The sequence below is a fragment of the Vipera ursinii genome (assembly GCF_947247035.1).
Source record: "Vipera ursinii genome assembly, chromosome: 2".
In the NCBI taxonomy this organism is placed as follows: domain Eukaryota; kingdom Metazoa; phylum Chordata; class Lepidosauria; order Squamata; family Viperidae; genus Vipera; species Vipera ursinii.
Window position 1 is genome coordinate 124,991,908 of NC_139513.1, and position 144,179 is coordinate 125,136,086.

General features: G+C 43.1%; 3 protein-coding genes across 8 annotated transcripts in view; all 3 read right to left on the minus strand.

The window, feature by feature from the left end:
• Window positions 1-555: 555 nt before the first annotated feature.
• CYTH1 (cytohesin 1) lies at window positions 556-78,185 on the minus strand. Of its 2 annotated transcripts, none has more exons than XM_083353015.1 (13): window positions 77,828-78,185; window positions 27,830-27,912; window positions 26,471-26,535; window positions 25,554-25,620; window positions 24,806-24,924; window positions 24,007-24,087; window positions 22,903-23,015; window positions 20,700-20,848; window positions 20,282-20,393; window positions 7,568-7,644; window positions 5,106-5,177; window positions 3,242-3,396; window positions 556-2,237 (listed from the first exon to the last, which is right to left on the minus strand). In XM_083353015.1, the coding sequence occupies exons 1-13, from the start codon at window positions 77,856-77,858 to the stop codon at window positions 2,159-2,161; spliced, it is 1,203 nt and encodes a 400-aa protein (XP_083209141.1). In that variant the 5' UTR covers window positions 77,859-78,185; the 3' UTR covers window positions 556-2,158. The 2 variants fall into 2 exon arrangements, with proteins under 2 accessions (XP_083209141.1, XP_083209142.1); XM_083353016.1 differs by lacking the exon at window positions 77,828-78,185 and adding an exon at window positions 43,903-44,055 and having other exon boundaries at window positions 7,568-7,646; window positions 20,281-20,393.
• Window positions 78,186-89,451: 11,266 nt separating this feature from the next.
• Window positions 89,452-114,606, minus strand: USP36 (ubiquitin specific peptidase 36). Of its 5 annotated transcripts, XR_014491102.1 has the most exons (21): window positions 114,451-114,605; window positions 111,477-111,785; window positions 111,176-111,391; window positions 108,816-108,926; window positions 107,992-108,094; window positions 107,067-107,134; window positions 106,622-106,692; window positions 105,948-106,030; window positions 104,273-104,384; window positions 103,917-104,057; window positions 102,403-102,503; window positions 101,161-101,299; window positions 99,858-100,529; window positions 98,750-98,865; window positions 96,535-97,065; window positions 95,974-96,194; window positions 94,029-94,181; window positions 92,858-92,973; window positions 91,908-92,042; window positions 90,831-91,020; window positions 89,452-90,449 (listed from the first exon to the last, which is right to left on the minus strand). XR_014491102.1 is itself a non-coding variant. In XM_083351778.1 (20 exons), the coding sequence occupies exons 2-19, from the start codon at window positions 111,727-111,729 to the stop codon at window positions 91,911-91,913; spliced, it is 3,330 nt and encodes a 1,109-aa protein (XP_083207904.1). In that variant the 5' UTR covers window positions 111,730-111,785; window positions 114,451-114,605; the 3' UTR covers window positions 89,452-91,020; window positions 91,908-91,910. The 5 variants fall into 5 exon arrangements, 3 of the variants coding, with proteins under 3 accessions (XP_083207904.1, XP_083207903.1, XP_083207905.1); XM_083351778.1 differs by having other exon boundaries at window positions 89,452-91,020; window positions 99,858-100,528; window positions 101,169-101,299; XM_083351777.1 differs by having other exon boundaries at window positions 89,452-91,020.
• A 2,822-nt stretch (window positions 114,607-117,428) lies between these two features.
• The window catches only part of TIMP2 (TIMP metallopeptidase inhibitor 2), a 33,697-nt gene continuing 6,946 nt past the window's right edge, over window positions 117,429-144,179 (minus strand). The window contains exons 2-5 of the mRNA XM_083354135.1: window positions 123,823-123,923; window positions 122,063-122,171; window positions 121,562-121,686; window positions 117,429-120,029 (exon numbers count right to left, since the gene is read on the minus strand). Coding sequence (XP_083210261.1) covers window positions 119,832-120,029; window positions 121,562-121,686; window positions 122,063-122,171; window positions 123,823-123,923 — 533 coding nt within the window. The 3' untranslated portion in view covers window positions 117,429-119,831. The remainder of the gene's footprint in view (window positions 120,030-121,561; window positions 121,687-122,062; window positions 122,172-123,822; window positions 123,924-144,179) is intronic.

Consider the following 144,179-nt stretch of genomic DNA (forward strand, 5'->3'; position numbering starts at 1 on the left):
ACTTCAACAATTGTCTTAGTTCTTATATGCAAGATGGCAAGTAATATATAAATCCCATCAGCAGACAAGTCTGCACATGCTGAAAAGCTCATCATTTCTGTATCAGTGGATATACCATATTTTTAATCTCACATAATTATTTAAATAGACATCCCTCGGTATAAGGTGCAAATCAGGAAGACTTACATCCAACAATGGACTCCAAATCATCCTGCCAACATCCTCCAAAGCCATTAAGATTTGCTTAGACCCACCTCAATGTACTATTTCTTTTCCCCAACAGCAGGCAACCCTAGGATTAGCTGGCAATAACCTCATGCAAAAACATCATTGCTGGGATCCCAAATTAATTCAATCTCATTATCCCGGTTTACCCAGCTACAAGAAGACCTTCTCCATCATGTTACTTCATACAATTTTGATTTTGCAAATTCAAAGAGGCTGCCCACATTATCTGGCCCCTAATCAGGAAGATTAGGTGCAAAACAATCCTCAGAACGCAAAATTTGCTTAATTGTCGGCAGAAGAACACAAGCAGAAAAAGATAAGTGTAAGCCAGATGTGAGTTCAATGTTTATTTGCTGCAGGTGCTCTGTGCTAAATCACAAAGTTGTGGGAAATAAAAGTTCCAGACCAGCCCTGAAAAACAGACTCAAAACAAAATTGTAACCCAACTGTTTGGCCTATAATATCTTTCACTCTCCCCATTTTCCCCTTGTGCTACAGCAATATGCAGGAATCCTGTCATGTTTCATAAAAACAATCTTTAAAACAAATACAAAATAATCTTAAGGGGTAAGAAATCTGTACAGAGGGTATCTACAACTCAGATAAATAGACTGATAGAGAGATGGGTTTGGAAGCTTGGAGAACTGGGTGAGGAATCAAGAGTTCCCCAAAACTTTGCAAGGGAAAGCAGCCTTCTTTGTGGCTCTCCTCCCCCCTCCCCCCACAAACCTAGTTGAAAACATTAGCCAGCAAACCCAGCCCCGCCAAATCCCTAATCTCTTACTTGTGCTTCACTCAGTCAAGGACTACTAATTCCACTGGTCCAAGGCAACCTCAGCTGAACTAATCCGGCCTCATCCCTGCCAAAAACAAACTGCAACAGGACTGATCAGCAAGACACCCACCAGGATGTGTGCTTTACCCTTCCTTATTATTGGAAGTTTTTTTTTTCTTCTCCTTCCTTAAACTCTGCTAGTCTGGGCCACTATTCCAATGCTAAATAAAAAAAGAGGGTGGAGATTTCACAGCCAGCAGTTGAGTGGGGCAGTCCCCACATGTTGTTGGCAAAATCTTCCTGCAAAGCATCAATACTAAATCACACAATCGGCTTGCCCATTTCTGCAAGCTTGTGAACTGGCTTTCAGCAATAACAAGAACAACCTAAAGCAGGTGCCCTCTAGAACGAGGACAGTGGAAATCCTGGAGATGGCAGCCTTGCACGAGGCCACTAATCCAGGCGTTGGAGCAGTCATCTCGATTGCTCAATACTCCTAATGTTTAATTATAAAAAAAGTGAAAGAGGGTCCCAGCTAATCATGCCTAACAGACCACACTGGCTGAATCGCTTTGGGAACAGAAGCCATCAATCTTGCTTAACTAACAAATAAAAAATAAAGGCAATATGGAGTGTCTGTGGAATCTCTAGGCTTCAAAGCTAGCATGTCTGCTCTATAGATCAATGTACAGCTTTAAAGGTCCATGGTCCACTCCTGGTGCTTGGGCTTTAGAGAGTAGCAACGGCAACTTAAAATAGAGTTACATCCCCCTTAGGGGTGTATACTGCATGATGCGCTCTGCCTCTCCATTAGCTCACACAATGAACAAATCAACTATGATAGCCCAAAAGACTCTCGCCACTTTCTCTTCGGGTCACATGCACTGCAGAAGATGCAGTGGGGTTCAGGTTGCCAAGATGAGAAGCTGGCATTCTTCCTAAGAAAGAAGTTGGTGAACTGGTGGCTGCCATCAGCCTAGCGCCCCCTTCCCTTCTTCCTGCTCCCAAACAGGAAAAGAATAGCAAAAGCTGAAGCTGGTCCCCTGAGGGTAGCGACAGAGAGCAGACGATCTAGTGCAGCCTCTCGTCCCCCACCCTCAGGAGACGGAGAGGTATCCCCTGCCAAGTTCACCACCACAGAGTTAGGCAAGGTGACTAATGTCGCTTGGTGGAGGAAACCTTCTTCTTGCGTGCAGCAAGCATCTCGTAGAAAGGGTCCCGGCTGATTGCAGCTCTGAAGAGAGAAAAATGGGGCAGGGGGAAAAAGAGAGAATTAAACTCTTCAAAAGCTTCCCAGCAAGACATAAAACAGCCAAGGCTCAGCGTGGCTTCAACTTCTTTCCTAACTCTTTAAGGAAAGTCTTTCTTCACCGGGCATTCTCCCACCTAACAAGGAGATCACCGGATCACTTTTTTAGGTTACAAGAAAGGTAAACATTTTATTGTGATCTCATTAAGGATTGTCCTACCTTGTTTTCTCTTAATCAGAGCATCACAGGTAGTCCTTGACTTACAACTACAATTGGGACTTGAATTTCCATCATAAATCGTTACACTTGTAAATTCTTGCATGGCAGGTTCAGATTTTGCACCCATCTTTAATGCAATAGTAAGTCGAGTAAGTGTGAATCCTGCTTAAAATTGCAAATCATAATCAAGAGACTGGAGGATACCAATAAAGAAGAAAATGTGAAGCCCAGGGTTGAAATGAGGGATCCTTCGCGCTCTCTGAACTTGGTTGTTTTCTTGCAGATGTTTCATTATCCAAACTAGTAACATCAACTGTTGACGTTACTTATTTTGGGTAATGAAACATCTCAAGAAAACGAGCAAGCTCAGAGAGAACCAAGGACCCCTGGCTGCAGGATGCTGCAACCAGTCATAGATGTGAGCCAGTCGCCCAAATTGAGATCATGTGACCGCAGGGGTGGGATAATGGTCATAAGTTTGAATTTAGGCCATAACCAATTTTTTTTTTTGGGGGGGGGGCTGTCATTAATTCAAAATGTCATTAAGCAAATAGTCGTAAGTCAAGGACTACCTCTATCCCTACAAGCCTATTGACAAATATTGGCAAAAATCTAATGCTGCTCCCCTCTCCCCAATTTCAGGTTCTTCTTTGGCAAGAGATTTATACTTCCTCTTACTGCTTCCCTATCAAAAATCTGAATTATGCATGAAGTTCTAGTAAATTCCCATATTGCTTCAAATACTGGCCATTCCCTTCTTCCATCTCACTTGATGCATTTGATCCACTCTTCCTTCTCTTCTGTAGTGGGTGCTGAGATGCGATACACAGTGTGGTTTCCTTCTACCACACGTCCGTCTGCCTCAGTCTTACATGCTTTGATGACCTGGTCCTTGTTGTCAGGGATATACAGTTCAAAGCAGTTCTGCAAGAAGGACATGTCAAAACTTATTCATTAAAAATGAAGTCAGAAGTGTTAACACAGAGAATTCAGTTGACATAAAAGTCACAAGTTTTCTGCAGCACATATCAGTTCCATAAACCACTTCTGTTAACTGAAGTAGGAAGATACCAATTCAACATAGTTTCCTATGTAATCCAAAATGATAAATTATGATTCCCAATTAAACCGTCAATATTAATCTTGAATCAATCACTGTGGCTTATTCCAAACCTGATCGTATTAATTTCCAAATTCAGTTGAAACAGGCAACAATAGTTAAAAGGCTTTCCAATTTGATTGGTCCTCCATTTGAGGCGTGAACAAAAGAAAACCTGTTAAGTGTTGTCAAGAAGTGTCTTCATCTCTTCTTTTATTAAGCCAAAATCAGATTATAGCAATTTATAAAAATGCTAATGTGGCATCTACATAGTAGCTCAGATGCTACAAAGTTCATCTTCACTGGGCAACCATTTCAGAACAGGGCATATCAGTTGTCCATACTTCAGGAATCATTTGGAATGCTTGGGAACATGAGCAGATCACCTCTTCCTTAAGGTAACTAAATCTTTTTTCAGGCTACAGTGTAAGATACAGCTACTGTACATTAAAGAAGTGCTGCTCCCTTTGTTTATTTATTCAATTTTTGAACCGCTCATCTCAGACAGAGGGAGGGAGGGGGAGAGAGAGGGAGGGAGGGAGAGAGAGGAGAGAGAGGGAGAGAGAGAGAGGGAGAGAGAGAGGGAGAGGGAGGGAGGGAGGGAGGGAGGGAGGGAGAGAGAGAGAGAGAGAGAGAGAGAGAGAGAGAGAGAGAGAGAGAGAGAGAGAGAACAGTTAGGAAAGCTATTAAAATTGTTTCTTACCTGCTGGGTCGAAGGAAGAAATTACTTCTTTTTTTTCCTTTTCCTTTCCCTTTTTTTCCACACACCCCATTTTTCTTTTCTTTGTAATTTTTGTAATTTGCATTGATGTTTATCTTTTATATGTAGAATTCTTAATAATGTTATTTGTATTAAAAAAAAGTAAATGCTCTCTTGTATCAAAGAAGTACTGTTCCCTCGAGATCTAGAACATCTCTTCCAAATCACTTCTGAAGTATGGACAGCCTTAGTAAATGTTTTGTGCACTAAAATAAAATATTCTAAAAACAAAACAAAACCCCACAACCCACCACCTTAAGAATCATCTGATCAAGATTTATTGGAAGATAGATCAAAGGCAGCAAAGGTAGGGCTTGAAAATGTTGTGGGTAAGACGGCCAATTCTCAGAAGTCTACCTTCTTCCTCTGTAGGATTTCCCTGAGCTCAGTGCTGTGGGGGTGTCATGCATAATTTTCCTTCTCTCGTTGAGTAAACAGAAATAGAACCAGTTCTAACAATGTAGGCAAGCCTGCTTATTAACTCATATTTCAGGGTTTCTCCCACTTTTCTTGAATTCTCTCTCATTTTCTTTTAAAGCATGCAGAACAGCAACAGCGAGGGCTTGGGAGAGTTCTCTGGGAGATTCATTTTGGTTTTGAATAACAATTTCCTACCTTTGTGCATATACTAGAATTTTCATTTGCTTCCAACAAGAAACCATGCTTTCAACTTTGAGTAACCATAGTAAAACAAAAAACAAAAAAGGAACGAAAGGTTGCAAAAAGGTGACCTCACCCCATTTCACAACAGTCTCCAGACTTAGTATTACTCACCGGCTTCTTAGAATCTTCCACCTCACGGATGCTTAGATTCTCCAATGGAATAATGCCTCTTGGTTCCTTGTCCTACAAGATGGTCAGATTTGAATCCATAAGTTATCTTCTCAGTTCATTCATCACAAAGCGAAGTGGGAAAACCCTCCTCTCTCAGACAAATATATCCAGACAAATGCTTTAAAGACAAAACTTTCAGTGAGGAAGCCTATCATAATAAAGTAAGGAGAAAATGGCATGAAAAAGGCCAACAAATATATTGGGAAACAATCTTTTCTGGTTTTCATTGTAGTATTTGGGCTTTCTCCCATTCCAATAGGTTTTAGCACAACAGTTTATGCTAAATAAACTGTTAAAATAAGACTTCACACTGAGGCTCACCATTTAGAGTAGCACCAGAGCAAGACTTCCAGTTTTGAAACGTAGCAACACGGCCGAGGGATTGAAGGGCTCCACACCCAATGGCTGAATTCATTCTGCCAGGGGACCCTAAATGGGTCTAAAGTCGCCCTGGAGAGGCGACAGTGGGGCTCCGTGTTGATCACAGAAAGATGGTTGATCTGGGGGAAGCCCTCCAAACCGACAGAAGAAAGGCTAGCTGCACCTCGGTGACTAGCCCAAGCTACCGGCAGCCAAAGTCCAAAAGCACCAATTAGAATAGACTGTGAACGGCATGTTGGAAATTGGGTGAGAATATCAATCTTTTCTATCTTGCAACTTTCCTAGAAAAGTTCCCTAAGAAGCAAAAACCCTCTGAAAGTGAGAAGGAGGGGAAATGCCCCACCCTTCCATAGACAGAAGTGGCTCTAATTTTTTGATGAACAGAAACATATTGAAATGGAATTTAATATAAAGCTATAGTCTGGATAAACCTGAAAATTGTGGAAATTATTAAGATCTTCCCTTTGAAAGAGTATTGATGAAATTACAAGAAAATAATTTTTTGTCTTAAAAGTTGGAAAATGAATAGCTACTGACATCTAGTGGTGGATTACAGTATAAAATTATAGCTGTTTCGGCTCAGAAACTGGCAAGACACCCAGAAACAGATAACAACCTGTCCCTTTGATCCTCAGTGATTCTCAGCTAAACAGAGAACAGCTGGGAACAGCGGAGAGAAAATACAGTGGGCTATCTACTACAGACTGAGAACTATAAAAATTGCTGACCTTCCTGGATTATAAACAATTACTGAGCTGTGATCTTTAGGCTCAAGAATTGTTTGCAGAGAAAGAAAAACCTTGAATTTTGGCTACCTTTCTAGGGGCGAAGCTCCTGAACTGCTCTTAGGTAGTTGAACATTTTGGACTGCAAATGTTGGCTGGTTGATAATTGTAGGATGCCTGAGCAGAAGAACCATTATAAAATATTGCTTTTAGTGGTGGATTGATAATTGGAAAAGTATTGGACTATAAAGGCTATACATAAAGATAAGAATTATACAAGACTTTGTTGTTTGGATCTTAAGTTTGGTTGGTTGGTTAAGACTAATATATGGGATTATGGTACCTGTGAAAGATTATTTGGAGGGGGGAGATAAAATGGATGTTGTATACCTAACTAAAAGTGGTAGGAAACCACACCCAAGATTCTTTTTTGAAACTCCCAGCCTGGAACATCAGAGATCTGCAGGAGTAATACTTCAAGACAAGGCAAATATCTTCCAGGAGGAAATGCATGCTATGTTGCAACTAATTCAAAGGACAATTGTTTCAAATTATGATGAGATTAAAAATAATTTAGATGATATAAATGAGCACATCTTTAACCTAAACTTACAACTAAAAAACTCTCAGAAAATGATGATTTAAGAATGAACAAATAAATGAGACAATAGAACACAAATCAAAGGAAAATGACCCAAAGATGGAGGCTACAAATGAAAGGAATTACAGCTTAACACAGCCAAAGAAAAATCTGCAAGATTCTGTTGTAATATTGGAAAAGGAAAAAGCATCTTATTTTTCAGGACTTCAAAATAAACAGAGGACAAGAAAGAAGATCCGATAAAATGGATTATAGAGATGCCAGCAGAACCACTAGAGTTTGGAAGACAAAAAATGAAACGAGAAACTGAGGGAGAAGTAAAGAAAAGATGTTATACACTGATATTGATGTTATTTGTATAAACACTAGGAAAAAAATTTCATTCAACTTTGTATGTATCAAAAATACTAAGAATTGTACTTACTCAATGTTGGCAAAAGGAAAATATTATTGGAAGAAGAGAAAATCAAGGAAATGTATCACTAGCTAGTATGTTGATTATGGAATCATAGAAATTAACAATTATTGATTGTTGTTAAATATACGAACCCAGACAACAGTTGTTTACAAAGCACTAAAGATTGTTATTGTAAAAAAATAATAAAATATATTTTAAAAAAACAAAGTAGCACCAGAGCCACCCTAGGTTGTACTTGGGTGCACCTGCACAAATGGTACTAGTCTGAAACACTCACCGTGGTGTACTCAAAGTAGTAAAGGCAGTTGTCTGTCAAGATGAACCAGCGTCGCTTCCACGTCTTCACTCGGCCACCTGCACAAGGGAGAAGCAAGCTTGACAATGCTTGCCCAGGCCAAAAAACTGGCTCTGGACACAAGAGCAGCTAAGGCAAAGGCAGAGCTACAGCCTACGGGCACAACAGACAGTAGCCGAGCACATAGTTGTCAAGAGCGCAAGCAGAGCCAGGCCCACACCAAAACAGCAGGTGGCTTTCAGCTGAGCATGACAGCTTGGGGAAGTGGAAAAGGTTGCATTGGTCAACCCTAATATATGCTACCGAACAAACCTGCATCTGCTCTGCACAAGGATGGAGAAGAGGCAACAGATTTCCACTAGGATATAGGCTTAGACTTACTATGAGTAAAGTTTACATTTTAGCCAGATCCTCAGATGAAGATGCTCTCTAGGATTCCACCTGACTCTAGAAAGCCCAACCTACACCACCCCTTCACCTCTTACTTCATAAACAACCCTTTTATTATAATTTAGGTGAAAGAAGAGGGAATTATTTACACCCTATGATAATTTGGCAGCCAGGAAATAACCTTTTTGATCTTGATGCTTTCAGCCCTACCTGACCATGACGTAATATTTTATTTTAAGATTCAATAAGCTAGGATAAGAAAATGTCCTTGATCAAAAAGGGTGACAGGAATAGCTATCCCCGCCCCATGTGCCTTCAAGATGTAATGAGGCTTCTGGATTTGTGAAACATTACTTGTAACCCATGCAAGAAAAAGGAAGCAACTAAAGGGTGTGATATTGGAATTTGGTCTTAGCTTCTTTCAACTCCATGCCTTCTAGATTTCTTATATTACTATCTCAGGCCTATGATTCCCATTTTCCCAGCCTAAGACAGCAGTCCAAATCACCCAAAGGGTACCAGATGGACAAACGTTATCTCAGGTAAACAGGTTATTTTCAAATGAGATTTCCCCAAATAGATGGGAGATATGTCTACAAGGGAGTAATTAACCCCTATTAGGGATAGGTATATAGAGATCTCCTTTCTTTTTCCTAAGTTCCTCACAGGTAAAACAATCTGGCTTCACCAGTTGCTAAATAACCTGTTTACTCCCAGTGCGTTTCAGACATTTATCCTTTACCAAGGAACACTCCAAAACAGAAGCTCAGTGGAAAAGTCATAAATCCTGTCAGCTTATTTCATAGCAACACTGGTTCTTTCTGGGGGGTTTTTTCCTCCCCTTTTCCCCAACTAAACCGTGCCCACAATTAGCCAATAGCTTTATCCTGAAAATCAAATCAATGTCAATAGGAAGATTCAGATTCAGGGAAGGACATTACTTTTGGCAAACTGTGGGAAAATATTTAAAAAACTGACCTCAGGTTTTGTCAAGAGATTTAGAAACGTTGAAGGAATTGGTAGAAATAGATACTATTCTGAACACTTATTTCCCAGAGAGGCCACCAAGGTTACTTCCATCCACAACTGCCTGCCTTCACTCATTAAAGGACAAAAGTTTGCACAGCTCCCTTGGGCTGGTCTAGCCAGCTTATGCAAGGGGGGGGGTGTCCTGTGGTTCCAAGAGGCAGAGCAAAGTTGAGAAGAGGCAAAATTAGCTCAATCAGCAGTGGGTATTCTGCCAAACCCAGAATAACAGAGTTGAGCCAACCAGAGATTACCAGGCGCAAAAATATGAAGATCCACTCAGGGAGATCCTGACCGCCACATATAGGCACAGACAACAAGACGACTTCATTCAAGCAACATAAAAACAAAAACAGAACAGGACAATGGTGGATGGAAGAAGCCAATTGCTCCAGATAATGTGTGCTACAGTCCCCAAGGAACCTAGAAACCTTCAAGTGTTGTGAGTCCCTTGTATTATGGAATGACCGACTTCATCGCAAGTCAATACATTAAATAAAGGCAAAGAAAACAAAGCCTCCTCAGGAGAGCCGGTTGGTAAGCTCAGAAATTCTCCAGCTGTATCCTCACAAGTAGTTGGCAGTAGTGTTTTGCCTATTTCCTTTCACTGTAGACAAAACTCACCCAGGTGGACAAACCACCTGTGCCAGCAGAAGACAACTTCCAGAAGAACCCACCAAAAAAGAATGCAGTGAGATACGTAGCTTCTAAGGAACAATAGGCCAACCACCTTTAAACTGAGGATTTCATTAAACAGGAAGAGAAGTGAATTGTCCACAATGACATTGAAACAAGACCAACAATTGAGGATCAGGGCCTTGGATGAAGAAGATGGTGATTAAAGGTTTTTTTTTTATGTACGTGCCCCAAATTGAAAAGCAAAATGTGAAAAGATCTGCCATTTTACCTCCCCTCCTTTTTTTTCTTAAGTTCTTAAACTGAAGCTCTTGTTTGGGGGATGATAGACTTTTCACAATCGATTGCGCATTGCCCCTTATACCCCAAAGGACAGAGAACTCTGGGTATTAGCCATTGTGAGAGGATGGCCGAATTTACATCTGCTGCCCCTAGAGGTGAGAGCTCTATGGGGCAGGCTATACCCAGTGCGGTTGCTCCAGACTTCCATCCCCCCCCCGAGAACTGGCTCTGTGGCCGTAGTGAGAGGACGGTGGCAGGCCTGCCCGGGGGGTTTATCCAGCTGAGTGGCAGCGGCTGGACGGAGGCCTGGGACTCCCTCTCTGAATAGATCCTCCTTATGGACTATTATCTATGGACTGCCTGCGATCCGGACTGCTATTTATGCCTTCCTTTAAATATTCTTCCACGGACTTGTGCGCCCTCAGGGGTGCTCCCCCCTCCTGGGTGCGACCCGCCTTACCAGCCGATTATAACCTCGAGGAAGGGCCCATTTATTGGGACCCTGAGAGTTGGCTGGGCACGGGTAGGGGCCTTCGACGTAGACCTAATAAGAGGCCCCTGATTATTTTTCTTTCAAAATTTTTTAGGGGGTTAGGGAGGCGGGAGGGTTCTTTTGGTTGTTTGGATAAGGGGGGCTATCCAACTACCGCTGTTCTGGCTAGGGCCGATGGAGATCGCAGGGGGGAGGAGCGGGGGTCGGTCACCTCCGGGGCTCCAGGGCTGGTCGTGGGGCTACCTATTCCCACATCAGGGAATGGCAGCAGATGTAGGAGCAGAGGGCCGTATCGATCTCAGGGAAGGCCTCTCCGCTGCTTACAAGCGGTGAGGCACTCCGACCCTCTGGCTCTACCCCAAGGTCCCGGGAGTGAGGGTGTGCAGCCCCCTGAGCTCCGGCTGGTGTATTTGAATGCCAGGTCCGTCTCTAATAAGGCTCCTCTCGTTCGTGATCTGGTCGAGGGTGAGCAGGCGGACCTGGCTTGCATCACGGAGACTTGGTTGGGCCCAGAGGGCGGGATTCCTCTGGTTGACCTTTGCCCACCAGGTTTCCGGGTGCTGCACCGGCCTCGGGCTCAGGGTAGGGGTGGGGGTGTGGCTGTTGTTATGAGGGAGACCTTGTGTCCGCGGGAGGCCACTGTTCCTCAGATAGTCGGGTGTGAGTCTCTCTTTTTGAGATGCGGCCCTGGTGCGCAGTTGGGCTTGCTGCTGGTGTACCTTTCGCCTAGTCACGCAGCAGCAGCCCTGCCTGAGCTGCTCGATGTCCTCTCTGGGCTGGTGGTTGAGTTCCCGAAACTTATAGTTTTGGGGGACTTCAATCTACCATCGCTGGGAGGATCATCTGAGTTGGCTCGGGAGTTCATGGCTTCCATGACGGCCATGGACCTGACGCAAGTAATTTCGGGACCGACTCATGAGGGAGGCCACACCCTTGACCTAGTTTTTTTATCTGGACGGTGGTTAGATGATCTTGGTGGGGGCTCTCCAATTATTATGCCCCTGTCATGGACCGATCATCATCTCCTGCGGCTGGTCTTCCGTTTTGCCACCCCCCGCCGTGGGTGTTTGGAACCAATTAAATGGTACCGCCCCAGACGCTTAATGGATCCCCAGAGGTTCCAGGCAGCGCTGGGGTCCCCACCTGCCTCCCTTGCTCACAGCTCGGCAGATGCCTTAGTGGAAGCCTGGGAAAGGACGGCCACTGAGGCTCTTGACCGAGTTGTACCCCTGCGGCCCCTGACCCGGTGCAGATCCCGTCGAGCTCCATGGTTCTCTGCGGAGCTTCGGGAGATGAAGCGTCGGAGACGGGGCCTAGAGAGCGGTTGGAGGTCCAGCCGATCCGAATCCGACCGATTGCGACTAAGAGCCTACATTAGGTCTTATCTCGCTGCGATAAGGGAGGCGAGGTCTAACCACTTCGCCACCCTTATCGCGTCCGCAGATAATCGCCCGGCCGCCCTGTTTAGGGTGACTCGCTCCCTCCTAAATCAGGAGGTGAGGGAGGATCCCTTGCAGGGTCGTGCCGAGGAGTTTAACCAACATCTGTCGGACAAAATCGCTCGGATTCGGACCGGTCTGGACTCTGACTGGGCAGAGTCTGACGATCAGGACACTGGCGGTCTTGTCGATATCATCTGGGAGGAGTTTGATTCTGTGACTCCGGAGGAAGTGGACAGGATCATGGGGAGGCTGAGCACCACCACGTGTTTATTGGACCCGTGCCCTTCCTGGCTGGTCTATGCAGCCCGGGAGAGGACACGCAGCTGGTTCCAGGCAGTTATATCGGCTTCTCTGAGTGAGGGTTGCTTCCCCGCCGTCTTGAAAGAGGCGGTGGTGAGGCCTCTCCTCAAGAAGCCTGCCTTGGACCCAGCTGTATTAAACAACTTTCGTCCTGTCTCCAACCTTCGCTTTCTTGCGAAGGTTGTTGAGAGTGTGGTGGCGCATCAGCTCCCTCTGGTCCTGGATGAAGCGGATTATCTAGACCCGTACCAATCGGGTTTCAGGCCCGGGCACAGCACGGAGACGGCATTGGTCGCGCTGGTGAATGATCTCTGGAGGGCTCGGGACAGGGGATATTCCTCTGTTCTAGTCCTATTAGACCTCTCGGCGGCTTTCGATACCATCGACCATGGTATCTTGCTGCGGCGTCTCAGGGGATTGGGAGTGGGAGGCACAGTTTTACAGTGGTTCTCCTCCTATCTCCGGGGACGTTCGCAGTCGGTGTTGGCAGGAGGACAGAGGTCGACCGTGAGGTCTCTCATTTGTGGAGTTCCTCAGGGGTCGGTCCTCTCGCCTCTCCTGTTCAACATCTACATGAAACCGCTGGGTGAGATCATTCGTGGCTTTGGAGTTGGGTATCATCAGTACGCTGATGATACCCAACTTTTCCTTTCGACCCCAAACCACCCCAGTGATGCCCTCAACGTGATGTCCCGGTGCCTGGAGGCGGTTCGGGTCTGGATGGGGAGGAACAGACTCCAACTCAACCCCGACAAGACTGAGTGGCTTTGCATACCTTCATCCCGGGTTTATTCGGATGTTCCACCTTTGGCTATGGGGGGTGAACTATTACCCCCCGTAGATAGGGCTCGCAACTTGGGAGTCCTCCTAGATTCGCGGCTCACCCTGGAAGACCATATAGGAGCTGTGACTAGGGGGGCCTTCGCCCAGGTTCGCCTGGTGCGCCAGTTGCGGCCCTATCTTAGCCGGGATGATTTGTGCACGGTCACTCATGCGCTCGTGTCCTCTCGTCTAGACTACTGCAACGCTCTCTACATGGGGCTGCCCTTGAGGACCACCCGGAAGCTCCAACTGGTACAGAATGCAGCCGCGAGAGTTGTGTTGGGAGTCTCCCGATACTCCCACGTTACACCGCTGCTCCGTGAGCTGCATTGGTTGCCAGTTGTCTTACGGGTGAGATTCAAGGTACTGGTAACAGTGTTTAAAGCCCTTCATGGCATGGGGCCGGAGTACCTTAGGGAACATCTGCTGCCGGCATCAAGCTCCCTGCGCCCTGTGCGTTCCCACAGAGAGGGCCTCCTCAGGGTGCCACCGATCAGAGAATGTCGATTGGTGGTCCCCAGGGGGAGATCCTTCTCTGTGGGCGCTCCGGAGCTGTGGAATCAGCTCCGGTAGAGCTCCGGATGGCGCCCGATCTTCGCTCCTTTCGTCGCGATCTCAAGACGTTTCTGTTTGTTCAAGCCGGCCTAGCCTGATGGGGATTGGTGGGGTTTTTATTCTTGTGTTTTAATTTTAATTTGGTGTTTTAGAACTTGATTCCAACTGTTTTAATATGGGCAATTATTTAATCTTGTTTTAACGTTTGTATTTAGTATTTTATTCTGCCCTGTGAACCGCCCTGAGTCCTCAGGGAGAAGGGCGGTATATAAATATTATTAAAATTAAAAAATTAAATTACATTTGTCAATTTCAAAACACCCTTGAACTTGGGTGAATATGTAAATAACTACTAGAGTTCCAGTGTGTAATTAGAGGGACAGAAACCACCAGCAGATTTTAGCCATCTTTTTCTAAATGTTATCTTTTGAGCAATTGAGCAACTGTAAGTATTTCTTGAATCCCAATTCAAGAAATACCCTCGCTCCAGAGAATTCCAATTTGCTACCATATTTACGGCAGAGAAATGCTGAGACGACAGTATTATATCTGAATGTTACAAGCCAAGAACACTTATGGATAATAATTGAGAGTTAAAAAAAATCCCAAAGAGTTCCTTGCTGTCAACTATTGTTCATCCTTAATTTCAGTTCAGACATGGCAATTCTAATATTTGGGGTATATTTTTAATGACCTAGGGAGACTCCTACAGTAAAAGATATACCTACATTTCTTTTTAGTTACATACTATTTAACCCTTCAAGATATACTGTAAACCACTCAATACAGTTATAGTTAATGCTAATATGATTAACAAATTTTGGGACTCCATCCTTTTGGATACAAATTCATTGTTTGGCATTAATGAAACCTTTGCCTTCATCAGCCAGGCATCTCCAGGGATGCTGATACTCTAATAACCATGCAGGCTGAAAATTACAGGAGTTAGTCTTAACTCATTGGGCAGACTCCTGGTTGGGGAAGGTCCTGATCCTGTTATTATTCTATGTCCATAGAATAAAAAGGATAACCTATTTTACAGGTTTATTGTAAAAATAAAAAAGATTGTAAAACAGTTACATCCATAAATTGATCAATAAGTTAACCAATTGAAAATAACAGCTTAATTATGCATGGTGGATTCTAATCAGTTGGAGTGACACTGAACCAACCTGATAAGAGATAGGATCATGGTCTTCTCTCCTCTGATCCAGTTGGACATTTTGATTCTGTCCCATCCCAACTGGAAACTACCTCATATATAATTAAGGGAAGGGTCTTCTCTGTTCCAAACAGGACCAGAGTATGGCTAACTCATTGCTACAATCAATTAAACAACTCATATTTTATTATTCCTTTTCACACTGGCACCATTTTTGTTTTGCTTATTGCCCTTGGATGAAAATTACATATTACTAATAGGGATTCTGCATTTAAACTTGCTCTTGATTGTTTCCATTCTTTGCTTCTTTTTTAACGACAAGCAGGAAATACGGTATGTATGGGCTCCTCTTAAAAGTACTCTCTTAGTGATACTTTTCCTGTCTGAATGTAAGGGGAGTCAATTGAAGATATTTTAGATTTTAAAAAACATGGACTATGCTAGGGGCTTGGGGGACAGATGGAGAACACAACTCCTGAAAAACATATACAAGGAAATAGTTAGAGCATTGTGTAATAAATGGGGAAGAGATTCGTAATTCATCTTACAATGATTTAGGTTCATCAGCTGCATGATGCAGTGATGATGAACAGCTGTTGACTCTCAACACAAACAGGCAAGGTCATCTTCTAGAACAGGGGTGTCAAAACTGCCGGCCCATGGGCCAGATGCGTCATGGTGAAACCGCGCCCACCCCATTGCCGGCAATGGGGGAAAAAAGTTGCGATACATTGCGACACATCACATGACGTTGCGAGTTTGACACCACTGTTCTAGAAGATTTAGGATGGCACTGCAATCATCAAGACTGAGCTTCTAGCATTCTGTAAAAAGTCCTTTGAAGCAGTTACATTGCTGTGAACTGCCCATTACCTAAGACTGGAGTGGTAAAACAATTGTGTGAAATACACAATTTATTATTTAATCTGATTATTTAATCTGATTAATTTATTAATCTGTGTTAAGCTACAACTCCCAGCATCTTTCAAACTTAATGAGAAATGGTTTTTTTTCCCCTGTAATATCTATCCCAGACCAGGTCATGCAACATTTTTGGGTTGGAAGTCATACTTTATTTTTAATTATTAATTTTTTTAACCTGTGAGCACCATACGGAAAAGTTTCAGTAATACTAAGGGCGAGGTGGGGAAAAACAGAGAACCTGACAATTCTGAACTCTCCCCATTTTTATTTTTATTTTGGAATGGGGTTAAACTTGCTCCAATTGATTGTTTCAATTCTTTGCTTCTTTTTTTAAGTATTACTTAAAACTTACCGTACTTGGTAACTGAAAAATTTTCCTATGTGCTCACAGATTGAAAAAAATAAAAATTAAAAATAACGTATGACTCCCAACCCAAAAATGTTGTGTGACGTGTTTTGGAATAGATATTACAGGGAAAAAAATTCTCATTAAGTTTGAAGGATGCTGGGAATTGTAGTTCAGCTAACAGCTTACCATACACAATGTGTCCAAGTTGCACTGAGCTCTACAAGACTTAATTTACTGATCTAAGAATCTCTTTTTGGGCAAAGCAAAGCAGAAAATGACTGTACTCTGTCAAAACTCATCATGTTTTGAGGCATAGTCTACAGTCCCTGTTTTAGAGCATCAAAGTATGCTTAACTTTGTACCTTGGTACTCAACTGCTTTGAAACTCATCAAATTTGTTACTGAACACATTTTCACATGGAAATTTTGTCCCGATACTCATCATTTGTTTGGTACTCAACCCACAACCTGTTGGTGTTGGCTGTCTTGTGACTCACTACATTATTCCTTATGGGAAAATCTGTTTGGTACTCATCATCTTTGGCACTCATTGCGTCTCCTGGAACCAATTAACGATGAGTACCAAGATACCACTGTATTTCTTGATCATATCTAAAAAACCTCTTCGTATGCACATTATGCATACGTCTATATTATCTATCATCCAAGAATACTTCCAAGGGGAGGTGAGCTTCCTCAAGCAAGGATATCCTGCTTGCAAGCTGCCACAGGAGGAATAGTTTCCCCCCCCCCACTTCTATCATGTCCTTCCTAGCTCCTGCCCCTATGGAAGCCCAGGCCTAGTTCTGACAACAGGAAGTACTTCAGGACTTTAGAACTTGCCATACTCACACAAAAGATATCCAGCAAAGTCAATGTGAATTTTAGAAAAGCAGGATGTAGAGGCTAGCTACTGGATTCGTGGTTTAGGAAAGTCACTGCTCTCTCTTCTCTCTCCTTTTGGTGCCTAGCAGAGCACAAGCCTCTTTCTCTTTTCACCTCTGCCTCCCACCGTCCCACGTCTTCCCTTCCCCACCCCACCCCTGAGTTCCCCAGGGACTGTGCAGCTAATTAGCAATGGTGGCAACAATAGCAATACAAGTAACACTAGCAGAAAGTAAAAATAAAAGAGAACAGAAAAACAAGCAAGCACTGCAGCACGGCCTCAGCCCCAGCAAAGCTAGCAAGGAGATATGGGGGTACGTACCTCCTGATGTTTGGGGGCAGGGAAAGGCAGAGCCAAAATCATGGAAACATACAAATGAGGGAAAAAGAAAATTAAAAAACAAAGGACTAAAATTTGCCCTTCGTGCACAATTTAATTGCAGTCAGCAGTGGGCATTGCCCAAGCTAAACATTTTTGAGCAAAAGGGAAAAGGAGGGAGGAAGAGCTCTCCTTAAAGGGAGCCAACATATCTCCTATCTTAATACAAATACAAAAAAAGAGCCGATAAATCTCTGGGGTTACCAGCATGCCAAGGCCATGAATGCAGCAGCCGCTGGGACACTTGATAGACAGGTTCACCTCTCCTGATTAATTCTTGCCATTGGCCATATCACGAATGTGTTTGCCACACAGTTGATTGAGGAGTTAGTGATTTTAGTACCAAGGCAATGGTGAGTGTTAAAATGGCCTGGGGCCAGGAGACCTCTACGGGTGGATGGGAAGGACAGCATGCATCATCAAGGGCCAAAGGGTTCAGCCAAAGAACAGCCATATGTGGAGAAAACCAGGGTTATGTCCCACACATTCAAGGCCAGTGGTCCTACCTGCTCCACCTTTGTTCTCCTGTTACCACCACCTCCTTCAACCCTCCCCTCTGGAACGTAGCAAAGAGGCCTTGTTTCTCACTCGGAGTGAATGATGGAGACCTCCTCCCACTTCTCTGTCTCTGCAGGGTCAGCCTCCGTTTCCCTGTCTTTGCTGTGCTCTTAGCCACATTTTCCTGAATTGCACAATGCTGAAGTTCTCCTTTTTTAAAAAATAATGTCACTGAATAGACATCATCATGACAATTCTAAAAAGATTTGGCTTATGATGACGGGGATCATCCCCGCTGTGGTCGTCTCTTGGGACCTTGTTATTTGGACAAGTCTTCAGGCTATGTTCACTCCACTCAGAGAAAAATTCATAAATCAGGAGTATCTGTTCCACTCTCTTTTGTTGCCCCTGAGAAAAGTTAACAGAGGAAATGTCCAAACCAGGACGCACTGCAGAACTGGGTTTCAAGTGCAATGTTGGGGCTCATGGTATTAGTACCATCACAATCTGAGCCATATTTTTAAAATAGTTGCCACAGAAGTTGAAATACAAACAACAAAGCATTCTCTTTGGAACTGAAGTAAATTTGGAAATTGTTTCCTGAAATGGAATATTAAATGTTGGAATTTGCATTTCACTTCTCAATCCTTATTTCTTTTGTTTCAATCAACCTCTCTTGCTAGATAGCAAGTCTACCCTAAACCATGGTCATTTCTATATCTAAGGGATGGCCAACGAGCAACAACAGTAATAAAAGACATTGTCTTATTCTGATAATCAATTTGGCTATAATTTTACTGATTCATCAAATTTACATAGCCACCCAACTCGCACAAAGTGACAAAATTGTGCTGTCTGTCAGTTACCTCTACCTGCTTAATCTCTTCAATGTGAAGAATCTCTTCAGAACTGGGTCCAGCAGGTAGGCCAACCAAGCAGCCTTCAATTTTTACCCTGAGCCATAACAAGGACAGCTTAATAATTCTGCCCAAATACTACAGCTATTTTTTAATTTGCCAAGCGAGCTAAATATGTTTGCTCAGAAGGCACTTAAATTCCTTTTGTGCAGTTACTCAAGGTCCGTGAAATGTTTTTCAATAAATTTTTAGGAATTGTAAAACTGAAAATGGAAGGGATTTCAATTTTCTGGTGTTTGCTGTGTAATTGAAATCAGCCATCAGATTTTCAACTATGTAATTATTTAAATGGAATGCCTTTCTATTACACATTGAGCAGACATGATACAGATAGACTACAGCTCCATCATCCCATGGCTATCGAGGCTAGTTAGGGAGAAAGAAATTTTGAATCTAACTCCTAAAGCACCGTAGTTTTCCTATTCCCATCACAGAGAATGGAAAGTCTGGACAGTTTGTTACTGAGCTAAGAGAAACCTTGCTACAGTGAACTGTAATCACAACGTGTATTAATCTTATAATATATAGCATTATTATATAGGAAAATGTGGTTATTACGGTATATGCACTTGCAGTAATACACAATTGTATTACTATTGTACAACTATATACTTACTGACACACTTATCAGTCTACTCTCAAGTCTATGTGAGGACAACAGGAGATACAGGTTCCATAATAGCATTAGTAAATCTACATTAGTTCTGTCATAAAACAAGATAGAGTGATCCTTGGTCGTTTTTTGCATGCCTTGATTTAAAGAAACAGAAGAGGAGGGATAGAAAAAGTGGGGACTTAGACTCGAATCTTATTTTGGACATCAGAGCTAGATGAGTGTATGTCTTCTCTCTGGCTCAAAGCAAAGTATGAAAAGTTATGTATGTAGAATAATTTCATTAATTTAATTTAGTTAAGTTTCAGCAATTATCAATTTGACTATTTAGGAGAGTTTCATTTTCAGATTTGATTTTCAGATTCCAGGTGATTTAATATTCCTACAAGAGAAAAAGAAAAAACTAGACAACCACCTGTTCCTCAAACAAGCCAGGAAGACTTTTTGAGCCAAATTCTGGCAATTGAAAAAACAGCTTTGAGTGAACACGAAGAGGGAGCCAAGAGCTGCACAAGGAGAGCTGGTGAATGCATCCTAGTTGATCTGTTAACACTGTCAGTGTGCGCAGAGCTGCTATGCGTGAAGTGATGCCAGAGACTAGTCTGAAAAATGAAAGTGAGAAGCAAGGGACCATAGATAAGTCTTTAGCTTCTCTGTAGGCAGCTGTAGGTGTGCATTTTGGAACTAGATTCACCTGCCATTCCCCAAGTAACCTGTCCTTTCTCCCTAAGTACATTCCTTTGCCCAATTTTGGTAAGAATTGGCTGGCCAAGCCCAGCTTAAGAGGGCCATAGGAAGTTACTGAGCACTGCAACCAAGACCCTCCTCGCTGGATATGCTGTTTAAGAAAAGATAATGAGAAGCTTTCAGGTTGTATAGCTGGTCCATTGAGCTGGACTGTGGCCACCGAGCCCCATGCAAAGAGACTCCTGCTGAGCTCCATGCTCCCTGCAGCCCATGCCACAGCATCAGCAGCCCAGTTCCTTGTTGGTCAGGCCTTGCCTCGTGCAGACACACACTCACCAAGCTTCAGAAGCCAGCCTTCACGGTCCGGATTAAAGAAGGTATGCGTCAAGTCATTGCCATCATCCTCAGGTATTTTGAAGGGCTCATTTTTTATGCTCTCATAGAGATTCTGGTGTGAGGGAGGAGAAACATGTGGTGGATCACTTCCACGGAAAGGCTCTGCACCACCTTTTCAATATGTACTAGTGCAGTTTCTAACTTCCCAAGAACCGTGACTGAGTTTGGAAGCTCAGTATTTGAGCAGGAGATATTGGGAAGACCAAGGTAGGTTCAACCCTGACCTGTTCCTGGGTGAGCCTGCCAGGCAGATAGACAGACAGTAGGCCCTCTGTTCCGGTGACTCACCACACCCACCGGGTTCTCCATTATGGCCTAGCCACAGATTTCCAGTCTGTTCTCTTCCCACAAAACTCACCCTGAGTAATTCCTCAGGCAGGTCTCCGCCATCATTGATGCCACGGTTCATAGCGATGAAGCGCTCCACAGTGGGCTTGTCCTTCACGTTGGGATTATGCAAACTGGTATTCAGCATGATAATGGCAAAGGAAAGTACATAACAGGTATCTGGGACAGAAAGAAAAGGAAACGGGAGATTCAAGCCAATTTGGGAATATAGTTTGGATTATACAGTAAAGAAGCATAAGATCACATCCAAATTAGCGCCTACAGGTAGTCCTCGACGTATGACGACAATTGGGACTAGAATTTCCCTTACTAAGCAAGTCAGCTGTTAAGTGAGTCACACCCAATTCTGTAAACCTTTCTTGCCATGGTTAAGTGAATCACTGCATTACATGATCGTTAAGCAAATCTGATTTCCCCCCCATTGATTTTGCTTGTCAGAAACCAGCCGGGAAGATTGCAACTGACAATCACATGGTTCCAGGATACTGCAGCCATTGTAAATTCACGCCAGTTGCCAAGCACCTGTGTTTTGATCATGTGACCAGGGGGATGCTGAAATGGTTCTAAAATTGTGACTGCTTGTAACTCACTTTTTTCAGTGCAGTTGTAACTTCAAATGGACATTAAAGGAAAGGTTGTAAGTTGAGGACTACCTGTGGAACCCAGCTTGACCTTTAAAGTCTTTTGAAACTCTAAGCCAATCGGGGTCACTTTACCTGAAATGCTGCCTTCTACCATTTATTTATTTATTTCCTGCAATTAATATTTTTATGTTCACTCAGGGTGGTGAACATATATAACAGACATGTCAAACACAAGGCCTGGGGGCCAGATCCGGCCCGGGAAGTGGTTTCATGCGGCCCGCGAAGCCATCCTGGAAACAGTGAGGGAACGGCCCCCACTGCCTTGGCCCTGGCCCAGAGACCCTCCTCCTGCCAGAGACCCTCAGATCTGTCCCACTCCTGCCCAGGCCCCCATAGGCACCCTTGATGCGAACAATGTAGAGCTGGCCATGCCCACCCAGTAGGCCATATGCACTTTAGGCACACCCACCCAGTAGGCCATGCCCACCCAGGCCACACCCACCTGGCCCCCTGAGGGCAACTGCAATGCTGATGCGGCCCTCAATGAAATTGAGTTTGACACCCCTGATATATAACATTCCTCTCATCCTATTTTCTCCACAACAATCCCGTGAGATGGATTGGGCTGAGAGAGAATGACTGGCCCCAACACCTGTCTGGCTTTCACACCTAAGGTGGGGCTAAAAAAGTGTCCTGGGTTCTAGCCTGATGCCTTAACCATTAGACCAATGTTTCCTAAGGTTGGGAAACGCTGCATTAGACCAAGTTGGCTCTCACATAAGACTTACTCATTTCTTCCAAGGCTGTGTGTGCCTACAGAATAAATAAGTAGCTAGTAAGGGAGAGGGCTGTTGAGTAATAGCATGCTTAAGAAATAGCTTTTCCAGAAATATGCCTTATAGGGGCAATGAAGACTGGGGTGGTGGTGATGGTGCCCACCACCTTTTAAATAACTCAGCTAAGATCTGTTTTTATTTGACATGAAAGGTTTTTTTTTCATTTTCTCTACAGTGTTGTTTTTGAATATGATTTCATGCTTAATTTTTGTATTTATTTATTAAATTTGCTGTCCATATGATCACAAGGTAACTCAGTTGCTAAGTTAATTGTTATAAATTTCTCTGAGATCCTTTGTTATACAATAGCGTGCAAACAAAAATATCAACAGCAAATTAAGAAGCATAACTGAGCCCTATGTTTCAAATTCTGGAATCCCTGGATCATTCACAAGTATTACCACCACCTTTTTTAAAAGGGGGCATTATTACCCCGTTTCAGTTAGACCAGAAACAAAGAATGAGGATGTTTTTAGTTCTTGGGTTCCATCTTCATTCATTTCAGTGTTAAGCCTTCTCTACTTTCATCAATGAAGTTGAAGGTTCAGCACTGTAAACTAGAAGGCAGGTTTTTTTCTAAAAACCTTAGTGATTAATTTTACTTTGCACATACTGCACAACTTAAAGTGACAATTAACAGAATAACAGAGTTAGAAGGGCCCTTGGAGGTCTTCTAGTCCAACCTCCTGCTTAGGCAGGAAAGCCTACAACATTTCAGACAAATGTCCAATTTCATCTTAAAAACCTCCGATGTTGGAGCACCCACAACTTCTGGAGGTAGTTGTTCACTTACCTGTTGATTGAAACACACCAGGGTTGCATTGACAGTACCGTTGTGCAAATGCTTCCATCATCCGGTCAATTTTCTGCGCTTCACCTGGCAACCGAAAGCTCCAAAGGAATTGCCTGTGAGGGCAATGAAAATTTAGCCTATATGTTCATTTGTGTGCTGTACAGTTGTGAGGAAAGCTATAGCACAAATAATATCCCATTTATCTTTCCCCTGGCAAAGTGTTGGAAATACAACTCTCGGAATTTCTTGCCTACATAAGCAACCAGCTGGGAATTCTGACAAGTTACAAACCAAGCATATCTGATTGATGCTAGCTTGACAAACTAAGTGTTGGTGAAAATAAGGCTGATTCAAGGCAGGAATGCTGCAGAATTGTCAACAAAGCATTGGCATACTTCTGGTATGATCAGAAAAACCTGTTTTGAGGCTGAAATAGAATTCAAAACTTTCCCCACACCTCTACCCACAGGTTACATCAGGAACAGAGCAGATCTGGACTTTCAAGTGCTACCAGACCCCCAGTAACTCCCATAGCTCCAGCCAACATGCTGTATAATCATGGATTGTGATTTGTGTGTGGGTGTGCCTTTGAGTCAGTTTTTCAGTCACTGTGATGTGGTTTGCCATTCCCTCAGTTTTAGGATTAGGAGTGTCAGCAACAGATCCATTAGTGAAGGGTCCAAGTCAGCAACTTCATTGTGTTCTACCTATAGTACAAGAATCTTTCCAGACTACTTGCCTTCTCTTGGGAACAACCAGATATAAGGTTCCATGAAACCTAGGGTGAGTCAGGCTTATGCCTTTTGTGACTATGCAAGGACTCAAGGCTAGTTCCTCATCTGACCCCTCCTTCCTGCCTGGCTGGGAGTTTCATAACACTGAGAGGTTGACAGGCTCCAAATCACATAGCTAGCTTTGTGCCTAACTCATGGTCTCCCAGTCTCTAGCCTAGTACCTTTAACCATTACACCAAACTGGATCTCCAGTCATGAAAGATGCTAGTTAATCCAAAACCATGGGAAGCAAAACACGATCTACAGCTACACTTACAGACACATAGACTTGCATCTGTCTAATATTATAATCTCTTCCTCTGTCACTCACCGCAGTGCCTGTACAAGGTTGAGATCTGTAAACTCGTGCAGCTCCACAAAAGAATGTAATACTTGGATATTAAATTCATCTCTGAGGGAAGGAAACAGAATACATTGAAATTCTGGTTACATCATTCTGATTACATCATATACAGGTGACAGCTTGATTATAGTTAAGGTCTGTGTTTGTTCCTCCTGCCTAATAATTATATGCTGAATTCATGTAACTTAGAGTTGCTACTCTGATGGTCCCTAAATCACAAGGATCTTCCTATTTCCTCCTTTCTGAGTACAGACTACACTCAGATACTCCTCAACTTACAACTACAACTGAGCCCAAAATTTTTCTTGCTGAGGCAGTTGTTAAATGAGTTTGCCCAATTTTATGATCTTTGCCAAGTGAATCATTTCAGTTGTTAAGTTAGTAACATGGTTGTAAAGTGAATCTTTCCCATTGACTTTGCTTGTCAGAAGGTTGAAAAAGGTGAACTCATTGCCCTGGGATCCTGCAACTGCATAATTTTGAACCAGTTGCCAGGCATCTGAATTTTGATCACAAGACCATGGAGATGCAGCAATGGTTGTAAGTGTGAAAAACACTCATAAGTCACTTTTTTCAGTGCTGTTGTAACTTCAAACGGTCACTAAACAAATGATTGTAAGTCAAGGACTACCTGTACTCTTCTGCTGAGTTTGGCTCATTCTCTAAACATTAACAAAGAAGAACAATGTTACACATTAACAACCTACATTAACAACCTACATTCCAACTTTACTATTATGATTAATAATATGGCCTGGTTAATTACCTTTCACCCAGGTAGTCACCAATGGCAGTCTTGTTGAGTCCTTCCCCCTTGTAGAGGAACTGGGCAATGTCTTCACAGGTATTCTTCAAAAGGTCATTCTCTATGAGGAACTGAATTCCCTGCAAACCCAGGGGGGTGGAAAAGGAAGCTCTTCAAACATCTGCTATGTGAGAGCCTAGAAATAAGAACCTGTAACATCTGCCATTCAATTTCAAATTATCCTAACTGATATCTATTTCAAGCACAAGGGACTGCAGGGACTTGGAGGAGTCTGCAATCAATGTAACAATAATTTCCTTAAACTCACTTAATGAATTCTGCAGCTGAAGTTGGTCTGAAATGATTTCTTGACTCACTACACGATTTATCCCAAATGTCACACTTTTTCCATGATAATGATAAGCTATCAGAAGACCTAACAAACTGAAATCCCAGCTGTGTTAGGGTTGTGTTAAAATGAGTTCTGCTTTTAAGAAACAGCCTCACCCTTAAATTCTCCTGTATGGAGAAGTGAAATTACAGACCTTATTGCTTATTTCCAAAGAATCCTTGGGGGAGGAATTGTTCCAAGAGACTTAGCAGATAATTTGGGGGAAGAAGGGAAAATAGAGATAAACACAAATATAAGTAAGGCCCAAATTGATATAGCCAATTTGGGATCACATGCTTTAATCCTGTTGGTAAATACAGGATTTTGCCTGGTGTATAGTTGCTATTAATGCAACACCAAGGAAGCAGTATCATTTACCTTCTTAGGATCCATGTTGAATTTCTTCCTGCCCATTGCCACTTGCTTGTTTCTCTGCATGTTTTTCCTAGGTAACACAAAAATGTTGCTCAGTCTCCTTTACTACAAACCAACATGTGGACACTACTTCTGATACAATCTCTGCTTGCAATACCTTTTTCTCCATCTTGTGTTCTAACTGCAAGCTTAACAAACACATTCTCATCCGATGCTATTCAATAGTTGATACTGTGATTCTAATGCCCCTGAAAGGCTTTAAGGCCCAACCTAAAGTCTCCAGCTGACTCAGGAATTCTGGGAGTTGAAGTCCATGAGTCATAAAAGAGCCGAGGTTGCCTATCCCTGTTCTAAACAAAAGCAAACTCCTAATTTCTATAACAAGATGAACATTCACTCTCAAACCTATCAGGGAATTAGGTAACAAGTTCTTATGTAAGATAGAGCATCCATTTAAATTTTCTCAATCAATCAATCAATCAATGGTCCACAATAGCCACTAACAACAGGATTTATTTTCAACAGTTTAGGGATTTTGCTGGAGTGATCACTTCTTTCTTTCCAATATTCATTCCAAAAATAGTGAAATGCCAGCAAATTCCATCTTCCCACTTCTCCATCAGTGCAATGTGATTGCGGGGCTCCCCGACAGACTATCCAACATATAGTGAGGGAATGCACTAATAGAAAATACCCAGGAGATTTTAAGGACTTCCTCTGCATAACAACGGTAGCTACTGACTGGATTTCCAAACTCGACATTAAACTCTGAAATGTTATTTCTGTTTTCCTCTTAGGTTTTATTACTGCTTCTTTAATTGTTTTAACTGTTTTAACTGTTTTAACTTGTAAATATGAAGTGCTTTTAATATTGTGTGTGACCAGCCATACGCTAAATAAATAAATCCATCAGGACTCACCTCTCTTCTGTGGAGCCCAGATTCTCAATTTCATTAGTGACTTCTGCTATCTCATCTTTCAGACGCTGTATAGAAGAACAAGGGGGGAAATCATGGAATAAGTAATGACGTGACGCTTTTGATCAACCTGAGGCAGGGAGGAAGTTATATTTGTTTTTAACCTCAGAATGGAGACCAAGTTTTATTATATCAGCCTTGCCTGAACTCTATTTTATACCAGCTTCACCTTTTTCAAATTTCTAATTCAGACCTGAGAATGTTCAGTGGAGGGGCAAGAGAAGAGAAGGCACACTTACAGAACATAGAAAAGAACAACCAAATTCATGCTGCCACTAAAAGTCAAGAGTATAGTAAGCTGAGATTTAGAAGCATCCAATATCCCAATTGCAGCTACAGAACTAACAATCTGACCCCTGTGGCTCCTTTAAAGCCAAGAGACGTTGTTCCTTCACTGCCCATCTTCTGCAGCCCAAAGTTTAGGCTAGGGTGGCCAAAATGAAGTAAGTCTCTCTGTCTTGGCTCTGAGCCACCAGCAGGCCAACCTTCTCTCAGCGGAAGGAAGAAGATAAACCCCTGGGGCTAACACAGTTACTGGGCTAATCCCATTAGCAAGCGTCCAGCACATGTCAGTGATTAGCCCCTGCTGCTGTTTTATTTATTGCTGATGGGCTTGAAGAGCATCGGTGCCAAAGCAAAGCTCCAAGGAACAAGTTGCTACAGGGAACAGACGGCTCCTGCCAGAGCCAAAAGCAGATCTATCTGGCTAGTAGATAATGCAGTGAGTGGAACAGGATGCAATAAAGCCACCTTTCAAAATGTACAATTTCTTGAGGGAAAATGCAAATAAAAAAATGGCTCTATCTTGTCTGATAGGGAAAGAAGACAGAGCTGAAAGACAGGGGGACAGGAGAGAAGGGAGATAAAACATCTCCTCACTTCTTTGACAGATCTCACAGGCCAGAATAGAGATTGAAGTTGGAGGGGTGGAAGGAATAACTTGGGAGCTAGACTGTGCAATTGGATCTCCTTGCCATTTTGTACCTCCCTCTCATTAGTGTTCAGAGTCATGGCTGCCCACTCATCTGCAATATTACAGCTCAATACTCATCTTAGAAGAAGAATGCGAACATGTAAAAAAAGTGTTACCTTGTCAGAAATGCGGCACACCACCTATTAATTTGACAACTGCTTCATCTCTTCTGCAGAAAGCTATTTATGTGGAGCCAAACCATTCCCACCCTCCATATTATTTTAACTGTCAGCAACTCATTTCAGGCAGGTGCTCCCGAGACATGACCTTTAACCTGAGTTATGGCTTGCTGAATTGCACTTCTATTCCCCTGTCCTTTCTTCACACACCCGTATGTCTGCCAGCAGCTCCTGTTTCCGCCGACGGATGTTCTCCAATTCTTGACACTCTTCAGGAGTCAGGTCGGCTGGTACTGCAAGAAGAAACAAAGAGTTATGCTTTAGGTTTGGGGTTGGTCTGGATAGTCTTATAGGTTCCCTTAGAACTGTAAAAATTGAGGGGAGACTTCTATGAATTCAGTGGTTGCTTGCGTGTCAAAGAGGTATAGAAAAGAAAGGATTGAAAAGAACAAAGACTATCAAGAATGCCTAAGCAAAGGGTGGAGATTACTCAATATTCTTCTCTTACTAGACCAAGGGCAGGGGTGTTGTATGTGTGTTGTGTATACATGATCATAGAAATGTTCTTCCACGGCCAAGGATACTACATTCTGGATTAAACCCTGGCACCCCCAAAACTTCTCATTTGAAAGCATATCCCCAAAACTTCTCATTTGAAAGCATATCCTTAACATTCACTCAGGTTCTGTGAGAGAGCAAAAATATTACAGTTTTTAAAAAATCTATATTAGACAAGAACAAACTAATATCACAGGATGGTTGACAGACTCCCAAAGCCGTGGATCCCAGAGAGGCCATCCAAAGAAAAAAGATTCCTAAATACCGTGCGTGTAGTTTCCTTACATCAATATTTAATTAATGTAATTTAAAGTAAGAATGTACATTCAATTTTTATTCTGGCCCATTCCTTTGTTGAGTGGGACCCTCTGAATGCCCTTGAAAGCCTAAGGTAGATAGACATAAAGGCTGTCAATTCTTGATCAATGTAATAACCCAATTTGTTCTTTAAGAAATGACAAGTCCCTGCCATTATAGGTGCACAGCTTTCTATCACCAGATCATGCTATAAAATTTTGGGGTACATAGCATATGCCCTCTTGCACACATTCTAGTCATTTTACTTATCTTTCAGCCTTGAATTTACAAGTTTTCCAGACACATCTGGTTGGCCCCACTAAGTGCAAAAATGCTGGACAAGATTCTTTAATCTGATCAAAACTAATACTTTCAGAAAATGAGAAGTGGATCCTGCCAAAAAAGATGTATTGTAAATCTGATTTCTTTCTGCTCAATATGCTTCCTTACTGTATTACCTTCTGGGCATAACAATAAAATAAAGATTCTTAAAACTTACCGTTACAGCGTATATTTGCACTGTATTAGATCACAAATTCTAAGTTCATACCTTGAATACAGCACAAATGCCACAAATCTGGGATTTGAAATATGTGGGACAAGAATTAGAAGGCATTACTGCAGACATGTCAAACACAAGGCCCGGGGGCCAGATCCGGCCCGCGAAGTGGTTTCATGTGGCCCACGAAGCCATCCTGGAAAGAGTGAGGGAACAGCCCCCACTGCCTTGGCCCTGGCCCAGAGACCCTCCTTCTGCCAGAGACCCTCAGATCTGTCCCACTCCTGCCCAGGCCCCCATAGGCACCCTTGATGCGAACGATGTAGAGCTGGCCATGCCCACCCAGTAGGCCATACGCACTCTAGCCACGCCCACCCAGTAGGCCATGCCCACCCTGGCCATACCCACCCAGCCCCGAGGGCAACCGCAAGGCTGATGCGGCCCTCAATGAAATTGAGTTTGACACCCCTGCATTACTGTATTTTTTAAGAAGGGGGGGGAACCATATAAAACCATGTGACAATCACTGAAACTGTGAAAGTCTCAAGATACATTCAACACTCTTAGGAGAATGGCCTGCTCAAGCTTCCAAATGAGAATGCATTTTTTTCTATAATGTTGTGCAGAATGGATAATATCACCATTTCACAAAGCAGAGAATTTCAATGCATATGTAATTTGTTGCCTTTAAGATAAGACAGTGGCAGAAGAGCTGCCGCTCCCTGAGGCATATAATATTCTTTTTTATAAACTGCATGATCCTTTCTCAGCTCTAACTTTTACAAAGCATGTCAGTCTAACATTAGCTTCTGCATCAATCTCTCCTTTCACAAATCTAGATTTACACCAGCAGGTTTAGAACGTTAATCCCAGGAAGGATGGCTGATGTATTTGTTTAATAAAAGTCGGGTTGTTGGCAATGGGTTGGTATTGCAAATGACCCAAGTCTGCTCCAGATACAAATCATAGATCACATACAGTCCTATTCTTCAGAAGACTCCTAGAACAGCTTCAACTTTTCAGAGTGAATTAGGATGCACAGATCTGCATCAGGTGGTGGTGAACTGCAATCATATGCACACAGCTGTGTCCTATCTTCAGAAGTAGCTTGATGAATCCCACTGCAATCTTTTGACAGTTAATCTGGTTGACCCTAGAAGCAGTACTAGAGTTATGCACAATGGCTCTGTGTAGAAATGCTTTGCATCTACTGGCTTTGTGCCTACTGCAAGGACATGTAAAAGGGATAATTTATCTTTCTTATATTCATGAGTCCAGCAAAATGGAAGAGGCATGGTGCCCCAGGATTCCTAGCAAAAATCAGAACTTGAGCATCCTGTCTATCAAAGATACCCCATGGAAGAGGCAGCGCGTGGTAGCTGAAAGAGCCAGTTCATTCCAGAACTGTGACCTACATCTGTACAGTGGCATACACAGACTTTCACATATGCAGCCAGCATCATAAGACAGCCTGCAAATGTCACTAGAGGAGTTCAAGCACATTCTCATCATTACAGATGCAAGATGCCTTGACTTGACTCAGGATTTTTGCTGATTAAATTGGTTTGAAGTAAGAGTCAAAATGGAACTCCTAGATTAATATTAGGATATTAGATGGGGAAGACCAACAGTGGGTGTAGCCAATTAAAAAAAATATTATCACTCTACCTGGCAAAATCCTCGTAGTATTGCAGGGGGGGTGGAGTACAGAGAGCAATGGGGAGTGTGTCCTAATGGGAATACAGATTTCCAATTAGGAGTGGGAAGTCAAATCTCTCTAGTCAAAGCCAATTCAGAGAGCAGAGTTCCTGACACAACAAGGCTTCATTGTGTGACTGCTGGAACAGAGAAGCCAAACAAGGAAAGCGCCTCTTCTTTGCTTTGTAGTTGGACACGAGGACAGCAGCCTAAAGCCAAGCTTCCTGCAGCCACAGAATACAAAGGAGGATGGTCTTAAAGAGGCAGCATCTTCTCTTTCCATCATAAGGGTTAGAGGTATAGAGCCTTGGTGTTTAGCTTAAATAATTCATGTAGTTTAGATACTATTATAAGACTGACAACATTCATTTTCAAAATTGACTGAGAGCTTTATAAAATTAAATGAGAAATTAGGTGAAGTCCCCTCTTCCCTATAACTTTGATCTCATTCCTAGGCATTACATCAATCTTTTTACAATAAAGTTTCTCAACTTGTTTGTAAACCCTCAGAAGAAAGGCAAAGTGTCCCCAAGAATGTGTGGAGGGAAAAACTGTAAAAAAAAAGGGTGAAAACAGATTCTACACCTTGCTTCATCTTGTCCTTCTAGGATATCAATGTTTTCCACTGCCAAGCTGTGCTGCTAAAGTGAGGTGATCATCAAGTCAACAGGGAAAAGTTCAGGGTCTGCTCTGAACTTAATAACTGGTTTGCATCACATATAGACGAAAACACAAACATGATGAATGTGCCCTATAAAACTAAAGCCAGATGTTTCCATGGTCCTTATTAAAGAGCACAACAGTATAGTAAAGGATAATTGTGCACACATTTGGTTTTAAGTATTATAAATGCAGCCCTCTCCTCCCAGTCAAATAGGCAATCTTAGGCCAATAACCTTACAGCCCTAATATCTCAAAACAGGTTCCTTAAAAAGTAGAACTTTAAGGAGATGCTATAATCTTGGGGGAGACCTTAGAATTTATCTTGTGCAGTCTACTACCCAATGCAACAATCGTCTACTAGATGATTCATGAGAGATCACCATCTAGCCTCTGATTAATCACCGCCAGCAAACAGGGGATCCACTGTGTCAGGTGGCAGTCAATACAGCACCATTGTTTGGCAGTTCTTAATTTTTCTTGATTCTAATATGCACACATCTCTACTAGTCTAGAAACAGCAAATAAAACAAATTCCGTATACATCAGCAATGTATATGCATAAAATTTCCAATCAGTTGAAGTTCAGTGAGTGGATTATAGTATTTCTCAAGAAGTAATATTGCTTTTTCTAAAATTCTTCAGCAGCACAAACTCCCATAATCTCATTTTCTCTTTTCTGCTGCTAATAAATTCATGCATTTCTAAAAGTATCCATTCTTTTCCTTTGAAATAAGTTGCTTATGTGAGGGTTAGCCTTATCACCCAATATTGCCTTGGACTGTAATAAAGCCATCTTTCTACAGATTAAATGCATCTGTGCCTAGTTTAAATGAAAGCATCCTATGGGTATCTTTTCCTGCTTTACTTCGTGCCAATATTAAACCAATAATTTTTATAGAAGTGCAGTCTGGGTCGGCAAGAATGGAGCAATCAAGTTCCCATAGATGACAGCAGCTATATTGAGTGTCCAATCTCAATGTTTGTCCTCTACTCTAAGTCACATGGATGGTTGTGTGAAACACTGCATTTTACATTTGAAACAGTTCCAATACAATCTAGAAAGTCGGGGGGGGGGGGGGCAGAATGTTACCATTTTGGACTTACGGTAGCAACACTGTGCTCAAAACAGAGGGGATAAATTCAAAATGGTCTAAATTTCCAATGTCTTGCCTACCTTTAGTTGGTTCCAACCTTTGATGCAAAAAAGGAATTTCCTTTGCTCTTGGTGATATGATGTCCCTCACCACAGAAGTTTAAACTCTTGGCAAGCAGCAAGTAACACTGCCGTAAACTATTAACTGTTGCTTCTTTAGAAAACCTTACCCAACTTTCTAGCTGGTTCTCTGATAAGACTAGCAGACACAGCTCTTAACTCAGCTATCTACCCCTGTAATTCCAAACCAGTACAATTTATCCAGAGCACATCCTAGACACAAACTATCATTTTTCATTCAGGAATATTATTAACGGTCTAAGGTTCATCTAAGTATGAACACTCCACTTGCATCAGGAAAAATCCAGTTCCTGAATACACATTTGACAGAATGATGAACTTCTGAGATCAGAAGACAAGAGAGACCCCCGGTAAATAAGCCTGCAAAATCCTAGAACTATAGGCACCCTTACCCTGCTGGCCTCTACGCTAAGTCCTTCAAAGGAGCCATTACTTCCATCCCAACACTAAGGAAAACAATGTTAGCATAATATCCTCTATGCCAAAAAATAAGCTATTGGGAAACTACAGTTACAGACAGTAGGTGGATGTGGAAAGCAAAGCTCACCGATGGCAGGACAGAAAGAGATGTCACACCAAACATGCCTATGATAGAAAGGACACGGGACTCCCATTAATAAGACCCAGACCCAGCACGACATAATGCAGTTGTGACAGATGGACCAGCACACAGAAAGGGTGCCAAGCAATAGCAGCTTTTCCTAAAGCAGAGACAATTTCCCATTTACACACCCATGCACACGCTTACCCCAAACCAGCTGCCTTGCTTCCTCTGCCTGCTATGGATGCAAGCCCTGTGACACAGCACCAGTGCACTGGTGGTCCATGTGCCGGGGAGCCCAGCCTTGTCAAGGCAAAGGGGCTGTGCCTCACTGGGCCCTCATTCTACTCCACTGTGCTTCCTGGTCGGCCTTCCAGAGAGTCTTCCAGTGAGACTAATGGATTTGGGACCACCCACCTGCCGCTGCACAGAGCCCAGGCATTAACTCCTGCCTGCCTGAACCACAGCTAGGACTGTACAAAATGTAGTGGAGCTCTTGGTAAGACAACCTGGCTCTTTCAGAAGCAGCCCCAGCCCTATCTCAGTCTTAAAACAGGAACACAAGCCACTTCTACCAAAACGGCTTCTCTTCTCTGCAGCTTGCTAGTTCAATACCAGTAAAATCTTTCCAGAATGCTGAGAAAGCTGTAATACCTTATTTAGTTTAATGGTACCCTATTCAGTAAACACAACAGCATCTTGTTAAATCTGTTTAAGGCACCACAGAATTCTGTTTTTACCCAAATGGATTGGCAATATTTCCACACTGCTGTAAACCGCACATGAATTTCTGTTCTTGTTAAGCAAACCCACAGTTGTGACTGTTGTTCTTTTTATTCAAAACTCACATCAGTTTGGCAAATGTTGATTTCCCCTCTATTTTCTGAATGCCCAGGAGATGCCCGAGCTAACTGAACTACCCTTTCCCCACTTTATCTTTGACTTCAGGCTGTATGCCCTCATCCAACATAAAGATTTTCTTCCTCTGTATGCTGTCTCTTCTGCAACAGACTTTTAAAAAGGTTTTGGAAAGCTTCCTCTTTTCCTTTCTTGGCTTTTAATTGGCTTAAAAGGAGTAACACTGAAGTGATCACATTTTGTTATTGGTATTTGCTATATATGCTGGTTGTTAAAAAGAGATGTATTTGTGTGCCATCGTCCCTTGCAACAAAGAAAGGCATTCGTCCACAATAGGATTGTCTTGATTAAGTCCTACACGCTCAATGATTGTTCCATGAATCAATTTACTTCTTAGGAAAACTTCATGTACAAGAGCCAAAAGGAATATTTGTGGCTGGGGGACAAATTGGACTGGGGACTAATATAAGCAATAAAAGGGAAGATCCTTATCTTTGGTAAATGTAGGATAAAACAAAGCAGCACTCCAGTTTAATAGTTTCTAAATGGTTTTAGAATAGCACATTTTTAATTTTATTAAATTTATTAAATTAGATTTCATTTGATTTTAATTTATCTTTACATTTAAGTCCTATGTGTTTATACCATTGTTCTGTTAATGAGCTATTAAAATGCAATATGCATAACTGTTCTGTGACTAGCTGTTCTAGTCCTTCTGTCAATATACTTATTGACTCCTTTACATAAAGTAAAAGTCTGAAATCCTGTTTAGTGTGGAAAAAGATGTTATGAAATTGCTTTGTTAGGAAGTAGATTCCAGTAGAGATGAATTTTTGTACTCATTCAGAAAACAGTTTAGACCTCATCAAAATTAGTTTAAAAACAGGGACTTGATAATGTAATGTCGATAAATCAGGCATAAAGAACTTCACTCCAAAAAGATTCTTATTCTAGGCTGGAATCTTTTTATGTGATTATTTGTTCATGTTTTGAGCTTCAATATTCTTAAGTTTTATGAATTAAAAATCCTAGAGAAACTTGTATCTTCCTCACGTTATTTTTATTATGGGAAAATTTCATTGGAAATAAGTATCCAAGTCATATTTTTATTTTGGTTTCTATTTCCTTAACAATTTTGAGATATAGTCTACATCAACCTCTCTAAATAAGCTTTGTAATTTACATCTGAGTTTTATATATCTTATTCTTTGGCCTCATTTGATACCCAGAACTAAAGGTCCATAATATTCAAATTCACTGTAAAAGAACAAACCTATATATGATTATAGGTTGAAACTTCCTGACAGTTAGGACAATCAACCAATGGAACAGCTTGCCTCCAGAAAATGTGGGTACTCCATCACTGGAGATTTTTAAGAACAGACTAGACCAGGGGTGTCAAACTCAATTTCATTGAGGGCCACATCAGCATTGCAGTTGACCTCAGGGGGCCGGGTGGGTATGGCCTGGGTGGGCGTGGCGTACTGGGTGGGTGTGGCTAGAGTGCGTATGGCCTACTGGGTGGGCGTGGCCAGCTCTACATCGTTCACATCAAGGGTGCCTAAGGGGGCCTGGGCAGGAGTGGGACAGATCTGAGGGTCTCTGGCAGAAGGAGGGTCTCTGAGCCAGGGCCAAGGCAGTGGGGGCCGTTCCCTCACTGTTTCCAGGATGGCTTCGCGGGCTGCATGAAACCACTTCGCGGGCCGGATCTGGCCCCCGGGCCTTGTGTTTGACATGTCTGGACTAGACAATCACCTGTCTGAGATGGTATAGGTTCTCCTGCTTGAGCAGGGGGCTGGACTAGAAGACCTCCAAGGTCCCTTCCAGTTCTATTCTATTCTGGATTATGCAAAGTAACATCCATTGATTTTATAGAGGGTTACTGTCAGATACAGAGGATGGAAACCTAAAAACATTTCAGTAAAGTTGTTAAAAATTATCTCTCCTCCTATGTGCCTTATGCAATCTTCAAATGCTGGACATTCAGGAACTGCTGTCTTCCATCTTGTATGTCATCAGATATGTTTACATACAGATGGCCTGTTCCTGCTTTAGATCTCACTGATTTTTTTCTAGACCTCATTGCAAACTCAGGTTCAATACTTTCATACATTTTTAGTCTTTTACTTTTACTCATTCCACACAGCAAATACAGCTTAATCTGGGGTTTTAAAATAAAAGATCTACTACCATCATCTCTTCATAATTTATGTTTTACAGTATGTCTAATAAATCAGGAAACCCCCTGCTTCATTTGCTAACAGTGAAAGATGACAACAAATGCTTAGATGGCATTCACTCCTAAAATCAATGCTTCCTTAATACATCTTGGCTAATACATCCCAGCTGCATCTTCAAAAACCAGATTCCTTGTCAGGATTAATTTTGTCATGGTAGCTACCCACAAGGCAGAAGACAGCCGTAGTTACTGCAAGCCAACAACAGGAACCATCTATCAATTTGAATGATCAGTGAACTTGGGGACATCCGGCATTTCGGCTGCCAGACAGAGCCCCCTATGACATGATAAATCTGCTGAAAAACAATTCCTCAGAAGAGCTCCAATGTGGAGAAGCTGATTTAAACACACTCCATATGATGACCTTCTACTGAAACACACCTGTTCCTGCCCGCAAGTTGTAAGGCTCAAGATTCATCTGTGTCCACCTCCTGAACTGAAATAATTCAGTAGAAGGAGCAGCCATCACAGCAAACCTAGACAGGGCATCCTTAAGCAAAGCATTTCTTGCAGCCTTCAAAGATCATCTGGAATCCTCTTCCTATTTGCCAAGAGTTTCCTATAGCAGTTAATGTCTAAGATTGGACTCATCTCAGATTCATTTCTGATTTGTTACTTGCCCATCAGGTGGCAGCTATCATTTCTTCCTGGCATGTATTGCTCCTTTGTGAATCTTTATATGATTCACCAGGGGTACCATAATTCTGCATTGTACTGCTTTTCAGGATATGAACAATTTTAGACATTGCCATATAGGGAAGCACTTAGGAAAAAACGTTCACCCTGTGCTGATAAAGTGCCACATGGGGAGGCTAAGAGAACAAAAATATGAAGAAGGAAAACTGCCTTTAGTATATATAGGTTGGAAAGAAAAGATTACTCGGAAGACTTGTTGAAGATTTTGCTACTGCCAGCATATCTAATGGGTTTTAAATGATTGCATGGCTCTTCAAACTCGGCCCTTTTATGACTCATGGACTTCAATTTCCAGAATTCCTCAGCCAGAGTGCCTGGCTGAGGAATTCTGGGAGTTGAAGTACATGAGTCATAAAAGGGCCAAGTTTGAAGACCCATGGATTAGAGCTAAGGAGGAGAATTGCACAAGGGAAAGGGAAAGGGAAAGGCAAAATAAGAGAAGTGTACACCTACAATCAAGGCTGCTTAGCTATTATGTTCAGATAGTGGCCTATGAGATGCAGCTATTACTTTCCTTCAAAATATTTCCTCTACCTGAGACTCTGAGAGGCAGTTTGGTTAGTAGTTAAAGCACCAAGCTAGAAATTGGGAGTCTGAGTTCTAGTCTTGCCTTAAGCACAAAGCCAACTGGGTGACCTTGAGCCAATCACTCTGTTCAGCCCTAGGAAGGAGGCCATGGCAAATCATTCCTGAAAAACCTTGCCAAGAAAACTGCAGGGACTTGTCCAGGCAGTCACCAGGAGACAACACTGACTCAAAGGCATAAATGAATAAAATAAAACACATCTTTAAAGTTTAGATTCAAGCAGTTGATTCGCATGCTTGACCACTCACAAAAATATAACCAAATCTCAACCATAATTAACTGTTCCCTATTAATGTCTGCCTCCCTTTTCCACTGTTTTCTCTAAATCAAATTATAGATTGTGCATTTCACCCAGATTCTTTTCTTGTATTCTGTAAAGCAGCATGCATGTTCATAGCATTCTTACCAATAGTTAGTAATATACTGTGTATATGCACTATCCACTCTCCTGACCAACATACTTAGGCATAAACAAGATGAGAGGAGGTGTTACCACACAGATGAGAGGGAAGAACAGTTCTACAAGACGTCTACATATTAAGTTTTAAAAACCCAGGCAGTAGCAGTGATTGAAGTTTAGAAAGCAATGGGGAAGATAAATTCCAGATTTACTCAGCTTCCTGTGTACATGCATGAGGCATATAAGCGCAGTAGGCAACCTAATTATGAAATCATTTGGTGCTTGAAGAAGCAGCAGGGCTTTTGACCACATTTTTTCTCTCTCCTTCTCTTTACCTGGGTTCCCTCAAAAAAATGAACTGCTTTTTGACAGGATTTCACAATATTTACGGTAAATATTCTCATCTCACAACTGCAGATAAAGGCAGTGTGACAGGACAAAAAAAACATTTTTGTATATTACATCACCTATACCCGTATCCACTGCAAGAACCAAAGCTTGTAACTTCGTTAAATCTGAGTTATCTTCTTTGCAAAAATCTGAGAAGATGTAAAAACTGCAAGCCACAAGCCGTGGAGATAAGCTCTTCTAACAGTCCCAAGGGACACACTTGCTTTGTCAATGGTTTGACTTCAAAACACACCCTAGGTGGAGGTTCTACATCCAGATATTATCTTATCAAACTGATTAATTAGTGGGATTCACAAATTTACAATGTTTGAGGAGCAGAGCACATAACACAATGTTTTTCTAGAAGAGAGTGGGACAATCTTTAGCTTCTGCCAGTACATTTGTTCGCAAGCCAATTATTTATTCATTAACAATTCTCACACAATTGTGCTGATGCAACTGGCATCAGAAAGAGGAAAGAGGAGGAAGGATAATTTATTAGAGAGTGGAGGAGGGTGTTATGTACACTAAACACCATGATACATATCAAAATCTAGCACATCATAAGAAAACATTTTCCTCTTGGCTTTCAGTGTTGATAAACGGCTGACGGATTCCACCCAAAGAAACCCCATCACAGGAAAGGGAAATTTAGGTTCCTCTCCCTGTTGTTTCAGTTGTCACTCAACTCCCAGACCATCACCTCAGCTATTCATTTATCTGTTACTGACAGAGATTAAATGAGAGCGTTGAAGAGAGAGAAAGAGGAGCAGGTCCGGCAACAGAATATTCCAGCCACTGAGAAGTTATTTATTAATTAATTTATTATTTATTAATTTAATTTATATACCGCCCTTCTCCCGGAGGACTCAGGGTGGTGAACAGGGCAAGTTAACGCTGCACTTGGAGTTAATGCTCCTCTATGTTATATGGGGTGCTCAGATGGATTCATTGCAATGCATGTAGGCATCCCGCCCCAAATTCTCCCCAAAATCACATTGCCACAAGCCTATGGCACATTTGCCTGGTGGGCCAGGGAAAATACGGATTTGTAGAAGCAACTATTCTTGGGAGTGGAAGTGGGGCAGGGATGGAACTACAGGTAGTCCTCAACTTATGGCTACAATTGGGACTCAAATTTCAGCTATAAATCAGTGTGGTCATAAGTCAAATCACTACATGACCAGACCTGATTTTACAACCATTTTTTCTCATAGTCGTTAAGCAAATCCAGCTTTCCCATTGGACACTTTTTGCCCTTTTTTTTACAGGAAGCCGGCAAAACAGGTTGCAAATCATAAACTACAGGATGTTGCAACCTGTCATAAATCTGAGCCAGCTGTCAAGCACCTGAATTGTGATCACCTGACTACAAGCGTGGTGGATAGTTGTAAGTGCAAGCACAGATCATAAAGCCCTTTTTTCAATGAATGGTCATACGTTGAGGACTATCTGTATTAAAGTACAAGGGAAACATCTTTCCTTTTATGAGTGTTTGCCCCCAGCACCTATAACACTCAGAGGAGCTGTGAGGAGTAAAAAGTTTTCTGTACAGGTAATCCTCGATTTATGAACACAAATTGAGCCTAAAATTTCCATTGCTAAGCAAATTTAGCCCCATTTTATGACCTTGCTTGCCACGGTTGTTAAGAGAATCACTGCACTTGTTAAGTTAGTGACACAGTTGTTAAGTGAATCTGGCTTCCCCATTGACTTTGCTTGTCAGAAGGCCGCAAAAGGTGATCACATGATCCCGGGGACACTGCGACTGTCATAAATATGAATCTGTTGCCAAGCATCTGAATTTTGATCATATGACTATAGGAATGCGGTAATGGTCATAAGAGTGAAAAATGGTCATAACTCATTTTTTTAATGCTGTAATTTTGAATGGTCACTAAACCAACTGTTGTAAGTTGAAGAGTACCTGTACTCCACTCCTTGTGACTAAGAGTTGGCAAAATCAGATATGTCTACTATGAAATGATTCATAGTATTGTCAATGATCACTGCAAGTAAGTGGGTGGTTTTGGTGGGGTTTTTTTTTGCACAGCTGTGGATCTCTATTGGCAAGTGAGTCCACTCAGCCAAGGAGAGGTGATTCCCAAGATACAGATGTCAGAGTGAGTGCTAATTAGAAATCCCTTTGTCTCTACCTTGCATTAGAATCTTTCGTAATATTGTTACCTGCCTATATTGGCATAATAAAATAAGAAGAAACAAAATTAATGCTAATGGCAACTCAAGACTAGCAGCCTGTACAATCTTAGACCACACTTTGATTCTAATTATGTCGAGTTCTAGAGTGTTTGGGCAGAGCACATGCATGGTAGAGTATACATTCAAAGAGAAATAGCAATCAAGATATGCCATGCTGGGTGAACACAAGCAGTAAAGAGAGAATCTAAGCTTTGGTGAGGAAAACCCAGCACTGTGCATACAGGCAGGAAAAACCCCTCTGCATTGCTAACAGATAGCAAGGTGAAAAATATATGTGGCTACTGAGAAATGACTTGGTACAATAAGTCAATGTCCTGGTCATTTCACCTGCAAGCTTAGGCTTGCTATAGCTGGCACAATGCAGTGGAGAAGAAGCTCTTTATTTAGACCAAGAAACTCCTCTGCCAATTTAACAGTTCAATTTATGGCAAAGCAATTTTTGTATATATAAATTAAAAAAAAGTTTCACTGTTTAAAACTACACAATTTTCCAAAAAAAGCCTGGTTGCTTATTTATCTATAGACTGAATTCTGCGATTCACAATAGTTCACAAAAGATAAATGCTTTTAAAAGCACAATTGTGTTAAAAATCAGATAATCAAGCCAATTAATTAATTTTTTAAAAAAAACAGAAAATACCGTATAATAACCACAGGCCCCCATCATATTAAAATTCACAAAGAGCTGCAGAAAAGCTGTTTTAATAGCTTTGCAAAAGGATGCAGAGGTCAGTGCTAATGGGTGTGGGGGGATGTGAGCTGTTCAGAGTGAATTGCGCAGAAGCCACGTTCAGGATGGGAAGGAAACCACCAAGTCAAGGCTGTAGAATACTGATAGCTTTGCAGTAAGAGCAAAGGGGTTAGCCCATGGCTACAAAGCAGTGGCTTCTTTGAGGTTGCCTTGTGTCAGAGCTCACCATTATGTAGGGCTCCAAACTGGGAAGGCACCTCTTTCCAGGTTCACTCTCTTAAGTTAAGCATACTACGCAATTCCTCGGAAAGAATCAGTGATGACCTCGCTGACAGTCCATTAAAGCTAGACACAACAGAACAGTAAACCAAGGCATTGCTCCATCCATCCATCCATCCCAATAATGTTAGCACGGAGAGAAAACAAAAGAGAAATTGGCATAAAGTGCTAGACTTAAAGGAGAGTTGTAATGGGTCTCAGAGAGTTTCTAACTCCACACAACAGAAAAATATTAAAACCCTTTTTCCTGTACCTTCCTGAAAAATTTAAAGAATCCAACAATAACTCACGTGCACAAAGAAAGAAAAATGGAAAATGTTGGGGAATGTCAAATGGCAATCTTATGGGTTTCTTTTGGAATGAGGAAATGCTTTTAAGACAAAGTTTACATTCTCAAAATTAGTGGATAATTTTCTAATCACTTGAGCAGAGCTTCTGCCCTAAAACATAGCCTAGGAATAAATTACAGGGTTCATGTGCATTTTCACTGTTACATACAATGTAATGTTAGAACTTGTCTTTAACATTACAATTACATAGTTTTCCTTAAATACCTGCATTAGACTGTTCCAATAAAGATTGGGGAAAAACCAAGAGTCAATTGTTATAAATGAACTAAAGCTGTGATCTTAATTCAGCTATTGAAAACACATTTATAGGCTCAGCTTGTGCAGTAAAACACCTTGCTTCTTAATTTTACAATGTACACAACCTCATCAAGTCACCATTTTGAGGCCCTTGAAAAAAAGAGATCCATCAAACCTAAAATCAGCCCATTCTCAATTATAAGAACCAGCAGCATCTTTTCCCCCAGCCTTATGGGGATTTTCCTCAGACCTTGCTGGAACTGAGCTTCTACAGGTCAAAGAAAGTCTTCTGCTAAGTCCCAGCTCACTCCAATGAACATGAATAGTCAGGTGCTGCAGAAAAAAATCATGCTATTCAACAAAATCAGGGGTCTTCAAACTCGGCCCTTTTATGACTCATGGACTTCAACTCCCAGAATTCCTCAGCCAGGCACACTGGCTGAGGAATTCTGGGAGTTGAAGTCCATGAGTCATAAAAGGGCCAAGTTTGAAGACCCCTGAACAAAATGGTCTGCTAATAACTTGATCAGCATCTTTTTAATTCACTGAAAGCTAAGTTTTTTCTCCAATCTGAATCATTAGATACATCTGTTCTTCTAAACTGCTGGCATATATGCGCAGTAGTGTTGGTTGCAAAGGACTAATTTAACTAACCCTCAGGAAATTGCTTAGTAACTTACAAGTTAGCCAATAAATTAGATGAGCTACACATTTAAAAGGCTGCATTGATAAACAGCCATTATGTTCAAAAGAGCACAATAAGTGAAGGCTTTTTTTTCCTATCGTGAACATATAATCATATTTTACAGCAGACCAGGGAGTGCGAGACATTTACTAGGTGAAGTGTGCAGGGAAGAACATTTAAAAAGCAACAATCCATTGATTGATACATTGATTGTGATAGCTTTGGGATTGCTGTTTAACACATATACACAAATCCAGAAATGTTTGACCTTTGTAAGTTGCGAGAATTTTAAAATACCTAATTTTCATACTTGAGTTGCACTCGGAATTAGCCTTTTTACAGCCCTTCGAGCACAGTAACAATATCTTAAATGATCGACTGAAAATGTATTTGTTGACAAATCAAGTGTCTTCCCATGTTTTCCCTCTGTGCCAACAAAACAATGACTATTGCACTTGCTCATTTACAACGTGTCCCTCGACTACCAGTTCATCTGGATGCATTGTGTGCTTAGTCAAAATTACATCACTCAATGTGCATCTAAAGAAAAGAGAAACCTGCCCCAAATTTGGTTTCACCAAATCCACATGCTCTCCCTCCCACAACCTCCTTAGTGCCCAAAGGCCAAGGTGGAACAGGCAGGAGAGCTGTGGTATCCAAGACATGCTGTGGCATGCAACTCTACAGCTGCCAACTGAAAGTCTCCTTTTTGAAGTATAGAAACTCCTAGTTCCTCCTACAGAAAAAGAAGAAATGAGGTGCTTTCATTCTCACAAGAGCCCCTCAAATCTTTAAAGCCCAGCAATGTTCACAAGAACAAGGGTATGCTACTACTATTTTTTTATATAGACCTCCCACCCAATGCTGCCCTATATACCTTTGTAGAACTGCCAGGGCTACCTCCAACTTCAGACATCTAACTCATGAGCAGGAACCCATGGTGTATTTCTATTCTACTGGAGCTAAGAATTGGCAGACGTCTTGACCACAGAAACGTACCAGGTCACTTTGGGGGGAAAAAAAGATCCCTTAGCCTCCTAAATTGAACAGATAGACCAAGTTTCCATATTATATTCAGTCAAACTGACACTAGGACAAGGTCCCTCAATGATTTGGCTCAGCCACCCAAATGAGCTGGGAACACCCCACCATATATGCTCACCACTCTCCATCCTGAGAACCATACTGCCAGCAGCAGAGACAGTCTATAGAAAAACGACTGGTGTTCAATCCAAGGAGGGTCGGCCCGGCAACTCGACTGGGTTGATACCTGCAACTGACTAGCTGCCTGTCTTTTGCTTCCTGGAATGAGTCAAATCTTGTTCTAGCTAGTGGGTGGCTCTTGCTTAGGACGGAATAGCGTCATTGCCTTTCTGCCTGCAACGGAGATAACCAGTAACGCCCTGTTCCTGTGCTGATCCCTCAAGCTTCAGAGAACCATTAACCCCTCATGCTCTGGCGGTCAGACAGAAACTTTAGCCTGCTAGATGGAAGTGTAAAAGATCACACTAAAGGAGGTTCTCAGGAGCATATACATCCTATATGCAAACAGATCTTGTTGCAAAAGTCTGAGGTCCCTCAGGTTATATTTTTATGCGTGTAAACAATAAACTAAGAGCCAATGGTGTATAGGGGTTGGAGTGTTGGAATTAGGAATGAAAGAAGCCAGGTTCAAACTATGGTCAACTTTGAAGCTCAGTGAGTGACTCTGTATGTCTGAAGGTTATTTTCAAAACAACCCTGTGAAATTATTAAAATGGTCTACCTTCTGTTAAGGAGAGAGAGAAAGGGAGGGAGGGAAGGTGGAAGAGAGATGTTACATCATTCCACTGTGTATGAGGAATTACATGACTTTTACCATCTTAAAGCAGTTGCTTAGTCAGCTATAGAATGGTGTATTTTTCAAAAATGAGTTCATGCCTACCATAGAACATTTGCTAAAACAAATGCAGCTGGATGTTCTAAAGGAATTATTGAATTGCTGGGGGTAATTGGCTAAAAATATCAAATCTGAGATGCAAAAGTGTGGATAGCCACTAGAGGGCAGCAGCAGAGAGAGTCATCTGCATCTGTATACTTAATATCTTTCTGGCTATCTAGATTTCTGCAATCCAGATCTGGGAACCTTAAGTCTGCTTTATTTCTGCTTTAATATATATATTTATTTAATATATATATTTAATATATATTTCTGCTTTAATGAAGCAATGAAGCAATGGTTTCTCATTACTGAAGACCTTTGCAAACACATCACTTTGGAGAACAAGAAACAGTTAATCCCATGTTTCACTTTATTTTTCTCTGCCTAGTATTTCCATGAACTGAGAAAGAGCAAGACGGACAATGGTAAAGAAAGACTGCTCTCTAATGTGAGAAGTAGAAAAAAGCACCTCAGTCATCCATTCTAATGGACTGAGGGTTTTGGGTTAAGGTTTTAATTTTTAATTATTTTGGGTCTATTTAATTTTATTTTAACCTGTATATATTTTACTGTTTTAATTTGCCCTGTAAACCGCCCTGAGTCCCTCGGGAAAAGGGCGGTATATAAATCTAAATAAATAAATAAATAAATAAATAAATAAATAAATAAATAAATAAATAAATAAATATTCTTTGTTTTCCCTCTTTACGTCTTTCAACTTCATGCCTTTAGGTATTTGTTTCATCTCAAGATGGAAGGATGGGACTTCTGCAGGATCAAGAAGTCATGAGGACTCCGCTTACTAGGAAGAAGCTCCTGAAATGACCAAAACCAAAAGAATTGGTTTCCTATAACTTTAAAACCTCTGTAGAAAAAGAATACCAACAAGTGCACTTTTTCTTATCATGAGCTGGCACAAGGTGCAGCTAAGGGATGGCCATTTTGTTTTATTAGTAGCCATACATAGCAGATTTATAACATCTTAGGGTTTGGTTTTGTTTTTAAGGAGGACAATCCTGTCTTACATCATTTAAGGCTGAGCCAAAAGTTGAAAAGTTGGGTCTGTACTGCCCTCTTCTGATTGGAGAAAGATATTGGCTTTAACACAGAAAATCAGGGGAGGAGGCCGCAGGGGGGGAAAAATCACTTTTTGAACAGACTTTTACACTGGTACAATTCATCTTCCTGTCATCACTCCAATCTCAGCTTATTATATGCAGACCATAAAAGGAACCACACACATTGATGTGTCTGTAACTATTTGTACAAGGCAGTCACTCTTTCTTCCTGCCCCCAACAACAGGACTTCTAGGAAGAGATGCTCAATCTATAATTGCTCCACAACTCTTGCTAATCTAACACTTATTTTTTCTGTATCCATTGCAGCCTAGTAGCTGCATGACAAAAAATGTCCTTAAACAGGAAAATGTGTGTGTTTCAATGCTGTTCCACACCTTCCTCATATATGCATGAATTGGTTCTGTTAAACTTATCTCTTTTTTCCCTTCTTTGAATGCATTCAAGCCCTTATTAGATGAGGCTGTAGGAAATCCACCTCCCAAAACTATGCAGCAATTTTACCACTGATCAAATTGTGTTAAGAAAATAATTGGCTGATCTTCAGCTATTCAAGTGCTGCTCCTAAGAAGAACAAGAAATGCAACAGAAGTTAATAAATAAGCTTTTAATGCAGCCAAGCGTTAAGGACATAACACAAATTTGCCTCTGGTCTTACCATTTCTGAAGCTAAGCTGATGTCTGGGGTAGATAGACGGAAAATACCCCAAATCAGTGTTATCTAAAATGCCCTTAAGCAGGAAATCCATTTGGATAATAAGTCAACTTTGAAAAATGGGGCAATCTGTTTTAATTTAACAAAGACTCCCTTCTGGTTTAAATAATGCCAAACATATGCTAGGGATACTACTTGCAGATCTTGCCAGGCAATGCAGAACTTCCTGCCCTCGGCTGCTGATGCCACCACATCCTGTTTTCCTGATGGCAAATACCTATTGCTTTAGCATCAGAGTAAGAAACACTAACAGTGACAGAGAAAGGTCCCCACTTCAAGCCTGCAAGTCTTGCTTCTCAATCTTGAAGCTAAAATGAAGCCTACATTATAAATTCACTCTGTTCATTCATACCTGAAATTGAACCCCAGCCACGCACTGTTTGGGATTTATTTGGAGTGGAGGCCAGGTTTCCATGGACACCTCCTGGCTCCCATTCACCCCCCCTTTTTTCCCCCAAAGCAGATCCTCTTCTGCTGACTTTTACAGTTGGATCTAACAGCCACCTGGAAAACAGCTGTCCCTAGCATCTGTGAGAGCAGAAAGAATCACGCAGCCTGCCTCTCTTCTCTGAGAAGCGCAGGTTTTTGTTCAAGCCACTGGGTTTCATAGGATATCATCATCTCCCAATTTGACACAATACTGCATGCAGACCTACAAATTTTCACTGTGTTACTACTAGGCTGTATTGGAGATAGATATAAGACAGACAGACAGACATTCAGAAACAAGATACTTGGGGTTCACAGAATATTTTTGAAGGAGACAAACTAGGTGCCTTCTGGGCAGTTTAAACTGTAACTGACATTATAATTTATCTTTCATTATTATAATGAGATTCAGGGGAATTGTAGTCCCAAGCATCAGAAAAGCACCAGGTTAATTCCAGGGGAAAATTATGTGAAGAGGAAACAGCTAGGCCTCAGATTCTGTGGGTTTTGCTTCACTTGCAGATAACTTGCAGATAACCAATTTCTCTGCCAGCTAGGATGTGCATTTAACTTGGCTGCCTCTTTAAATGACTTTCTAAACAATCAAGTGTTAATTTTAGTAAAATAAAGAAAGAGTCAATCAGGTCTGAAACTTGCTGCACTAATTAAAAAAACAAATTAGTTTACTAGTAGAATAAAACAATATAATTAACTTTTAAGAATAATAATGAGGTAGTCATGGTAGAAAAGTTTTTATAAACACTTTACTCCACACTTATTCTGTCTTCCCCCCCTAAAATAGTGATCATTCTATATTAGATGGAAATTAAAATAATGATCTTTACATTTTTGATGGCTGTTCTTCTTCATGTTTGGAGATGCTGTCAACAGCACCAGGCATGAACTTTTTGAAAATAATTTTCACTGATCAAATCAGGGGTCTTCAAACTCGGCCCTTTTATGACTCATGGACTTCAACTCCCAGAATTCCTCAGCCAGCATGCCTGGCTGAGAAATTCTGGGAGTTGAAGTCCATGAGTCATAAAAGGGCCGAGTTTGAAGACCTCTGGATCAAATAATAGCCATCTACTATGTTATCCCTCCGTAAAACTGAATAAATACTGGTAGTTCTTAACAACCACCATTCAGCCCAAAATTTCGGTTGGTAAGCAAGACAGTTGTTAGGTGAGTTTTGCCCCATTTTATGACATTGCTTGCCAGTTGTTAAGTGAATCACTGCAGTTGTTAATAACATGGTTGTTAAGTGAATCCGACATCCTGATTGACTTTGCTTATTAGAAGATTGCAAAAGGTGATCACATGACCCTGGAACACTGCAACCATCATAAATACGCGCCAGCTCCCAAGTGGACGAATTTTGATCACGTAACCATGGGGATGCTGCAACAGTTGTAACTGTGAAAAACTCTTATGAGTCATTTTTTTCACTGCTGTTGTAACTCTGAGTGGTCACTAAAAGAATAGTTGTAAGTCAAAGTGTACCTATATCATCCCTAGTGATAGTGCGGTTCTTTTTTAAAACTACTTTCTTGTTGTGTAAGAAAGTAGTTTGTGATTTTGGGGATGGCTGTGGTTGAGGTAGACTGATCTACTGTTCATCTGAAAGTGAGAAGCATTTCAGGCACAGAGAAAGATTTTCTACTATTGGAGTGTCAAGCTATCTGGTTTTCTCACAAAATCCCTAGTGCTGTTACTGTGTTCCCTGCCTTCTAATATAAAATGTTATGAGGCAGGGGTGGTGCAAAGCTGAATGAAAATGTTGCATATTCGTATTTCTTGAATAATGTCATGGTCAAGGAATTAAGGAGTCCACAAAGCAGACAGCTAGATACTTTTGTATTGCAATGATTCTAGAAAACATCAGTAAGTGAAGATCTGTCCAATGGCAATTCTCCATGGTGGGACAAGACACATTATAGATCAGGGTCCCCAACCCCCAGTCTGCGGACCAGTAGTAGTCCATGACCTGTTGGGAATTGGTCTGTGCAAGTGGCAGGCAAACAAGCAAAGCTTCATCTGCTCATGTGCGGGATCTAGGTTGCACGCGCAAAGCCATCTCCTCCATCTCCCTGTGGAAGACAATTTTTCTACCAAAGCCAGTCCCTGGACCCCAGGAAGCTTGGGGACCACTGTTATAGATGATGTCATAATCCAAAAGAAAATGTGAAAACATCTCCCGACCCCACCCCATACTTGTAATCTAGGCAAGGTCACCAGACTTTGACATCAGTTGATTCATTTGCTGTTTTAAATATATATTTTTATTTTATTTCAAACTGTCTGCCCCAGACTTCATTAGTGAGGATCCAAATTGCCCTAAAAAAGAGCAATATTTAAATATAATTATTTTCACACTTTATACCCCTCCATTCCAAATTGGTTGATAAAACCTGTGATTACTCAGTTGTACATCTTCTTGTTCAGGAAGGTCAAGCAAAATATCCTAGCCACAAACTTCCACTAATAGCCATCCTGCTCAACACCAAGATGATCCATTATTGGGAAGATATAGTTAGTAATCAAACCTACTATTAGATTTAATAAACGTAATTATTTCCAAAGTTACCTGGTTTCTGTCTCCTTGCACAAAGATTCTTTTATGATCGAAAGCACAAATTATTTCTATCCCACTGTAATCGAAACCGAAGTCAGCTTTCCTTCCACCTAATCACTGAAAGTTAGACTGGTTTCTGAACCAAGAAATCAATGAAACAGTTCAGCAGGCAACTGAATTAACTTTGAGTGCCCAAGCTCCAAGCAAAAAGGTTACCTTTAAAACGAACATCATTACATGAACATTAGCGTAATGATTCTTGTAAAAGAAAAGCTACAATAAACAAATTGAAGCTAAAACAGAGCGTTCAGACTTGATGGTAAACAGAGGGATCCCAACGAACAACTCTATCTGTGACAGAGGAGTGGTCTCTGCATCCACCCTTTCTTCTGCTTCCCTCTTATCATAAATGTCAGCAAAATATTCTACAGCAGAAAAAGTTAAAAACACCTACCTGACTTGGCGGCCACCAAGATGGAAGGGCAGAGGAAGGCTTGGAAACTGGAAGTACAGAGCTCGCTGACTGTGCCCATAGTGGCAGCATAAGATTATCTTCCCCCCCCCGCCAACCCCCGCCACCAAGATTGGGTGGGAAAAGCTGCCCTTGGACGGCCAGCAACAACCTAGCAAGTCAGAGTTAGCAAAAAGACCGAAGTAGAGAGCACAGGTTAGAACTTAGGGAAGTCCAGCTTCATAGCATCAAACGTTCAGCTGCACCTGCCACACCAACAGGGCCCAGGAAGAGAGAGAAACACAGAGCAAGGAATCCCCAGTCTGGCTGGAGAAGAAGGAACAGCAGAGGCTCCCACGCACTGAGCCTAGCCAATCCCATCTCCCTGTCAGAAAACTATTCCCCGTACTGCAGTGTGCAACTGACAACACACACAAAACCACTTGGAGGGCAGTTCAGTTTTGAATTTTATTTATTTTTTCCAGATGCCCCTTCTGCTGGCTCCACCTCAGCCACTCCCTCGAACTGGTCTGGGGAGGTTTGGGCAGAGAGTATTTTTAGGTTGGTTTTATCCAGCTTCATCATTTGAGTTTTAAGCATCTAGCAAGCTGAGCTGTTGCATAGCAACTGTCACTGCGTAAAGAAAAGGTGCATGAAAATATAGTGTACATGGACACCAAAGATTGGCAAATACATATGTGTAGATGTAAAGTGCAACATAGCAACTGGGTAGGAGTTGTAAAGCAAGGAAACCGGCAGAATTTTTGCCTCTATCCCTGCAATACTATAAAGAAAAGACTCAGGAATAATTCCATGCGGTTATTTCTGATAGTTCAAATCTTTGTCAGGAAGCAAAATCCTTTTCCAAACAAGTTGGCTAAATATTATTCTAACTGTACAAGTTTCAGAATATATAAACTGCAGTTACATACTATACTGAAGACCAAACAACTATGGATGTTTTTTCACTTCTTTTCTGAAAAGATCATTAATCTTCATGAAGAGAGCAATGCCAGCTAAGAAACTGGACAAACTGGCTAGTACTTCCTTTGACACAGCTTTTATTTGGCTGAGAAGCATAGCAGGCCTGATGGTTACATTTGTCCCTAGCTTCAGCTTCTTCTATATGCCAATGACTGCTCTTAAAAAGATAGGTTCCTATAAACAAGAAACCAACTTCTGGCAAAATGAGTCATGCAAAATATGTAAAATAGACATAAACCCATGTATTGAGCATCAGCAGGAGAATGATTGAGGTCCTGTACAGAACCAACCTACATCCTATAGATGCTGTGGGTTTGGCCATATGGGATGGTGGTCATTTTAGCCATCATCTTCACTATACAACATGACTCGGGTGGATTATCGGCAGGAAGGACGAGGGAGACGCGTCTTCGTTTAACAGGTTTATTTAGTCAGCCCGGACAAGAAAGAACAGAGAAACATGCCTTATATAGGTAGCTGTCAAACAGGACAGCAAATCAGCTGTGGGCGCTTTTTCCCGCCAAGGAACAGGGCCAATGGGTCAGCTGGTAGGTCAGAATCTCCCCAGTGATAGCGCGAGCGCGTTAGCTGGGGAGGGAATCCCGTCAGCTGGTTTTGGCGGGCGGGCGGTGCTTTGACAGCTAGCCGCCGGTACTGCGCATGCGTCAGTTTTGACAGCTCGCGGCTGCCGCTGTGGGCTAGCCGCGGTTTTGACAGTTCGTGACTTAATGAGCATGCGCGGCGTTTGACAGCTGTCAAACGGCCGCGGGTACTTGTAGGCCGCGGGAGCGACTGCGCATGTGTTACTTTTGACAGCTGTCAGTGCGGCCGCGTAATGCGGCCTATGACAGCTGTCATTATAGTTTGAAATATGTTGCACCCCTTTCCCCCCCCCCTTGAACTGAACAAGTAACTTGAATTAACTTCTAACTGGTGTTGGAACTTGTTGGCGAACTTCCGGCCCATTCAAAATCCGACAAGTATGCTGGCGGCCTCTTCTGTCGAGTGGATCTGCGAGGTGAAGGTTTTTCTACTGTTGCGGGGGCTTCCTCGGGGGTGATAGGTGGGAGATCGGCAGGAGCAGGGATATCTTCTGGGTGAATGGTGCTGGGGGTTGCGGGGGTTTCCGCCGCTGTTTCTGGCGTGGAGGTGTTGGGGGTGACCTGGGTCGGAGCTGATCTGCATGTCTCCGTAGTGTGAGTCCCCCGCCAACGTTAATGGTGTAAGACAAGGGGCTGGTTTGTTCGATAACTACCCCTTGGGTCCATTTATCCCTTCCCCCATAATTTCGGGCCCAGACATTTTGTCCCTGCGTGAATGTTTTGCGTGGCAGGCTGTTTGTGTTTTCTGCCGCTGGCCTGTCTGGGTGCAGTCTGTCAAGGCGGGTTACCAGCCGGCGACCCCATCTTAGTTCTGCTGGAGATTTCCCGGTGGTGGAGATGGGGGTGGTGTGGTGTGCGAGGAGGAAGCGGGCGAGGCGACGGTGCCAGTTTCCGACAACCAATCTGCGCAGAGAGTCTTTAGTGGTCTTCACCATGACCTCTGCGAGGCCATTACTGGACGGGTGGAACGGGGCCGATGTTGCGTGCCTAATACAGTTCCTCCTCGTGAAGATCTGGAAGTCACGGGAGGTAAATTGAGGTCCATTGTCAGTAATTATTACGTCTGGAAGACCATGGGTTGCAAAAACTCCCCTTAAAGCTTGAATGGTGGCACTTGAGGTAGTGCTTGAAACCGGGAGAACCTCCAGCCATTTAGAGTAGCTATCTACAATAATCAAAAAGGTTTGGCCCTGGAATGGTCCGGCAAAATCGAGGTGTATGCGGGACCAGGGGTTAGATGTGATCTCCCACTTGTGAACTGGGGCGTGGGGTGGGGCGGGTCTGGTTTGCTGGCAGAGATAGCAGCCGGCTACGTGCTGCTCAATGTCCTTGTCTAAGGATGGCCACCAAACATAACTGCGTGCCAGAGCCTTCATTTTAGAGATGCCCGGGTGGCCCTCATGGAGTGTTTGTAGAACCTTGGTTCTGTGGCATGATGGGACTATCACTCTGCATCCCCAGAGGATGCAGCCTAAGTGGGTGGAAAGCTCGTGGCGTTTCGTAAAATATGGTTGGATGAGGGGGCAGGGGCAGGATGATTGCCATCCTGATGTGACCCATGAGAGTACCCTGCTGAGGGTGGGGTCCCTGCTTGTGGCGTGTGCGATGTCATTTGCTGTCACTGGGCATTCTGACAGTTCTTGTATGGCCAGGACATGGCCGGCTGGGGATGGGTCAGGGTCTATTTGAGGCAGTGGGAGCCTGCTGAGGCCGTCAGCGTGGGACATTTCCTTTCCGGGTTTGTAGACTAATTGATAGGAATAAGCGGATAGAAATGTAGTCCAGCGAAGCATTCGCGGGGACAAAATTTGCGGGGTTTGGCGGTCCCATGTGAATATACCTAGGAGGGGTTTGTGATCTGTATAGATTGTAAAAGGTCTGCCATAAAGGTAATCGTGGAATTTTTTAATTCCAGCTACTATGGCCAGGGCTTCTTTATCTATTTGCGCATAGTTGCGCTCGGGTTTTGAAAGGGTCCTAGAGTAATATGCAATTGGGGCTTGCGAGCCATCGTTAAGGGAGTGGCTGAGGACTGCCCCAATGCCATAAGGTGAGGCATCACAGGCGATGCATAAGGGTTTAGTTTCGTTGTAATGCGATATGGTTGTATCGCTAGAGAGTAATTGTTTCAGCTGTTTAAAGCTGTCATTTTGAACTGAGGTCCACTGCCAGGGGGCTCCTTTATCTAAAAGCCTATGGAGTGGCTCCGCTATGGTGGCTTTTCCGGGCAAAAAGGAGTGGTAAAAGTTTAGGAGCCCTAGGAATGCCTGGAGCTCCATTTTATTTTTGGGGGGGGGGTGCGGCTTGGATTGCTTGAATTTTGGCATTGGTGGGGTGAATGCCTTTGCTGTCTATTCTGTACCCTAGAAAATCTGTGGAGGGAACTCCTATTAAGCATTTTTCCCGTTTTAGTTTTAACCCAGCTGCCCTGAACCTTGTAAGGACTTCGTGGTGTCTGGTTGCTAGTGAGTGGGTGGAGTCGCCCGTGATGAGAACGTCATCAAAATACGGGCAGACTCCGAGGATGCCTTTGAGGGTTCGTTCCATGACTTCCTGGAATATTCCAGGTGCCACAGAGATGCCGAATTGGAGGCGGTTCACTTTGAACGCCCCCCTGTGCGTCACTATGGTTTGGGCATCTGCTGTTTCCCTGGTTACTGGGAGTTGGAGGAAGGCATGTGCTAAGTCCAATTTGGCAAAAATAGAGCCGGAGCCTATTTCTGAGAGGACATCCCTTACTGATGGGACTGGGTATGCATGGGGATTGAGTGCGCGGTTCAGGGTCGCTTTATAGTCCGCGCATATTCTCACGTCCCCATTGGGTTTGACAGGTGTCACGATGGGGGTTTCCCAAGTTCCGCTGTCAGTGGGTTCTATGACTCCTAATTTGAGTAAGCGGTCTAGCTCCCTGTCTATTTTTTGTTTTAGGGCGAAAGGGACTTTTCTAGCTTTTATCCTAATTGGTCCTATCTCCGGTTTGAACTTGAGGTCGATGGGGGCTCCGTTGTATTTTCCCAACGAGCCATCAAAAACATCTGCAAAATTTTTGCAGATATTTTCTAGGGAATTGGTGTGAATACGGTTTGTCCCTTCGAGGCGAATGCCTAATGCCTCGAACCAGTCTAATCCGATTAGGTTGGTTCTGGGTTGTTTTGTTATTTGGGCTGTTAAGTGTCCTGAGAATTTTTTAAAGTTGACCTTCAGGGTGGCCTGTCCTTTTAAATCTATTTGTGCCCCTTGAAAATCTGCCAGCATAACCTTGGAGGGTTGGATGGGGATGCGGTGATTGGTTTTGCTAGCTATTTTCTGGAGGGTGTCCCCTGACAGGATGGAAACGGAGGATCCTGAGTCGACCTCCATTTCACAGGGGATTCCCTGGATTTTGACCCATGCTCTCACTTTGGCTCGGGGGATGTTGTTCGCGGGTGATTTAGTTAGGGAAAATACGGACCCTACAACTCCCATGGGAGGGCGGGGAGGGGCAGTCCTACCTGCGGGGATCTCGTCAAGATCGTGGAGGGTCTCCCGGTTTAGGCTGCGACAAGCTGATCGGATGTGGCCGGTCTTGCCACAGCCGTGGCACTTCGCGTTCCTAAACCTGCAGGTAGCTCTAGCATGGCTTCCGCCACAGCTTGCACACTTCGCCCTGGTGTTGGTCTGCATTTTCTTCGTGTTGGGGGCCGTCTGTTGGTCTTGGTTGCGGTTCTTTTCCCGGCCGGCGACCATCCGGTTGAAGCGGGAGAGGATTGCATCGACCCCGGATTCGGGCTCCGGCGGCCCTTGGTCGAGCTCCCTGGCCTGATGGACGGAGGTGCCTGAGTTTTCGCCAAACGTCTCGGTTTCGTCGCGATGGCTGTCCTCGTACGCCATTATCTCCAGCGTGAGCTCTGCGAGGTCCATTGTGGGCCTTGCCACAAGCTTCCTCTGCAGACGCACGTTCTGGAGACCGGCGATAACTTGATCGCGAATTCGGTCCTCCAGGTCGGGGAAATGGCACTTGCGGGCGGCGTGCCTGACGGCTGCGATGAAGGCGGTGGAGGTTTCACCTGGCTGCTGCTTCTGTCGGGCAAAATAGAGCCGCCAATACAGTTCTGACCGCCTTGGCATGAAGTGTTTGCTGAGGCGGTCTGTGAGCTCAGCATACGGTATGGTGGCGACCGGGTCCAGGCTGCAGAGGCCAACAGCGATGTCATATACCGCTGGCCCGCTAAGGCATAGGAGCGCAGCGGCCTTGTGGCGGTCCTCCGTGATTTTATTCACGAGGAGGTACCCCTCGACCTGGCCCCAATGCGACTCCCATCCTTCGGGGTGCCGGACGTCGAACTCCCTCACGTGTCCTAGGTTTGCCATACCGGGTCCGCGGTACTTAGGGCACCAGGATGGTTGGCTTGTCCGGTCAGTGACTTAGCTAGTGACTTCAGCGGTTGACCGGACAGCAACGCTCCAGGGCCGTGACTTCAGCTAGTACCGCGATCCCACCTTCGTCGCCAGGTGGATTATCGGCAGGAAGGACGAGGGAGACGCGTCTTCGTTTAACAGGTTTATTTAGTCAGCCCGGACAAGAAAGAACAGAGAAACATGCCTTATATAGGTAGCTGTCAAACAGGACAGCAAATCAGCTGTGGGCGTTTTTTCCCGCCAAGGAACAGGGCCAATGGGTCAGCTGGTAGGTCAGAATCTCCCCAGTGATAGCGCGAGCGCGTTAGCTGGGGAGGGAATCCCGTCAGCTGGTTTTGGCGGGCGGTCGGTGCTTTGACAGCTAGCCGCCGGTACTGCGCATGCGTCAGTTTTGACAGCTCGCGGCTGCCGCTGTGGGCTAGCCGCGGTTTTGACAGTTCATGACTTAATGCGCATGCGCGGCGTTTGACAGCTGTCAAACGGCCACGGGTACTTGTAGGCCGCGGGAGCGACTGCGCATGTGTTACTTTTGACAGCTGTCAGTGCGGCCGCGTAATGCGGCCTATGACAGCTGTCATTATAGTTTGAAATATGTTGCATCGGGTCTGCCTGAAAATATAGGGCAGTCTTGCTTTTCTTCCATAATTTTATCTCTGAAAGACTAAGTGGTGAATGGGACTGGACTGGAAGTGTTGGGGAAAAGGCTTGGAGTGAGCTAGAGCTACTTACTCCTTTTCAGGCGAGAAATGGAGGGGTGTTTTCCTGACGTTAAGGCTGCCATAGGTGGCAGTCAGGTCAGCTGACTAGGGTTCGAATGGTAAATGCTCGCAGAAATGCACTGGAACCAACTGGCAATTTTGCTGGTGTGATTATTTGATACCTGAATCAAATAATCACTATTATTATCTGAGGTATGACGAAGCCTTTTGATGTATTGGAATTGGGAAGAGGCCAGGTAATGATAAACAGGAAGCAAGAGACAGAGGGTAGGTCAATCTTGGGGAAGGCAGTCTGAATATTTGGTTCCAATGCCTGCCTTCTACCACCTATGTTTGGTCCTGAAGTCTGCTCACTGGAGTGTTGGTGGCCCCAGTCTCCATTTGCTGATACTTAATGTAATGTTGGGCTATAATAAAGCTTATCTCATCTGTGATCTAAGCATAAATGAGAGCTGACCTGATAAGCATTACTGAAACCTAGTTGGGCATGAGGGTGGGGGGGTCCTCTCTCTGAAATATGCCCTCAGGTTTTGGATGTGGCACTAGTTGTGACTCGGGACAAGGTGGGTGTGTGGCTATTGTCATCCAAGAAATTCTGCTGGCTGCTGTTCAACATATAGCTAATGTAAAACCTTATTTGTGATATTGGGTCTTAAGGATGAGCTGGAGTTGATGGCAGCAAACCAGTCTTCCTGATGCACAGCTGCTTCCATCCTAAGCTGCTGAACTCTAAGGGTAAGTTGGCAATTGAGTTTCCTAGACTTATATATGGTTTTGAGGATTTCAATCTGTTTTCTCTAGACCAGAGGATGGCTTAGGAGTTCATGGCTGCTATAGTAATCATGGCCCTGATTCAGGTTATCAAAGGGCGTTATATATTAGATCTGTTTTTTGTCTTGGGGCAGTGGCGACATGATCCGAAGTTGGGAGATATTTATCCCTCATATATGAATCACTCCTGAATAGTTTCAGAGTACTCCCAATTACTTACACATCCACACAAAACCTAGTTGCAAAGAGGTAGGACATATTTGATTGGTCTGCCCCAAGACACAGATTGAACAGTTGGGATTCCAAAGAACTTGGAATAGTCCTTGAAGCTCAATTGCATGGGACAAGTAAAACCTTAGTCACTGCTTGCAATGAATGGGTGACAGTTGCCTAGGACTGAATCACACCTGTGCGGATTTTTTTGTGCATGCACCTCTCAGATAAACCCCTGGTTTTCAAAGGAGCTCCAGAAGATGAAATGACACAAAGATGCCTAGAGCTTTGCTGGAGGATGGCAAAGAGCAAATCTGACCAAACACCAGGTAAGAGCCTTTATTAAGAATTACCTTGTGGTGTTAAGAATGGCAAAACACTCATGTATCTCCTCCACCATTGTGTCCACAAATAGACAATCACCGTATTTTGGATGACTTGGTCCCTACTGCACAAGGAGAAGCTGGGAACCACTGCAAAGTCATTATGAGGACTATTCTAGGCATTTGTTAGATTAAGTCATTTGGATTTGCTTGTAACTGGATACTGTCTGTACAAGCAAAATGGAAATGTCAAAGACAAGGTCTTGTTTGGTTATGTGGAGAGACTTTGAATGCGTCAGTCCAGAGGCAATCCACAATCCTTGGGGCTCTGAATTCCATCACCTTTGTTTCTGAACCATATTCTTTCTGGCTGGTCAAGGCCTCACAGATGATAAAGTAGTTTTAGATCATGATGCAGCAAATGCTTTTTTACAGGAAGGACCATTCTGCCTGCATCTTTCCCTTAAAAAGCCACACTGGATTCAACAGTACTGGACAATTATTATTCAGGACTCAGCTTTATGGAATCCTTGGTGCTTTCTGACCTTGGTTATTTTTTGTAGACATTTCATTACCCAATTAAGTAACATCATCAGTGTTAGAAGGGACTTGACTTTGTTCTGAGCAAATGTTGAGTAATGAAATGTCTGCAAGAAAGTAATCAAGCTCAGAGAGCACCAAGAACCCCACTGTTCAACCCTGAGCTACAAATATTCTCGTCTATCAGTAGTTTCAGCTTGCAGTTTGAAAGAGCCATTGGAGGAAATAATTATTTAGAACCTTTTCAGTCAGATTTCAGGCCAGGGTTATTTCTCTGTTTTGTTCTGTTTTGAGGCTAGGTTAGACTCAGACAGGGGTGGTTTATTTGTCTTGGTCTCTTGAACTTTTGGTGATCTTCCATACCACCAATCATAGTATTCTTCTGGATAAGCTCAGGGAATTGGGATGGAGGGTATTGTTTTACAATGGTTTTCTTCTTTGGGACGCGGTGGCTCAGTGGGTTAGGACACTGAGCTTGTCGATCAGAAGGTCGGCAGTTTGGTGGGTCGAATCCCGAGTGCCGTGTAACAGAGTGAGTGCCTGTTACTCGTCCCAGCTTCTGCCAACCTAGCAGTTCGAAAGCACGTAAAAATGCAAGTAGAAAAATAGGGACCACTACGGTGGGAAGGTAACAGCGTTCCATGCGCCTTTGGCGTCTAGTCATGCCAGCCACATGACCACGGAGATGGCCTCGGATAAGCGCTGGCTCTTCAGCTTTGAAACGGAGATGAGCACCAGCCCCTAGAGTTGGAAACGACTAGCACGCATGTGCGGGGGAACCTTTACCTTTACCTTTAGCTGGTCAGGGATGGAGTAATCTAGCCGGAAGCCTTTCTTTTGCAGGATGCTCAATTCACTCCTCCTTTCTATTTAACATCCACATAATGCTACTGGCTTAGGTCATTTATTAGCATGAGATTAACTACTGTATCATTAGTATGGTGATGATATTCAGCTATACATATCAGCCTGAAGTTGTCCAAGTGATTTCACTGAAGTACTTTCCCAGTGTCTGGAGGCTATGAGGGTCTGGATATAGAAGAACAGGCTTTTATTCAACCCTAATAAAACTGCATGAGTGAGGGCTATGTGGAGACTTTGCATTGATAACTCTGGAGGAAGCAGCACTCCAGAGTTGGTTCACAATTTTGAGGTTTTTTGTTGTTTTTTAATCCCATTTATATCCCGCCCTTCTCCGAAGACTCAGGGCGGCTTACAATCTAAGCACAATCAATGTGCTTTTCCTGGACTTATATTTTTTGCTCCAGTGATTTCTGCCTATCTCACCAGATTCAATACTGCTGACATATTTTGGGTCCTTTTTGTGAAAAAGTGCAATCTAACAGGACCTAGGAGGTGTGCTTTCTATGTTATGGCACTTGCTCTATGGAACAGGTCTCCATTGATTTTTACCTTCACAAAAACCTTATGAGGTAAGTGACTAGCCCAAAGTCTCATAGAGAGTTTCATGTTTAAGCAGGAATTTCAACCTGGGTTTTTCTGGTTCCAGCTTAGCAGCTTAACAACAATAAAAAAATAGGAATGTAACAGATACTCCTGTAACATGCAAACTAGACTAGCCCTACCCTCAGAAGGTAGAGAAGCAGTGCTTTCCAAGTTTGAATCTTCCAGATATGGTTATAAAGTATGACTTCCATGATTCCTACACAACATATATGTATAGAGAACCAAGACAGAGACATATGTTAAAGAAATAATTATGGGACATATGCCTGCTGGATATGCATAATGACCAATTGGACAAATCATAGACTGCATCTGCATGGAGGAAAAGTGTGTAGTGGGGTGCCCTAGGACTCTGTTCTGGGCCCAGTGCTCTTCAACATCTTCATCAGCAATTAGGATCAGGGGATAGATGGGGAACTCATCAAATTTGAAGATGACACCAAGCTGGCAGGAATAGCCAACACTCCAGAAGATAGGTTTAAGATACAGAAGGATCTTGACAGACTTGAACATTGGGTGCTATCTAACAAAATGAAATTCAGTGGTGAAAAAAGTAAGGTTATACATTTAGGCAAGAAAAACCAAATGCACAGGTATAGTATAGGTGATACCTTGCTCAATAGTAGCAACTATGAGAGGGATCTCGGAGTCCTAGTGGACAATCACTTAAATATGAGCCAGCAGTGTGCTACAGCTGCCAAAAAAGCCAACACAGTGCTAGGCTGCATTAACAGAGGGATAGAATCAAGATCATGTGAAGTGTTAATACCACTTTACAATGCCTTGGTAAGGCCACACTTGGAATACTACATCCAGTTTTGGTCACCTCGATGTAAAAAAGATGTTGAGACTCAAGAAAGAGTACAGAGAAGAGCAACAAAAATGATTAGACAACTGGAGGCTAAAACATACAAGGAACGATTGCTGGAATTGGGTATGTCTAGTTTAAGGAAGAGAAGGGCAAGGGGTGACATGATAGCATTGTTCCAATATCTGAGGAGCTGCCACAAAGAAGAGGGAGTCAAGTTATTCTCCAAAACACCTGAAGGCAAGACAAGAAGCAATGGATGGAAACTGACCAAAGAGAGAAGCAACCTAGAACTAAGGAGAAATTTTCTGACAATTAGAACAATCAGTGGAACAACCTGCCTCCAGAAGCTGTGAATGCTCCAACACTGGAAGTTTTTAAGAAGAGACTGGACAGCCATTTCAACTCCCAGAATTCCTAAGTCAGCCATGCTGACTGAGGAATTCTGGGAGTTGAAGTCCATGCATCATAAAAGAGCCGAGGTTGCCTACCCCTGGTATAGGGTTTCCTGCCTGAGCAGGAGGTTGGACTAGATGACCTCCAAGGTACTTCCAACTTTATCATCATTATTATTATTCTTGCTTATCAATCTGAACTATGCAGAATAATTTCCTTGCAAGATAGCTCAACAAAAAGAATTCATTACAATATTTCCAAGTCTCCAATCCACCTGGGTCTTCCTAAAAGTTTATTAAAGAGTTTTAGAGGAAAAGGGTGGCAAATTACAGGTCCTAACATAGGTGTTTTCCACATATGGCATGACTTTACTATTCTGTGCCAGTTCTTCCTGCTTGTGACTGGAAGTAACATCTAGCTATTATACTAGTTTCTTTACATCTGTAGAATATTTACTGTAATATTCCTACAAGCAGTTAAAAGCTAAAATGTTGTAAAAAGGAAGTCTGAGGAAATCCTTTCAGTTTTGTAATTTGATAACTATAGGATAGCTTGGGCAAGAGAGAAAGGGAGCTCACTAAAAAAAATTAAGCAAAAGACTAAGCCAAGACAGTTTTTATTTGACTGTAATCTCGTTGCTTCTCAATTTTAAAAAAAATGAAGAAAGTTGATAGTCCACACATTAATTTGGTTCAGTACACAAACCATAAGCACAGTTTAAAAAAACACAAGTGGTCTCTTTTTTTTCCTTCCTGTTTGATAATCCTCAAGCAACAGTTTGTGCAATTTTTCATATTTATAACATAATCTATAGACTACTGAATAGAAATAAAATAAGTTTCGGAAGCTGGCAGAAAACCACACCACTCAATTCAATAGCAAAAATATAAAATAATTTACCAGAAAATTTTTTGCTGTAGGAGGGAGATCAGAAGTAACAGAAAAGAGGAGGGAGATGAATACACAGGCAATATAAAGAATGAAAAAGTCCAGAGGGAGGTTGTGAAAGAAATGGGAGCACTCTTTCTTACACATGCACACACACATACATATAGAGCAGACATGTCAAACACAAGGCCCGGGGACCAGATCCGGCCTGCAAAGTGGTTTCATGCGGCCCGCGAAGCCATCCTGGAAACAGTGAGGGAACGGTCCCCACTGCCTTGGCCCTGGCCCAGAGACCCTCCTTCTGCCAGAGACCCTCAGATCTGTCCCACTCCTGCCCAGGCCCCCATAGGCACCCTTGATGCGAACAATGTAGAGCTGGCCACGCCCACCCAGTAGGCCATATGCACTCTAGCCACGCCCACCCAGTAGGCCACGCCCACCCAGGCCATACCCACCCGGCCCCCTGAGGGCAACGGCAATGCTGATGCGGCCCTCAATGAAATTGAGTTTGACACCCCTGATATAGAACCTGGCACATCATCAAACACTTCACAGAAGCTCATTGTAGAGGTTCAAATTCTCTTGAGCATTAAGTCTTTATGATACAAGCCCATCAATTGTCTTGGATCTACAGGGATTAAATACATTTTCTTAGGGATGCCCATAGATTTATTTCTAACCACTTTCCCAGCAGCTGAAATCTTCTAGCAATCTCAAGTATAGATTCAATTCCTCTTTTGAGAATGGAGTTGCAACAGCCCTGAAAAACTTTTTTTTATTACTATCACAAGATGTTGTTTTTTTTCCTGCATCAGATCTCATGACTATAGTGGTAGAATCGCATCTAAGTGTTTACAAAGCAGCTAAGTGTTTACAATCTTCATTGTAAGTAACAATCTTCATTGTTATTTCATACAGGATGGATCTAAGTGCCCAATGGATCTTACTTTTTCTGCATGTGTACCCCCAAATCCGTTCTTAAATGCTTTTTGTAGCTGTTTTCTGACACTTTACTAGCAGAGATCTGGGGTGTGTGGCACATAAAAAAGGGAGTATTTGCAGTATTAGCTATTGTGGGAAGGGTTAAACTTTCTTCTTTCTACTGCCTATTCTGTTTTTGCAAATTGGTTCCGGTTTCTCTTCCTGAGTTCATGTTATCTCACCATGCTCTAGTCTAATGTTTGTTTATGGCTCTCATAACTCTTCCAGTCACCCTTTACAACTTCCAGTCATGTTAGAAATATCTAATATCCAGTTCAACCAGTTTGCACCAGTTCAGCAGAACCAGTAGATAATTTTTTGTTGCCCAGGCCCAGAATGGACTTCCAGAAATGGCATCCACACACAGAACCTGTTGTTCATATATTTGAATCCCACCACTGCTAACATCACTTCACTTCACATGCCCATTCTCAATGCTCCTTAGGCAATAAGGACTCTTTTTAAGTAGGTATGGGACCATTTTTCATGTCCAGGACAGACATACTCCTATAAATGTTAGCATAAGGCTCCTAGGACTAGTGATTGTGTAGTTTGGTTCAGCTTTGCTATTTGTAAAATATTGTGTGACTTTAATAAATTATATAACTTGCAGGGTTATTGTGAGATACTACCGTTGCAGGATTCGATTCCCATGGTTATGTGATCAAAATTCAGACACTTGGCAACTGACTGATATTTATGACAGTTGCAATGTCCCAGGGTCATGTGATCACCTTTTGCGACCTTCTTACAAGCAAGGTCAATGAGGAAGCCAGATTCACTTAATAACTGTGTTACTAACTTAACTGCAGTGATTCACTTAACTCTGGCAAGAAAGGTCGTAAAATGGAGCAACATTCACTTAACAAATGTTTCACTTAACAACAGAAATTAGGGCTCAATTGTGGTTATGTCAAGAACTACCTGGGAAGGAAGGAAGGAAGGAAGGAAGGAAGGAAGGAAGGAAGGAAGGAAGGAAGGAAGGAAGGAAGGATTTCCATGAGAACAAAGTCTTATTTTATTGGACAGTATGTTTCCAGGTGTTTCTGCATTGCCTTCCTCAGCATTTCAAATAAACTGTGAGGAATTGAGTTTCAGCTCCAGTTTACTCTTTGTTGAACTCAGCATCTCTGTTTCCAGGTGCACAGACTCTTATCAGTCAAAAAACACACGAATCGACCTTCTCCTTCAGCACAGGGAACTTCAAAGTTCTGTGCACCGGCCCTGGGAGAATTCTGTCCTGCTCTGCTTAGTAAAGCTGGCAGTAGAATTGAGTCCTGGAAGGAAAATGCCTCAAGGGGGCAAAGGGTGGGATAAGTTCCATTCAGTGCTAAGCTGATAAGGAAATACTCACTACTGTAAAAGAGAAGCTCATTCATTTTATTATCCACATGGGTCAAACAAATTCATGTATCTTTCTTTTTCAGGAGACACAGCACCACAGCCTTGAAGACCTACAGCACAGCTAGTGCTAGAACCTTCTTTATGCAGACAGGCAAAACTCAAGCATGCAATCCTACGAACTTAGGAAAACACATAGCAAACAGATATAAATGCTCCAGGAAGCTAGAAGGTGACAGCAGGAAAGTAGAAAGCAGAAATACAGGACTTTTTCCCCAGGTCAATTAAAGCAGCAGCTTGAACCAGAGTATATAGGTACAATGCAGGGAAGGAGAAGGGAGTAGAAAACTTGCCCCAAGGATGCCCAAACCAGAAGAAGCCTTCAATTGTCTTTAGTTTTATTAGCTTTGCAGTAGTGTTTTCCACCTTATTCCAAGAAAATGTTTGCTGTGAATACAATCTGGCACTCTTAACTGACTATTCTGTTGCTCATGTGGTCAAGTGACTTCCATGGGTTGGGATCAATCCAATTTCATTGGCCACAATATACAATGTAGGTATGCCACCTCCCTGTCTTGGATCCTGTCCTTTGGGACCACAGAAAAAAAAGAAAATCATGACACTTCTCCTACTTTAGGATACACCCCCCCTTATTTATCTGGTTCTGAACAGGTTTAATATATATGAATAAGTTTAATATTCTTTCAACATAGGGATACAGATACTACTAGAAATATAGTGGATTGCAGATTATGGTTGTGAGGATTAGCTGCTAAACTTAGGAACTATCTTCCCAGATACTGGAAGATGAATTTGACAGAAAAGCCATGTGTTTAATTAGCAGCATTGATTTGTGAAGGAACCTATGCTCAACAAGTGTTCAAATATTGTATCAGCTCCCTGTGAAAGTATCTAAACAAAACACTTGTACAAATCCAAAGAGAATACTGATCTAGGCTCTTGACATAACTCACCTCTTTCCTAGTACCATCCTACATCAAGAAGAAAGGGTGGTCGATATTTTCCTGCTGGCTGATGACATTTTTGAAGTGGGGTGGAGATAGGAAACAAAGTCAGGGGAATCCACCATTTCTGGTCTTTAAGGGACCTGCACATCCTGCACAACATCAGTACTACTTGCCAGCATTGTGCCAGCTGCAGGGCTGCCAATGTTATGCTGTCTCAAATAAAGTTTTCTGCTGTCTCAAATACAGTTAGAAAGCACATTAAGTCGGCTATGAAGAAGAGCCATGTGTGAGGGAAGCCAAGATAAACAAAACCGTATTTGAAATACAAATGTGTTTTACATACATATGATTGTGCAGTTCTTTGGATTGGTTCTACTGAAAAGGCACATTGAAGTGCAAAGGTGGCACACACCTGCCCGATCTTAAAGAAGCTAAATATAGTGGATTGGATGCGGAATGGGACAACTTGCCTCAGCCAAAGCACTGCGGCCAACTCACCATGGCCAACTTGCTGTGGGACAACTTACCACTGTCAACTCATGACGGGACAACTCAGCAGGGGACAATTTAACAATTCAGTTTAATAATTTAACATAAATAAAAAAAATATTTTAATTTTTGTCATTCACATTTCATTCAGTCTCTCCTTTGCATCCTTTCTTTAATGATTCTATTCCACCATTTCTTTTATACTAGTGTAACTCTTGTCCTGCAGCAAATTGTCCTGCAGGGAGTTGACTATGGTGAGTTGGCTGCAGTTGGTTACGGCGAATTGGTTGTGGTGAATTGGACACAGCAAGTTGGCCATGGCAAATTATAGACCCCCTCCCACCAGGATGCATAGCAGCGCAGCCAGCAGCTTGAGCCCAGAAAAAAGCACAGCTGTTTTGAAGTGCTGCAAATAGGGCCTACATTCACACTCCTATGTAGCCAAAAATACTTTTTGGAGACAGAATCTAAAGAACTACACAGCCCTACATCACAGTCCCTTTGACCTTGTTTCATACATAGGATTCCTGGGTAAAACCTACTGCCCACAGGATGGTTTGGGACAGTGAGGAAAAATAAATGGCTTTGGAATACACTATGAATGAACCCACACGGAAAGAAATGGTAGAACTTTTTAATAAAATCCTCTCAGTCTCTCATAAACCAAATGAAGTTTGGGCTTTTAACAAACCCGTTTTTTCCAGTATAAAAATAATGCTTCATTAAAGCATATATTTTAGTAATGTTCTAGTATGTTTTGTGAAGAGCTGATTGATTGCACATATATTTGACCTTGAGGCAAGTTTTAATATTCTTGGACATCCATATTCTTTTGAACTACAGATAGTCCTCGAGGTATGACCGGTCATTTAATAGCCAAAGTTATGACAGACCCACCCACCCTAAAAAAAGCTACATATGGTCTTTTTTTCAAAGTTACAACAGCTGCAGTGCCTCTACAATCATCATTCGCCCTTACAATCAACCACAGGGACACTGCAGCACTTGGACCTGCTCTCCACAAGCCTATTACCCATCGTATTTATCTCCCGACCTCATATTGGGAAAAGAGGGCAGGCCATGTGTTCCTGGGCAATGTGGCAGCGACCCAGGAGCTACTGCCATTTTGTCCCTGCCCATTTGTGAGCAGGGACAAAATGGTGGCTGAAAGATAAACTGCTCAGTTTTGCTGCCTTAACAAAGTCTGCACAGCACTGCAGAAGCTTTCTGCAGCATTCAGAAGCTTCCTCAGGGCTGTGCAGACCTTGTTAAGGCAGCAAAATGGAGCGGGTTTTTTGCTACACAGCAGTGACCTGAATGTGACCACCATTATGTGCATAGGACAAAATGGCATCTGCTTCCGGAATACTGTCATTAGCCAAACAAAGAAGCAATCCATTCCAATGCTTTGGAAGTCCTGGGAGTTCTTCAAATAGTAAGTGAGGATAAGGCCTGGTGGGGTAGGAATCAGGCCTAAGGCCTAGGGGAGACCTGAGGGAGTGGAAAAAGGCCCGTGGGGATCCAATGGGTAGGAAGCAGAAGACAGGCATCTCAAGAGATGGGAGAGGCATTGGACAGGGCAGGTGGTCCTGAGCCTGTGCTAGGCCACAAAAGACCTTCTCAACCCGAATGACCCTGTGCTCCACTTAACAATCAGCACATTCATTTAATGATTCACTGAGGAGAACAGGGATGGGGTCATTAAGTGAGCCTTGGTGGAGCAGTGGGCTAATGCCTCCTTAAGTAACACCAGCTGCCTGCAATTCGTGCAGGTTCACATCCCACCAGGCTCAAGGTTGACTCAGCCTTCCATCCTTCCCAGGTAGGTAAAATGAGGACCCAGATTGTTGGGGGCAATAAGCTGACTTTGTAATAATGCCACTTGGGGGGGGTGAAAGCCCTAATAAGCAGGCATATACATAGAATGAGGGCTATTGCTAAGCACATTGATTTGTGCTTTAAATTGTAAGCCGCCCTGAGTCTTCGGAGAAGGGCGGGATATAAATGAGATTAAAAAAATAAAAATAATAATAAAAAAAACTTAACAACTATTGTGAGATGCAACTGTAATGGGCAGGCTCCATTACGATTGTATCTCAAGGAATACCTGTATAACCCTATTGCCTGAAAATTGATGACTGGAATGATTCTCTGTACTTTTTTTTGTGCTAAAAAAACAGACCTTCATCATTAGAAATCTATAGATTTATGACTGCATTTACTCAAAGATAGAAGACCCACTTTTTAATTATTTATCTATATTTGTTACAGCCACCTAACTCTAGGCAGCATACAAAACCAAAAAAATCCATAAAACAAATAAAACATAAGCCACACCAAGAGTTTGGACTAAAACAATCGTAAAAGCAAAACAAATCAAACAAAAGAGGGGTCCCCAAATACAAAACATCAACCCCAGACCTGGGACCAAAGCCAGGTTTTCAGAGCTTTCCAGAATCCCAGGAGAGAGGGCACCATCTTTATCTCTGGGGAGATGCTGTGATAGTTCCACAATGTTTAATAGACAGGATCTGGAGTGCACCCACTCTCCCAGAACACACTGGCATGGGCAGAAATGATTGGAGATCAGCAGTCCCTCAGATATTCAGATCCTATGTCATATACAGGGAGTGCAGAATTATTAGGCAAATGAGTATTTTGACCACATCATCCTCTTTATGCATGTTGTCTTACTCCAAGCTGTATAGGCTCGAAAGCCTACTACCAATTAAGCATATTAGGTGATGTGCATCTCTGTAATGAGAAGGGGTGTGGTCTAATGACATCAACACCCTGTATCAGGTGTGCATAATTATTAGGCAACTTCCTTTCCTTTGGCAAAATGGGTCAAAAGAAGGACTTGACAGGCTCAGAAAAGTCAAAAATAGTGAGATATCTTGCAGAGGGATGCAGCACTCTTAAAATTGCAAAGCTTCTGAAGCGTGATCATCGAACAATCAAGCGTTTCATTCAAAATAGTCAACAGGGTCGCAAGAAGCGTGTGGAGAAACCAAGGCGCAAAATAACTGCCCATGAACTGAGAAAAGTCAAGCGTGCAGCTGCCAAGATGCCACTTGCCACCAGTTTGGCCATATTTCAGAGCTGCAACATCACTGGAGTGCCCAAAATCACAAGGTGTGCAATACTCAGAGACATGGCCAAGGTAAGAAAGGCTGAAAGACGACCACCACTGAACAAGACACACAAGCTGAAACGTCAAGACTGGGCCAAGAAATATCTCAAGACTGATTTTTCTAAGGTTTTATGGACTGATGAAATGAGAGTGAGTCTTGATGGGCCAGATGGATGGGCCCGTGGCTGGATTGGTAAAGGGCAGAGAGCTCCAGTCCGACTCAGACGCCAGCAAGGTGGAGGTGGAGTACTGGTTTGGGCTGGTATCATCAAAGATGAGCTTGTGGGGCCTTTTCGGGTTGAGGATGGAGTCAAGCTCAACTCCCAGTCCTACTGCCAGTTTCTGGAAGACACCTTCTTCAAGCAGTGGTACAGGAAGAAGTCTGCATCCTTCAAGAAAAACATGATTTTCATGCAGGACAATGCTCCATCACACGCGTCCAAGTACTCCACAGCGTGGCTGGCAAGAAAGGGTATAAAAGAAGGAAATCTAATGACATGGCCTCCTTGTTCACCTGATCTGAACCCCATTGAGAACCTGTGGTCCATCATCAAATGTGAGATTTACAAGGAGGGAAAACAGTACACCTCTCTGAACAGTGTCTGGGAGGCTGTGGTTGCTGCTGCACGCAATGTTGATGGTGAACAGATCAAAACACTGACAGAATCCATGGATGGCAGGCTTTTGAGTGTCCTTGCAAAGAAAGGTGGCTATATTGGTCACTGATTTGTTTTTGTTATGTTTTTGAATGTCAGAAATGTATATTTGTGAATGTTGAGATGTTATATTGGTTTCACTGGTAAAAATAAATAATTGAAATGGGTATATATTTGTTTTTTGTTAAGTTGCCTAATAATTATGCACAGTAATAGTCACCTGCACACACAGATATCCCCCTAAAATAGCTATAACTAAAAACAAACTAAAAACTACTTCCAAAAATATTCAGCTTTGATATTAATGAGTTTTTTGGGTTCATTGAGAACATGGTTGTTGTTCAATAATAAAATTAATCCTCAAAAATACAACTTGCCTAATAATTCTGCACTCCCTGTAGTTCTTTCTTAGAGTATATTTATTTTATTACCAGCATCTAGACTTGCACTTGGAAGCTGACTGGTAATCAGTGCAGCTCATCTAGTTGCAATGACACATGGGCATGCCAAAAGCACCCATTATTGCTCACACTGCTGCATTCTGTACCAGCTGTAGCTATCAGGTGCTCTTCAAAGACAGAGCACATTGCAATAATTCAGTTATGAGATGACCAGGGCATGAGTGACTGTCTGAAAGATTTCCCAAATGAGGGAAAGGTGAGGGTGGTGGCACAAGATGAACTTATGCAAAGGCTTTCCTGGCCACAGCTGACAACTGCTCTTCGAGCAATAGGTGTGAATCCAGAGGGACCCCAAACTGAACACTAGTCTTAAAATGAGGTAGTGCAGTCCCATCCAAGATAAAAAAATGGTAATATCCCTAATGCCAGTGGATAAACAGGCACAACCAGGATTGCATTCTGCCCCATCCACACCTGCCCCATCCAATGTATTGACCAGATGCTAGGTCAATACATTGACATAAAAATCAAACAGTCCAACCTAGCCTCAGATTCCATGTAAATTGGAATTTGTACATGCAACGTGCAAACGTACAAACATGCTTTCAAATGTACAGTACATACAGTATTTGTAATGAAATCTGGCCATCTTTATGGAAACTTATGAAAAACACAATATGCATATAATCTGTATGAGAGATGAATGTGTGTATACACTCTTTTTTTCTTTCTCTTGTTTTTCCCCTTTGTTTTGTTTAATTAAAGCCCTTCCCCATATTAAAAACAAAATCAATACTGCTCTTCCAAATCATTTGTCTTTTTCACTGTCAGGTAAGGATTAGAAAGCAAACAATTTTGCTATTAGCAAGATAAAGCTATTTATGGCTAGGCAACACTTTTAGATTTACTACCCCATTTACATTTAGGTGTATTTCCCAATACCTCAGCAATGGCTAGTAAGAAGAAACTGAATTTCTTCACCTTCCTCTAAAATGAGGCATAAGCAACACTCTACTGGAATTGCAATCATCAACCAAATGTGAATATAAATGAACTACGTCTAAAGTATTGTTTTCAAAGCAATTGAAGAGACATACTGGTATTTAATCCCCAGCAAACCTGCATTTTTCTTATTAATCTCTGACAAAGCAGAAAACTCAGCACAAAGTCAAATCAGTTACCCTATTCCTTTTTCTTCCAACTGCAGCCAGGAGATGTATAGTAAGATAGAATTTGTCAGCAACATTCCTACACGTGAAAACAGATCAAAGCTTATGCACATTTACAGCAAGGCTGTCTGGAACAGTGCTGACTAAACAGACTGTCATGCTTCTGAAATGACTTCTTACCACAAAACCACTGCTTCATTGCAAGCCACCCTTTTACCAGATGCCCAGGATTGTCTAAGAGTGCAAGATGATTGTTCTACTGCAGTTGTTTTTGCAGAAATGGATGAAACCAAGACCAGGAATACCACACTGTGTGCCTGAAATAAGGGACTGGATTTTGTTAAAAAAAATCCACTTCCTAACTTATTATATTTGTGGCCTATAAAATAAAGGATTCAGAATCAGAAATTCTGCAATCTAACAAAAAATATAGTTCTTTGTTTTTACCTGCACACAGCATGTAACATTAAAATGGTGTTATATCTTATCTAGCAGTGAGCCATCAATCCCTCCTGTACTATCTCTGTTTTGATCAAAGAAAAATCAAGGCCCATCAATACCAGAAATGCTTCTCATCCCCACCCTTCAAAATGCAGAGAGAGAGAGAGAGAGAGAGAGAGAGAGAGAGAGGGAGGGAGGGAGGGAGGGAGGGAGGGAGGGAGGGAGAGAGAGAGAGAGAGAGAGAGATCTGCTTATGCTCTAAATCATAATGCTCTATGGGACAAAGCCTAAGGTTGGTATTCCGTAGAATTGGGATTCAGTGAGGCACAAATGCTAACGTAATAGTAGGAGATTTCTGGAGGACTTTACTTCTGGCAACAAAGATTAATTTCATAATTGTTTGGACATTCATTAAAGTGAGCAAGGCCTTTTTTATATATTTTATTAATTTTCTAGTTTTACAGTCAAATACTTAATAGACAACGTGTTGTCTGCGTCCATTAGTAATTCAGTGGTATATATTAACTTCTTTGGTCTCTAGATCCAATATTAAACCATTAGCTGTTTCCTCTCTTCTTCCGGTAGTACCTGTTTTCCCATACTAGGCAAATACAATTCTTATTGTTATTAATAAATATACAATTGAATATCAACATCTTTGTTACGTTTTTCTTATATCAATAATGTCATTTTAGATAACTTTTCTAACCAAAACATATCTTAATTGCATTTACACTTAATATCCATACGTTCAATCAGTATCCTGTTTTCACTTTTTTAAAATTTTTAATTTCCCATCAGTGTTCAAAATGTCTCTATTGTTTATAATTTCAAAGTAAGTTATATTTGGGTAACCAAAAGCTTCCCTTATTCAAACTTCTTAGCATTTTCCTGTTTCTCTTCTCATACCAAAATCTAATATTCTAATTACAGATCTTATCTTTCTAGTTATCATAATACTTCTATCCAGTGCTTTTTTTGTAAAAGAAAAAGGTGCCGGAACTCGCACATGTCATACAACCCGCTTTGCCTACCCTACAAGGTTCCATCCAAAAAAGGTGCCGGAACTCCGTTCTGAGCGTTCTATGAGAAAAAAAGCCCTGCTTCTATCTCTAGCAATTATCTTATTCTCCACCATATTCAAACATCTAGTTAATAATATAATATCCCATCTAATGGATCAAGACCTCTATTTTCTTCTGTCTTACTCTAGCTTTCTTCCTTTGCCAATAACTTTCCAAGTCAATGCATTTGAATCATCAAGTAATTTTTCCTCTGTTTTTTTAAAGGGGGGAGTCAATTATTAAACAAGTCTTCTCCAACTTGATGCCATCCAAATGGAGTATACTTTATATTCCATAATCCGTCACTTAATAACATAGTAAGTCAGTAAACTAGAAAACAGTCCCTGATGCAACCCAAAGGCATTCAGGGTATCAGCAAATAAAATCTCCTAAATTTCTATAGCAGCCATGGAACTATACTTTAACTACCCTCCTATTTAAGAGACATTTCAAGTCCAGAACAGAAGCTGCTCTGTCTCTTGTTGCAGGCAGCTGTCAGTTGTTCCCTGACCCAGAGCAGCTGCCAGTGAATATATGCACAATTCTATAGCAATTTAATGTAACATGAGACCATCTTTTATTCTTTGTATCCAGGGTCTACAGGTTTTATTAGCTAGCCATTAGAACAGACATGGAAAATGCTATTAAATATAATCCGCAAAATGTTATGGCTATATTCTAACGAAACAGACAGCCAAGGACACGACTGCATTGTTACAGCAAATAACCAAATCCAGAAAAATGCAATAAAAATGAAAGAACATGTAAAGAGATACAGTGAATAAAACCAATGAATAAAACCTGCAGTTGCCTAGCCCTATCCAACCACACACACAAAGAATAGGATATACAATGAAGATAACAAAGGGCCCTCTGAATTGATGACAAGTCACATTCAGGAGAGAACAGAATCAGAAAGAGAGAGGGATCACATCTGCATGACACTCAAGAAGCGGAACTGAGATGTGGGGCAAGCACTCAGGAGGAACAATATGCTATAGAGGATGTACTGTAACATTCATTTCATGATTGCACACAAAGCAATTTTTCTCCCTATTCTCAAACTTAAATAAGAAAAACCTATGGTCATGTGATCATAATTCAGGCACATGGCAGAGGTCACGTGATCACCATTTGCAACCTTCCCAGCCAGCCTCTGACAAGCAAAGTCAACAGGGAAAACTGGATTCACTTAACAACTATCTAATTCACTTAACTACAGTGATTCGCTTAACAATCATGGGCAAAAAAAAATTGTAAAATTCGACAAGACTAACTTAATAAATCACTTTGCTTAGCAATGGAAATTTTGGTCCCAATTGTGCTTGTAAATCAAGGGCTGCCTATTTTTCTGGAGATTCTTACTAGCATAATTACAACTTAATTGCATTCCTTTGAAGAGTGCCCCCACTTCCTCTTTGGTTGAAACAAGAACCTGACAACTCCCGTGCAAATTTGGTTAAATTTAGCTTCCCCATAAACAAAATAGGCCAGTAGAGCTGAACCAATGACAGATTTCAGAAAAGACAAGTGACCCACAATATACCATAAGTACTCTGAGATACAGTCAAGCCTGTTCTGAATTCCTCCCCCCAAGATAATATTCACAGTAGATTTCCCTGGAAACACACACTAATCCATGCACTCAGATTAAAAGTGATGCCCAGATGGCAAGCAGGGACAGAAACTCATTTTTTCCCCTCTGCAGTTTAATCCTAGACGAGCAACAAGACTCCTTTCTTCATCTCACCTAATCTCTTTAGGTCAGTGTTCCTCAACCTCAGCAACTCTTAAGATATGTGAACTTCGGTTCTCACAATCCCCTAAGAAACACTGCTCTAGGGTGAACAATGCAAATTGTAAACCTTGTCCAGTCCATTAAGCAGGAAATTTCTGAGCTGCATCATTTCAACTTCTCCCTCTTTCCCAGCCCCATTTGCTGCCCTATTTTGCATTTAAAGGGAAAATAAGTTAAATAAAATCATACCCAAGCTGGGAAAACCCCTACTCTTTGATGTAACTGAAATACTTTAAAAATAATACTGGCACTCTAGAATGGAATATTGCTGTTCTTGTATGTTTGATTTTCAGAAAAAAATCTATCACAAGTAATTTCACAAAACTTTTATTAAAGAGAAAATAATCTAAATATGACCAACTGCAGTAGCAATGAAACCTCAGCTCATATTGAGCCCCACTTTGCAGAGCCTTGTTAGGCTAAGTCAAAAGGCTATTGATCATCTACCCCTGGATCTGCCATTGCCCCTAAGTTACCTCTGTTGAGGAACATACAGGATCCCCCCATGTGACTGGGCATCACATCCAGATTGAAAATATAGCAGGTTGGGTGATATATGAGAAGAACTGGGCAGCCTGCCATTTGCCCAAATTGGAGGTTATCTATTGCTGAACATCTTAATCCAGCACTTGCAATGAATGCTAGGTGAGAAAACAGTTGCATAGGTTGTTTTACCATTACAGTACTTCTCTCTTCCCAGACAAGTTCCCTAGGATAACAGCACGATGTCTGCAACTCAGCTGGAATGTTCATGTACAGATCAATCAAGAACAAGTGTGCGGATGGCAGGAGCATATGTACACACAGCTTGCCTCTCTAGTAGTACTAAGCTGCAGCTCCCATGTCTTTCATCTCCAGTCCAGATCTCTGGAATTAAATGATGTATCCAAGCTGTTCTAATCAAAGCCATTCAAAATTCAAAGCTGATTTCTGATGAAACCACAAATTCAACTCATCCACTTTAAAAAGAATTCTGGTATGAGCACCCACAATATTGACTGAAAGGTTAAAAAAATTCCAGGTGTTGTTTCTGTGACAAGATATGCCAAATAAATGGAGCAGGCCTCTATCACTTCAGCAGTGCAGAGATCTGATGCCCAACTCCACTGGGGAAAACTGTAAGTCAGCTACTCACCCATAACTGGGTCATACACACTGATTGGTGCAACAACACTGCAGAGATGCTCTCAACATTCAGAATGTCAGTGAATTTAGAGTCAACATGAATGAAATTAATTATAAAGACAGCACTGAGGCAGTCCCTCCATTGAGCTGTCACACACACCAGGTTGAGTAAGCAAAGGATCACAGACTCTTTGAAGTGAACTGTACAACACTGGGCTCATGCTTCACTGCAAGATCTAAACCTGTTTTTTCTCTTATGTGGTCTGCCTATTCCAGTCTAAAGCTCTCTGGATGAACTGGATCGCAACTTCTATCTTCCTAGCCTACATAAGATGCTGGAAATTTTAGAACAATACATCTGGACACCACCAAAATTAGAAAGGCAAATAAAAGAGATAAATTACAGTTATTCCCATTATCTTTACAATATATATTCTGGATCACTGTGTGAACTGCCATCTCTTTCCTAAGTCTATGCACACTTGTTATGAATGAGAAAGACTAACTTGGATGTCCATTGTTGGACAGTGACAAAAGTTAAGCTATAATAAATACAGAAGACTGAAGGCTTGTTTCTCAAAATAAGACAGCTTTGCAGAAAACACATATTTTAGCAAAATTTACACGTTTATCACAGCATTTCTGAATTGATTCCAGTTCCTTATTTATTATGACAGCACAATCAGGAAATGATCTATCCATCTCTTTCGTATGTAAAACATGCCAGACTTTTCCCTTGACAAAAGCTTCAGACCCTTCAGGCGTGGATGCGTTTGTTGCTCCTTTGCCAAGATGAAGCCAGGGAAGCAGACTAGGGAGAAAAAGTACCATGCTGCAGTTTCCGAGCACCACCAAGCTGTGAGCTGCACACTCTTTCCACTGCTGGTTCAGAGAACCTATACATTACCGAAAGCTTTGAGTTTGTTATGAAAAGGGCTTGGCTAAAGTCCAGGGCCTCCCAGACATCACACAATAGGCTGAACAGCCAGAACTTAAACACGAAGCTCACATCACCTCCATTCAGTGCTCAGTCCACTGAGAACCCAGAAGAGTGCCATGAGAGCAGAGACTGGCAGCCGGGCACACCAGTCAAGCGGCATTACCAAGGCCAATGCTCTGGCATTACCAAAGGCCAGAGCACGTTTCCTCTCCCGCAGTCCGAAGTCTGGTTGGCATAAGAGAGCAAGCCCGGCAGCAAAGGCAAGCAGCTGCCATCCACTGCAGCTGTTCCCCTGCTGTCAATCCCAAGGCCCCCTTTCGCCATCCGGGTAACGCTTCTCCGCTGGGCCTCCCGTCCTGGCAAACAGCCCCGTGGGTAAACGCCCGTTCAGACAGCGGCTTTGGGTCAGTCGCCCCCATCCCCAATTTGCCGCCCTTTCCAAAGGAGAGTCTTGCCCAAGACCGAAAGTGCTACCACCCCATTCCCACAATTCCCATCGCTGCCAGCAACTCCACGCCGAACTTCTCAACCCCGAGAAAGAACAGCTGTCTTTGCCCGGAACCAGAGGGTGCAACAGCTGCCAGTCGCGATCGGAAAGACGCCCAGCCCAGCCCAGCCCAGCCCAAGGCAGCTTGCCCCGGACTGTTCACCACCATCTTCTAAGCCAGCGTTTCCCAACCTTAGGAACTTGAAGATGCGTGGACTTCAACTCCCAGAATTCCCCAGCCAGCTATGCTGGCTGGGGAATTCTGGGAGTTGAAGTCCACGCATCTTCAAGTTCCTAAGGTTGGGAAACGCTGTTCTAAGCAATTCAGGTACCTGGCGCGACGGCCCCAACAACCGAACCGACTCGAGGCCCCCACCTCGTCCCCCGGTCACTCGCTCGGCACGTTCCCGACGCCCGAGATGGCGGGGCTGATCTTGTCCCCGAAGCCCACCTCCTTCCTGCCAATTCCTTCGCCCTTTGAGCAATCACTCCCATGGCTCTCGGCTCTTCTCTGCCCAAATGCTTTTCACCTCCTCGCTAAACACGGAAGGCAAGGCGCGATCCTTCAAGCCTCCGCAAGCCAGGGGAAGCAGGGCCACGCGCGGGGAGAAGGAAGGGCGGCGTGGAGGGGGGGGGCGGGGGAGAGGAAAGAGATCACTGGATCGCCGCGCGGCGGATCCCAAGGACAGTTAGCTGCGCGGAGGAGGGCCACTCCCCCTTACTGCCAACCGGGAGATAAACGTTTCGTTTTCCCCGCCGCGATGCAGGCGCGGCGAGAAGCGTCTCTCGCCCTGCCGCAATTCATGCACTTGCTCACCAAAACCAGCGGTCTCGTCTTCTTCCTCCATGTTACCAAGCAGAGTAGAACAGCTGCCGAGGAGGCAGTACGAAGCCGCCGCCGATCCTCTGCAAGTTCCTTCTCAACCTCCCGAAAAGAGGCGCGGCTTTTTTGTGCCACGTGATAAGAGGACGCGCTTCGGGGGCTCGTAATGCCGCCAAGCCCCACCCGAGCGGGGTTGGCGGCTTGTGCTGGGTCGGAGGTGCGCCTGCTAGAAGAAGAGAAGCTGCCGCATCTCGGCGAGTCGTTCAGACCACGAGGGGACGGGGAGCTCAGGGTTACACGCGTTGCCTGCAGGAGGGCCGAGTAGACCGCGGGGCTGGTATCCCGAGGCGACCAGAGAGATAGGCGGAGCTATTTTTTTTTAATCCCATTTATATCCCGCCCTTCTCCGAAGACTCAGGGCGGCTTACAATCTAAGCACAAATCAACGTGCTTAGCAATGGCTTTCATTCTATGTATATGCCTGCTTATTAGGGCTTTCACACACACACCCCCAAGCGGCATTATTACAAAGTCAGCTTAATTGCCCCCAACAATCTGGGTCCTCATTTTACCTACCTCGGAAGGATGGAAGGCTGAGTCAACCTTGAGCCTGGTGGGATGCGAACCTGCACGAATTGCAGGCAGCTGGGGTTACTTAAGGAGGCATCAGCCCACAGCTCCACCAAGGCTCTTTACGTCCACGTTATGCGCTTTGAGAATTAATTGGGAATTAATTGTAATGTAATTGTGATTACTAATTCGTCTGGGTCGTAGCATCTTACTAACAGTGATTCGGAGAGTTGGGGGCTAGCAAAACTTGCTTCTGCTTGCGAGCGGGGAGCGTGGCCGACTTTGCCGCCCTTCTGGCTCGCCGTATCTTTCTTCGATGAAAGCCTCGAATCCAGAATTTTCCTCAGAATAGCTTTAGATGTCCCATTGTCATTAAAAAAAAGAAAGGTTGCTCGCTTCCTATTTTCGTGCGGTGGGTAATTTTAGCGTGTAAACGGGAATGCAGAAACGGATCTCGTAAATTGTTTAGGGAAGCTGTTTTTCTAGCTGTGGTTTTTTTTTTTTAAAAAAAAAACTGCAAGTAAAAGTGCCCCAGAAGAAAGTGCATGAGGGGGAAAACTAAGGATTTAGTAGAGGAAAGAAGAAAATTGCCTGTAATATGAAGTAGAATGTTGAATGCTTGGGAAATCACCCATTGCACAGAAGGTGCTGGTTTGGGAAAAATTACTTTTCATGCAACGATACCGTGTCATTTAAAAAAAAAAATCTAGCAGTTCAACATAAACCCTGTTGTGTTGGAAAATCAAGAAAAAAGTGGAAAGGAATAACAATGATCCTGCTTCCATTTTTCTGCAAAACCTTTCCAAGAAATGCTATTTCAGTTTTTTACATCTTCAAAATTTAAAAAAAAACACCACTGTGGCATAATTGTATAAGCTCAGTCATTATCAGTGTGCAAATGTAGCCTATATCCCCAGCCAGTATTTGAGCTCTGTACTCAAAGCTGATGCACTCAAACTAATGATGGAGAGAAAGGTGGGCTCATCAGAGAGTCAGCTACATCAGACTTACAGCTGAGGCAAAGCAGGTTGAGCTCTGCTGAGAGAATAATTAACTCCTTCCAAGAATGAAAAGACTGGTTGGCGCTGCTCTCCTTAGAAACCACCCTTTGCTAAGCACCTCTCTGAACCCAGCAAAACCATGCCACATTTTCGGAAAGCTCTCCCAAGCTGTGGCTTTCCTCATGTGCAGAAATTCTGCAGTTTCCCCACATTGGGCCTCTATGCAGAGCTTCCTCTTTTCCCTCTCCGCTGCTGTGTAGGGTTTTGGTTGGTGTTTTTTTTTTTTTTTGTTTTGGAATAGTCTGCAGGTGTGTGAGACTACAGAAACCTCTAATAGTAATGAAAATGCAACCCTGCTCATTCATGACATATAAAAGCTGTTGATCCAGAACGCTAGAGCTGGTTGTTCACTGATCTATTTCAAAAGCCATTCTTCACCACTGAAAAAGGTGCGTCACAGGTGTGAGCCTCATAGATGGCTCATGGGAATTGCAGATAGCAGAGAAGTTGCTGGGTAAATAATATGGTAGGTCATTCTTATTGCTATATTAGAATGGAAAAGAAAATTTAAACAGCTGCTGTGGAGTTTGGAAGATGAAATGAGAGACTGGTAGGTCTCCCACTTCACTTCCTCATTCCTACCTAAAGCTACCACCTTCCAATTATGTTGTTTTCCAGTTAAAAGACGATGTCAGTGTCAGGAACTATCCAATCGTATTCAGGTTTCTACATGCGCTCTAGGGCAGAGGTCTCCAACCTTTTGGGCCAGGGACCGGTTCTGTGGAGAAACGTTCTTCCATGGACCAGAGTACATGGTTTTGTGTGCTGCCTGCATCCCATGGATGGGGCTTTGCTTGTTTGTGAAGACAGGTTGCTGCATGCTGCGGCCCGGTACCGGTCCATGGACCAGGGGTTGGAGGCCCCTGCTCTAGGGACAGACTGGGGGTCCTGCTGATGTACTGTCTACCAAACAGACCAAAAACCTCTTGACCTGACCTCCAAGGCTGGTGATTGAATTCCACATGTTCTGGAGGTCATGTTAGGAACTTTTGTCCTGCATAACAGCCATAAATTTGTCTTAAGTCATTATCAACTCATATAGCTAGCCACATATTAGATCTTTCTTAAAAACCTCAGAACTGTTAATTTATGATTGGGAAATGGTGTGTGTGTGTGTGTTTCTGTTAATATTTTATCATACCAGGTCACTTTCACTCGTGCTATTGATTTCTTTAAGTGTGGGGAACCAATTAAAATATCCACCCCAGGTGCCAAATCCCCAAGTCATGCCTGTCTGATTGGAGCATTATATAACCTTATGAAATTAAAAAAATACTTTGACATTCATTTGAGTGGCCCTTTAAATCTTATAAGCAGCATGGAGATTGTAATGGAGAAAATCTACATGGTCTCCATATGTTGACACCAATTTGATGGTATATACTTCTGAATCAAGGAGGGGTCTCATATAAACATAAAGAATACATCCACGTTTCTCCTGGCCAACCTCTTCCCTATTCAGTAAATCACATATGCCCATTATGTTATATCTGGCCTACTAGGTAGACCAGAGTAGGAAGGCTAAAAGTACTTTTATTGGGATAGACTGTAATATTAGAATCTTTAAAGTCTGACTATGCTGTATCTCCTTGTGACAAGGCTTTTGTACTGATGTATAAATTACTGCCAAACGAAATATTCTCAGCATTTCTTGTCCAACATCAGCAGGCAAAATGCCAACTTGTAATGTGTACAGTGTGGGAAACTGTAAGGCATCCTTTTATAATGATGAACCATTAAGGCAAACCTCTACTGGATTGTTATAAATCTTCTAACGGCTTTTCTTAAGCCATATTTGCTTTTTCTTTGAGAGCCTTTGGTTCTGCACAGTATTTTAGTTTTTGACGTAGCGTACTCTCCATTCCTAACTGGAATTGTAGTTCCTATCAGAATATAAGTACCTCTATTATTGAGGAATAGGTTAATAAGAAATAATAGTAGTTCAACCAGATATTGCCTTTAGATATCCTTAGCAAACTGTGGCAAGTCCTTAAAGAGATGGGCATACCAGACCATCTTATTTGTCTCTTGAGAAACCTATATGCGGGCCAAGAAGCAACAGTGAGAACTGGACACGGAACCACTGATTGGTTCAAAATTGGGAAAGGAGTCCGGCAAGGCTGTATACTGTCGCCTTGCCTATTTAACTTCTATGCAGAGCACATCATGAGAAAGGCAGGGCTAGATGAATCAAAAGTTGGAATTAAGATTGCCGGAAGAAACATCAACAACCTAAGATATGCAGATGATACCACTCTAATGGCAGAAAGTGAAGAAGAACTAGAGCGTCTTGTTGCAGGTGAAGGAGAGTGCAAAACGTGGGTTGAAACTTAACATTAAGAAAACCAAGATCATGGCATCCGGCCCTCTCAATTCCTGGCAAATAGATGGGGAAGAAATGGAGGTAGTGACAGATTTTATTTTCCTGGGCTCCAAGATCACTGCAGATGGGGACTGTAGCCAAGAAATTAAAAGACGCTTGCTCCTGGGGAGGAAAGCCATGGCAAATCTAGACAGCACACTAAAAAGAAGAGACATCACCCTGTCAACAAAAGTGCGTATAGTCAAGGCGATGGTCTTCCCAGTTGCAATGTATGGCAGTGAAAGCTGTACCATAAGAAAGGCTGAGCGCCAAAGAACTGAAGCCTTTGAACTCTGGTGCTGGAGAAGACTCCTGCGAGTCCCTTGGACTGCAAGGCGATCAAACCGGTCAGTCCTAGAGGAGATCAACCCTGACTGCTCTTTAGAAGGCCAGATCCTGAAGCTAAAGCTCAAATACTTTGGCTACCTAATGAGAAGGAAGGACTCACTGGAGAAGAGCCTAATGCTGGGAAAGATTGAGGGCAAGAGAAGAAAGGGACGACAGAGAATGAGGTGGCTGGATGGAGTCACTGAAGCAGTAGGCGTGAGCTTCAATGGACTCCAGAAGATGGTAGAGGACAGGAAGGCCTGGAGGAACATTGTCCATAGGGTCGCGATGGGTCGGACACGACTTCGCAACTAACAACAACAAAATCCTTAGCTAAATTTTAATGTGTGAAATCCTTGGTGCTCTCTGAGCATGTTTGCTTGCAGACATTTCATTATCCAACTGGGTAACATCAGTACTAACTAGTGTGGGGTTTGCCCTATTTTATATACAGTAGCTTGTCCTGCCAGTGTTGGTGAGGGTATAGTTATCTTCCTTGGTAGTTCCTTGATTAGGGCAGTTTTCTGCTGGCTTGTCTGATGTTAAACCCTGTTTATCTGAATGTTGGCTGCTGGAGAGGATACGAGGGTTTTTTTTGTTTCCTTCTTAAGCTTTTTTTTTCTTTTGAATGGTATGCAAATGTGGTTTCTCTCTGTTTTTGATTCTGATCTCCTTAAGGCCCATTACTTACTACTACCATTACTAGTTCAATACCAGGTAGCTAGAGGACATGCCCACAAGTTTGTATTTTCTTAGAAAACAAACACATTTGTTATCCCTATTTAACTTCAAACGAAGGGCGTTTTTTTAAATGAAAAACATGTTTTAAGGCAGTGTAACAATTGCATGCCTAAGACCAGATTAAAAATATTTGAATAACCATAGTTATGAATAGGGTCTAGATACCGCATACTTACGTTAATTACTAAAATTCATAAGGAAGAGAAGGCTTGGGGTAACAGCCATGTTCCAATACTACCTGTAGAAGGGTTGTCACAGGGAAGGGGGGTTGATTTATTCTCTAAAGCAGGGGTCCCCAGCCCCAGGTCCATGGACCAGTACCAGGCCACGGCATGCCAGCAACCAGTCCGCACAACAAGCAAACCACAAAACCACGTACCCTCCAGTCTGCGGAAAAACCTCTCCCCACAAAACTGGTTCCTGGTGCCCAAAAGGTTGGGGACCTCTGCTCTATAGCTCCTGCGGGCAGGACAAGAAGTAATGGGTGGAAGCTTGTCAGAGGGAGATTCAACCTGGAAATAGAAGGAATTTCCTGATAGCGAGAACAATTAATCAGTGGAACAGCTTGCCCTGAGAAGTTGTGGATGTTTGAACGCTGGAGGTTTTCAACAAAGACTGGAAAACCATTTGTCTGGGATAGTATAAGGATTCCTGCCTTGGACAGGTTAGACTAGAAGACCTCCAAGGTCCCTTCCAGCCCTCAGCAGTTGAAGGGACAATCAAAACATTCCTCTTTTCAATGGTAGCCTATTCTGAGAAAATGTTACTGGGATGAAATCATTCAATGGGCTTCCATGGCTGGGGTTGAATTTGAACATACGTTTACTAGCTCTAGTCCAGCTTCTGAACTTGTGTGTGACACTGACAAAAACATGGTTTATTAAATACATGTGACACCGTGCACTGGTTCTCTAGCGTTTACATTGGAAGTTTTTTTCCATACATAACAAAATATCGGGGCCAACTTGCTATTGCTAAGCACATTGGTTTGTGCTTAAATTGTAAGCCGCCCTGAGTCTTCGGAGAAGGGCGGGATATAAATGGGATTAAAATAAAAATAAATAAAATAAATAAGTGTTCTGCTCATGCGCTAGTCTTTTCATTGAAGCAGCCTGAACTGATCAAATCTCTCCTAAACTGTATCAGTTCTGCTGAACCCAATTTAAAAGCTGCTTCTAAACCTTCATTTTCTTCCATGTCTATCGTAATTTATTTTACAAAAAAATCCCCTTCCATATATAATTTATCCATTGTTTCTATCACAATCAGCAAGTAGGAGGAGGATTTAATATTCACATAATGGTAGCAAAGCATTACATAAATTGTATTAAGCAGAATAAGAGTAACTCTCAGCTACTACTTCTTGGTAATGACCCTCTGGAAGGGTATGTGTTTGTGGGGCACTGTGGAATTTCAGCACAATAAATACTCCAATATACATATAATACTTAAATTGGATATAGCTACACCCAGCTAAACTCTTCCCACTCCAAAAAAGTTTTTTTTCAATATATTTTATTTATTTAGTTGCATTTGTATACCGCCCTTTCCCTGAGGACTCAGGGCGGTTTACAGGGAATTAAAAAATCCAACATATAAAAGTTAAAACCATATTAAAAAATATTAAATTAACCCTGTACACAATTAAAACCCCAATTAAAAAATTTCTCCTCAGCCTGGGCCCGAGAGCTCAAAGAGCCAGGTCTTCAGGCCCCGGCGGAATGATCGGAGGTCGGGGGCAGTTCTCAGCTCCACCGGCAGCTGGTTCCAGAGGGCAGGCGCTCCCACTGAGAAGGCCCTATCCCTGGGTGTCACCCGCCGGCAATCTCTCACCGGCGGAACCCTGAGCAGACCCTCCCTGTGGGAGCGCACTGGGCGAAGGGCGTTTGATGCCGGCAGCAGGTGTTCCCTCAAATAACCCGGACCCAGGCCATGTAGGGCTTTATAGGTAATAACCAGCACCTTGAATTTCACCCGGAGGGCAACCGGAAGCCAATGCAGCTCGCGGAGTAGAGGTGTTACATGGGAGTATCGGGAAACCCCCATTACAACTCGCGCAGCCGCATTCTGCACCAGTTGAAGCCTCCGAATGGTCTTCAAGGGCAGCCCCATGTAGAGAGCGTTACAGTAGTCCAAACGGGAGGTCACAAGCGCATGAGTGACTGTGCGTAGGGCGTCTCGGTCCAGATAGGGACGCAACTGGCGCACCAGGCGAACCTGTGCAAAAGCCCCCCTGGTCACGGCTCCTATGTGATCTTCAAAATTGAGCCGTGAATCCAGGAGGACGCCCAAGTTGCGAGCCCTATCAACGGGGGGTAACACCTCACCCCCCATCATTAGAGGTGGAATAACTTGGTTAACCCGAGACGCCGATATGCACAGCCACTCAGTCTTGGCGGGATTGAGACGAAGCCTGTTTCTCCCCATCCAGACCTGAACCGCCTCCAGGCACCGGGACATCACGGAGAGGGCATCACTGGGTTGGTTCGGGGTGGAAAGAAAAAGTTGGGTATCATCAGCATACTGGTGATACCCCACCCCAAAACCACGAATGATCTCGCCCAGCGGCTTCATATAGATGTTGAACAGGAGAGGCGAGAGAACCGACCCCTGAGGGACTCCACAAATGAGAGACCTCGGGGCGGATCTCTGCCCTCCTGTCAACACCGACTGCGAGCGGCCCTGGAGGTAGGAGGAGAACCACCGTAGCACGGTGCCTCCCACTCCCAACCCCCTGAGACGCCGCAGCAGGATACCATGGTCGATGGTATCGAAAGCCGCTGAGAGATCTAATAGGACCAGGACAGAGGAGCAACCCCTGTCCCTAGCCCTCCAGAGATCATTCACCAGCGCGACCAATGCCGTCTCCGTGCTGTGTCCGGACCTGAAGCCCGATTGGTACGGGTCCAGATAATCAGTTTCCTCCAGGAACAGAGGGAGCTGATGCGCCACCACACTCTCAACAACCTTCGCCAGAAAGCGAAGGTTGGAGACTGGACGATAGTTGTTTAAAACAGCCGGGTCCAAAGCAGGCTTCTTGAGGAGGGGTCTCACCACCGCCTCCTTCAAGGCGGCAGGGAAGACACCCTCCTTCAAAGAAGCAGTTATTACTGCATGGAACCAGCCTCGTGTTCCCTCCCGAGCCGCATAAGCTAGCCAGGAGGGGCACGGATCCAACAAACAGGTGGTGGAGCTCAGTCTCCCCATGATCCTGTCCACATCATCAGGGGAAACAGGGTCGAACTCAGTCCAGATAACATGCTCAAGACCGCCTGATTCCTCCACATCAGACTCTGCCCAGTCAGAGTCCAAGCCGGTCCGGATCCGAGCGATTTTGTCCGTCAGATGATGACTAAACTCCTCGGCTCGTCCCTGCAAGGGATCCTCCCTCACCTCCTGGTTAAGGAGGGAGTGAGTCACCCTAAACAGGGCGGCCGGGCGATTATCTGTGGACGCGACAAGGGCGGCAAAGTAGTTAGACTTCGCCGTCCTTATCGCCGCAAGATAAGACCTTATAAAGGTTCTTAACTGCAATCGGTCGGATTCGGATCGGCTGGACCTCCAACCGCTCTCTAGACCTCGTCTCCGACGCTTCATCTCCCGGAGCTCCACCGAGAACCATGGAGCCCAACGGGATCTGCGCCGAGTCAGAGGTCGCATGGGTACAACACAGTCGAGTGCCCTGGTGGCAGCCGTTTCCCAGGCCTCCACCAAAGCCTCAACTGGGCTGTGGGTAAGGGTGATAGGTATCGGCCCAAGCGCCCTCTGGAACCGGTCCGGGTCCATTAGGCGCCTGGGGCGGAACCACCTGGTCGGTTCCGCCGCCCAGCGGCGGGGGATGGCATGACGGAAAACCAGCCTCAGGAGGTAATGATCTGACCATGACAGAGGGGTGATGGACGGAGAAACCCCCCCCAGATCATCCAACCACTGTCCAGACAGGAACACCAGGTCGAGAGTATGATCCCCCTCGTGAGTAGGGCCCTCAATAACCTGGGTCAGGCCCATGGCTGTCATGGAAGCCATGAACTCCCGAGCTAACTCCGACGACCCCCCCAGTGATGGCAGGTTGAAGTCACCCAGGACTATAAGCCTGGGGAACTCCACCGCCAACCCTGAGAGGGTGTCGAGCAGCTCAGGCAGGGCTGTTGCCACACAGCTGGGCGCCAGGTATGTGAGCAACAAGCCCAACTGAACCCGAGGACCACATCTCAAGAGGAGGGATTCACTCCCGGCCATCTGGACAATGGTGGCCTCCCGAGGACACAAAGTCTCCCGAATAACCACTGCCACCCCACCACCCCTGCCCTGAGCCCGTGGCTGGTGCAGCACCCGGAAACCTGGCGGGCATAACTCGGTGAGAGGCACCCCTCCCTCCGAACCCAACCAAGTTTCCGTGATGCACGCCAGATCCGCACATTCCTCCTCGATCAGATCACGGATGAGGGGAGCTTTGTTAACTACGGATCTAGCGTTAAAATAGACCAACCTGAGCTCAGGGGCCTGATCACCCTCATCCCCGGGTAGGAGGGTGCTGACCGGAGGGTCGGAGCGCGCCACCGCTCGGAGATAGCGGGGGCGCGATCCCAGATGTTGATATGGCCCTCCGCGCAAACACCTGCTGCCATTCCCTATCGCCGTGGGGATTTGAAGCCCCACCCCCACATTCCCAGAACCAGCAGCCACCTCCCCCAACCCCATCCCGTCAGGACCTCTAACAGGACCAGACTGAGTGCCGGTTAAAGATTCCCTCCCTACCCCCCCTCCCTACCCCTCCCTAACCTCTTAAAATAACCGGCTAAAAATTTTATCAGGGGCCTCTTAGCATGTCTTGACTCGAGGCCCCTATCTAAGCCCAGCCACCTCTCGGAATCCCAAAGCTTGGGATCGTCATTAAGGGGAGTATGGAAACAGGCGACAGGTCGCGCCCATGAGGCAGGAACTGCCCTAAGGGCATACAAGTCCGCTTCGGAGTAATAATAAATCATACTGCGCTGAGATAGTCTTTTAGGGCAGATGTTGTGTCCAAAGGATCGCTCAATGATGGTATATAGATGGTAAAAAGTCCAGTAGGCACCTCTCCTAGTCTGCAAAGCCATCTCAGCTCTCACCTGAGATGGAAATCCAAGGGACAACCTCAGTCGTCCTCTCACTCCGGCTGAGGAGTCCAATCAGGAGCAGAGAGAGAAAAGGGGATCCTGAGCCAGGGCCACCCCAACTGGTCTCTCACACCAGTGAGGTGGTTACTGGCCAGTCCAAAACCGTCCTCCCACCACGGTCCGGTCCCAGCCACACTGGACTATCAATAGGAGGGATCTTAGTTCCCATCAGGCATGGAGCTAGCCATAATGCCTGCCTGTCAGCCGGAAAAATTAAAACAGGCAGGCCAGGCCTCTGTCAATCCTCGGATCTCCGGCCAGCGCCACCAGTCCGGGGGGGGGGGGAAGAACAGAAACATTCTTTCCCAAGCACCCATCCGCCAGTCCAGACAATCTTCTAATGGCGGAGAGAGGCAATCCCAGCAGATGTATTAAGTCCGGGAATTCGCCAACATGTCCGCCGGGGCCGATGACCAGGCCCACCATCTGCAGCCACCATCCGGGAGGAGAAAAAGGCTCCGCGCCGCCAAAAACGGCGCCAGCCAGCTGGTGATCGTAAGAAGATCTCTGACCGGTGGGGATCGTCGCCACTGCCCCTCCGACAAGCAGAGGGTATTCACAGCGAACAGGCAGAAAGAAGGAAGGCAGGGCAAGGCGTCCCGGACTTCTCGGCGCCATAGCGGAGAACAGCAGGTCGGCAGGCAGGCAAAGTCTCAAACGCCGCAGTTCAAATCAGAAGCCGCTAGCTGGGGGGGGGGCTGAGCACCACAAAAAAGCAGCGCCCAGCAGCTGTTTTAAAATCCCCCCAATCCCCAGAGACGCCTCGGCAAGCCGGCAGAAGAGGGAAGCAAGGAAGGCATCCCGGACTTCACATCGCTGTCGCAGTGCTCAACGCCATAGCGAAGCTCGGCAGATCGGCAGGCAGGCAGTTCTCAAGAGCCGACAGTTCAGAGCAGCAAGCTGACAGTTCGGAGGGGGGGGGCTCAGCGCCACGAGGAGCAGCGCCCAGCAGCTGTTCCAGAGTCCTCCCAATCCCCAGAGTCACCTCGGCAAGCCGGCAGAAAAGAAAAATCAGGCAAGGCGTCCCGGGCTTCACGGCGCTGCTACAGCGTTCGGCGCCATAATAGAGCTCGACAGGTCGGCTAGTTTGGAGGGGGGGGGCTCAGTGCCGCAAAGAATAGCGCCCAGCAGCTGTTTGTTAACTCCCCCACCCCCAGAGTCGCCTGTCCATACCGTGGGCCTCCCTAAGCGAATTCCTTGGAGCCCTCGAAAAGCGCCCGAAGCTTAGGTTGCGTCCGTCGCCATCTTGGGCAAAAAAAAAAAAATATATAACAATGGTTGTGTTTTATCTCCTTGGTACTACTAGTTATCTCTGAAAACTAGATGTCTAAGATCATTTCTTTTGACCTTCTTAATCTTTCATTCACCAAACAAGAGATTGACCGACAGACTTGAATAAACAGGACACATACACAAAACATTCCTTTATTGCACCATGAACCGTTGCTACAATGAGGGCTATTACATTAAACCCCAGTATGAGGTGCAAAGTGTGCCCATGTTCAGGGTATCTACATATTGGCAGAAGACTGTAAAACAGAAGACCCTGTTCCTCTCAGAGAAATAAGAGGATCAGAGTCCTCTTCATCAGAGAACAGTCTTAATTGTGAGCCCAAAATAAATACAAGGGCCAAATTGGTAACAGTTTTTGTGTGTTATGCAGTGGAAAGAATTAGGTTTTCAAGCTTCACACCCCATCTGTGAATAGAGAAAACAGATACCAATGCTAAAATGGCCAATGGATGGACAACAGAGAGATGCAAAATGGAGTGCACATGGACTGCCCCTCAGAAGTGACTGTGCAGTATTGGTATATGACAGATGAAATATGTCAGCCTTAGAGAGAGCAGCAATTGTATTGGTAGACAACAACAGGCACAAAGGAATCCTTTTTCCTATTAGTGAAGCATCCCATTTAAAAAAAATCTTGCAGGCAACCAGTGTTCCTTTTCAATTGGGCAAGAAACAGATTCTGCCTTAAAGCAGCAATGATTCAGTCAGCCTCTTTCTAACACTAAATCTGTTGCGTGAATAAAATCTAGCCCTCAGCTTCTGCCTATCAAATTGTGCAACAATGCCCACCAGAAATTAGTTTGCACAAGAGCAAAGATAGACATGTACTTGAACAATCAGATGCCCTACTTCAAGAGTTCCCAGTTTAGGATATACAATGGGTTTTTTTAACGTGAAAGGACCTTCAAATGTTCAGTTTTCAGTTTATACATTCAAAATCGCAAAAATCCATCAATAAATAAATTGCTTCCAAGCTCCTTGAGAATGTAAATTAGTTGAAATCATGTTTAATAAAGGCAGGCCAATCAGACCACCAGCTTTTCTTGCGGAACAGAACTGGGTTCCAAGGATCCTCTGCAGCAAGAATAGGTGGTGGAGAATTCCTGAGGAAAAAAAATGTTCGTTGTGGTGAGAATTTATGCTCATCTGAAAGGCTGAAACAAGGCATGGGTCACGCACAAGTAAAGAAAAATCATACAAATTACACTCATAATGACACAGCTGGTAAGTGGGGCAAGGCTGCGTGCCATTTCAGGCAATAATCTTAGAAACCAGGCAGAGTTCTCTGCTTGCTTCAAGTTCACTTGGCAGGAAAGGTTGCTGTGGGCACCAAGCCTAGATTTCTGGGTGTGGAGCAGCAGCAGGTTTCATTTCCAAGGGCTGATTGCCCTGCCCCCCTCTCAATCCACATCAAGTTACCCTGGGACAGTGCTTTTTACAGGCACGGCGTCTTGCAGCACCCCTGATATAGTAAGGTCAAGAACCTGCTTTCTCCAGAGGCTGTAGAGGAGCGATGTGACATCCTAGCACTCTGAATAGCAGCACTCTACTCGAGGGACAAGGAGGCCCTTCTCCCCAGAAGTGGCAACTGGTGACTGCTAACAACATGATTCTGGTCACTTGAAGCTCCACGGTGTAGAAGTTGACCAAAGCAATTCTTCAGCCAAGACTTATCTGTTAGGTGGAAATGGAAATGAAATTAATGACACAGAAAACTCCTCATTCTTGTGGAATCAGAATGACATGATCACAGCTTCAAACCCAGAAGGGGAAAGAATGGTAGAATAGAGTATGAAGTGACTTCACCACTTGCGTCCCTTAACTTCAGAGCCAAAATGCATCTTCTACATCCAGGATAATGCAAAAAAAAAAAATATATGTTGCATTTGAGAACTGCAGTTTAGCTATATCCAATCACATACGTGTAAAAGCCAAGGAAAAAACCGGGAACAAGAGTTACACTGTATAAGATGTTTCAGCTTGACTTATTTATCAATGCTGTGCAGAGACCTCCACCTGAAGTGGACATGGGTGTGCAAGTAACATCTGTCAGGAAAGCGTTAAACTAAATGCTTATTTTCTCAGAAATCATTTGTCAACTGTGAAGCATAGCTAAATAGGCTTGTGCATTCCTGCATGCTCCAAGCCATATTTTGCCAATTGAATACAAATTTCCATATAAACCCACAATGTAAATATTGTTTTGAAGAATACATAGCATTTTTACCCATCTTGGATGCTAGCTACCTTTCATTCCCTAATAACTGGCCATTTCCTACTCCATCTTAGCAATTCTATATAAAATAATTATCAGTGGTTCTCAACCTTTTCTTCACCACGGACCCCCTTTAAATATCTTCTGTGGCACAGACCATGGCCAGGGACCCCCAAGACTTAACTCAAGATTTAAATCATAACACTTCTTCAAGACTTTGCAGACGCCCTGTGATGACATCACAGGCCCCCAGGGGTTTGCAGACCACAAGTTGAGAACCACTGCCATCATCATCACCACTGCTGCCCCATCTTTCTGCTGCCAATAGGGTGCTCAATTTATTTACCTTTCAAAGTCGATAGCTCAGGCTAGCTACTTTGGCTGGATGTGTCACAGCCCAGAAGTTGCGCCTGCTTTGCAATTTTTGGAAGACATTGTAGTTTCTCCTCCGTTCACGCTTGAACTTCTTACTTTTTTTCACCTATGAATAAGAAGAATATGTTTTATTGTCTAATTCCTGATACTGAAACTGTGACATGGGAATTATCCTACAGAAATACAAAACAGAGTAGAGTGGACAATGGGTTTCCATAAAAGCTTAGCTTTTAAAGCAAGTATTTTCAAGCCTTCACTTCTTCCTAAAACCAAAGTGTTCTAGACCATCTATCAAGCATTCCAAGTTTTTCCAAGACGGCTTTACTATATTTATATTAATATTTACTATATTAAAGAACAATGGGAAAAAGTGTCTGAGAAGCTGAAGCATCAGAATTTACTATGGGCCTCTGACTGAATCCAAGATCTAGCATATCTACAGGCTATTACTTTAATCTTCCACTCTTACCCTGCATTCACAACTATCTCAACTCTGTAGTATGCTCAGTGAAAATTATGGTTACTTTTCCACTGGATAGAGAAATGCTTATTTATAGACTTAACAACTTCTGCTATGGAAATGTACGTCTGACCTTCCCACCACTCACATTAAACTCTGTTCAGTGCAACCTATTCCTGAACAAATGCCGACAGGATGGAAATAATCAAATAAATGACATGGGCAGAGGCAGAGAAAAATAAATGGTCTCCCATATTAAAGCAGAATGTAACTTTGTATACACAAGGGCTAAATGATCAAAAGTTTGGGTTATGTTCTTGGACTTACACTGTTGCTTTTTTTCCTGACCAAAATATATTGCAATAGCAATTCTCCACCTGCATGCATTAACCAAAGTATGAATTCCAAAACAGAAAATGGTAGAGTTGGGGCAGTTAGGCTCACATGAAATTGCTCCGTACCTTTCCACCATCAAATTCTTCATCCCAATCATCAAGGATGGACTGCTTCTGGGACCATATAGAATCATGTATGGCATCCTGGCGGACAGCAGATGCTTCACCATCCCATGTTAAAACTGTGGATTAAACAGTAGAGCTGAAAGTGGCAGCATCCAACCTCTTTATTTCAGCTTACAATGGATTCCTTATTTCTGCCCTGAAGAATCAAGCAAGCATCTATTTTCAGAAGTACAGGCAAGGAAATAGGAACACCTTACATTCACGTCGCCATCATAAACCTCAGGAGGCCATCACAAAAAAACAGATCTCTTCTTGCCTCCTTTTATTACATGCAATATGAGTCCTTGATGATTTAGGATGGCAAGAACCATTCCAAACTTGGCACGTTCCAGCAGTTGAAGAATTAGAAACCAAATAGAAATGTTGCATAAATCATTCTCATGCACACTAAATCCTATTCCAAGGCCTTTTCTTAGCTCCCAAAGTATTTACAAATCAATTCTCATGGAAGAAGCTAGAAAGATGCTAGGTAATAATTTTTCAGAGATTATAATTTACTGCTAGATATCAAATTTGGTTAGAAAATTCAGAGCCTGCTAGGCCAACAGCTAGGTTGATCATATTTCATTACATTTTCCAAACTGTAACTTATTTATATAATGATCCTCATTCAACAACCAGCTCATCAACAACTGTTCAAGCCTACGACAGTACTGAAAGAGTACTAGTAATGATCAGCCTTCATGCTTGCGATAATCGCAGCGTCCCCAGTCCCAGGGCCATTATTGGTGACCTTTTTGCCAGCTTCCTACAAGCAAAATCAATGGGGAAGCCATCAGGAGGTCGCTAATGACAGCCAAGTGATGGTAGCAACTGGAAGTGCAGGGATTTCTGCCCCTAATTGGCATGGTCACATGACCATGTTGCTTACTAACAAAAATCCAATGGCCATCATTAACTAGCTGTGAGTGTGTTGCCCCCTTTTTTCCTTTATCTTAGTTAGAAAGTGAAGTACAAGACATGCAATAAAAATGGTATAGTAACGAGCATGCAGCAGTGTGACTCGATAACAACTTGGAACAACATGCACGTTCCCGGTGAAAAAGGTTTCCAAAGTCCTGGTGAAAGCTGTAACTGGAAAAAGAGGGAGTTCCAAAAATACTGAGCATACCATGCTTTCCATAAGCTTTATCCAAAGAATCCTTCAGTAGCTCCTGAACTACATCAACTGGTCCACATTCATGCTGCATTATTTCCTTCTTTGGGCTCAGGACATTGAGGGAGAACTTGTCCCTATGTCTGAACTGGTTGCCCCAAGCCAATGCTGTGGTGAGAAGAAAAAGGTGAACAGCATATTAATGTAAGAGATGTACGTGCAAAACTCACCTTTCCCACAGGATGAGGAAATCAAGTAGGACATCCATAAATGTTCCTTTGGGGCAGTGCATTCGTAATGCAGTGGAATGAGAGTCAAATTTCTCACTTTCAAGGTGAACACGTGCAAGTTATTAGCAGATACTGAGGTATTTTAGTTCTGCCAATTATTCTTCACTGCACTAAATATCTCGTGGAATAGTATGTTGTAATTCAAGCATTTATTCTCCAAATCCTTTCTTTTTAAAAATATCTATGCGTGTCTGTGTGCATGGGAGAGAGAGATTGTTTGCTTCTTTCAATCAAGGAAGCTGAAAAACTTGCAATGTGGCTTATCCAGGAACAGATGCCTAATCTGTGAAATCCCCAAATGCGGTTTGGATATAAACACTAGGGACACAAAAAGAACTTGGCGAAAATATCTTGGAATTAATACAATGCACTGGTGCTAATACATGCTTCTATTTTAATTTGGAAATACCGACATCAGCTCTTATTTCTGGAATTCACAGATGGCGTAATAGATTATTATATAAAATTCAGCTTTTAGGATATGGCTATATTCAAGTTCCACCAGTCGCCTAGCAAGGTGTCAAAAACTTGAAGACAACCCCCCCCTGCCCAAAAAAGGAAAAAAGTGATAAAGCACAAGTAGTCCTCAACTTATAACAGGGCACTTAGTGACTGTTCGAAGTTACAATGGCACTTAAAAAGTGACTTGTGACCATTATTCACTTATGACAATTGCAGCATTCCCCAGGGTCATGTGATTTACATCTGTATGCTTAGCAACTGATTCATATTTATGACAGTTGCAGTGTCCCAGGGTCACGTGATCCCCTTTTACAACCTTTTGACAAGCAAAGTCAAAAGGGAAACCAGATTCACTTAACAACCGTGATACTAATTTAACTGCAGTGATTCCCTTAACAAATGTGGCAAGAGAAGTCATAAAGTGGAGCAAATCACATTTAACAAATTTCTCCCCCCTTCTCCTTTTATATCCTCTCCTCTCTCCCCCCTCCTTTTATAATGTATATCCTCTCCTCTCGCCCCCCCCTTTGTCTTTTTATATCAGGGGTGTCGAACTTGATTTCATACTGTGGGGAGGGGGAGGGGGGCTGTGTGGCCAGCTCTATGTCACTCAGGTCTGGGGGCACCTGTGGCGGGGATCTGGGGGTCTCCCTCCCTCTTTCTCATTCGCATCTCCTTCCTTCTCTTCTCCCTTCTCCTCAGGGCTTGTCTCACAAAGTCCTCTAAAATCCTCCCCATTCTCACACCTCTCCAAAAACCTTTCCTCTCTCCCTCCCCCCTTCTGACAAAAGCCTTCTCTTCTGCCTCTTTCTCCAGCATCTTTTTTTCTCTCCCTCTCCTGCCAAAACTGCCTCCTTTTATGTCCCTTCCTGTCTCCCTGCCCCCCCACCCCGCTCCTCCTCTTTCTGGTGAGCCAGAAGTGCAGATCCTGGGGCCTTTGTCTCACCTCAGCAGCCCTGCAGTTTCTGAGGACTCTCTCACAGCAAGTCTTGCGCTGCTGCAGCTGCTTTGGCTGGTTCCCTCCCCTGATACACTTGGCTAGGCTGGGCAGGGCCGCATACCAGTTGAAAAGCCCTGATCTATACTACATCAAGGAAGCAAAAAGGCTACTTCAGGTGGAGATGCGAGATGGATACCTTCAGTATCCAGATTTTGACCTCCCTTGCTTTCCCCTACCCAATTAACTTTAATGCAGATGTATTACCAACCTGGGAGGCTGTCTCTACCTATAGAAAGTCCATTCTCGTTTAGTTCTTCTTGGGGGCTACAGACCTCAGCCCCAGGACAATGCAGTATCTTTCTCTGTTTCTCTTTGTGGTGCTCACTCTCTCCAGAAGGAGCGCTCTTGTCTGAATTGGGTGAAGGCAACTGCTTCTTCTTCTTCCTCTTCTTTGTTCTACAGGAGCCGACTTCAGGCGGAGGAGAGCAACTGTACATAACAAATAAAAAGTGATTTTATGGGGTCAGCCTTACCAGTAGACCAGACAAGAAACCTGACCAGAGATGGTCATTCTTCTTCACTGTAACAAAATCTGACAAGTCTGAAAGTACAATCTTCGTGTTGTCTCCTTTAGAGCATACTGAGAACCTAGGCAGGGTTCCTTCCGAGCCTCTTTTGCCTAGCCCACTATCCAGCTGTGGGCTATTCTCTCTTTTATCATTCTCTAGCCAGAATCTCTCTGCTGTGTCTTCCAAGGTCTTTCCCACATGCCATTACAACTGATCAAGTAAAGCCTTGGCTTGAGACAACCAGCCAAGCAAACACTTACCTGTTCACAGGGGACAACAAAGAGGAGCAGTCTTCCTCCCTCTGCTGCAGCCTTTTCTTCTTCCTCTTCTTCTTCTTCTTCTTCTGGATGGAATTACTTTGACTAGTAGCTATTGCCCTGTCGTCTCCAGCCCTTTTCTCTTCCTCTGCCTTCCTAGTCATCACCAAGTTGGCTTCCCGTGCAGGGGAGATCATAATGCTGCCATCTTCCTCAAATTGCCTCCTCTTGCTGGGAGGACTGGAGAGCCAAGTCCTCTCACCGTTGAAGTCTTTCATGTTTTGGCTACCGTGGTCACCCTGCTCTTCCACTGGGGAGCTATGCTTCCTTTTCTTCTTCTTACTGCTGACTACTAAAGGCTCTTTGCTGTTGCCTGGATAAGAGAGGTGCGGTGCCAATGTGGGTACAACAGGTGGTGGAAGAGGGGTGGCAGCAGAGAGGCAAGATTTGAAGCTGGATGAGGGCATGAAGTCGGCAAAGGGACTGTCAGCTGTTTGTGGTGGTGCTGAAGATTTGGAAGCAGGTGAGAACACCCTAGAGAACCACATAAAGGTAAAGTTAAGAAGACCCAGCAGATCCGGAAACTTTGAAAATCTTTGGAAAATATCATTGCTGTCTCAGTTCTCTAAAGGTCAGGGCCAACCATCTCACTAATTGAATGTACAAATAGAAAGGCATCAACACATTATCTGGTTGCTTCCAGGTGAAGATTAGAATTACACGTTACCCTTTTTCAAAAGATACAAGTACCAACTTGGATCACAATTATTCAAATTCCAGAACTGGGTGTTATCGAAGATTTCACACCACTTTAGTTCCCCTCCAAAGACAATCATATAGCTAGCTGGGCATGAATGGAGGATTGTCAACTAACATACTTCTAAGCATAGAGATTTTCCTATTATAGAATATCTGTTAACTTATTTCACTGCCAAATCTGGAGCCACAATGTTATGTAACAATGGCTGGGCCATATATTATGCTGGATCTTGCATAGTTGCGACTTATATATTATGTGTGAACTAGGTAACTGGCTTATTTTCCAAATCATTATAAGATTTATGAGAACACTAATTTATTTTTCTCTTTGAAGATACGGTTGAGGGTATAGTCTCCAAGAATAGTGATGTTTCGAGGTAGGAATGAAATGTTGCTGTCCCATATTACTTCTTGTTTATGTCTAAATGATTGGGAGGCATTTCTCTACAATATTTTTATCATTCTGTTATCTAGTTGTCCTAGAACTTTCCTTTTTTTGTGGCAGACATCTAATCTACACAAGTTCTCAAGTTAAAAAAATGCACACCCTGTGACCACTAGCTAAATAACTGACCTACACCATTTGCTCAATTTACTTGAAAAAAAAAATTAGAACGCAAAGCATTTACTATTGAGCAGAATGACTACATTTTGTTTCCAGAGGTTGAACTGTTACTACAAAAAGTGTATTTTTCTCTAGAAATTTTAGGTAAAGTGCTGATCATTTCAAGGGTCAATTACTGGACCCTAATAAAAGCTTTCCAGGGGATGGAGGAAACAGAACTTACCAATATTAAGTTATGCAACTAGAAACCGTTCTCAGGCATCATCTCTAGCTGAGGAAATGACGCCTCACCTCCCTGGATGCAATTTTTGGTCCCAGAACATGGAGGAACAAAGCACCTGAACCAATCAGATTCCTCTAAGCTAGCAGGCTTTAACCCAGAAATCCTTAGGCAAAGCACTAGAGCAGACATGTCAAACACAAGGCCTGGGGGCCGGATCCGGCCCGCGAAGTGGTTCCATGCGGCCCGCGAAGCCATCCTGGAAACAGTGAGGGAACGGCCCCCACTTCCTTGGCCCTGGCCCAGAGACCCTCCTTCTGCCAGAGACCCTCAGATCTGTCCCACTCCTGCCCAGGGCCCCATAGGCCCCCTTGATGCGAACGATGTAGAGCTGGCCATGCCCACCCAGTAGGCCATACGTACTCTAGCCATGCCCACCCAGTAGGCCACGCCCACCCTGGCCATACCCACCCGGCCCCCTGAGGGCAACCGCAATGCTGATGCGGCCCTCAATGAAATTGAGTTTGACACCCCTGCACTAGAGGGATTCCAACAAAGAAACTAAACCAAACCTTAACTAACAAAAGGCCTTATTGAGGAAAAGGATTAAACACCGCTGGTATTTAATTTAAATACCACTGTCCTGCCCTGAAGCCCCACTGGCCAGAGCTTACCTGGGTTGGACGGGTGCAGCAGCACAGACGAATTGGGTGGTGTATGTGGCAGCTGGGGGGGAATGGGGCGGTGCCTGATGCTCATTGCCGCTCACTTTCCGCAGGCTGTTGCTGCCCTGTAGTTATCGACATAAATAAAAACTTGGTGGTCTAAAAGGAGGTTTCCATGACCCCAGGGACAGCGGGTGGCATAAGAAGAGAGGGGGGGGGACAAAACAAAGAGAGGTAAGGGTGGAAGAGGGAGGGGAAGAAGAATCAGAAAAGTGTTTGTGGTTAGAAACAGAGGGAAAACAAGGAAGGACATGTCAAAAGACAGAAGACATGTTAGAATAAATAACAGGCCACTGACACCTTCCCATTTCCCAGGGCATGCCAGCTTTACTCCTAAAGGTTACACCCCTGCCAAGCTGCTCTGTGCTGGCCCAGTACAGCAAAAGGGTCGCTGTCTCTCCAAGCAGCCTCATTTACTTGCAGATGCAGTGGGATGGGTGGGGGTGGTCAGGCTGTGGATCAGGGCCACGGGCTGCTCACAAAGGCAAGAGGGCCTTCCTCAAAACTCCACCTCAAGAGTATTACCAATGCATGGCAATTCTCACCATGGCCAAAGGGGAAATCTGTTACTTCTGTATTTCAGTCACTTAATATCATTTTAATTGTTCAATTAAATCCATTCTAGATTTTTTTTTGTCCTGGTCCTGTCCTCTTCTTGGAATGCAGCCCTCAGCATGCCATTCAAATGGTCTAGTATAGCTCTTGGTTTCCCCCCCCCAACACACAAAAGGTTCTACATCTTAACTTTTCATAACCAGAAAGGGGGGGGGGAAGAAAATTCAACATGTTTCACCCCAAGGCCATGAGTCTTGCTACAGAGACTGCAAGTATAAAGCATAATTTACTTCCCGCAAATGCTGTATATTGTACTGAGGCATTGCAAGTCTGCTAAATGAGGTGTCATTTTGGCTACTGCTTGCAGATAGATGCTTCCTGAGCCTTTATTGATGGAAAGGCCATCTGTTTTTTCATCAAACTTCTTTTTTCACCATCCACCCCCCCCCCACACACACCCCCTGGAGAATGGCAAGATCAATTCCTTCTCCCCCAAACGCACCTTCCTGGCAGAAAGTGCCAGTTTCTTTGCAGGTGGGGGCGACATGGTGTTTCCCAATTCCAGATGGGCCAAATTAGCCAACAGCGGTGATTTCACCTTGGCAAACCTGGTGTCCTCAGAAACCTGTTTCCTAGAGCCAGAGTCGGATTCCTGAGAGGAGGAGTGGCCATTAGCTCCTACTGTGGCCTGAGAGAGTCCCTTAATTGGCCTATGAGCTGGACTGGAGGAGGAGGAGGAGGAGGAGCTGCTAGAAGACGACGAAGACGTCAAGGATGAGTCCTTGCTTGGTAGCTCTGTACCTTCCTCCTGCACTTTGGCTACATAGGTTCCTCCAGAGCTGCCTGACAGCTGCAAAGATGCCGCCAAGTTCTTGCCTCCCCAGGAGCTCTGTTTGGCCATTTCCAGTTTAGCACTGTCAGCCTGACCAAAGTCCTGAGACGTTCTGAGAGACAAGGGTGGCTGCTTCTTGGATCTCTTGCTTAAGTCATCCAAGAAAGCAGGCTTACTCGGGAGTTTCGGAGATGAGAATCCAACGGCAGGTATGAGCTTGGGAAGAGGAGGAGGAAGTATCCCATTGTGAGATTTATTGTTGGAAACAAAGATGTTGCGGGAAACAGGAACACCAGATTCCTCACTGTCTGAAGGCTTCTTAACCTGAGTTGCATCTTGTCTCTATGGAGAAGATAGATAGAAGTGCTGGATCAATAAAAGGATCCACAGTATCTGCACCACTATCTGCAGAATAGGCACATATACATACAAACTCCACAGAAGATGTTACCTACTCTGGTAATGAAACATTTGGAAACCAACCCACAAGCTCGGAGAACGAATCTTCACCCTCATCCTACACCTGAACTACAGATATCCACCACTATTGCAAACATACACATGTACCTGGAAGATGAAAAGCTGACTATAACTCTGGTGGTCTTGCCAAATGAAATAAGGTTGCTGTTATATGCATTAATCTAACCATCTTAAGATTCAATCCCACACGATCTACTAAAATAAATTAAATGGAATCACTACAGATTACAGTGAAATTCTGCTGCCTCCGCACAAGTTCTCACAACAATGTATCTGTACAGCTACCACCCAGATCTGAGAAATTAAAAACAGAGCAAGATTTTTATCGTCTGGGGGCAGACAGCATTCTTACTTAATAGCTAAACTATGGATTCCTCTTCACGGGCCCAAAATTGACTACTTGGAGGCAATTTTTCCCACCCATTTTTCCCCTCTTAGGTTCACACAGGCACATTAGACCAATTTTGAAGTGTAGCTCTAGTGTGCCACTCACTTTGCTTATCAGTGGTGATGCAAGGGTACCATTAGTTGCAATTTTCTTCAAATGATCAGAAGCGATGTTTGTTCGGCTGGGCACTGAGCAATTGCTTTTGGAGACAAGTCCTTCAGGATTCTTCTTAGTGCTTGGGATCCTTAAATATATATATATATTACTTCATTAATTTGTTCATAAATTTGCCTGATCCCTTGTCTTTCTTTAAACATTTTTCTGAAGTACGTCTAGCAGCTAACTAGGAATAAGGATAACTATTTGAACACTGGAAAGTTGGGAGTCTCTGTCCCAAGGGAGCATTTAGTTGCTATGTAGTTTGTATACGTTACTCATGTAGTAGAATTCTGAAGACTATTAAACTCAAAAGGACCTGGGATTGAGGATGTCCATAAAAACATAGGAAGCTCTCTTACTCCATATCAACCCAGTGATGTACTCTCGCTCTGTATTGTCTACATCAGCTGGCAGCAAATCCGACATGGAATCTTTTCCATCTCTGCCTGAAGGTGCTGGGGACTTAACCCAGAACGTTTTTTTCATAGCAAGCATGTTGGCCCTTTTCTAACAGGAAGGATAGCTGGATGTCATGATACAGTGAAGGACGCGGTGGCTCAGTGGGTTAGGACGCTGAGCTTGTCGATCAGAAGGTCGGCAGTTTGGCGGGTCAAATCCCGAGTGCCGCGTAACAGAGTGAGCGCCTGTTACTCGTCCCAGCTTCTGCCAACCTAGCAGTTCGAAAGCACGTAAAAATGCAAGTAGAAAAATAGGGACCACTACGGTGGGAAGGTAACAGCGTTCCGTGCGCCTTTGGTGTCTAGTCATGCCGGCCACATGACCACGGAGACGTCCTCGGACAAGCGCTGGCTCTTCGGCTTTGAAACGGAGATGAGCACTGGCCCCTAGAATCGGAAACGACTAGCACACATGTGCGGGGAACCTTTACTATGATATACAGTGAATTATTTCCCAGGCTACCACTCAGCCATCCACTTGCAGTGGCATCAACTAGGTTATCCCTAGTATTGATGTCATTATATTTGTTAGCTATTTTTGTTACATCATAGTCCTGAGGTAGGACACAATAAAATCCTACTAAATTTTGCCGGCTTTTAAAAGAGCATAAAACAAGAAAGCACAAAACAAGAATGGCCTAGAAGACACCAGTTCGGGTATCGGGGTGACAGCAACAACACCCAAAGGGAAAGCAGGAGAATCTTAATAGGAACCGCAAGCATCTCTTACCTAAGATAGAAGAGTACATAGGCCTGTTGGTTGAGAACAACTTTGATGTTGCTTGAATGTACCAGAGAATCATTCATCTGGTACCACTGCCCATTACTAGCCTAGATATACAAAGAAAGAATAATTGATCACTACCCCCTAGAAATATCATCATTATCCTCAAAAGATGATTACATGCATACATTCATTTCATTCATCTATTAGTAGCAGCAAGCCAGGAAAATCAGCCCAAGTACAGCAATGTCTAAAGCAGGGGTCGGCAACCTTGGCTCTTTTATGACTCGCAGACTTCAACTCCTAGAATTCCCGAGCCAGCATAGCTGGTCTAAAGGGTAATACTGGAGATTATCTAAGTAGGTGGATAATGTCATACCCAATCCTAATATACTTTGCCTTTGGTATCTAGCTGATTAATGTTATTAGACTTAAGACATTAGGACAATCACTGTCTGGACTGGGCTCAACCATTCTTATGATGTCACATCAGTTCCAGTAATCTGTAGCTTGGACATCTTAGAAAATCCCCAAATCACAGGTTGTTCAATAACTGAGGAAATTTGGAGATGGATCACAAGACACAGAAACAGGGAAACAAAGTAAAACAGTTCTGGTGGGGCAAGGCAATTTTGTGCACTTCTCAAAAGGCATAGGTAGGTCATAAATTGCTATTTGATTGGTACGTATATTTATGATGTGATGGTGCAATTTTGGGAAAAATTATAGATGACAGTTAATTTATAATATTTTTATGGTTAATAATGAAGCAGGTAATAGAAAATATAAGAATGATGTGATTATATAAAAAAAATTTTAAGTTTGGAAAGTAAGGTATGGTATTTCAAGTTGTATAATATATCAGGAGAGGGAAAGGTTGTATAATCTTGGTTCTAGTATGGAAATTTAAAGTTTAGCTGGAAAGCAGAGTCGTTTTTAATAATTGATATAAATTGTTTTATCTGTGCTTGTTCTTATTGGGTATTATTGATATTACTGTGGTGGATATTAAATGGATTTAATATTTAATGAACTTAATTATGGTAGTAAGATTTTTAGTTAAAAGATAAAATTTTGAGGATATGGTAAAGATCTTAGTGCACCTGAAAGATTATTTGTAATAGAGAGATATTGCGGAACAATTATGGGACTAAAAAGTATTATTTTGTATTTGAATAATTGTTGATATGATACATATATGTTTGGAGTTTATTTATATGAGTTAAAGTGTGATAGTTTAGATAGTTTAGGATTGTTTGCATAAGTTAGATTATGATTGTATTTTTATACCCTGTATTCTGCTCTGGGAAGTCGGGGGGGGGGGGGGGAGGGGTAAGGGAGGGAGGGGTTGGGGAGGGCTGGGGAGGGGGAAGAGGGTGGGAGGGGTTTTTTTTCTGTTAAAGATAAAATGTACTGTAAAACTTTTCAATAAAAAAGGCACAGAAGTAAAACCTCTCCCCCAAGGCTAAAGCACACTGATCAATCATTACCCACAGCCTAGCATATCAACAAAGACCCACCTTGACATAGCAGTAGTAATGCCCTGCGTGGCAGCTGTATCCTGAATGCACAAGTACAGCATAGAGGCCATACTTGACAGGGTCACCACTGCTCTGCGACATGTAAGGACGAATATTCAGGAATTCAGGGTAACCCACGTCCTACATAAGAAAGAGAAACAGTTCGTAAGAATGCGTTCCACCTTCTATCCACCTGCATAAAGAGCGCCAGCCTTACCAGGCACAAGTCAGTCATCTACAGATTGAAGTGTCCAAAAGACTGACACCCATTCTTAAGAAAGTCCGAGGTACTGGCCGACTGGATTCACCCAAGCCCTCTTTCTAAGAAGGTACCACATTCCCCCTTTTCTGATCACCTTGGTAATCTTGCCTCCACTAAAGTTGGCGAAGCGCTTGAGTGAGATGGTAAGGACATTAGAGGCCCGGTGGATAGTAAAACGCTTGGTGGCTGGAACTTTCTTCTTGCACCTACACGGAAGAGAAACGAGTGAGTTCTATACCTGCTCAAAACACAAAGTACTTGAAACAGAGGCAGTCCCTAAACGCCTATCCTCAATAGAGCTTATGGACTGCCACTAACAGAGGCAAGTCTTAAACATCTTAGGAAGGGCGGCTTCCTGTCTCTCAGTCTGCCATGTACGTTAAAGGAAGACAGCCCTGAATTTAAGGCCACCCCAAAAGAAGAGTGGTTTTCAAAACCCTGCTGTTTCCATTACTATACTTGCACCAAATTTAAAGAGATCCTCCCATTTTAAGGGCAAATTATTTGAGGAAAAAATAGTCAACATCAACACTGGATAGTTTCTAAGTATTTTGGAAAATGATTGGTTTCAAGTAATAAGTGGCTAAGTTCACTTTTACTCAATTATTTCTCCATGACCCCATCCCTGCCAACTGATTAATTTATAAATGATTAGGTGACATGTCCTTGCTTTCCCATTTCTTTAGATCTCATCAGGAGTTGCAGAGAGGCCTTGTTAAAAATCTTTCTTTCACAAATTAAAGCAAATATACGTGTCCCAGGATAATCTTGCAGGATCCAATCTGGGTCGATCACCAGGACCACAGATTTTGTCTTTTGAGCTTTCAGACTTGTGCTGGAGCCCATCCTCAACTCTCTAAAGCTCGAAAGAAAAAAAAAACCCTCTTGTCCTGGTGACTGACCCAGATTGGATCCTGCAGTCTTCTTTTCCTTTTCCTTTCCTTATGTATGTACAGGAAATCCTTGGTTAATGATCATTTGTTCAGCAACTATTCGAAGTTCCAATGGTGCTGAACAAGAAGACTTAAAAGCCAGATCTCAAAGGGTCAGCATTCCCAGTCGGATGATCACAGTTCAGGTGTTTCCCAACCAGCTCACAATTATGATAGTTAGAGCATCCCAGTCATGTGATTGCATTGGCAACCTTCACTGCCAGCTTCCAACAAGCAGTCAATGGGGAAGCCAGCAGGAGGTCAAATAGCGATCATATGACTGTGGGATGCTGTGACTGTGCAGGATTCACTTAACGATCGCAACTGGAACTGCCAGCCTAAGTCAGCATAGACACACGACACTATGCTTTATGATCGTGTCACTTAACCAGTTCCCGGTCAATGGGGAAGCCAGCAGGAGGTCAAATAGCGATCATACAACTGTGGGATGCTGTGACTGTGCAGGATTCACTAACGATCGCAACTGGAACTGCCAGCCTAAGTCAGCATAGACACACGACACTATGCTTTATGATCGTGTCACTTAACCAGTTCCCGGTCAATGGGGAAGCCAGCAGGAGGTCAAATAGCGATCATACGACTGTGGGATGCTGTGACTGTGCAGGATTCACTTAACGATCGCAACTGGAACTGCCAGCCTAAGTCAGCATAGACACACGACACTATGCTTTATGATCGTGTCACTTAACCAGTTCCCAATAAACACTGTTAAATGGAAACTACCTATATGTGCAATTACGTAATTATGTGAGGGAAAGGGTTTATACACATAGCAAAGAAATCAAGAGGGAAGCCAAGAAAAAAAAAGTAACTCACTTGGCACACATGTAGGCATTCTCCCCACTCAAGACATCAGCTTTTACAAATAATTCTAATGCCCGTACAATGTTAGCTGCTTGCTGTATTAAAAAGAGAGAAGAGGGAAATTCAGAGAAGCTTCGGCTTGAACCTCATAGAAGTTAAGACTAGAGGGAAGATATAGCTATAATCATATGCATTCATATGCACAGACAAACATATGCACACCGGCAGGCACACAAACTTATTCCCCAGCAACATCTCTCTCTATATGCCTGCCTCCTTTTGTTTATCAATATTGCAGCTACTATTGTATAATAACATAGTGCAGTATCCTTTTTTTGGATATTCCAGATCTAAGTGAGGGGAATAAACCTGAAAAGCAGGCCAGGCAAAAGGATTAGAGTCTTTCAGAAGTGGCTGTGTCCTAGCTACTTCCTCCCCCTAGTATTTCAGTGGCTTTTATTCCTTTTTATACAGGACAGCTGCCCTTCATCTGCAAATACCATGAGCTTTAAGAAGTGGTATGCTTGGAACAACTTCCTATAACATATCTACTCTACGGTTTAAAACAATTCAGAAGGTGGCCTTCAATATTTCATTACTACCACAACTGACAACTAGGAGATACCATCCTTTGAGTTGGATTTAAAAAAAAAAAGAAAGCAAGAGAAATAATAATGCTGGCATACCCTAATTTCCAAAGCCACATCCAGGTATGGGTCATAAGTGTCTGAAACACTCTTGCACACGGAGCACTTCACTGCAAAGAAAGCAGAACAGTTGCTTGCCTGTTCTTCATGGTCACAACTCCCTGCCAATGTCACGTTTCCTACTGAGACAGACGAGGCATGAGGCTGCAGTCTCTCTGTCTAGCAAATCCAGCACTGAAATCAGCTAAGCAACCAGATGCTTAATATCCCCTTCGTAGCCTTGATAGAGGCCAAAAACTAGAAGGAAACATCTACAGTGTCTGGAAAGCAACTACAAATCAACTGAACTTATAGAGGTATAATTGGGCACTGAAGGGAACTTTGGAGATGCCATAGTAGACTTAGCCAAAATTTAAAACTTCAGGAACATGGAAAGGAAACCTCCCAGCATTCCATCATCTGGGTCTCGCTAAGCTGCGCTCACCACGAGATCGGAGGTAGCCGCCAAAGATCTGGTGCACCAATGTGGTAGCCTGAGTCTGACGATCCAACCTGAAAAGACAAACAACAGAGTGACTAGATTTCAGGGATGCTTTCATTTAAAACAGGGGTCCCCAAACTCTTCTGCTCATTGATCTCTTCATGAGGTTTCAGATGGTTTATTGACCCCCCCCAAACATTTATTGTGTGAAAATAATGTAATAAAATACAATTTCAATCAATAAACCACAAACAATAACAATAATAATCAGTAATCCCATCAATCGTGGGGTGTGTGTGTGTGTGTGTCAACATTGATCACTGGTGAATTCTGAATTATATAGGATGGCCTAAACAAGGATAAGGAATGTTGCTACATTACATTCTCCAAGAATTCCAACTAGCATGGCCTATAATGAGGTATGGGGGGGGGGGCATAGCTCAACAATATCTGATAAAATGCAGTTCTTCACTTATGAGTTAAGCACATGCAATCAAAAGCACCAGGCACGAATTTCCTTCTTTCAAGAGCAAAGAATACCTGCCAGTCTGACTTAAAACTGATGGGGTTTTTTTTGCTTTCTCTGAGCCTGGTTGGTCTCCTCAAATGTTTTTGTTACCAATACACTGATGATGTTACCTAGCTTAAACATCTGCAGGAAAACGACCAAACTCACAGAACACCAAGAACCCATCATTTCTTCCTTCGATAGGATTTTTTGCTATCTTTAAAGCTTTAACATTTACTTCCATAGTAAGGAAAGGTAGACCTAGTGACTGTTGCTCATGTAGTATGCATTTCCCCCCCTTCCTGTATTTGGGAAAGCTAATGCTTCAGTAAGCAAATTTAATGAGAGGACACAATTACAAGATCAGTTCAACCTAGTGTTCTCTCCCAAGCACACAGCAAGTGAACTAGTTGTTCATACTTAGTATAACCGTTGAGGCAGGCCTTTTGCATGGCATCAATGGTGTAGCGCAAGAACTCGTGAGCATCCTCCTGACTACCGAAACGGAAGTGCCGGGCAATCTCTGCCAAAGGAGATTGAAAAAAGAACTTATTACAGACCATCTCAGAACAGTACCAGAAACAGATGTCATTACTGAACCCAGCATAGAAGCTCAGAAGTTGTTCCTCATAAATTGACCACCATCAAAACCAAACTCTCCACCTAGCATATCTAAGAAAAATGGTGATGAGTAAAACAAAAAATAAATTATAAATAAAAAATAAATGTTGATGAAAGAGCCAGCTTGGTCTAATGGTCTAATGGCAATAGGCTAGAAAGTGGGAGACTGTGAGTTCTAGTCCAGCTTTGGCCATGAAAGTCAGCTGGGTGACCTTGAGCCACTCTCTCTCTCTCAGCCCAGCCCACCTCACAGGGTTGTTGTTCTGGGGAAAATAAGAGGAGGAAGGTGTGTAAGTTCGCTGCCTTGAGTCATTTGTAAAAATATAAATAAAATAAATAATAAAATAACATTTTTAAGTTTCACCCTTACAATCTGTACCTTAAAAAATCCTGAAAAAGAGCATCTTTGGACCACGACTTTTACACTAATGGATGCCATGTCTTAATGCTTTTATTTGTAACCATAAGATCTAGAAATCTTGCTTTTTTAAAAAAAAACAGCATTCACACATGCAAGTATTTAAGTTATGGACATCATCTCCAAAGGATCATTGGTCTCTTGCCCTGTATGAACTGGATAGGTAGACTATTATTTTATGACGGTATTCCAACCCTTTGCTTACTTTTAAGATCTCTGATGAAGGACACAGGTTTGATGGCATTACCACTATTGGCAAAAGCCTGGATCATGTGATTCTGCATTACGCACATCATGCAGAAGCCTCCCTGGTGACCTGGAAGAGAAAAAAAATCACAATTACCTATTTTTATCAATAGCTACATAATACATCTTCCAATGTATCACTTTTTCTGCTAGAAACAAAATATAAAACCTGCATTTAAAACTCTCACTTTACTGAAATAGCTTACCCACTGAGTTGTGATCAGACCAACAATCAGTCTGTCTGTACATACATACATACATACATACGTACATATTGTCTCTTTTCCCCTTTTCTCTTTTATCTGATGGCTAAAAGCCATAATAAATAATATAGATTGATCACATGGACATTTTAATAATTTCCCATCCTGACTCTACGTTTCTCTGCCACATACCTATAAATCTCCTCAAGGCAATGCTACTTGTTAAGCAGCTCAGACAAATGGGAACAATTTCTAAAGTATGTGCATTAAACTGCTGGCACCTTGAGCGCAAAATGATCCTTGCTACTATTTAAATAGCTCCTTTGATTTTTAAAACAAAACCACCAAAGCTGCCATCTACCTAATCACAGATGTGCACTCTTCAACTAAGAGTCAGTTCCACTAGTAAGGATGGGACGCTATAGTGATGAAAGCAATTCTTATGTAACCCTACAGTTGGCTCAAGACCTTCACAGATGCTAGCACAGTCTGCCAGTCTCCCATCACAAGGATTTATGCAGTGAAAAGCAGTTGCTGGCTGGAACGTGATACAGCCCCTCATGTGAGCTAACCCTGGATTACTCACCCTTCCCCCACCCCTAGAAACCAAGAAAAACCCACCCATTAAGTTCACACCACACTGCAATCCCATTAAAGGCAGTCCTTGACTTACAACAATTCGTTTAGTGACCGTTCAAAGTTACAATGCCACTGAAAAAAGTGACTTATCACCATTTTTCACACTTATGATCATTGCAGCATCCCCACGGTCACATTTTACACTCAGGTTTCCACATAAAATAGGCAGAATTATAGTAGAATTTGAAAAATTCTTACATATTTTAGAATAACATCATCACCATCACCATCTGATAACTGGTTCATATTTATGATGACAGCAGCGTCCCAGGCTCATTTTGTGATATTTTAACGAGCAAAGTAATGGGGAAGCCAGATTCACTTAACAACCGGGTTACTAATTTAACAACTGCAGTGATTCACTTAACAAATATGGCAAGAAAAATCGCAAAATGGGGCAAAACTCACTGAACTAATTTCTCACTTAACAACATAAATTTGGGGCTCACTTGTGGTCATAAATCGAGGACTACCTGCATTATGATTGGGTTCAAAGTAACTGTTTGTCACAAGAAGCACTACTCCCAGAATTTAGTTACAGAAATCAACCCCCCCCCAGTAATGGAACATATCCAAGTCCTAAACAAAAAAACCAAAATGCAGCAGAATCTAAAGTCATAGCCTAACTTTATTATATAACCTTTTCTTAAGAGAAAACTACTTAAGATACTTCCTAATGTCTTAAACACATTGAATTCTTCTCATGTGAGTCTGTTAAGCATAACCTCATATATACTGGAAAACTAATGTTTTCCACAAAACGCTATCAGAATATAGGAAGCAGAAATTTGTAATTGTAAATTGTAGAGTAATTCAAGAAGTAAACACTGATTGAGGGGGAAAAAAGATTTCCACATAAAAGGGGCAGAATTAAAGTAGAATCTGAAAAATTCTTATATATTTTGGAATAAATAACATCACTACCATCATCATCTGAACAACACTTCTGAATGGTCAAATATTTTTACCTGCCTGATCTTGCTCTGATCCTTACTACAATCCTGTAAGGTAAAATGGCATAACCTCCTCACACGATATATGGAAGATTAACTCCAATTGGGGATCCTATACCCATGGGATTGATGAGATCGTGACAGAAGCAAAACCAGATATCATTTCCTAATTTTGGGGACAATAACTCTCCTTGCATCGATGCTCTAAAAGTAATAATGGAGATGAGAAAGGAGTAGCTTCCCAGAAGCAGCCGTAAAGCTATCTGAACCCTTCTGATTTTCCCAATATTTATGCTAACAATGTTGTACACATTTATCGTCTAAATGCCTCATTCACTGACCATTCACTTTCCTTGAGCTGCTCTGCCAGCCATAATCTTATATTTTTAAGAACTCCATCCTTAATAGGCCTTGGAAAATGAAACAGGATGTTCCTATAGCCTTTGCTCTAAGGAGAAAAGAGATATGAACACGTGAACACATACAGCACTGCAAAACACACACAAACTTAGCCACACACTTACAATTGCGGCTGTGCTCCTTGGAAAGCAGATAATTTGCTAGCGGTGGGGTGTAGGTTAGACACTGCAGAGTTGAGTTGAGGAAACAGGTGTTGCCCAGGTTGTGGAGACCAGCTCCAACACGGTACACCCGCTCCCATTTCAGGGAGAGTCGCTCCAGAGGGAAGAGGACCTTTTGGGGAGCTGGCACCCCATCACTTCCCGGCACATGCTCAATACCTGTCGGATGAAAAAGGTGAAGTCAGCAAGTCAAAAAGAAAATAAGAACTCATTCTCCAAAAGACAAATACAACAAATGAGGCACCTTGTTTCCGTATGGGTCCCTCTTCAGAGCTCTTGTGCCGACTGCAGTTGTCTGTCCTTGGGTTCAACAAAACGTACTTGCTCTTGAGGCTCTCCAGCTGGTAGGAGAAGTTTTTGGAGGCTGGTTCAAACTCAATCTTTTGCAGTAAAACCTTCTTGGTAGAAGCTGCCAACAGTTTACCCAGTTCAACATCATCAGCAGAGTCTTTTCGCCCAGGCTTTAGGGCTTCTTTTAATTTGTCAACTATCGGCATGGTGCATCAATTGGTAGAGGCAAGAGCCACCATCCTCCTAGCAAGAGAACTTCATTCTGCAGAAAAAAGTTACTCCACCTCAAAATCAAACGCATCCAGCTCAGCCCTGTTTTCTCTATATTGTAGTAAAATCCACCCTCTAAATATGTTATTGCAACAATCAGATAGTCTTTCTTTTTGTACTTCTACCTCTATTTTGCTTCCCATATCTCTTATCTTCCTATGCTGAATGTGGATTATAAGGACTGGGGAGGTATCTTTTTAAATTGCCATGAACTTTGTGATGCTTTAGAAATCATGATCAATATGAATCTGGTTTCCACAACAAAGCTGCTGTTAAAGAATATAAAACTAATCTATCTTCAGATTTATTTTCTAATCTCGACAGTCGGGTAAATTCAAAGCACATCTACAAATTAAGATTTCTCAACTGTAGAATTTCAAATAGAAATGTGTAGCAATAAATATATACTATCTACTAAGATGCAGGAATAATATTCCCACGACAAAAACTAGAAATGCACTTATTTGAAAGGCAGGATAGGATAAAAACTACAAAATATTTTTTCATATTTCTGAAAAGCCTAAAATTTTACGTACATTGTTAAGCCTTTTAATGTATCCTTTAGCATCTCATAGCTCCTGGATCCAAAATTCTCTACTCCAAAAACCCAACAAAGGTTTTAAATTATATAATAGTTTTTGCTGCATATGAGGGCTCTAGATGTATTTCATGCTGCTTTGCAACTAACTGGAAATTAACTTCTAAATGATGCATTTCTGTTTTCTGAAATGACTGTGCTCTGGAACATGCAATTCACATTACAACCTTTAATGAGGTGTGAAATTTGCTTAGTCTTTAGACACACAAATTAACAGCTACAGCAAGGAATATAAATGTCATAAATAAATAAAAAGGCTCACAATTATTATTATGACTATTTCCTGGATTGCCTTGAAGTTTGATTGGCAACAGTTTTACTTCCCATTAAGAAACCCCAAGGGGTCCCTACTAATAGAAGATTAAAACATTCTGCCAGGCTGAATAGATGACTCTTTCTTATAAATATAACTGGCCTTGCTGAGGGAAAAAGTCATGTAATACTGTTTTTGAAGCAAAGGGGGTTTGCATCATTTGTCTTTTTGGGAACCAGGTATTTTTCCAGGGGCTATATATTTATATATATAAATTTAGGTGGCTGTGTACATGGAATGCTATCACACGCACATTACAGCATACTATTATCTGAATGTGAGCACCTCCATAAAATAAACAGTTTCAGAAAGTTTCCTCAGTCTATCTTGCTTCAAATTTGCCATTCTCTTTTTTTTCTGTTCTCCCATTAGAACATAAGAGTGATCACACTTATCTAACAAAAAATAGTCTCCCGCACCCAGGATTCTCTAGAAGTGCTGGATTACATCACATAATTCCCAGCTAGTGGGCAATTAAGCACAGCATACTTGGAGGGCACCAGGTGTCATACGCAAAACAAATTTCACCCTTTGGCATCTAACTGGGCAGCCAAGGGCACACAAGGTATGGATGCTAAGGAAACGGCATGGGAAGCAGAGCGGCTGGCGCATTCTTGCCCCTGAGAGCATGTCAGCAGAACTGAATCATCAGGAGAAGAGAATGTCACCGGGTGCCGCCTGGAAGCAAACTTCTCAAGCGCAGCCTCACAAAGCTATTCCAATCAGAGATGAGAGATGAAGGGAGGGAGGGTTTTCTGTAAGGTAACAGGCCAATAGGAGCCCAGCGTTTAGCAAAAGGCAGGTATTGCAAGGAGCAGCAGAAACACCACAGTTCTAAGGCGAAAATGCAGGGGTCTTCAAACTTGGCCCTTTGATGACTGGTGGACTTCAACTCCCAGAATTCCTCAGCCAGGCACGCCTGGCTGAGGAATTCTGGGAGTTGAAGTCCACCAGTCATCAAAGGGCCAAGTTTGAAGACCCCTGGTCTACCCCTTCCCATCTCTTCCTCAAGAGAAGACAAGACAGGGAACCCTTTCGTCCTCTCGCCCTTCCCCATCTCCCTCCGCTTGCAAAGAGCGCGCGCGCGCATTAGCCCAGCGTTTCCCAACCTTAGGAACTTGAAGATGCGTGGACTTCAACTCCCAGAATTCCCCAGCCAGCATAGCTGGCTGGGGAATTCTGGGAGTTGAAGTCCACGCATCTTCAAGTTCCTAAGGTTGGGAAACGCTGCATTAGCCCCACCTGCTACAATTCGCGCCTGCAGTTTGGGGCAAGCACGCACAGCCCCCCCCCCACCACCACCACCACCGTACACGCCGTTCTATCCCCGTCCAGAAATTGCAAAGCGCTCCAGAGCCTCCGGCGTTCGCGCAAGGGCACCTACATGCGTCGCCTTTCCGGAGATGGTCCAAGTAGGGCCTGGGCTCACAACGGAGGCTCCTCCTCGGCACGGCCCCGATTCACCGGGGATCCGAGCAGAAGAAGTCTCTCCTCGCCTTGGCGCCGGGCCATCAGTTCAAGCAGCCACGGCCCCGAGGAAGCCGAACGAGAGGGCTGCGCAGGAAAGAGCCGCGGTGCCGAAAAGGAGAGGCGGGAAACGGGAGGGTGGAAGACGCCCCAGCGATCGCTCTCCGCCAGCAGCCCACACCCGGTGGCCGCAGCCGTCCCCGTTGCACCGCCAGCCGCCCGCCCCTCCTCGCTCGCCCCGCGTTCTTCCTCCGTTGTCATTCCGACCTTTTCACTCACCCTCCGGAGCGGTTCGCCGGGTCCCTTACGCTCCTACAGCGTGTGCGCATTATACAACACGTGTCCAACGCGGCGCAAAGACAAGGCGAGAGCGCAGCTGCTAGGCCGCGAGGCCAGGCCCAACCCGCCTCCCTAACGGGGCGGGGAAACGAAAGCTAGTCCAGCCCGTCCTGCTCTGACGCAAGGCAGCGCATCTGCCCGTTCGCACGTTTCCGGAAGGCGGTGCCCGCCCGGCTCCTTCGGCTTTGGCCCGAGGAAGCCGCGAAGTGCTGGCTTTCCTGGGTAGGCAGCTGAGGCCGCCGTGTCCCTCTTCCCCTCGCTTTGCTACTCTTTCGACTAAAAGTGCTGACTGGCCGACTCTCTTGAGCGGGGCTAGGACAGGGGTAGGCAACCTCGGCTCTTTTATGACTCATGGACTTCAACTCCCAGAATTCCTGAGCCAGCCTTGGCTGGCTCAGGAATTCTGGGAGTTGTAGTCCATGAGTCATAAAAGAGCCGAGGTTGCCTACCCCTGGGCTAGGACAACTCGCCACGGCCAACTCGCCGCAGGACAACTCGCTGCGGCCAACTTGCGGCGGAACAACTCGCCGTGCGACAGGAGTTACATTAATATCGAAGGAATAGGGCAACGGAATCATTAAAAAGGGGATGCCAAAGGAGGGATAAAATGAAATGCGAATGACAAACATTAAAATATTTTTTAAAATTATTTTAAGTAAATTTAAGCGAATTGTTGCATTTTCCCGTGGCGAGTTGTCCCATTCAGTTCTTTTGAGAACCACTAAAAATGGAGGGAAGGGAAGGTGGGACACTCCCGAGGCAGCTTGGGGTCCATAAGCCAGGGTACCGCACAGAACCAATCGCTGTTCCTACCGACAATCCTTAAGTGACTGCACGTAGCAGTGCTCGGAGGATCCGTCCTCAGGACTTTAGCCGACATGGCGGATGGTTGTCCTTAGAAGCCAAAGTTTATTCTTTGAGCTTTTAATCCCACATACCTGAATCGGGAGGGCTGATGAAATGGGGGCGAGCTAAATCTGGTTCAAATATTTATGCCAGGGAGAAGAGTACTGGAGAAAGAAATTAGAGTTGTGAATAGAGGTAGTGAATTCTCAACAACTATCTAATGCAGAGGTTCCCAACCTATGGGACGCAGCTGCGAGGCCACGCGAATAGATGGGTGGGGGGTGTACGTGCGTGTGCACTCATCCCCCCCTCATGCCACCGTTGCTGCAAGTGTGTGGGCAGCGGCAGCACCACTAGTATTGCGTGGATGGTGGCAGGTGGCCTGTGGCATAATCCTTGCGTGGGGTGGCAGCGGCACAATCCTCGTTCTGGGAGCGGCATCACTGTGGGCTGCGGCGTGATTCTTGTGCGGTGGCAGTGGCATGAGCCTTGCACCAGGGGCAGCATCGTTGTGGGCCACAGCACAAGCTTCGCACAGGTCACGCTGCAGGTCGTGGTGTGAGCCTCACATGGGGGCGGCAGTGCAAGCCTCGTGCTGGGGGTGGCATCACTGTGGACCACATCATGATCCTCACGCTGGTGGTAGCATCGCCACGAGCCTGGAGGCAGCGGTGCCACAAGCTTCACAGGCACCGCCGTTGCCGAGAGCCTTGCATGCATGCTCGCAGCCCCATTTGCGTGGAGCGCATGCTTACAGCCTGTTTGTACATGCACGCACACGTGGCCACATTCATGTTTGTGCATACACGTATAATGCGCCTGTACCTCCCTCTCCCACTGGGCCACCAAAAGAAAAATGTTGGAGACCCCCAATTTAATGGATTATTCTGCCTAAGATGGGCCTATTACTCATGGTTTCCTAGTTTCTAACCTGGTGCTTTAACCACTACACCAAATTAGCTGTTTGGAAATAAGGCACTTTAAATTGTACTGATTTTAAATTGTTCCAGTAAGAATAAGCATAATTCCTGAGATCCCTTTTGTAATTTTGCAGTTGTGTTAAACTGAGGGAAGTGCTGAGTGTTGTGCACAGTATGGAGCTCTGGGAAGCACACAAAAAACCAGAGAAGGAAATATTAAAAAGGCAGAATATTATATTTCCCCAAAGGAACTTAAAAGGCAGAAAAACACGCCCAGTTTTTCTTAATAGCCCCAAGCAGAAACTAAGCAGGTGAGCTCTGTAGAAATGCGGGTTTGATAATCCTATTCAGAAAGACTGAGGCCCCATTCATGAGCAAATACTACCTGCAGAAACCCATTCAAGACAGGATCTTTCGAAATCCCTTGCAGCAAAATTGATAGCTAACAATAGCAGAGTGATAGAATTAGAACCAGCAACCCCTCACCCATCCAACCCAAGACACAACCATCAGCCACAGCCATAGGAAAGCGGAACATGACATTTAGGACATAATAGGATTAACCCACCACCATCAGAATGCAAAAAAAGCACACTCAGACTCAGGTCAATGTACATGACACAGGAAATACAAAGCCACAGGAACAGGAACAACTCCAAACACAAAAGCCCAAGAAGATATAAAAACCCACTACTCCCAGCAGCATGTGGTCAGCTGCTCTAGAGCCATATGTCTTGTGGTTCTGTGTTTCAACAAACTACAACCTTCTTTCTAAAGCAGTCTCCATTTTGTTTACTCCCAGCTTGGACTAGACCCTGATGAAGATTTTTCTTTCAACAGAGCCTTATGTACTATTAAACTGCATTGGTGGATTATTAATTGCCACCACTCAGATAACTGGTAATTCCAACTTTGGATAGGGAAGGGAACATCAAGAACATGGGAGAAATACTGAAAAAAGATGGGAGGGGGAAATTTAAAGCCATTGACGCTGGGGCTATGGAGGAGAAGAGGATCCTCCAGTGATTTGCCTGCATTCTTCCATTCAAATATTCTGAACTATTAAGTGGTTAAGAGGCCCTGCAGGAATTTTGGTTGCCCTTTAGTAGAAACAAAGTGTATGCCACCCAAAGACAGGCTGTTTTCATTTTCTTTGATAATACTGTTTATTGTCCGGAGACTCAAGTGTCCACATACGAATTATACAAAGCGTCAGAGACATGCCCAGTCTGCTTGTCTATTCAACAACTTTCATGTGTTCCCAGCACAAGAAAATCTCAGCTTTCAGAATACAACAACAAAAACAACCCACCCCATATTATTCTACCCACCAATCTTCCCACCCCAGCTGCTCCCCAAAAAGCTTTAAATTACCGCAGCAAGTTACTTATTTTTTCATACTCACTAAGCAAAGATTTGAAAATAATGTAAACTCTTTTATTATTTTTTAAATATTTTTGAATTGCTGGCATGGAGGGGAAACTGTTCTGTTATGGGTGCTTCAGGGAAAGTTATGCGTGACACTAAAACTCTCAGCTATAAATTAAGCCAATTGAGAAGTCTTTTATACTGTTTTTCCATAAATAGGTCTTTTGCAGGGATTGTTTTTTCACACTGCTACTTAAATGGCCAACTTAGTTTGCTTGCTGGCAAGCCGGGAGCTGTAGTTTGGCTAGCAAGAAGCAGTCACGTGGTTTGGCTAGCAAGAAGCAGTCACGTGTTGCTGCCACCCTCCAGTCTCTGTAAAAGACTTACACATGCTGCAGGAGAAGCCAGAGGAGAAGACAGGAACAGAATATTGCTTCCACTGGCATTCCAGGATGAACGAAGGAACATTGTCCTCTGTACATTTTGACATTCTTCCCCACTGTATGTTAAAAGCTTCCAACGCAGAACCCCTTTACAAAGTAATAAGTGCAAATCTAACAGCTAAACAAGGACATTAAAAGAACATAATAGAGGAATGATACAACTGATTGCAGATCAAACAAACTGAAACAAAATTAAAAATCAAAAAGTATCAACAGAGAGAAAGGTAAATGTCACATAGGATATAACCGTACAGAAGTAAAACAGGAGTCTTATACTGGATTGAACAGATTCTTTTTTTTCTTTTGCTTGTTTTAAAAATATATTGAAAACAACAGACTGGCCCAGTATGACATCTTAAATTCTACCTTGATGAACAGCATGAAAAGGCCACAGGGGGCAGGCCTGGCTAAGAATAAGTGTAAGTATCCTTCAGATCTAGGTCTGAGAATTTTAAAAACGGGGGGGGGGGGGGGGGGGGGCTCACAGAGCTTGGGGAAACCCAGGAAAGAAAGGACTAGCTCAGAAGGGGGAATGGAAAGGCTGAACTGAATAATGCTCCTTTTCAGACAGTGGAGGGTTTTGTCATTATTCCAAAGGAGCATTTACAATCACAGTTTATAAAGAAGTGTGTATCACTGGCCAACTCTCCTAATCACATATTTGGGAAGAGAACATAAATGTTTGCCATCTGCAGAATTCTTGTGGCAAAAATTAGTTTCTCCATCAAACAAATCGGAGGGCTTGGAGCTGTGGTCTGATTAAAAAATCATTCTGTGCCAGGAACTTTGGAGGAGGAGAAGCAAGAGAAAAATGACAATTCCTCGGTCTACAAAGTTCCAATATCCTAGTAGGAATAGCAAACTTTACAACTGGCTAAGAGAGACTGTGACATCAGAATTACATTAATGGCACTAATATGAAAAAGGTGGATAAAGTATATGGAGTAAGTCCATATCCTGAAACCCTTTTTTAAACTGAAATTTGACAACTCCAGATGCAAAGCTAAAAGCTGCGTATATCTCTTGTATGTCTTCCAGGCTATACATATTAACTAATTTTGTAACATGGTTAACCTTCCCACTTTCAATTTTTGCCCCTGAAAGAAGATACTGTCTCCCTCGGATAGTCAATTTTCAAAGGGTTGCTTAGTCCTTGGAAGATAACAAAACTCTCTGCAAAAGGATGCCCTGACTGATGACACCACCACCACTTTTCAGGGAGCCCCCAAATGCATGTTTAATCTCAGCCCACCACATGTGTCTCTGTAGATGTGGCTAAAAGAAAGGAATGACTCTAAAGCAGTAAGTGTGGAATAATTTCATATGTGGAAAGAAGAGGGGTTTTGACCCAGGCAGAAGGTGGGAGAGTGGGAAAGAGAGGGTTTATGTGCTTTCTTCACAAGGAGGGATGTCTTCTCAAGACAATAAGAACCTGGTAGGCCTGCTACCCAGAATCAGAGACAACACCTCTCAGCCAATCATACTTTGATACTGCCTTCCTCCATTACACCTTGACATGTTGCTGCTGAAATCCATAGAGTAAGAAGACACTCACTGGAAAAGCATAGGAGAAGAAGCAGAAGAAGAAATGTATGAATGGCCTCAGCATCCCTTTCCTTAGCACTCTCCGCCCACCACTATTGGCCTGCCCATGAGATTTTATTTTCATGCTGTTTCCAGGAAGTGATGTCAAATGTGGACCGATCTAATTCCTTGCAAGCCATGCTGCCAGTGCCAAAGGAACTCAAGGATCCTCAATGTCAAGGAACTCCTGTTTAGGGGGAGCCACTCCACGGTACCACGCACAGGAACCATCACTCCGCTTAATGCAGGCATAGTGTTTTGCCTGCCGCCCATTGATGTTCTTCTCTGTCACCCAGTCAGTCCACAGACACTCATCCTGAGCAGAGACATAGCAGGGGATAAAGGGGCAGCGGGAAATCTGCAGAGAGAGAAAAAAACCAATATTCCATGATTTCCTACCATTATGATTGAAGATCTGATTAACCCTGCTGGAGTCTATTTGTTATGGATGAGAGAGAGAGCAGGAATTCTGTCTAGTAATCTGTTCATTATTCACCAGTAGTAGTCCAGGCAACCCTACCTGTTTGCAATTCTGGAAGCAAGTTAAATCTGTTTCATGTTAGCTTGCCTTCTGAATTTGATTCTGATTTTTGGTACCATGGCCCTTTTTTTTGTTTTGAGGCTGTACATTACCCAGATCTTTGGGGATTGGGGTGGGTTAGGATTTCTTCAATTGAATAAATACTTTATTCTGTCAGCACCTCCAAGAAGGTAAAGCAAAAAGCAAACAGGAGCCATTCTCCTCCTTGCAGAAGGTCCAAAGTTCAAAGGGTTCAGGCCAGGTTACAAAATTAAGATGACACTGACTACACTCTTAGAAGACCTGTGGCAGGAACCAGATGAGGGCATTGTGACCATCCTTGCTCTTCTTGACCTATCAGCAGCTTTCAATATTATCGATCATGGTATCCTTCTGGACTGGATTTGTGAATTGGATGGGGCAGTACTGTGTTGAGCTGGTTCTACTTCTGGGATCAATTCTAGTTGGGGTTGATGGGGAGGTATTCAGCCAACCTCTACTTTGGGGGTTACCCCAGGCTCAGTTCTCTCCTATTTAACATCTACATGAGGTCCTAGGTGAGGTGATCATTAGGGATTGGGATTGGGATTGGGCAGCTTTATAGCTTCATGCTGAGCTGCCTGAACGATGCCATGGATGTCCTGTCCCCAGTGCATGGAGACGAAGGGGTCAGGATGGAGTGCAATCAGCTTTGTCTCAACCCAAGCAAGACTGAATGGCATTAAGTATTTGGGCCTTCTGAAGAAAAAAGTTTTCCCACTACTGGCCCTGGTGGCATTGCCTGTGCACAATCTGGGGGGATCTTCTGGAACTTATGGCTCCTGCTACAAGAGCAGCTAGCAACTGTGGCCAGAAGGACCTTCGCACACCTTAGGGTTGTGAGACAATTGCACCTGTGCCTTAATTGGGAGGCTTTGTTTAGTCGCTTATGCCTCATGACTTCTTGTCTGGATTGCTGTAATGCGCTTTTACAGGGGCCTGCCCTTCAGCATTCAGAAGCTAAAACTGAATGTGACTGCATGAGTAGCAAAAAGTGTTGGATGCTTGACACACGTTAACAATGGCAATGTGAGTGACACTGGCTGCCAGTGTGCTTCCAGTTACAATTCCAGGTCTTGGTTATCACCTTTAAAGCCCTTCATGGTTTGGGACTTGGCCTGGGGTATTGAGTGACTTAGGGACTCGGTTTCTTGACTGTATTAACATCCATGACAATAGTCCCACTCAATAATCATATATATTTACCGGTATTTTGTATTGTTTTTTATAATTATAATTTTATAATGTAAGGCATCCCAAAATCACTTGTTGAAATGGGCAGCTATAGAAATCAATCAAACAAATAAATAAGTAAACAAATTTGGATTTACCTTGCATTCACAGCCCATCTGGTACCGCTGGTTGAGACTCTTCTTTTGGGTGGCACTGAGGGAATCCCAAGGAACAATGAAGTCACACAGGATGATATGCATCCTGCCATTACCCTCCGATTTCCCTGAGAGAACAAAGCAATTATGAATAGCAGCCTGCAAGCCAGAGGACACTTTCCTGATTAATTCCAGAGTTAACTTATGCAGTGGTCACCCTCTTAATTTGATTGGGAAACCTAGATTGTAAATAAAATGTTAAAACAAAGTTTGATTTTTAAATAATCACACTCTAGTAGCAAGTTGCCAAAGGTATGTGATCACCAAATTTGAAGATTCATTTCTTGTACAAAGCTCATTGTCAGAAATATTTTGCGTATTTTGAGTGATACAGGACTGGTAAAAAGCAGATTTGGGGTTTTTTCTTTGTCTTTCATAACTCTATTTCATTGGCTTTCTATTTCTGACACCTTTTCTGGACTTTGCAAATTTATTATTCTTTACCCGCAATGAGATATTCCTTTTTGCCACCAACATCCAGTGTCACTCCACACACTGCTGAGGAGGGAGCTGTGAAGATGAATTCAATGTCCTGTTCTGGCCCTTTAAACATCTGAAAGGAAAGAAGCAAATGAGGCCAAGAGTAGCAACCATGCCAGTTAATATTTTTTTAAAAAAAAGTAAGATAGAGCACACCCTTTAGAGATCTTTACGTGCACAAGCCCTTCCTCTTGCTAATCATCATGTCAGACATGTTTCTAGTGCAACCTTTTCAAACTGGTACCCTCCAGGTGTGCTGGTCTCATTCCAGAAATCCTAGCTAGAAACTGTAGGAGTGGCGACCTAGCACATTTGGAGAACATCAAGATGGGGAAGCAAATTCTAGTGTTTCCAACATTATTCCAAGTTCTTTCCCAAACACAATCCAAAGACAGGGACCAATGTTTTCACAATTTTCTTTAATTATTTGACAGGCATGTATATTTTTCCTATCAATTTTCCCTCTTGACTGATTGATTGATTTCTCCATCAATCACTATGCCAATAAAGTGTTGCCACCTACCGTATTTATTTTTAAAACGCCATCCATTAACCATTGTTACAACAAGGGGATTCAGAGATTGTATCAAGCCATACATTGTGATTTAGAAACTAAAGTTATGGTTAATGTGGTATGTGAATTCTATCATTCGGCATGTGATCTTATATCCAACTGATCTTCATTTGAGAAATGTCAACTTTATATTTAGGGATTTTTTTTTAAAAAACTATAAAATAGATCATTAATGAACCTGGCAAATGGGATGTTGTACTGAGACCTATGATCAGGTTATTTTAGAGTAGAGCTTTAATGTATGGAAAAGGAGCATTTGCTTCCAACAGCTTCTCCAGCAGAGGGAGAAGCTTTTACAGATGACATACAGGGAAACCAAATATTAATAGGCCAACTCCAAAGAAATTCCAGAAACAGGAAACCAAAACTGCTCTTAAAGGCTGATTCTTCTGCTCTTCTTTCATTAAATCAGTGTAGGAATAAAATGCCAATTGGATCTAACTCTACCATGTGCCAAACTCTTAATTTCTTTGCTTTTGAGGGGGTTTTCAGTGTTTTTGCACTATCAGCTAAGACTAGGAGGCTTTTCTTCCCCTTCCTTTTTCTTATTCTTTTGTTAGCCTAAGTATTCCCAACTGGTAAATTAAAAATATTTTAATAGTTCTAGACAAGGCAGCTGGAAATCTGAAATGAAAACAAAACACAGAAAATGTCTAGCGCTAACATAACAGGTTTATAGGTTCTCTGCAGTTTCACTCTGAATTGTTGTTCCTCTTCTTTGTGTGTATGTACAAGGCAGATACACAGGCAGCCCCCAGGTTCAGAAAGTAAGGAATGTCTTCAAGTACAAACAGACTGCCTATTGCTAAAAATGGTGGACAGTGTTCTCGTTCCTTGAGCTGATGAAATGCTGAAGCCATACAACGCTTTCAGGAACCACTGAAGCAGTACATTTTTAATATATAAGCCTGTTTTCAAACCTTTTTCAGCAGTTCCTGAAAGCATTTTGCAGCTTCAGCAGTTCATCAGCTCAAGGAAGGACAATGTCATCCACTTTTTTTAGGAACAGGCTGTCCGTTTTTAAGCACAAGTTCCGACTTCCATACAAATTTGAGTTAAAGATGGCATTAGGAACAGAAGTCAGTCTTAACCTAGGGACTGCCTGTATACACTTAGCCGAAGCTATGGATTTCATATAGCTGTTTGTTACCTTTATCTGCTTGATCTCATACTGGATGTGTTTGATGGGGTTTCCATAGATATCATTCCCAGAGTCCACCTCTTTTTCAGAGACAGCCTTTGCTCTGATCACTGAAATACAAAGAGACAAAAGAAATTGGAAAGATGTAGTGCCAGTGATGAATCCAACCATTCCAAAGCAGACTACAAATAACATAACCGTGAATCTCGCTCTTCTTCTTTCCCCTCATAGTACTTGGCAGCTATTCTCACAAGCAAAACCTGGGGTTATTAATCCTAGGGAGAGTTTCTGTTGCATGCTGCTAACCAAAAGCCTTTTGCCCTTTACTGCTGTTTCCTTTCTGCAGCTCTTTGATTATAGACTCTTTCAAGCTTGCAACAATATTTGAAATGCCACCTTGTTCTATTTATTTCAGAGATAAGGATAATGTCTGCATTATCTGCAAGCAGCCTCCAGGACAAAGAAGATTACTTTAACTAAAATGTGCTGCTGTAAGAATACTGATACAAGAAACAGAGGTTAATAGCTTTTCTTGTCAAATGGATTTGCTATTAAAACTCAGGTCTCTTCATCCATAATGAAGCTAAACACATTGAGACTTGACTTGGATGAAAATATTTTGCATTCAGACTCTTTGGACATAAAATCTTCAGGCTATTGTGGGTTTGGGGTGGGAGGTAGGAGAGGGTTTGATTTCAGTAAAGGGAAGAGGTGAAAAGCAGGAAAGAAGATACCTTTTATTCAAAGTCTACCAGGATAATCACACTAGGGCTGAGACCAAGCAAAACTGCACTCATTTCTACACTAGGACTAGCTTATCATGTCTTATTTGCTTAATCAAGGTTTGTTAAAACCACAATTTGCTGAGTTTTCACACGAAACTAAGCTATTAACAATCTCAGTTGTGCCTACCATGTTTCCCTGAAAGTAAGACCCGGTCTTATATTATTTTTGCCTCCAAAAGAGGCATTAGGTCTTACTTTCAGGTGGTGTCTTATATTTTCAGTCAGACCTTCCAACTTTGCGAGATCTTTTTTTCCCCCCGCAAGAAGTTGGAAGGTCTGACTGAACTTTTTTTAGTCTCACGAACTCCGTTTCCCTGAAGCAGGAGAGAAACGAACCAGAGCTGAAAAGAAGGTTAGTGAGGAATTTTTTTTTGCTTTCGGGAAGAGGGAGGAACTGGGTGATGATGTGCCTGTGCCAAGCTCTATAGCAGCGCCGGGAGGAGAAGCGGCAAGAAACGGGGCTGCCAAGCCACGGGAGAATTGGTGGAGAAGGATGTGGCGGCTGCTGCCAGGCAGGTGTTCTATGTGGTGGAACATGAAGAAAGCCACTGCAGCGGCGCACAGCAGCAGTGGAGCCTTTCACCGTCATTCCCCCTGGCTCTGAAATGGTGGAGGGGACCAGGGCTACCCCACCCAGCCTCCGTGCAGTAGCATGGCAGTCCGGCTCGGGAGGGGAGTAAAAGGGAGCAAAGAATGGCCTGGCTGGGGGGGGGGCGGGCGCTGAAGGAAATGGGTACGGGGCGCAGCTCCACCCCATCCCCCACCTGCCTTGCCTTGATGTGGCAGCAGTGGTGCGATGTGCCGCGCGGCCTCCTGCCCCATTGTGGCAGCCAGTGGGACAGAGTGGGCGGAGTCCTAATTAAGGCTTATTTTTGGAGGACTTATATTAGGCCTACCCCCACAAATCAACGTAGGTCTTTTTTTCAGGGTATGGTTTATTTTCAGGGAAACACAGTAGCAAGCATGGCCTGAAATCAGCTTGAAATCTCCTGATAATAGTAACAGGTAGTCCTCAATTTACAACCACAACTGAGCGCAAAATTTCCATTGCTAAACAAGAGAGTTTTTAAGTGAATCATGTCCCATTTTATGACCTTTCTGTCATGGTTGTTAACCAAATCACTACAGTCGTTAAATGAATCATGTGGTCATTAAGCAAATCGGGCTTCCCCCATTAACTTTGCTTATCAGATGCCCCTTAGGAAGATTACAAATGACAACCCCAGGATCCTGGGGCACTGCAACCATCATAAATATATGCCAAGCACCCGAAATTTGATCACATGACTGTGGAGATGCTGCAATGATGATAAGTGAGAATAGGTAAAAAGTCATTTTTTTCAATGCTGCTGTAACTTTGAATGGTCATTAAATGGATGGTTGTTATGTCAAGGACTACCTGTAATTCCTGATTTTAAACTGCCTAACAGTTCCAACAACTAATCCAGCTTGTTTCTTGTTTCATCTAAACTATCGAGAAACCTTGAGTTAACAAAAAATTGGCTTTTTGTGTGAAAGGACTGTGATCCCAGTTTAGCTCAGCTGCAGAAAACCAAATGCTAAACTCAGAATTCACTCAAAGGCATCTTACTTATTTTAAGCTACCGGTAAATGTTGTACCTGGTTACAGTGAGCCTTAGAACTGAACAACATAAAACACTGATGAGATTTACCACTGCTGAAATCTGTCTCAGCCCACCTATGGTTCATAATAGAAACTTTTTTTTGGCTTTGCGTTAAAGTAGTATTATTTGATTTATAAGCTCAGCCACTCAGATCATAAAATAGCAAAACAATGGTCCAAGATGAAACCAAATCTTGCTGCGCAACATTGTAAGGGCAGTGACTGGCGGTTTTCCCTGGCTGAAATCTGAAAGCCACCAACTGCGTGAAAAGCTGTCATCAATTATTTATTTATTTATTTTTGGGACTTATATGCCGCCCTATCTCCCGAAGGACTCAGGGCGGCTAACAACAATAAAACACAATAATACAAATGTTTAAAAAGATTAAACTAACAAGCCTCAATGATAAAATGATAAAATATTAAAAATATTCTACTTAAAAATCCCTATCTTCAGTCCAGGTCAGCCTGATGGAAGAGAAATGTTTTAAGGCCGCGACGAAAGGACCGGAGATCCGGGGCCATCCGGAGCTCAAGGGGAAGTTGATTCCACAGGGCCGGTGCTCCCACAGAGAAGGCCCTCCCCCTGGGGGTCGCCAGCCGACATTGTCTAGCCAACGACACCCTGAGGAGGCCCTCCCTGTGTGAGCGCACCGGGCGATGGGAGGTCGTTCCTGGCAGCAGACGGTCCTGCAAATATCCCGGGCCTAAGCCATACAGAACATATTTCAGATGATCATTGCAAAGTACTTCAACTAATCATTTTTCCCTTGACCTTGTTTTCCCAAAGTCTGTTGACCTATCATCCTAACAATGGATAAATTATTATAGTTTCTCTGTGTTAACTGCAAAGTTGTGGCTGCCAATATTTGCATAGCTCAAATGCTGTCTCTGTGTAAGGATCCTTGGACCTGGAGTTGAAAATAGGAGGTTAGGCCTGAGTGAATGCTGTAAAATGCTGTCAGGTAGACAGTGGCCTAGTGGTTAAGTCTCTGCACTTGTCAACTAGAAGCTTGGCAAGTTTGAGACCCAAGTACCTTGTGACAGAGTGAGCTCCTCTTCTTGCCCCAGCTCCTGCCAACCTAGCAGTCTGAAAGCATGCAAATACAGTGGGAGGGTATAGTCATGCCAGCCACATGACCACGGAAACGCCTTTAGACAATGCTGGCTCCTTCAGCTAAGAAACGGAGATGAGCACTGCCCCCTAGAGTCAGACATGACTGTACAGGGGAAATCTTTACACACACACACCCTAAACATAAACATGCTTCAAAACTACTGATAATTTATCTATTGACCACTAGGTGGCATGAAATAACTAGTTTTTTCTGTATGTCCCAGTGCAGAGATGTTCAATCCTACCTATGAGCTTTATGCTGTATGCTTAGGCCATATACATACCAGGAAACGTTCCATGATGGAATTGATTTTTTTAAAAGAACACTCCATGTGTAGAGGAACTGAGAAACCAAGGCCATTGAGAAGAGAATTCCCAATTGCTCAAACTACATAAGTGAAAGAGGAGAGCCCTTTCAACCATCCTTTCAATTATAGACATTAAATTAGGGATAGGCTGGTCAATTTCTGGACTTCAGCACCCTCTAAATTGTTTTTTCTCAAACTTGGCAACTTTAAGACGTGTGGACATAAAACTCACAGAATTCTCCATCCGGCACGAATTCTGAGAGTTGAAGTATGAGATTGCCAAGTTGGAGAAATATTGCTCTAAATCAAGTAACCAATCACCAGGTTTAAAAGGTCGGGGGGAGGAAACAGCTGCATTTCAAGAATCCCTGGAAGCCAAAATAGTACTGCAGAACATCCAAGCCCAGTGACCTGATGGAAAGGGGTGGTCCACAGCTGGTCCAGTGGGTCATCTGTAGTTCAACAGATCACTGGCCCCAATCATAATCATATTATCTCAAGCCTCCTTCTCCAGAGGGCATGGATTCTCCATACAAATTTGAATCAGCTTTGGCTTGTCTCAACAACAGAATGCCTAAAAAAGACATTTCCTCAGCAAATGGTAAGTGGGGCACCTTTGAACCACAGTAAAGGTGGTTATGTGAATCAGTCTTTCCACACATTAACCGCTAATAGACTAACCACTAACCACAGACTGAAGACCATATACGTAGAAGCTAATCAGGTATACCACACCTAATCCATAAAAAGCATGTCAACATAGAAATACTGTATGTTGCATAATACTTAGAATTGTTTGAGATAAAAGCTCTTCCCCTTACTTCTCTGCTGTAAATGAAGGTTAACAGTTGAGGCTTCTTCTTTAGCGTCTCTGGCCAGACTTTTTGGGGGCGGGGGCTTAATTTATCAAAACCATCCACTTTTAGCTTTTCTATAATTTTCATTTGCAATTGTAAGGGAGAGAGGTTTTAAAATGAAATCATAGGTTTCAGAAGCAGAACTACAGATCACTGTGGTAGTGCTTCTGTAGAAAATAAGAACACATTATAACAAACATGTCAAACACAAGGCCCGGGGGCCAGATCCGGCCCGCGAAGTGGTTTCATGCAGCCCGCGAAGCCATCCTGGAAACAGTGAGGGAACGGCCCCCACTGCCTTGGCCCTGGCCCAGAGACCTTCCTCCTGCCAGAGACCCTCAGATCTGTCCCACTCCTGCCCAGGCCCCCATAGGCACCCTTGATGCGAACAATGTAGAGGTGGCCATGCCCACCCAGTAGGCCATACGCACTTTAGCCACGCCCACCCAGTAGGCCATGCCCACCCAGGCCACACCCACCCGGCCCCCGGAGGGCAACCGCAATGCTGATGAGGCCCTCAATGAAATTGAGTTTGACACCCCTGCATTATAATATTGTTAAGTTTTCAGTTTCATCAGTAGGAACTCACAAAATCCTATAGTGACAAATTCCACTATTAAACTGTTCAACATGCTAAGCCTGGTGTTTTTCAGACACATGCTTCTAACCAGTTTAATTAGGCCTACATTCCAGAAAAGCAGTTATGTGAACTTATTGCAGGCAACAAAAACAACAGAGACTTTTGGCATCATAAATACCATTTCAGCTTTCATGAAGTCAGTCTGCTTTTCAAATATGCTGCCACAATATATTGGTTAGTCTTCAATATACCACAGAACTTTGCTATTTTTACTGGATATATAAAAGGTTTTTTTGTATGTGTGTGTGTGTCTTAAGCCTGACAAATTTTCCATGCGCTGTTAAAAACAGTACAAAACTGACTCAGCATTCCCACTTAGAAATAAATTTCCCATATATAGCTGTTTTATTGAAAACTAAATCTTTGGTCCAGCTAGGGTAGTAATGATTCAATGTGCACATTCCACCAAGCCAAAAGGTGGTTTGGTTTTGGTTTAGTGTTGTGTGAATCTAGCCTTCTGATTTGTCAACCACAGTTATGATGATTTAATGCAATATGTGAACCCCAGCTAATTATTGTTGAAATCCAACCACAACACAAGATGTGAAGCCAACCACTGTCTACCTTTAACTGAAGTGATTCTCCAGAGTTTTATGCAGGAATCATTTCCAGCTCCTTCATTCATGATAGGAAATATCACATATTGAATGTGGCTGACATAGACACAAAATATATACCTATAACTGGGCAATAATTCATTTTCACTGCAATTGCCCAGAAAATTCTAACACAGTTCTAATTAGGCAATTTGCGATTTCCAAAATTTACCCTTAGTATTATGCTTGGGCTATCAGTTCTGGCTTACTTCATCTGATTAAGCCTTGGCATTGCAGGTTGCTCCTATGTATTGGCAACGATGCTTAGTATAGTTGTCAACATTCAAAAATATCTGCTTTGCTCTCCCTTGCTGATACACTGGTGAAAAAGTGGTGTCCAAAGTGAAGAAAGGTGATATGTATGTAAGGAACTCAGGCAACCAAGAGGTTGTGTAGAGGGCACACAACAGAAGGCAAAGGGCTGCAAAGAGCAGAGCAGAGATCATGTGAATACTTGTCAACAATCCCCAAACACACTTCTTCCCTCCCCACCAAAAGCAGGCCATCTAAAGTTGCTTCCAAGAGAATACACAGATGACAAAGCATTACAGATTTTAGACACCTTCATATGGGACAGGGTTGATTTAAGGAGGAAAATTTTAAAAATTTAAGCAGTTTAAAAAGCTTAAAAATTTAAGGAGGAAAAAACACATCAAATTTGCAGATGACACCAAGCTGGCAGGAATAGCCAACACTCAGGAAGATAAGATACAGGAGGATCTGGACAAAATGAAAATCAATGGTGAAAAAAGTAAGGTTCTACATTTAGGCAAGAAAAACCAAATGTACAGGTATAGTATAGGGGGTACCTTGCTCAATAGGAGTAACTGTGAGAGGGATCTCGGAGTCCTAGTAGACAAACACTTAAATATGAGCCAGCAGTGTGCTGCAGCTGCCAAAAAAGCCAACACAGTGCTAGGCTGCATTAACAAAGGGATAGAATCAAGATCACGTGAAGTATTAATACCACTTTACAATGCCTTGGTAAGGCCACACTTGGAATACTGCATCCAGTTTTGTAAAAAAAAAGATGTTGAGACTCTAGAAAGAGTACAGAGAAGAGCAACAAAGATGATTAGGGGACTGGAGGCTAAAACATATATAAGGAACGGTTGCTGGAATTGGGTATGTCTAGTTTAATGAAGAGAAGGACGAGGGGGGACATGAAAGCAGTGTTCCAATATCTCAGGGGCTGCCACAAAGAAGAGGGAGTCAAGCTATTCTCCAAAGCACCTGACGGCAGGACAAGAAGCAACGGATGGAAACTAATCAAGGAGAGAAGCAACCTAGAACTAAGGAGAAACTTCCTGACAGTTAGAACAATTAACCAATGGAACAACCTGCCTCCAGAAGCGGTGAATGCTCCAACACTGGAAGTTTTTAAGAAAAGACTGGACAGCCATTTGTCCGAAATGGTATATAGGGCTTCCTGCCTAAGCAGGGGATTGGGCTAGATGACCTTCAAGGTTCCTTCCAACTTTACTATCATTATTATTATTATTATTATTATTATTATTATTATTATTATTATTATTATTATTATTATTTTAAAACCAGTACATCAAATTCTTGGGTTACATCTACTCCTGTCTAAGGTAGTAACACAAGCTATTTTGTAGGTTAGAGAATCTGCATGACATACTGCTCCATATCCCCACGATCCAATTAGGTACATATTCTCAAACCTCGACACATATAATGGACAAAAGGCAACTGAGATGAGGAATATTTCATTTGCTTATAGCTTCTGACAACATTTTCTCAAGTGTAAGTACAAGGGTAATTTTTTAAAACCATAATTTGCTTTAGTTTTAGTAAAATCCTTGGTGACTACGTACTTGGAATCTATTTGTGGTCTAAAATGCAACTTGTAGGCTTCCTGTTGGTCACTCAATGAATCACATCCACTGGATACTTTCCACATTAAAGACATTTATAAATAAGCTAGTACTTACATGCATGCATTGTCCTATTGAAAACATTATTTTATTAAACTGCTGAATTTGGAATTAAATTATCCCTTATAGCAGGATCTTGTAAATCAATCTCAGGTTGATAATTCTCAGTGGTTCCTTCTCCTTATTACTAGCTATGTGTTTCAAGCATTCTATAAGCAGGGAGGAAGGTGACTTTGATGGAAACGAGCACAATTCATTACCGGAACAACAACAAGGAGTGGCGGGGAAAGAAATCTCAAATCCACAAAAAAAAGCAAAAGGCTTAAACAGACACCTCTCCAATTTACAGGAGTATATTGAAGGGGGAGCACATACAGCACAATCAGACTTGAAGGATTTTGTTATTATAGCAATTCTTGATAAAAATAATTTTAGCCTTCCTTTGAAGTCTATTTCCTGGCCTGGTCAATCTGGTGGTATCACCTAAGAAAAACAAATATGCTTTCCAGTTTTAGGGCTCTAAGCAAAACACATCTGGTACAGCCATCATCAACTGTAGTTCAGAGCCCTACCTCCACCCCACCCCACCCCCCCACCCCAAAACTGCCTGTGGCCTGACTTGGATGCCTTTGGTCTGGCTGAGAGAACTGTGTGACAGCAGCTGAGTTTTTAGGCCTAGCTAATAGCTATGGCTCCAGGCTTTTCCACTCACGTGCCGCTGAATCACTGTCAAAAAATGCAACCTCGTAGAAAGATTTCTGTGCTGAACAGAGTGGCTTTGTAGAAGGGAATTTGCTGCTTTGGATTTTCTTAGCCATGTTCTGAGGGAGGAGGCTAGGAGGAAGGAGGCAGAATGAAATGGGAGAGAGGGCAGAGAGGAGTGAAGAGCATATATATTTGATCCCTATATACAGCGCATTCAGAAAGTATTCATATCCCTTTCACTTTTGTCAATTTTCTTATGCTATGGTCTGATTTTACAGTTATTGAAATTCTTTTTTTTCCTTATCTACACTCAGTATGCCATAAGGACAAAGTGAAAACAGAATTTTAGAAATGTCTGTAAATATATTAAAAAGAAAAAAAACTGAAATATCAGCATAAGTATTCAGACCCTTCACTCAGTACTTTGTTGAAGCACCTTTGGCAGCCTCGAGTCTTCTTCAGTATGACATGACAAGCTTTGCACACCTGGATTGGGGGATTTTCTGCCATTCTTCCTTGCAAATCCTTTCAAGCTCAGTCAGGGTAAATGGTGAAGGTCGGTGGACAGCCATTTTCAGGTCCTTCCAGAGATGTTCAATAGGTGTTGTGATTCAGGGTCAGCCTGTGGGTTTGGCAGTTGGGTCGGACGATTCAGAGGAGGAGGAGGGGGGTGTTGGAGAGCTTGCTGATGAGAGCCCTCAGCCAGGCCCCTCCCATCTGGTTACGACGCAGACCCAGCTGTGTGAGCCTGACAGTGTGGATGAAGATGACCCACAGCTGGCCCTGTTCAAGGACGCCCGATGCAGGAGGCAGTCAATCAGGAGTAAACAGAGGAAGGCAATGGGGCACCTCGGAAGGAGGCAGAGAGAAGCCACGCCCTGAACTGTTTAAAAGGGGAATGCGTGGGAGGGCTGGTTTGCTGAAGGCAACCGTTTGAATAGCTCCTGTTTCATGGTTCCTGTCTTGTTTTGCTCTGTTTGCTTTTGTGTCCATAAATTTGGCAGGCTTAGTTCCAGCCTCTTGCCTTCTTGTAAAGGGGTTGTCCCTGCCTTATCTGCAGGGCGGGTAGTAGGCTGGTACAGAACAATAGGGTTCAAATCAGGATTCTGGCTGAGCCACTCTAGGACATTCACAGGGTTGTCCCTAAGCCACTCCTGGGTCAATTTGGGTGTGTGCTTAGGATAGTTGTCATGTTGGAAAGTAAACCTTTGGCCCAGTCTGAGGTCCTGAGCACTGTGGAACAGATATCCATTGAGGATATCCCTTTATTTTGCTCCATTCAGCTTTCCCTCAATCCTGACCAGTCTCCCACTCCCCGTTGCTGAAAAACACCCCACAGCATGATGCTGCCACCACCATGCTTCACTGTTGGGATGATATTGGGCAGGTGATGAGCGGTGGCTGGTTTCCTCCTGACCTAATGTTTAGAATTGAAGCCAAACAGTTCATCATTGGTTTCATCAGACCAGAAAATCTTGTTCCTCACAGTCTGAGAGTCCTTTAGGTGCCTTTTTTGCAAACTCCAAGCGAGCTTTCATGTGTTTTGCACTAGGAGAGGCTTATGTCTAGCCACTCTGCCATAAACCCAGATCGGTGGAGGGCTGCAGTGATGGCTGTCCTTCTGGAACTCTGTCCCATCTCCACACAGGATCTCGAGCTCAGTCAAAGTGACCATTGGGTTCTTGGTCACCTCTCTTATTAAGGCCCTTCTTCCCGGTTGCTTAGTTTACCTGGGCAATCAGCTCTTGGAAGAGTCCTGGTTGTGTCAAACTTCTTCCATTTCAAAATTATGGAGGCAGCTGTGCTTTTAGGAACCTTCAGTGCAGCAGAAATTTTATTGTAGCCATCTCCAGATCTGGGCCTTGCAATAATCCTATCTCTGAACTCTGCAAGCAGTTTCTTTGGCCTCATGGCTTTTGCTCTGCTACAGCATGCATTGTCAGCTGTGAGGCCTTCTACAGAGAGGTGTGTGCCTTTCCAAATCATGCCCAATCAATTTAATTGACCGCAGGTGGATTCCAATCAAGGTGTAAAAACATGTCAAGAGAAATGTGAGACTCCTGAACTAAATTTCACATGTTGTTGCAAAAGGTCTGAATACTTACGCTAATGTGATATTTCAGTTTTTTCTTTTTAATAAATGTACAGACATTTCTAAAATTCTGTTTTCACATTGTCCTTATGGAGTACTGAGTGTAATTTCAACAACTGTAGCTGCAGCATAGCAAACCTGACAAAAGTGAAGGGGGTCCGAATACTTTCTGAATGCACTGTATACATTTTAATTTTCCTTTTGTGCCATCATAAGAAAAGATTCTTGGTTTTAAAGGGGTGGCGGTAGAGCCTTGGTGGAGCAGTGGACTAATGCCTCCTTAAGTAACACCAGCTGCCTGCAATTAGTGCAGGTTCGCATCCCACCAGGCTCAAGGTTGACTCAGCCTTCCATCCTTCCGAGGTAGGTAAAATGAGGACCCAGATTGTTGGGGGCAATAAGCTGACTTTGTAATAATGCCGCTTGGGAGTGTGTGTGTGAAAGCCCTAATAAGCAGGCATATACATAGAATGAAGGCTACTGCTAAGCTTGTAAGCCGCCCTGAGTCTTCGGAGAAGGGCGGGATATAAATGGAATTAAAATAAAAAAAAATTTAAAAAATGCTTGACTAAAAAGGCCTCTATTTTCCCTATGGCTCATTGTCTGCCAGCTAGATCATTATACGGTATATAATGACTTAGCAGGAAAATAGTACACAATTCACTTTGTTCTTAACAGGTGTAACAGTAGTTGCCATATTTCACTTACAAGCAGCTGCAATAAAGTCTTGCATATCTGGTTGGACTGACTCTTCAACAAATGACCTCAGGCTCACAAAACTCAACGCTTTTAGCACCTTGTAAAGATGGATCCCATCATTCTGCAGATCACATTTCAACCATCATAGCAGTAAAATCAAATGGATTGCCTTTGTGTGTGCTTTTGCTTGATTTCAAGTAGGTCTGTGTCTTGAATAAGAAAGAAATCAATTTAGCCCATTGGGAATGGAATTACTTAGCAACTTTAGTTTTTGTCACCATAGATACCCTGTGGGTAGGTGAGGTTACAGGTCAAATAATGCAAATACAGCAGCCAGCAGGCTACCCAATCCCATCTTAAGGAGCCCTTCATCATGTGGCAGAAATAATCCTTTATTGATCATCTATGTCTGATTTTGATGCAGCAGTGAAGGGACCGAGGCACTAGAACAGAGATCTATTGAAGCATAGGATAAATTTAGCTTAACAATCCACGTTATGAGGTAGCATGTTTTTTTTCCTGCTTTCTACATTGATTTATTAAATGGCTACCTTTAAGAGCAATGAGAAATATCTTAACCTAGATATATTGTTGCGACATACTGTACTGTCATATAAAATTATCTGAATAAACTATGTTACCAATGAGAAATAGGCAGATGAGTTAAAGACAGCTTTCAACATTATTATGTGTACAAATTCAAAGCCAGCAGGGCTTTTCAAAACTAATATATTTGCAAATATAAAGACAGAAAACCTGCAAAATACATATTAGGAACATTATCTCAGTTATAATTCAGAGATTTGAAGTTATGACATTACAACATGTAATAATTATTAGGGCTGAAGACATTCCATGGCAGATGTTCCATACAACTTCCTACAGGAAAAGCATCAGAATGAAGAGATGTTTGCTAGTATTACGACACATCAATGGCAGTTTGGTATGGTAATAAGGCAGCCATCCTGAGGGATTCCAATAGCAATCAATCCTCCCTACGCGGATCTGCTGATACATCCAGTTACAGGTAATCTTCAATTTACAACCATTAGTTTAGAGACTGCTCGAAGTCAGAACGGCACTGAAAAAAGTGATTCATGACCATTTTTCACACATAATGACTGTTGCAGCATCCCCATGGTCACCTAATCAGAATTCGGGTGCTTGGAAACTGGCATGTATTTATGACAGTTGTACTGTGCCAGGGTCATGGGATCACCATTTGTAACCTTGCCAGCTGGCTTCCAACAAGCAAAGTCAATGGGGGAAGCCAGATTTGCTTAATGATCTCATTTCACTTAACAACTGCAATGATTTGCTTAACAACTGTGGGGAAAAAAGGTTGTAAAATGAGGTGCAACTCACTTTACAACTGCCTCACTTAGCAACAGAAACATTGAGCTCAATTGTGATTGTAAGTCACAGGCTAGCTATATAACTTTCTTTTCATCACAGTGGCCTTTCCTTTCCCATCATTTTGGCTGTTCCTATCAGTCTGCTTGCCTGATTTTATTCACAATCCCTAAAATATGTTGCCAAGCAAATCAAGTCTCAGCAAGCATATTTATTACTCAGTCAAGAATTCTGGCATTGCCTTAGAGACAGCATGTAATCAATACAATTGGCCTTGATGACATTGAAAGTGCTCAGTGTCCCCCTTCTCACAGCTTACTTTATGTAAGTCAAACTGTGTTCTTGCTCTCACAAAGCAGACTTTAATAGAATTTTTGTCATGCAAGAAAAATATCTTTGAGGGCAGAAAGACAAATTTCCATGTTAGTAGAATTCAACTTTCTACCAACAATATATCATTCCCTCACCTTTCTGCATCTCCATCTTGTTTTATACATAAAACTGGGCTTAAACAAATAGATGTGTCAGCCCCTTGCCCCATCTCAGGCAAATATATTAAAGAGCAATTGTAGTTGCGACTGGATTAAAATCAAAGGAAACAGGAAGCTTTTTTATGTTCCTTTCAGAACTGACACAAAAGACATTGTGTGAATCAGTGCATGGATATGATAGAAGCGAGGACAGCTTGATTGGAGGGTGGGTATTTGAGGCTGGAAAGATATTATGAATTGTATTGATTAAAGGGGACTTAGTTGAATATCCTGTTCTTACCCCATCTCTTTATTTGGCTTGCTGTTCTATTCCCAAAATTACTTTTTCTGTACTATGCTCAGCTGATCTACATCTACATTTGTACTATCCTCAAACAAGGGAAAGTTGTACCTGAGGCTGTGAAATGGAAGCCAGAATCTTCTAAATATCCCTCATCAAATTATTCACAGATACAGCAGCTCAGCTGGTAATACCTCTATGTTGTTCTTCCAATGTAGAGATATCACACTGGCAATTTAGGTCTTCCATCTGTTTCCTATAGCTCCTCACACCTCCCATCACTCATATCTCATCAGTTTCTTCTACATTACACACATGCATATACTTTTATTCTAGTATGAATGATAGGTCTTCCTTTATTGGTGGCAGCAGCAAAGAATTTCTGTTAAGTTTCTCTGTTTATGAGCTTGATTGCTTGCTTAGATTACTGACATCTCTTTAGCCTTTCTGCAAGTCAAAGAATGGTCCCTCTCAAAAATTATTTTTACATCAGCAATCTGGCAGAGACTAATAACCAGCATTTGTGTTTTTATAGATTTGTTTAAAGTCTCTGTTCACTCCCGAAATATGACCAAAATCAGGCCAGAGCAATTATAGCTCCAATGCTCTTTGCTTTATCCATTCCTGTTTGTTGTTCATTGTTGGCTAATTTGGATATTTCTCTACAGCACACCCATCCACAAAAATGTGATTAATCCTGAGATGATGAAACTCACATTCCTAGCAGTTACCATAGCAAGGGATCCAATGGCCTCTCTGCTTGTTTCTTTGGAGAAGTCCAATGCTTTAACCTAAATTTGCAAGGGCTAAACAGGCAGCTTAAATAGCCAGGATGGAAGAATAACAGCCGGGTGGGGGGGCTTTTTTTGGATTAAAAACAACACAGTATAATCAATACAATCCAAATTAGCAGAACTGGCTACTCCTACTGCTTGTGGCAGTCCTACCAGTCTCTGAAAAAAAACAGGAGAGCTGGTTTTCTGTTTTCCACCTGGAAACAGAAACAGAACTGCAGAGTGGTTCTAAATTCATCGCTAATAAGGCTATTTGCATTCAAGATTGTTTCCTAAGGACAATTTTTTTGAAATAAAAATTCATCTCACAAGAGTACTCTCAACAACATTTTCTTCCAGATTATAACAGATTATTTTCTAGAGGAAGAAGCTGACATAATTAAACAAGCATAGTAAAAGGTAAAGGTTCCCCCGCACGTGCGTGCTAGTTGTTTTCCGACTCTAGGGGCCGGTGCTCATCTCCGTTTCAAAGCGGAAGAACCAGCGCTTGTCCGAGGACGTCTCCGTGGTCATGTGGCCGGCATGACTAGACGCCAAAGGCACACAGACCGCTGTTACCTTCCCACCGTAGTCCCTATTTTTTTACTTGCATTTTTAACGTGCTTTCGAACTGCTAGGTTGGCAGAAGCTGGGACGAGTAACAGGCGTGCTCACTCTGCTACGCAGCACTCGGGATTCGACCCACCAAACTGCCGGCCTCCTGATCGACAAGCTCAGCGTCCTAACCCACTGAGCTACCACGTCCCTAAACAAGCATAAAGCTAACCTAGATTTAAACCACAAATGGCCATTTTATTTTGTTGGACAACCCATACCAAGAACAGACTCTCACTCTATAGAATTTTAGACTTCTGAAAAATGAGAAAACCATACTAGAAAGCAAGAAGGAGTATCAGAGAGAGTTCTTCCTACTTTGGACCCCCGACCCCACCCATTGCTTTCTCTCAGTTCAACCTCAAACAGAAAATAAGATGCTCCGTTTCTGCTTTTGCACTTCATCACAACCTTATTTCTCACAAGTAGAACTTATTTTAAACAAACTTCAACTCTCCCCATCACTGCCTACATTTGAGAACCACCCACCTTCCTTACATAGGCATGCCTGAACGGACAAGTGAATTAAATGAAATATTCATTAAATTAAATGTTTCAATTTAATTCTCAGCCAAAAAGGAAATGATGCTGATTCAAGTTAACACATCCTACACACTATCTGGTTTAACGTGATGTTTGAGTGCAGTCCCTGTTTTAATAACTATTAGGGACATACAATAAAAATCAGTTTTCAAGTTCCCTTTCCTCCTTTCAGCATCCACTCTCTCTTATTTCCTACCCAGATCTTCTCCACAGAGACAATCTGTATGCTGTGTTAAATACATACTACGCCTTTGCATTTTAGTTATTAAGGAGTAGCTAGGAGTTTACCTCATAAGCATAGAATTTGCTATTTGGCACAAGAAGCAACTTACTCCTGGCACCAGTCTTAACTTTTCTAGCACACCAAAATAGCATCTAGAATAAAACACCCCAGCTCTAACACCATGGTCCTAATTCTTCTTGGGGGGGGGAACTGCCTCCCTTAACATCTGATGATCTGAGACATATCCATGAAGGTTTTTTTGGCAAACAGTGACAGACTGGAGACTTTCACAAATTTGTGGATTTAATGAACTCATTCAAGATACTATAAAGTGATGGAAAGTGCCAAGGGCTGCCTTGGTTAACCATAAAAAAAAAATCTGAATTAGGACTGCTTAATATGTGGATGAGAAAGGCCATGAAATAACCAGGATTGTAGGCTACCCTGGGAAATTAAAAAAAAGAAGGAAACTGAAAAGAAGAAATTAATGGTAAACTATTTCTGTACATTATTGCCACCCAGTTTAATAGTGGAATTTGTCACTATAGGATTTTGTGAGTTCCTACTGATGAAACTGATGAACTTAACAATATTATAATGCAGGGGTGTCAAACTCAATTTCATTGAGGGCCGGACTCTAAAAGTTTCTGACCTGGTGGAAATGGCAAAGATTTCGGCCTATTTGAAAGACCATTCGCAACAACGTTATATTATGGAGTGGAAAAAGTGGATTGATTATATCCAGAACAAATATGGGACCAAAAAGTTTCATTTAGCATTTGTATAAGTTTTTTATATGATATTAGTATTGTTTGTAGTCATTTCATATGAGCTAGAGTGCGATAGACTTAATAGTTTATTGTTGTTAACATATGGTTGTTTATGATTGTTTTTACTTTTATACCTTGTATTTAGCTCTGGGAAGTCGGGGAGGGGGAGGGGGGAAGGGGGGAGGGTTAGGGAGGGTTAGGAAGGGTTGGGTGGAGGGAGGGGGGAAGGGATTGTTAAAGATAAAATGTATTGTAAAACTTTTCAATAAAAAAAATAAAATTTCATTGAGGGCCACATCAGCATTGCGGTTGCCCTCCGGGGGCCGGGTGGGTGTGGCCTGGGTGGGCATGGCCTACTGGGTGGGCATGGCTAAAGTGCGTATGGCCTACTGGGTGGGCATGGCCACCTCTACATCGTTCGCATCAAGGGTGCCTATGGGGGCCTGGGCAGGAGTGGGACAGATCTGAGGGTCTCTGGCAGAAGGAGGGTCTCTGGGCCAGGGCCAAGGCAGTGGGGGCCGTTCCCTCACTGTTTCCAGGATGGCTTCGCGGGCCACATGAAACCACTTCGCAGGCCGGATCCGGCCCCCGGGCCTTGTGTTTGACATGTCTGTCCTAGAATGTGAAGTGGGCCTTAGAAAAGCTGAGCAACAACAAAGCTAGTGGAGGTGACAGTATTCCAGCTGAGCTATTCAAATTCTTAAGACGATGCAGTAAAAGTGCTACACTCAATTTGCCAGCAAATTTGGAAAACTCAACAGTGGCCACAGGATTGGAAAAGATCAGTTTACATTCCAATTCCAAAGAAAGGCAGTGCCAAAGAATGTTCAAACTATTGCACCATCGCACTCATTTCTCATGCTAGTAAAGTTATGCTTAAAATCCTACAAGCTAGACTCCAGCAGTATGTGGATCGAGAACTACCAGAAGTACAGGCAGGATTTCGAAGAGGCAGAGGAACTAGAGATCAAATTGCCAACATACGCTGGATCACGGAGAAAGCTAGAGTGTTCCAGAAAAACATCTACTTTTGCTTCATTGACTATGCTAAAGCCTTTGATTGTGTGGATCATAACAAACTGTGGCAAGTTCTTAAAGAGATGGGCGTACCAGACCATCTTATTTGTCTCTTGAGAAACCTATATGTGGGTCAAGAAGCAACAGTGAGAACTGGACACGGAACCACTGATTGGTTCAAAATTGGGAAAGGAGTCCGGCAAGGCTGTATACTGTCGCGCTGCCTATTTAACTTATATGCAGAGCACATCATGAGAAAGGCAGGGCTAGATGAATCAAAAGTTGGAATTAAGATTGCCGGGAGAAATATCAACAACCTAAGATATGCAGATGATACCACTCTAATGGCAGAAAGTGAAGAAGAACTAAAGAGCCTCTTGTTGCGGATGAAGAAGGAGAGTGCAAAAGTTGGGTTGAAACTAAACATTAAGAAAACCAAGATCATGGCATCCAGCCCTCTCAATTCCTGGCAAATAGATGGGGAAGAAATGGAGGTAGTGACAGATTTTATTTTCCTGGGTTCCAAGATCACTGCAGATGGGGACTGTAGCTAAGAAATTAAAAGACACTTGCTCTTTGGGAGGAAAGCCATGGCAAATCTAGATAGCACACTAAAAACCAGAGATATCACCCTGTCAACAAAACTGTGTATAGTTAAGGCTATGGTCTTACTAGTTGCAATGTATGGCAGTGAAAGTTGGACCATAAAAAAGGCTGAGCGCCAAAGAATTGAGGCCTTTGAAATCTGGTGCTGGAGAAGACTCCTCCAAGTCCCTTGGACTGCAAGGCGATCAAACCAGTCAGTCCTAGAGGAGATCAACCTTGACTGCTCTTTAGAAGGCCAGATCCCGAAGCTAAAACTCAAATACTTTGGCCACCTAATGAGAAGGAAGGACTCAGTGGAGAAAAGCCTAATGCTGGGAAAGATTGAGGGCAAGAGAAGGGGACGACAGAGAATGAGGTGGCTGGATGGAGTCACTGAAGCAGTAGGCGTGAGCTTAAACGGTCTCCAGAAGATGGTAGAGGACAGGAAGGCCTGGAGGAATGTTGTCCATAGGGTCGTGATGGGTCGGACATGACTTCGCAGCTAACAACAACAACATATATATCAACATATATATACCTGGAGGCGGTCCAGGTCTGGATGGGGAGAAACAGGCTTCGTCTCAATCCCGCCAAGACTGAGTGGGTGTGCATATCGGCATCTCGGATTAACCAGACTATTCCATCTTTAATGATGGGGGGTGAGGTGTTACCCCCCGTTGATAGGGCTCGCAACTTGGGCGTCCTCCTGGATTCACGACTCAATTTTGAAGACCATATAGGAGCCGTGACCAGGGGGGCTTTTGCCCAGGTTCGCCTGGTGCGCCAGTTGCGACCCTATCTGGACCAAGATGCCCTACGCACAGTCACTCATGTGCTCGTGACCTCCCATTTAGACTACTGCAACGCTCTCTACATGGGGCTGCCCTTGAGGACCACTCGGAGGCTTCAGCTGGTGCAGAATGCGGCCGCGCGAGTTGTGATGGGGGTTTCCCGATACTCCCATGTAACACCTCTACTCCGCGAGCTGCATTATTTATTTATTATTTATTAGTTACATTTATATACCGCCCTATTCCCTGAGGACTCAGGGCGGTTTACAGGTTGCCCTCCGGGTGAGATTCAAGGTGCTGGTGATGACCTATAAAGCCCTAAATGGCTTGGGTCCGGGATATCTGAGGGAACACCTGCTGCCGGCATCAAGCTCCCTTCGTCCAGTGCGCTCCCACAGGGAGGGTCTTCTCAGGGTGCCACCGGTAAGAGATTGCCAGCGGACGACACCCAGGGATAGGGCCTTCTCAGTGGGTGCGCCTGCCCTTTGGAACCAGCTGCCAGTGGAGCTGAGGACTGCCCCCGACCTCCATTCATTCCGCCGGGACCTGAAGACTTGGCTCTTCGAGCTCTCTGGCCCAGGCTGAGAATTTCAATTTTAGTTTTAATTTTAATTTTAACTGGGGTTTTACTTATGCAGGGACGAATATATTTTTAATCTGTTTTTAACTTTTGTATCTTTGTTTTTAATCACCCTGTAAACCGCCCTGAGTCCTTCGGGAAAGGGCGGTATATAAATGTAAATAAATAAATAAATAAATAAATAAATAAATAAATAAATAAATAAATAAATAAATAAATAAATTTATCTAATTACTTTTAAACCATCAAAAGGAAAAAGAGTTATTTGACAAAGGAACATTTTCAACAAGAACATGAAGCCAGCCCATTAGTGCTGGCCAAGGTAGATTCTACTTTTAAAGTTTTAAAACAGGTAGAAAGGAGGTAAGCGAATTAAGAGTGTGAAGGTTCTTTACATAAGTCATGTCTCAGTGTGATGCTTCAATCCTAAATGTATACTACCAAAATCTTGCTGTGTTATGAACCATAACATATAATGTTATGAACAATAACATATAATGTTATGGTTCAGATGGGATTTGGATTCCTTATATCACATGCTGATCTGATGTAACAGGCATGGGATGGGGGAAGCTTTCTTGTCTGGCACTTAGAGGAGTCACAGGAAAAGAGGTTATCATCAAACAGTCACCAGGTATGCAATATTATTCATAGCAGTCTGTTGCCACTGACTCAAGATCTGTAGGACAGTTCAAAGGTTCCTGTGGACAGTATTATGGTTGATAGCAGAAAACAATGCAACAAACCCGTGTGGCTGTTGCAATAGAATCTGCAAATTCTATCACAATTCTGTCCAATGGAATGTAAGTAAACACACATCTGTTGTTTCTCCAAGGACCACATCAGCCAAGAGAGCTTCCCAAGGGAAGTAAAAGGAGCACTAATGTGCATATGGGTGTGTGCCTATATAAGCAAAGGGAGATGGCCTAAACACAGAAAAAGAACCCCTCTGGCTATGACTTTTTTCCCATTTGGAAATGGCCCTAGAAGTTCACAAGCAGGGGACAAACTGTCTCCAGCAGGC

Coding starts and splice junctions, on each gene's coding strand:
- CYTH1 (XM_083353015.1), bottom strand. CDS start 77,858: ATGGAGGAAGAAGACGAGACCGCTGGTTTTG. Junction 5,178..7,567: donor ACTACTTTGAGTACACCACG/GTGAGTGTTTCA, acceptor ACCATCTTGTAG/GACAAGGAACCAAGAGGCAT. Junction 3,397..5,105: donor TGGAAGATTCTAAGAAGCCG/GTGAGTAATACT, acceptor TCCTTCTTGCAG/AACTGCTTTGAACTGTATAT.
- USP36 (XM_083351777.1), bottom strand. CDS start 111,729: ATGCCGATAGTTGACAAATTAAAAGAAGCCCTAAAGCCTGGGCGAAAA. Junction 111,392..111,476: donor GGGACCCATACGGAAACAAG/GTGCCTCATTTG, acceptor TTCATCCGACAG/GTATTGAGCATGTGCCGGGA. Junction 108,927..111,175: donor CAAGGAGCACAGCCGCAATT/GTAAGTGTGTGG, acceptor TTTCTCTTCCAG/GTCACCAGGGAGGCTTCTGC.